Source organism: Platichthys flesus, chromosome 17 (assembly GCF_949316205.1).
Source record: "Platichthys flesus chromosome 17, fPlaFle2.1, whole genome shotgun sequence".
In the NCBI taxonomy this organism is placed as follows: Eukaryota; Metazoa; Chordata; class Actinopteri; order Pleuronectiformes; family Pleuronectidae; genus Platichthys; species Platichthys flesus.
This window is the reverse complement of record NC_084961.1, coordinates 8370351-8478496: the sequence shown is the minus strand read 5'-3', so window position 1 is coordinate 8478496 and position 108146 is coordinate 8370351. Positions and strand designations below refer to the sequence as shown.

General features: G+C 42.7%; 3 protein-coding genes across 5 annotated transcripts; 2 read left to right on the top strand and 1 right to left on the bottom strand.

The window, feature by feature from the left end:
- Positions 1-21305: 21305 nt before the first annotated feature.
- atxn1a (ataxin 1a) lies at positions 21306-76504 on the top strand. Of its 3 annotated transcripts, XM_062409275.1 has the most exons (4): positions 21306-21809; positions 49813-49929; positions 64856-67236; positions 69280-76504. In XM_062409275.1, exons 3-4 carry the CDS (start codon positions 65374-65376, stop codon positions 69847-69849), a joined length of 2433 nt encoding a protein of 810 aa, XP_062265259.1. In that variant the 5' UTR covers positions 21306-21809; positions 49813-49929; positions 64856-65373; the 3' UTR covers positions 69850-76504. The 3 variants fall into 3 exon arrangements, with proteins under 3 accessions (XP_062265259.1, XP_062265261.1, XP_062265262.1); XM_062409277.1 differs by lacking the exon at positions 49813-49929; XM_062409278.1 differs by lacking the exons at positions 21306-21809; positions 49813-49929 and adding an exon at positions 59604-59963.
- A 1962-nt stretch (positions 76505-78466) lies between these two features.
- LOC133972664 (mucin-2-like) lies at positions 78467-95959 on the top strand. Its single transcript, XM_062410225.1, has 29 exons — positions 78467-78475; positions 78991-79036; positions 79346-79422; positions 80203-80254; positions 80681-80762; positions 81038-81168; positions 81285-81816; positions 82121-82245; positions 82615-83149; positions 83454-83578; positions 83948-84482; positions 84787-84911; positions 85279-85810; positions 86115-86239; positions 86606-87140; positions 87445-87569; positions 87939-88473; positions 88781-88902; positions 89270-89804; positions 90108-90232; positions 90600-91134; positions 91442-91563; positions 91933-92467; positions 92772-92896; positions 93264-93798; positions 94102-94226; positions 94500-94928; positions 95049-95192; positions 95737-95959. Exons 1-29 carry the CDS (start codon positions 78467-78469, stop codon positions 95910-95912), a joined length of 7734 nt encoding a protein of 2577 aa, XP_062266209.1. The 3' UTR covers positions 95913-95959.
- A 1468-nt stretch (positions 95960-97427) lies between these two features.
- Positions 97428-103483, bottom strand: gmpr (guanosine monophosphate reductase). Its single transcript, XM_062409993.1, has 9 exons — positions 103181-103483; positions 100710-100829; positions 100019-100102; positions 99765-99938; positions 99607-99688; positions 99023-99129; positions 98643-98685; positions 98382-98541; positions 97428-98259 (listed from the first exon to the last, which is right to left on the bottom strand). Exons 1-9 carry the CDS (start codon positions 103265-103267, stop codon positions 98079-98081), a joined length of 1038 nt encoding a protein of 345 aa, XP_062265977.1. The 5' UTR covers positions 103268-103483; the 3' UTR covers positions 97428-98078.
- Between the last annotated feature and the right edge of the window lie 4663 nt (positions 103484-108146).

Genomic DNA, 108146 nt, shown 5'->3' with positions numbered 1-108146 from the left:
AATACTCGTTCACCTCTAGATCAGGGGGTGGAACCGGGAATTTTTGATCACCAACTTTAATATTGCGAGATAAGACTCAGGGAATAATTCATGGGTCTTGATGAAAGAAATCAGCCATACAAATGTCTACAGTTCAACGCAGATCCAAATAGAAATCTTGATCTAGTGAGTTAAAATGTGGTTTGATACGTTGGCTTTGGGGCCTTGGTGGAGATATGCACTCCACTGAGTGACATTCTAGTTTGTTTGTTTGTCTGGTAGTTTGTAGAATTACACAAAAAAAGCGACTTCACAGAAAATCACAAAACTTGCAGGGAAAAAATTCTGGTATATTCCAGGGTCCAGTCTCTGTGAGCGTGTGCAAATTGATGCTGCTGGATGGAATTTAAGGGGATGGTTGGACCCTGTGTACTTTACTAGTGCTATTCTAGTTTTTTTTATAATTGAGTGTCTGGCAAGAAAATATTTATGTGATAAATAGTAATTTACAGAAATGTGACTTCTCACGCCGATTGTATATAACAGTTTGAGTGTTTCATTCAAGCACTTCCATTATCCATTAAAACGTATTAATTGACTTCAACGTTTTGGTAATTTCATCTGCTGTCATCACATTGTGTCTTATCTTTATTGCTTGAACAAAAATGGATGACTGCTTTTAGAAGCACTGTTCTCTGTGAGTGAGGCCAGTAAACATGTTTGATTACAGAGTGAATACCGATGTATTGAATTTGTTTTTTAAGCTGTAATCACCATTTTCTTCGACACTTAATTGGACAGTTTACATGACTTTAACAAGTTAGACATTTTTTCTAGTTTTCTGTGATCAGGTTCCAATTGTTATGATAGATAGATAGATAGATAGATAGATTACTTTATTCATCCCCGAAGGGAAATTAAGTCGTCATAGAAGCCGGTCCATTTGAATACAATAAAATACAATACAATAGAATAACATATAAAATATTGCGGTAGAATAAAAACAGAAACACAAGATAAATAGGTAGATAAGGTGCAGTGGCAGATGATGGTAATAGTACTGATTATATGATGGTAATGTTATTGTTAGACAGTATATCAAAAATAGTACAGCATATATAGTATATAATATTTATTTATATATGATAGTAATTATACCAATGTAATAGCAGTATATAGTAATAATGGCAGCAACAGTATATATAATAATAATAATAGTAAAATATAATAATAATAATAACATATACACATGTATAAATATGTGTATATATACTTATATATACAAAGAATATACAAAGAGTATGATATAATATATGATATATAGTACGGGTATAAATATAAGAATTTTACGATACAATAGATAATATAATATACTATGAGTGTAAGAATATGTGTGTGCAAAAGACAATATTATTGTATAAAATGATGAATTGAGGTATATTTGGTGAGACAGGTATATTTCTTTGTATTTCTTTACCATGAGAGGAAAAAGCCAATAGTAATGGCAATCTACCCTACAAAGTCTGTGTAGCACAACTTCTTTTGCACTGTGCTTATTAATAAACATTAGTAGAAGAGAAATGACAGGGGATCTTATGTGTTGGTCATTAATCAGCTCTCCTGATATAGCTACTTCGTATGCCCTCAGCATATCAATATACTACGGGGTATATTTTGTATGAGCTAGGAGAACTGTCGATACATTTGTGAATAATTTAATTTAGACCACAGCCATAAGGTGATTTTTCATAATCAGTGGTCTGTTTGCCCTATACATTGACGGATGCAGCAACAGGAAAAAAACAAACAACTAATAACTTGCTATACCTGCTTGTGTTTGTAATATTATACACAGTTTGTCATCGCTGTAAATCGATAACAACAACAAGGAGCAAGGAGAATCTGTGTTGTCTTTTAAAAAGTGAAGAAGAGATGGATGAATAAATATCCTCAGGTGTAAGTAATACCATAGAGAGGAAGGTTTATTTCAGTCTTAGGTCGATGGCTGATGACAAAACTGTAGGTGACAAAGAGGTCACTGATCTTGAGTGTTCTTCTGATAACTTGAGACAGGGAGCGGAACTATCAACGTTTTATCTGTTTTATCTTGTGCAGAGAAGGAACTCTGATCAATAGAGATATTAAGACCATGGTATTATATTTTACAACACATTATTAGATTTTCAAGAATTTTTAAGAAGGAATTTCAGGGTTGAGGGTGAACAATGGTTAAACTCAGCTGTTTGGGCAGCAAGTATTTCAGGATAGGAGGCTGATGCTAACGTCTGGCTGTCTTATGGATGGTGAGTTAATGGCCAGAGGAAGGAGATGTTAATACAGTGGGTGGAGTGTGGAGATAGACAGTATTTTTTACAAGGTGGCTAAACAGAGGGTCGAGGGAAAGTTTGACCATGTGAGGAGCTTTCAGACATGTCAAACTTCGACACTAGAAAATCACCATTAACTCCACCAAGGAGGTTATGTTTACACCCACAGTCAGCAGAATCGCACAAAAACTTGTTAACGTTGTGCAAGGATGGGACATGGGCTTAGAATAAACCCAATCGAATGTGCACAGATCCAAGATTTCTTTTATTACTTTCTTTAAAACTGCAAGATAGGACATTTTCACAGATTTCCAAGGGAATAATTCATGGATCGTAATGAGAAGAATCACGCTATCTATGGTTGTGTGAAATTTTGTGCAGATCTAAATATTATTTCAATAGGGGACTCTGGTGCATTTTCCTTTTTGGAGGGTTTGCCTAAAAGTGAAAGGGAAGTAAAGAAGCTATAGGGCTTGAGTTCCAGAAGTTTCAGTTTGGACTGGAGAAGCGGATACAATACTTTTATTTGATCAAAGTCAGGGCTTTGTGTTGGTTATTATGGTGAACCTGAAGGTTTTGAGGCAGAGAAAGACAAAACTATAGTACTCTCTTGTGCGGTCATGTGTTTGAGAATCAGGTTTGCTGTTCCACCCACCCGCCACACAGACACTCTCACACACACACGTGCGAACATGCACTTGCACTTGCACTTGCACTGCGTAGCACTTTACCACTGCCACCGTAGCCTTTGATTTCAGCCGCCACTCACTTTCAAATGGTAATGAGAGGCAATTAGACGCCAATGTGTCCTAATCACAAGCCATTTAACTGAGCCTGGCTCATTTGTCAGAGCCATATGTGTGCGCCGACCCACACACTCAGACCCACATGAATACACACATCTGCGAGACCAAGCTAGAGTGTTTTCTTTGGAATTCTATGCCTACAAAAGGGAAAATAGGGAAATCGTGTGTTAGCGAGTATGTGTGTGTGTTATGTTGCGTGTTTAAGGGAGATAGAGAGATTTCCAGGTAACTACTGGATGGAGATTTCAGGGTTGAATGAACATAAGAGACAGAAATGGCTTTTTGCTTCAACCTGCAAATACTGGCAGAGGCATAGTGAGTGATGAGTGGGAGGGGCGGACAGATCAAATCAATCACCTGAAAGAGATGGATGTGGGCTTCCGTGTTTATTTATAAAGAAATTAGCTGGAACAGCATAACTTACTCTTAACTTCTGCATAGATAATAACTTTATCATCAGGCAGAGGTGAAGTGGAGTGTAAACTCACAGAAGCTCCTTATACCCATCTCTCGGAAAATCTGAAATTGCATTTACTCAAACCCAACTGAGATGTTTGGAGTCTGCTTTGGTGAGTAGCTGTTCGTGTACGCTTTTGCTCATATTGTCCGCTGTCACATCTGGGTGTCTACTCATCAGCACCAATGAAAACAACTCTGCACTGCACTTAAGTCTGCAAAGGCTTTTAGTGGTTCTGGGGCAGAAGAATTATGACATTGGTTTCCTCTTCGGCCTCACAGGAGTATTTAAATCATGCTGCATCAAACACTAATCTGTATAATACGACATCAGTTTAGTAAGAAACAAGACATAATTTAACCTAGCTGTGACCACTTTGTCTTTGGAGATAATTGTACACGGAAAAGAGGCACAGCAAGGCACAAAAACCAATTGCACACAAACGATGTGTGTTTCAGAAAGACGCAGTGTTCAGCATATTGATTAGACACCCTGCTCTCCGGTCTCCTCCCTCCCGCCTCTCCTTCAGACATTGTTTCCATGTTTTCTGTTACTTTCCCACTCAAACCTTACGTTTTATGTGGTATAATGAACATGATGTCAACCCCTATTTTCTGCGATCGCATGCGACGGCCGTCACAAGTTAATCCTTCGTCGTCTCCTTAAACACAAGACGCATGAGCTGCACAGGAGAAGATGTAGTGTTGTAGTTAGTATAGGGGATCGAAGTGGGACAAAGCAAAATGTGCGTGTGTGTGTGTGTGTGAGAAAAACGACTTTTTGTAAAAATAAAGCATGGGGGCAGATCAAGAGATTGAGCTGTCTCGTTGAGCCATGCAGTGCGCTCAGACCTTTTCAGCTTTTTCCTTTTCATCCTGCTCTATTCATGAGGGCGCAAAGTACACATGCATGCACCCAATAGAGAGGACACACACTCACACACACAGAGCTCTGTTTTTAAATGGGATCAATGAAAGGTGCTTTTAGACATTCTCTGAAGTCTGAACATTTTCTTGGAATTTTCTGGAAAGCATCCTTCATATGTGAAAGGCATCTCCAGATAATGCCTCTGCCCAATGTGCCCAACATTTTCCAGACTCATTTCAGAGAACAAAAGCATTCGTCTGCTGTGAGCACAGAGATGCCATTGCATATACTGGAATCTGTTTTTCATCTATTATGCTAATGTACCTGAAGTGTCATTAGTTGTTTTTAAAGTGTAATTCACTTAAAGCATAATTTACTCGTCCTTGGGGATTTCTGCCTTGTACATGTGTGAACATTACACTGTATTCACAAATGTGAAGCCCTGTTGATCCTATATCCGTGCTGTCTCTATTTTGAAGTGGCAACATAATCATGCTCCCAATGTGTGAATGACAGAGACAAAGGGAGGGGGATAGGAGATCTGAAGCAATCCTACAAACTTGTGGCGGCTCATCGATCATGAGCCGCTTCATGGTTAAGTAACCATGTGATAAAGGGAAGCTGGTGATGGGACTTAAGTCGACTGTATGTTTGTGTTGCCTCTATAATGGTCTTCAGTCTAGCTGACTGGATATACAGTTGTCTATATGTCAAGGAGGCTGCCTTAAGAGGCTTAATTTGATTGAAGAGTACATAGTGTCCAAATGATGACCGAGTGCTTACGCGGGCAAGCAAACAAGCATGTCAGGCTGCAGATTCAAGTTTTCTTTATCAGTTTCAATCTGAGCAACTCATCAAGTCAGTGAAGATCCTCAGAGCCGCTTTAATAAACTCTCCCTAGAAAGATTTCTGTGACTGAGCTCTACATCAAATGTGATACTACATGTAAATCATCATGCAATAGTTAATGCAGCATGCTCGTCCTGTGATCTCCCTGCCTTGATTTATATTTCAACGTATTCCATGTAAAGCCTGGCGGAGAAAGACGTTTTTTTTTTAAAGCATTGGCCAAGTTAAATGAGGGAGAAACTGTTAACTGCTCGCTCTTTATATGACATTCAGATGTGGTTGGAGTTATTTTCTCTATGCTTATTGTTATTATATAGTGCATGATAGAGAAGTTGCTCTTAGCTCTTTCATGAAAAAGCCACTGGAGTTTTCGGGAATTGGAATCTGGTTTTGTAGCTGAAATTGTTACCCTCCCCTCCTTCGTCTAAATGCTATTTCTACTCATCTCACCACTTCAAAAAACATTCTATTGTGTCATGTACTTTTCTGCGTCTGTTGCTCCTTTCGATCTGCCAAGTCTACATAGCTTGATCCTTCTCTCCTCTCCTCTCCTAGCCCAGTCGTCTCTGCCTTATCCTTATCAGAGGCAGTAGAGGATTACAGTGGGAAGTTGACAAAGACTGGCAGTCAGACAGCTACTACAGGCTCTTCACTTCCCCGCAGAGCTCCTGGCCTAGGACGTGGATAAGCTGACAACCTGGGACACAAGTCAGATAGATTGTGATGATAAGGAGAGATGAAAGAAGAATGCTAGGAGCTGTGGTCATACGTACTGTATAGATTAGAAAGCAAATATTAGCATATATACTTGGGATTATGATAAAAGTTTATGGGACAGTGACAGCGGAGGACAGGAAATTTCGATGAACGCTCTCTTCCTTACTTTCACCAACAAAAGTTCTCTTTTGGGTTGCAAAGCCCCCTGGACCCTGAGCTCTAAAGTGGGTGTGTGTGACATTACTTAAGTTGAAGCCAGGAGGATATGCATTGAGAGAGAGGAATTCAATAACAGGAAAATGGCCAGTGATAGAAACAATCCCTGGAATACCAAAACCCACCCTTCATTAGTGTTGCTCTTGGCAGAAACGTTTTTTTCCATTACTACTGTTTACTCCTTCGGATGCTGATGTCAAGTCTCAGCATGGGACTGTGTGGGCGGCGTCCATGCAAAATATCTGATTTCATTAATGGTTCGCGATGTGGCTTAAACTCTATCGATGTCAATCTGACAATACCTCAGTGAATGAAAATAAACCGGCCTGGGTTATCATTGGATCTGCAAATCAGACCACATTATTTTACAAAAGTGTGTATATAAGGCTGAAGGTATTCCTCTTCTTACATTAGCCGCAGTGTGGTTGAAGAGAGCAAGTTTCTGGATCGCTGGATCCGTCTGTCTGTCCATCTGGCAGACTGGTTGCTAGCTGTGGCTCGGCCAATTCATCCTTTTCACTGGATGACTGAGCGGCTGACTGGCCTTGGATCAGCTTCATCTTGCTGGACATTAGGCTTGATGCTTGGCTGCAGTCTTGCTGTAGCTGACAAGCTTTCACTGACACGCTGGCTGACTGAGTGACACGCTGCCTGCCTGGCTGGCAGACTGACTTACAGGCTATTATTTGTATCCCTCCCTTTAGCTATGTAGTAAGCTCATGACATTGGAACAGGGACTGGCCATGACTGTCAGGGAGGTGTGCTGTAACACTGCAGCAGAGATAAGAGCCACCGAGCCGGGATGTTCCCTGCCTCACGTGTCTATCACCAATTACTGTATCAGAACCTCTGTGTAGAGCGTCTCTTTCTCTATTTTTCATCCGCCCTCTGAGACTGTAATCTTTGATAACAGATTATATTCTAAAATATTTCTCCAGTAACCTGCTACTATTGCTTGACAAGCACAGAAACATCCCTTCAAAGCAACTGGATTTTATACATTGTTGGCCGAGGAGAGGCCGTGGAATGGAGCGATAAATTACACAGACATGTTGTTGGACAGTCGTATCACTTGCACTGCGTTGAGAGTAGAGACAAAAGCTCAGTGACATACTGCACCTACATGGAATTTATTTTCTGTCTATGTTTGCCCAGTACAATGCTCCACCATTCCTTTCGAATGACCTACCCATGTCGACAAATATAATCCTTTATCAATCAATTCATGGGCTGCATAACATAGCCATTTTAAATATTCATGACTGTATGTGTCTTTGTGTATTTATGTCTTTAATAAGTCTAGTGCCCGCTGTTTGGAATGTGCTGTATGCTGTTTTTGAGGCCTGTGGTGATGCTGGTTGCAGCTTTCTTTCTCAAACTGTAAAAATGACCTGCAGTAATTGAGCTGTGGCAAGTAAAGACCTGGTGCCAGACTCAGTCTGCAGAGTCTTGTAGCTGTGCCACGGCCACTGCTCAAAGATCTGTTCACCTGTTCGACTCCGTACACAAATCGACAAACTGGAAAATCAGTTGTCATTGCTGTTGTCATGATCGCCGTCACCCATGTTTATGAGTCCCAGCTGCGGATGCTAAAGGGCACTGGTCACCTGTTTATTAATAATTAAAGTATCACATGTCCAAATCGCACCATATTTGACACTGCACTTCCTTGGGCCCTTAACAATACACTCACAAGTGTGAGATATATGTTCCACAGGCAAACAGGGAGATTCGGAATTATATTATAGACACTGCTGCGCATAATTGCTGTGCATAATTGCCTCCGTGTTTTTGTTTTTGCTGGTGTGTTCATCAGAGAGTGAGTGTGTGTGTAGCAGGGTCAGGTGAAGAGCTACGACTCAGATAAATGAGGTTAATGTGAGGTTGCACTGTGGCCAGGCTAGTTCTGCTTCTTTGACACTGTCATCTACAATCAGCTGCCACAGTAGGGAAGGAAATTTGGCTGCAAAATGGCTTAGGGCCACACCTGCCCTGGATGTGCACTACACATTGTTTAGAGTAATGTATACGGTAAGGTAGCACTGTTTGTACAACCACAGACAGACAAACTCATGTGCCGTCTGACAGCTGACATCAATCTCAATGACTGCCTCATACATGACTTTCATTATACACACACAGTCCCTGCAGATGTGTAAATGGGCATACAACAGGCACACAAACTATTGGTTCAGCTGTGCTTATGCATGTGTGCACGCCCATTGCAGGGGCTTGCCCAGGGTAAATACCTGTGGTAGGAGAAGAAAGTTGACCTAATGGGAAATTACTAGGCATCATCATCAGACCAAAATAACCTTTCTTTTACATTCCATAACCTTAATGGCTCTTACGGGAACGTTTCAACTTCCCACGTGTCAGATTTCAGAAAGCCATGGTTAACGTACAAAGTGCTTTGAAAATCCTCATCAAAGCAAGTAAACAGATACTTCACCTATGGAGGAAATATGTGTCCATATTGTGTATTTATGGACTTTGTGTATTGCAGTGTTGCAGTATGTCTGCTGTGTTGATTCATTCAGTTGTCGAGTAGTAAGTATGTGAAGGTCAAGTATGTGAAGTACTTGTGTAAGTATGTGAAGGTCTAAGATTTCATAGGTGGTCACTTTAATAGTAAAGTGCTCTTATACCATGATATTGGAAAATAACTCTCCTAATAAAGAAGCTGAGTCCAACTTTGTTTGTCAGTTGTTGATGCAGCTTCTTTACACTCCACTCTTCGCCTCTGATAACATGCACCATGCATTTACTCAAATGTGTAAAGGGTAATGCATTCTGAAAGTGTTATTACAATTTTACCACACCACTTGAAGACATCTTGCATCAAGACAGATTCTGAATGGTTTCTTACTATGCTTGTCAGATGTGCGGCGTTAACCGCTAACCTAAAAACACGCGGAACTCCCCCCGTTCTATCAAAACTCTCACCGCCAATCAGCCTCAATACCCACCAACAGAATATAGTAAAAAGATGCTTTTCTCCCCCCTTCCCTCTGCCTCTCTCAGCCCTGTGCTTTGGGTTTTTGAGGCGAGCGCACAGTCATCTTGGCTTAATGCTACATGACGTGCCATTAGCTCTGCTAGCGATGTGCCCCCACACTACCTCTAGCGCAGCTGCCTGAGATGGATAGCTGAGTGCATTTGCAACCTGACAGGACACGCTACCTAACTGTAGACTATGGGGGGTGGGGGTAGGAAGTACAGGGGTAGCGTAACGCTTTAAGAGGCACTTCATGGATACCATATACACAAAAGCAAGGGGACTGGTGTTTTTAGAGTGTCTATGTGTGTTAGGGGTGGGGCGATCCGAGCGTGAGGGTCCCAGGTGCAGTCATAGTAAGTAAGGGCCTGCAAAATTAATGTAGTTGCAGAGTGTCAAACAAACTACGGCCTTCAGAGCCACCATCTTTAATGTAGCACATATTTATTACATATTAATATACCTTTATCAAAATGAGGCAATCTCTCCCTATATTTATGTGTAGGAAAAATATGTCTGATACTGAAGAAAAAGGATTACCCTTAAATCTCATTTAGAGTTAAATGGGAGGCGTGACAGAATACCCAGTATGCTTTTTAAAATGTTGTTCCTTGTATATGTGTGTTTGTGCGTGTATTCATACGTGCCGGTGTATGTTTCACTTCCTATCTATCTGCTGACCTGCAAGAAATATTGCCTTTTTCACCATGACCTGTAGGCTATCTGCCTTTCATAAACGCTTCTCCTGGAACTGGTCATTTGTGGTGTCAAACTATTTTCTGTTTGTCTTTTAGAGATGTTTAGACCCGGTGATCATTAATAAAAAATACTTGCACAAGTTCAAAGATTCACATAGAAAAAGCATCCTTTCAACCCCAAAACCACCATGGTGTTCCCTCTCCCACAATCACCCTCTGATGTAATTCTCGGAAACCTTGCACAAGGCTGCTAAGAAGTTGCTGGATTTGCAGGTTTCGGTTTGAACTTTTTGCAACGGTCCCTCCTAGGTGTGTTTGCCAAGCGCAACACATGATTTGAGGCCACTTATGGTAATACAGCTGAGTTCCAGCTTTGGAGGAGAGATTTGTAGGGTTTTATGTTGTTGTTGTTTTCTTCTAATCTTTTAAAATGGAGACACAGTTTCATAATGCCTCGTAAAAAGTAGTAAGCTTGTGTCATGTAGAGAAGAGAATTACCTTTCGGCTGTGATTTGTACCTTCCACCAGTTTTCATCTGCACTACCAATGACAACTTGTGTCAGTGGCTTTAATCTGGAGAACTGATGTTAAAGACAGATGTGACCCAGTTTTTTTTAAGTTAAAAAAACTAAAATAAACAAACACTAGTGGTTCCCCCTAATTTCTGATGAATCTGAGATATACTCAGCATCTGGGATAAAATCCTGCTCATGCCCATTTTAGGTCAGTGTTAGAACACCGGTTCATCTTAGGCTAATTTTCTTGTAAATCCACAGAACATAACAGAAGTTTGTCTCTCGCAGACCAAGGGGCCGTGAGTCATTACAGATTTCCAGCCTGATTCTCAACATTAGGGTAGGACTGTATGAGCTGGACTTGGACTGGAGGTTTCTTTGAACAGTTTGTGGACCCCTACAGAGCCCTTGATGGGGGGGCTTAATGTCTATTTGAGGTATTGAGAATGCTGTTATAAAAGAATTATGTCCACAAACCTGTCAAGTGCAAAGCAGCAGGAAAGCATTTTGTCTTGGGGGGATGAGTAGAAGGGAGGGGCTGAGGTTTTAACATAAGGCGTCTCACTTGTCTGTCCAGCTCTAATAAGTTGTTGGCTCTTGCGCTCTCCGCTCCCCTCCCTCGCTCCTTCATCAGGGGAATCACTCAGTTATTGAACCAGTGCTATGTGTATTGGACATGGAGCTTTGTGTGTGTGTGTGTGTGTGTATGTGTGTGTGTTTGGTGAGCTGGAAGAAACTGCAGTAATTTTACAGAGCTAGAACTGTGAGCCTGCCCCACTTTCAGTCTTTTAATCATGTATAGACACTTGGGGCAATCCTGTGAGCGAGTGTGTGTCTGTGTGTGAGTGTGTGTACACATGTATGTGTACTGTAGCTGTGCTACGTGGAGTACGAGAGAGGGTTTTGGTACTCTCTCTCTCTCTCTCTCTCTCTCTCTCTCTCTCTCTCTCTCTCTCTCTCTCTCTCTCGCTGTGTTTGGATATGAGACTTTCTATTGCATATGTATTCCCCTGTACAGAGAAAATTGAAAATGTAATATTGTAAAAATGTTAAATGATACTGTTTCGATACTACATTACACACCTATATCTAAACTAAACTCAGTCCTTTCACCTTAAGACAGATTTTCACCAAACTCGTGGTAATATAACCTAGGATGGTATCTCCAGACGATTCACTTTTGGAGCTAATCAGTTGAGAAGGGCAGCAAACGTTGACACTTGCACACAGTACCCTTACATAGAGCTGGGGCCGGTATTAATCGGTAGAACTGGTATGCTTATCATGCGAACGTTCACAGCGAAGGCGAAATCTGCTGAGTTTAAGGTGAATTTGTATTGCCTGCAGCGGGCGGTAAAACTTTAGGGTTGTTTCAAAGTGCCACTGATGCAGCCAAGATTTCTTCCAGTGCTTCTTCTGATTTTGACAGATACGTGATTGCCTGAGACATTGAGAGCCCCAGTGACAGCGGGGTCTCAGATCTGTTTTATATAAAAAGTTAAATATTATGAAACTGTGGTAGGACACATAGGGCATACACCATTTGCACAGTAAATTCCATTCATTTCACTCTGGATATTTATAGCGCATTCTTTGTTTATCTGTAGTAAGTGGTTAAACCTATCCACAGTTAACAAAATTCTCCCTGTGACACAGTATGTGTGTGTTTGTGTGAGCACACCTTTGACGTAATTGGTTCGTCTCCACAACAATGAAATCTCAGTATGACCTTGCAGCAGTTTGTAGCCCCATGGTGCCCATCCCTGTGACTAACACCCAGTCTAACAAGCTGCCACAAGCAACTGCACTATTGTACTTGACAAGAACACAGTATAATATATAGTAGGGCAGTGAGCTCCCACAAGCCTCCCCTGTGTGTGAGGCACAGTACGTTGTATTTTTTTTTATATATCTGTGAGGGTATAACGTACTTCCCTGGCTCAATGATTACATTTGTAAACTGGAGGTAGACATCATCCTTTACAATAGAGTAGTATTAACTCCTAACACTCTGGAAGTATTTAAGCCAAAACAGTGAGCTTACTGATAGAGACAAAATGCTCAAAGATTACATGTGACTCTCACACTACTTCGTGTTTCCTCCTTCCTTGACGTACCTGTACAAACCAAACATTTGTCTATTTGCTTGGAGAAACTAGTCATTGGAATAAAAATTGCAGCAAGACTTTCCAGAATTTGTTTTGGATTTGACCAAGGAGCTTATTATTTTTATTTATCACTACTCCTAATGTATTGGCGTTTTCTCCTGGCTGCAGGGATAGAAGTCTCGCTAAGCACTAGATGTGCCTGGGCCCTGGAGACAGGAGAGCTGTGCAGTAGATCTCCCGTTTGACACGCATTGACAGTGTAGCTCACTATGGAATGCAAACAGCCAGGCAGGGTGTGGCTACGCTATGTTAGCGGCTCTGACCCTGTGACCTTGGTTATATAACCGATTGTAAGTGCTCTGTCGGAGTCTGATGTGTCATGCAGCTGATATAACAAGACTGCTGCATAACCTAAAGTCGCAAGAACCGACAACAATGACCTGAAACGCCTGAAAAGTTATGATTTCTGAGGAGGCTTTATTTTCTTTCCTGATGATTTTGCAGATTTAAATGAGTACCTATGATGCTCTCTTACTTTATCAGTGGTCACAAAGGTCATGGTTTACAAACACACACAAACGCATATGCACTTAAATATACACACATGGCACATAGCAGCCAAGGTTAAACAAAGATAACTGGACTTTATTTGGGTTAAGGGCAGTGCAGCATGCTGGAAGTGAGCCATGACCTGACACACACAGAAACACACACACACACACACCCACACACTGTGCTGTCAGTGTTGGTCTCTGCTCAGTCCTCTGTCTTGTAGTTCCTCTTCCCTTCGCCCTCTCTCTCTTGTTCATCAGACCTTGGAGCCAAATCTCAAGGGACAGCTGGCGGTGCAGCGTGAGCACCTGCATGTTGTGTGTGTGTGTGTGTGTGTGTGTGTGTGTGTATCTTTATGATTGCGGCTATGTACATCGGTGGGTCTGGGAGTGGGTACATGCAGTGATCTTGCCAAAAGTCTTTGTGTCCATGTGTGTGCATTCAGTGTGTGCATGTGAGCACCTGTGCTGCCAGCAGGAACCTGCCACAGTAGCGATGCTTTGTGACGTATGCTGGTGACTTCCTAAGGTCGTGCTGTGAACCCTATAATAACTATTATCTACCTGCGGTCCACTCACCTTCGTGTCCAGAGACGGGTATTAAAGTATTTGGTGCATTACAGATACATGATCGAGTATGTTCAGAAAAAGTGTGAGTCTTATTAACTTGTTTGTATTATTTTGCATTGTCAAATAGGCTTTCATACAGTGAAAACAAATGAAATGTTGTTCATCCAGCCATAATGAGCCTTCCTGCACTAGTTCAGTGTTACTGTGTGTAAGTGTCAGCACAGTGTCAGCACAGGCCTCAGGGTCGGCCATGTACACACTCCACTGTCGAGTGTCTCAGTTCTCATGAACAGTTTGAGCTCAATAAGGGAATTTTTTATTTTTTTATTTTTTTGAATAGAGGAATCAGGTTAATTATTTTACTATCATTCAAAAACCTTGTTGGCTCACAAAATAATTGTGAGGCTGGAATAAGAAACTGTAAATTAAGAGGATTTGTGTTAGGGCCAGACGGATATATCAGTTGGTCAATTGATTTCTAGAGGCAGCAGCGTGTATGTTAAACGATATGCCGCGATATGAAAACATTATTCTGAATATAATGCAAAAAAAAGACGCATGGCCAAGAAGTGGTGTCAACATTGTTTGTTAAGCAAGGACCATAAACTTCTCCCTTTATATTTATACTGCATAGTATTTGTTGTCTCTGGGCAGTTGAAAAGAGGCAATAAAACACATAGAAAGACCTGTCATCTGCACCACTAATGGACCAACAACTTCTTACAACCTACTTCAGTAAGAATATTGATCGATATATCTATCAGAATTCTTTACTCCCTTATAGTGTCTTCAGAATTGTCCCTTAAAAATCCACTATCAATCAGGTTCTAATTCTGCTTGTGGGTCTCCACTATCAAATATTTGCTCTTCTTAGTTAAATCTTTTAGCCATTTCCTTTTGTATTTGACCCACTTTCTTTCTATCAAGCACTTTGGTTCTCGACATGTGCTTCTGTTATGAGTGTCTGATACATTGGCAAACTTAAAAATAGCTCAATCTGATCCTTCTTGTAACTCTCCACTCTGTGCTGTTCTATCAATTAGATTTGCCTTCAAACATACAACAATTTCTTTCTTTTACTTTTTAATTTGGGTTTAACTTTTTAACAATGCAGACAACTTTGAGATATGACAAGGACTGTCTGATACAAATTATATTCAAGCGAGTTCACCTTAATGTTCTTTTTTGGAAAGTGCCACTTCAAAATTATTTTCAGTCTGAACAATTTATCTTGTGGCTTGTTCAAACAACGGGGCCATTAAAATGAAACCTGTTAATTGCATGACATACAGGATAATAAAAAGATTACAGGTCAATTCAGCACACTCTGACAGTGAGTGGAGTTGTTGGGCTGAGTGCGACTAAAGGTTTGTGTCAAGGAGTTGAACGAGGGCTCATGAAAGCTCCTCTGTCAACCCCAGCTTATATCTCCTTGCTGTAATTCTGTGGTAGAACATCTGTAATCCAGCCATTATACCTGCCGTCTGCCTCGTTGTCAGATTACTGCGGCAGAGGACTCCCGTCGTATTAAGACTGTTTGCCGCCATTTTACGCATCACTTATTTCAGTGTTTGATCAATTTGAATGCCTGTTTTTAATTATATTCATTATTTAACTAAATGAATTGCACATAATGTAATGTGCTTCCATTTTTTCTCTTCTCTCTGCGGGGTGCACTTGATGTTTATGTTGTGTGCTGAAGTATTTGTGTGCAGGTTGGTGAGATGATTTACTCTTTGTGTAGATGACATTAAGAGCTTTCCATATTTATGTTTTTCAGATTATATGTGCATGTGTGTGTGTGTGTAGTGTAATGTACAGTCTGCATGTGAGACAGGGAGAGAAAGACTTGGAGAGGGATCAAAAGCTGCAGAGAATTACTATGCATGCGTGGGCAGGATATGTCTTTCGAATGTTTGGAAACGTTTACGTGGACGAACGTGGTGTATGTGCGCATGTGTACATCTTTGAAGATGTGACTGTGTGTTCCCTGCAGGCCCCCTCGGAGCATATTCCCCTTATCCCAGTGTCGGGATCTTTAGTGGACCAATCAAAGCCAGGCTCCCTGCGACTTCCCTCTGCGCTGTAACGTGGCTCAACTGAAGAATGCTGCGTAATTCCCTTAGGTGGCAGCTTGTGCTCTGATGTTCGGCGTTGGCGCACTCTGTCAGTCTCACATTCTACTTTGGGTAAATGCTGTACATCCAGCACATGCAAACATGGTATAAGGCATTTCCTTCTCAGTTCCTCAGTAATCTTTTCTCTCAATACTGACAGCTTTTTCTTTTAATACTTGAATGTAATAAAAAAGGCCAAACACAACCTTGACCTAGTAGTTCCTACTCATCATCGCATTAACCAGCTGTTATTATTAATTCACAGAAGATACAATTGCATTAGGAGATGCTCAATTAACGTTGTGAGGACCTGACACAGAGGAGTTGGAGATTGATTAGTTTCTTTTAACCTAAAGGTCTGTAGTGTTTTTCCTAGAGAGCTGGTTCCAGATAATGTCTCAATACGGTGTGCGTGCTAACCAATATATGTGCTGGTGTATGTAGTATCATCTTGAATTTATCTTGATTTTATCTTGAGTTTTTTCTGGATTTATCGCCCTACACCAGGCTACCTTATCTAAGATGTGTACAGAGTGTTGTCTATCTTAGCTGCAACGCTATCTACGCTATCATGGTTGCTAGGCATTGTGTATGCATGCAGACTGTATGAATGGTAGAGGGGACGTGACATGTATTTATCAGCAGAGAAAAAACAGCATGATCATCAGGTACACAGAAGCACATTTGGCCGGCTTTTAAAAGCGCTGAACTTTGACCTGTACTGATTGTGCTGAGTGTTAGCGGGTGAGTTGCATAACCAGGAGGCAGTTCATGTTTCTCTTTGAGTCTCATTGTACATGCAGGTCCCCTGTCTCCCGTATGCTTTCCAGTTTAGTCATACCAGCATAATAGTTCAAAAAGAGTATTGCAAAAGAAAATAGATGTGACCGAAGAAAAGAATCATTTAACTTGTTGTTTGAACTTGTGTCTGCAACTGATAACTATGAAACATAAAATATTTAAAACAGTAAAAAAATATTTCGAAATATTTCATACGGGTTCAGTTGTTTTGAGAATTTCGTTTTTAATATATAATGTTAAGGTAAGTAGCAGGAGTAGGTGTTTGCCTATTGATATATCGTTGGCCCTTTTATTCCAAACCCTTAAGCTTAATGTAGTATTTACAGACAGCATTAATTTATTAATCCTGACTTTACAGTCATAAATCGGTGATTACTATGATAAAATTGTATAATATTGATGTAGTGGTTTGTTCACTTGGTGCTTTACAAGTTGAAACCTTAATGTTGTAGGTCCCCGATCAGTAGGGTCATAGTTATACCTCTTGCATATGTTGTAGACAGGTTGTCCGGCTCAACTTTCCTTATTGGTCTCTTAAGGTTCATGCTGTTTTAAATACGATGTGACCATCACTATACGCCCATGTGCCAGACATCAACTAGAGGGCAGCGCAAACAACAAAAACATGGCTATGGTGGAGGAGGTTGTGGTTAAGGTCAAATCATATAGATGCCTGTAGTTTCTTACCGACTCTTACCTATCTGTCCTCAAATAGTTCGTTCAAAGTTCTTCCTTGTGTCCTGTGATTGTCTTGCTTGACCTTTTGGCTACACTGCCCCCCACAGTATTTTCAATGGTACTGCTCTGTTTAATCAGTTTCGTCTGGAAGCTTTTAGAAGCTGTGCACAATTACAGACAAATTAACTCAGAGTACAGGCTGACGGCTTTGTTCATTTTTCGTACACTTATCTAGCGTTGATTTTAAATGAGCCTTAAAGTTCTGCTGCAGTGATACAGCCAGTGAATCCAGAGCCCTCAATGCAATCCCACAAACCTTTTTCATGTATTTTCCTTCACATTTGATAAGGAACATTTATTTTAAACATATTTGTTTGGATAGCTCTGCATCTTTTGCAGAATGGCCAAGTAAAAGTCAGATTCAGTGGAATTCCCTCCTGAGGCCAATTGCCTTGGTGCATTTGGTCCAATCCTTTTATTATATGCTTCATTAATTTTTTGTTTTCATCCACATGCAAAGATACAAATAGAGAACAAAGGCAGCATAAGGAAGGACATGCTTACTGAGCCAAACAAGCTCTCAAGGGAGCATGGAGTGCCCTTCTATAACCTCCTGAGCAAGACTTTAATCACTTTAATTATGCACACAGAAGAAGCTAATGTGACTTGAAATGTGACATTGATCGAGAGGTACAACTTTCACATAAAAGAGAGGGATGAAAAAAATACTGTAGCGTGCTGTAAATACCAAGAGAGTTGAGTCTCTGGTGTCTGTCTGTGTAGTAACAGTGTGGATGTCGGTGGTAACAGAAACATTAGCAAAACAAGCTAGGTCAGCATGTTATCGTACAACCGATACTGCTCTGTTCCTCATTACACACACTCACATGCACACTCACATGTGCACGCCCCACCTATGGCTCTGTGTTCTCTGTTGACAGCTGTGCCTGCTGAGTCTCTTGAGTGTGCTGGGCATGTGGGTGGGGACACGACTATCCAACCCGGTGTGTGACTGAGGGACAGCAGGCAGGGGACCAATAGAAAAGCAGAGTGAAAGGGGTAGGGAACCGTCCGATAGGTGGATATGGACACACACACATACACACAAAAGAAAGTGTGTGTATGTGTACAACTTTCACAAACAAGGTGAATCCAGGTGAAAGCTTTGTCCCCATATTGATTTCCAGCATGAAATCGACCAGAGGTAGATATTGAATTGAATAGAATTGAATTTAAGACAGGTGAACAGCTCAAAGTGTTTTTTATACTTTATGTCCTGCTTGTATTGCCATGCTGATTAATCTTGCATTATCATAATTAATATCTTGTCTACCTTGCATAATTTCCTCATTAGATTTTTGGCACACAGGTTGCATCTTGAAGATCTTTATTTTCATAATCCCTGTTGCAGTTTCAGTGTAGTAAAAATGTTTCATTTCCTGCAGGTTGTTCAGGTTCAGGTTTACTATGATGATTAAGCTGTTAATCTCGGCTTTTAGCACAGGATGCCACTACAGTAAATGGTTTCTAAGCTGTAGTGTAAATAGAATAATAATTCTTGGTACCTGCGAAGCACAGAGAATCAATAAATGTTAAGTTTGGAAAGGTGGTATTGAATATCTGGTCCAATTTGTAATTAACTTAAATATTTTTGAAATACTCAAAGAAACAAAACACATGACTGTCACAAGTCAGCAGGTCTGAAGCAGATGCTAAGTCGATCTGGTGTCCATCAACCAGCCTATGACAAACAGACAGCATCACATTCTCTAAAGACTATGATAAGTAGTTTGCCATCCTTGCTTAAATTTTTTTTTTTATCAGTGTATTCATCTTGTATGTGTGTTGTGTCTCTGTTTTGGGTTTGTGAGTCTGTACGTGACTGTAAATACAGTGTGTATGTGTGGTGTTCTGCAGGTTTCACATGCCTGCATGCCCGTCAGTCCCTCAGTATGTGTGTGTGTGTGTGTGTGTGTGTTTGTACACTTGGTGCGTTTGTGTCAACTTAGTAAAAACAAGAACATGCAGTGTGCTTTTGTGGCAGTTTCTGTCCCCAGGGCCTGTTTGTCACATGATCAACTGACCTGATTTTGAGTTTCCAAGGAGATGCCTTGTTTCAGGGTTCAACTTAATGCTCAGCTCTGCCCCGTGACCTTGGGACATGTCTTTGTCGCTGTAGTAAAAGCCTCCAGGGTTACTGTAAACGACACGATTGCAGTGGGTTGGTGCACTTAGTATGACCCCCTCCTCCTCAGTTTAGGCATAGATACATTTATTTACCAGGGAAAATGTGTACTTTCAGATTTTCAGGGATACGCCTGGATGACATGATACAAAAGTCTTCTGGGGTTTTCACTATTCCCCATTTTAATGCAAAACCTAAACCAAGTAAGACAAATGGTCTAGAGTCTAGAGAGAAAGTAATAGCTTTAATACAAGACAATGTCTTATGTTTCAGGACTAGACAGTGTTCATCGATTCCAACTATAGACCTTATATAAAGATGGATTACACGACAGAGGCTTGCATTCGTATCATTGAAGCCTTATTGTGTTACTAAGAGTAGTGTGTGTTGTATAGTGAGTCTTAAAGAGGTGACCTGCCCGTGTTTCCTTTGTCCAGTTTAACTCACAGGACTTTCTGAACACTGGTGTAACATGTTCTGCTGCGACAGGGAAATTATTTCACTCTGAGTGAACACCACTCTTTGGCTTCACCCCCGACGTCTTTTACTTTGCAAAAAATTAAAACAGGGTGAAAATCTGTCAAACAGGAAATAATTACATATGAAACATAGAGAGACTTTTTAATATGTCAACTGTCAGAGAACATATTTAGTCAACTGACTTTTGGAAAGTGGGCCGTCTGCAGACTTGCAAACTAAGACAAAGTTTGGTAAGCAGCCAAACGCTGATATGATGACTTTAAGAGGAGAAGAAATTGCAGATCAAATCAACAGTTTAATTATTTTAATACTGGTGGTAATTTGTTTGGTGCGCATCGCAATCAGTCACAGCAATGTGGAGAATTACTTCAGAATATAAAGATCACTTCATCAGCGAGTATTTTCCCCTTTCTTCTTGCTTATGTCTTACAACAACACTGTTTTTTTAAATACTGTTATGATAATGATCCAACATGAGATGAAAATGCATATTTCCCATTGCACAAATACCCCGGTCAAAAACAGCCCTCACCCACTGTTCCCCTCGACCCAACCAAACATATTTGTGAGTGTTAATCATTGCTATAGAAGAAAAAACACTTACTATTTGTTGTAACTACTCCGTCAGGCTAATAACCAAACAACAACAAAATCAACACATTTTCTTTCCTCTGAAATGTTCGTTTTGTCACCAGCTCTTCATCTCATCACAACAGCCCTCAGCTTACCGGAGGCATTTGGTTCAAGTGAGACGGTGTCCTCGCCAGAAAGCGAGCCAGCCTCATCAGAGAGACCTAAATGCCTCCAAATAACTGTTTTTGTTTGGAGGAAAAAAAGAAGGACAAACGCCTCAAACCAGTGTCTCTTGCGGGTAAACAAAGTGTGGTTGCCATGCTGATAGGGCGTCAGATTATAAATAGCATGGGTGTTTGTTCTGATACTCCTAAGAGAGAGCGGCAAGAAGAGGGAATCGCAGGGGGACAGTGATAGTCACTGCACTAAGTCACAAGCACAGTCTGAAATGAGAATCTTATGGAGGAACAACCCATGCAGACATAGATTGTGTGTGTGTATGTGTGTTTGGAAAACTGAACTATGCTCACATTATAGATACAAAGCAAATACAATGGATTCAAAGTTAACAGGTTGCCTCTTTGAATTTACACACCCATGTGTCATGAGAGCATTGTCCCAATTGGTTTTATAGTTATTTTATTTTAAGTCTCAATAGCATTTTTAGTTTTAAAGAAGACAGTAGATGATCTGAATAGAAGAGATTTAAGGAGACATCATTTAAATTTGGGTTATAACTTGAATAGGGTTACATGCTCCAATGTTCTGAATCGCATAAATTTCCTTATATTGTAAAGATACACAAAACACCCATATAACACACAAAAGGAATACTGAACTGAAAAAGCATCATATGTCTCATTTTAACTAAGGTTTTAATAAAAGTATTCTGCACAACTGCCATTAAAGCTGAAAGCAAACCCTTTTGTGAAAACAACACTTCACTGAAGGTTAAGCTGAAGATTGTGATTGCAAAGTGTGGCTTCTGGTTATTATGCAGTGATAATTGAGGTACAACAAGCAATAGCTGTGACCTCAATAAATTCTACAAAGTTTTTCAGAATACAGACGAATACATGTATTTGAAATGTGGGTTAATGTTTCCTCCCTCTCTCTGTTGTTCCTGTAGGGAATGGTGACAGCACCTGCAGACAGACAGACGTGGACAGACGGCGCAGGCATCTGGGACGCTTCCCTCCCACTGGTGGAGAGATCCAGACTTAACACCAGGAATTGCGGCTCCAGTCGGGTGACAGCTCTCAACTGAGCGTCAGGCTCCACCTACTCCGCCCAAGTGGCTCTGCCTCCTCTGCTCAGGTAGGATGGAACTTCTGTTTGTAGCGTGAAAGTAAAACTCATCAACCAAGAGGTCAAATGGATGCTGAGGGATTAGTGATGACAACTGGCATCTTATATTTCTTACCTTCCACAACTCATTGGCAGCAATGTGAGTTAACACTCTACTGTTTGATTCTGTCCTGTGTCAGGTCACACTTATTGTTGGAACCCTTGGGGGTCTAAGTCCCCAGCCAGGAACCCTTGAGTCATTGAGCATTTAACACAGTTGTAATGTGGAATAGTCCAAAAAGCATACTGAGTGTTTTTTGGGGGGGTTTATGTGTATGTGGCCCAGAGGATATTCTTGTCCGGCCCCTTTCTGCTCGAATCTTTCTTCGTCCTTCTTTCTTCTCCCCTCATGTGATTTGACGTTTCATTGCATTCTTTAGTGTCTCATTCTTCGATTTGACCCTCCGACTGTGATGTCTCTCAACTCAGTTTTTGCCGATTTATCTTTTGCCAACCTCCCTCCCGTCGGTCTTTCGCCCTTCTCCTCTCTCAATGTCTCGACCCCATTCTCTAACTGAGCTGGATCCCCCCCCTCTCCTCTTTTCACTGTATCTATTGAAGCCCCTCTGTCAGGCCTTTATCTCCGTCTCAACAGCTGTGTGTTGAGGCTTCACTCTGTCCTACGAGGGAGAGGAGGGTGAATAGAGTGACTTACTGAGGACAGTGAGGAAACCAGTCTTCCTCTCCTCTCCTCCTCTGTTAACAGTCTAATCTGTTTTTAAAAAGTTACAAATCCCAAAGTATCTTCAGAGTCTCATCCCTGCTTACCTACTTTTTGCTTAACAGTTTTTTGTATATTACCCTTCAGCATTATTATACAGTTGCAATTGACCCACCAGCAGTATCATTAGATTTTTTCTGTGTGTACTTCAGTGTGCTCTGGGACTTGCCTCATAACTATACAAATATGTTTTGAAGTACAGCCTAATTAGTTTATCAAATTAACTAATTCAAGGAGGGGGATAAAAGAAGGCGAGCATCCAAGAGAAAGTATGAAGCAAAGGTAAGATACATGTAGATTAAACAAATGCAAGACAAGTATGTAATTACATCAAAATGCTGCTACAAAAGAGCCTCATTTGATACATTTAATTCCATGTCTTGGATCTATTTTGCCTCCCTAGTCTCCTCCTTCCTTCATATATCAGACTTGGGCTGGAGAGAAGTTAAACATTTCACTCTTTCGCCGTCAATCTGTGTCCTCTCTACCTCTCTTTTGTAAATCCGCCGTTGACAGTCGGCTTTCTCTGAGCAGAAAGCCTCAGAAATGAGCAGATGGAGGGCTGACAGTCTCGAGGCTCCAACAATGACGCCGGGCGGCACTTTGTGGTGATCAACACATGTCAGAAAATGGCTGTTAATGGGAGCACTATATAGAGACTGTCAGTCATCAGCTATACGTGGGCTGGATCCATTTTAGTAACGCTGCCTGTTAGCGAGGTATATTCAGAAATGAGGGTTTGTGTTAAGATGTTTGCCTTAGAGCATTTTATTTACTCATCTTTGCAAGTGGTAGAAAACAGTCTTTTGAATTTTAGTTTATAGAATGATGATTATGTGGTTTCTGTTTTTTTTTACTGTGTTAAAAAGTTATTACTTTTATACGAGTCCATGTTGAATCCACTGTAGCTGTTTTGACAGGTGTAGTAAACAACACATGACTGTTGTTGCAGTTCCCATTGTTTAGTTGTAATGCATTGTTTGTATGTAGGTCTGGTAAACATGCAAACATTTGACACATTGGACACATTTTACACTTAACTTCAATATTCATGGCACTTAATGTTTTTAAATATGAAATATGTATTTACTTGGGTTTAATTGGAGGTTTTCTTTAAAGGAAATAATATTTTATTACAAAATTATTTATTTCTTATAGGCTGCTCAAATATACGAATGTTAGATTAAAAAAATACAATAATTCAAGAGGTTGCGATATCAGCTTTTGAGTGTCGGATAAATGTGTGTATATAAATGTAAAGTAAAAACTTTGTAAAGTTTTTTGGTTTATCAAAGGTTATATAATGATGAACTATCAGTTGAATGTCAGTAAACAAAAAGATACTTTAATCTTTACTTGGGTTATCTTTAGAAAGAAACTTGAAATGAAAGGGTCGTCCCTTTACTTTCCTCCCTCTCAGTATGTTAGCATGGTCCCCCCCCCCCCCCTATTCTGCCCCCTTGTGAAAGCTGTGCTCCGCTTTATTTGATCTGGGCTCGGATTGAATTGGTTTTGAGGAGCAAGGGAAATGCACACTCGCACGTATACACACACCTGAGACTGCCAATGGCAACAGTAGCTGTCCCAGAACACGGAGAGAGGGGAGAGTAAAGCTGGAAAGTGAGATATATGAGGAGTTTGAGGAGGTGTTGAGAGAATAAAGATGAGAGGAAAAGGTTTTGTGCTGACCACAGACAAGCAGAAGAAACTACATTAATACATGAATTCCATTTCTCTTTTTCTCTCCTCTGTTCTCTTGTTTCTGCTGTTTTCTCTTCGGTTCTCTATCCATGGCCCCTCTCTAGTCTCACTCAGCCCTGCTTTTGTCTCGCAGAGACACACACGCACACACGCACAAACACCAAACAATTACATAATTACCCTGCCCCGTGTCGCTGAGTTCACCCGGTCTACTGGTTGTTTCTGAATCACTGAGAGAGAGAGAGAGGTGGAGGAGACAGAGCGATGAATGAAAAGAGAGATGTTTTTCGAGGTTTTGTATATGCAGAATTATCTTAAAAAAAGAGAGAGAATATAACACATTGAAGTAAAAAAAAAAATTGAATGTTTTTTCACCAAGTTTTGAAAAATCTATAATCATGTCTCCTGTGTAAAGATATTTGTCAGGACACAAAAATTGTATGAATGTCAGAAAGTTGAAATATTGTTTTAACACAGGTGGAGGATCATTAAAGTAGAGATTATATTTGAGCTCAGAAGTTTTCTTTTCTTTATTTATCCTTAAGTAAACGAGGAAGGTACAGTGTTCACACAAACATGGTAAAACACAGCAGACAGATTTAAAACTATACATAGAAGCATGTAGCTAAAAAGCATAATAGAAAATAAAAGGCACATGACGGGGGTTCCTTCATCCATCATAAACTACAGACCACGCTTGCTGTTGCCATGGCAATAGCAATAAGTGAATTGAGACACCACTTGATGACATCACTAATTGCATCATCAAAGGTCACGCTCCAGCTTGACGGGCGCTGCACTAGTCCAACAAACAGACTTGTTAACCTTTGCAATCTCTCACGATCTAGTGTCCATATTAACTGAGCTCATATGTTTTAAATTCCGTAGCAGAGCAGTACGATAAATCCTCTGTTTCTCCTGCCAAACGCCATTCGACAAAGCAGTTTTGTCGTAGCACTGATAAAGACAGAAATCTTTTCAGCACAGTTGACACAATCGTAAAAAAGGAATTTTCCCCCACATAAGAGGAATAACTCTTTTGCAGCAAACTCCAGCAGCAGTGCCTTATCTTCCATACAGCTGCCGTCTGTTTACAAAGGAGAGATGTTGAAGTCGAGCTCAATAATCTTGCGGAAGGTCCAATGGCTTCTCCCATAGGAGCTAATCAGCGTGTATATCTCTGCTCAGCTTCGCCAGTGTGTTCCATTACTCCGTCCCGATAAACATCACTGGGTGTACTCTTGTACTCTCTTTAAGTGTGTGAGTCAGTGTCTGGCTGCCGGCATGTTGGTTGTGTTAATACAGCATATACCTTCATCTATACCTGTTTGTGCGTGTTTTCAGTATAGTACATGGGTGACCATACGACGGAGAGACAGTTTGTCTTTGTGCTCCATAACATACTGAATGCATATGTGAAATGTGAAATGTCATATGGAGCTTAGGGGTATTGAATGGAATTCAGCCATCAGCATGGAAAAAAAACATGATGATGTGGGGCCATTACTAATGAGCCATACATGTGTGTCTGTCAGCGTGACTGTATGCAGCGGGATGGGGGCTCAATGCCCTATGTCTGTGTTCTGTATCTTTGTGTTCATGCACTCCTTAATATGTACTTTAGGAACTTAAGACTCTCTGTGTGGGCTCCATTATTTACACAGACGGGCTTGTCTACTGTCTGCATGATTAATCCACTGTCCCTCCTAACTCCGACCCACTTTTGCTGCTCTTTTCTTTGTTTGCTCTTGATTACCTCCTGCTTTATAGCATTAAGCAATGAGAAATGATGACTGGAATCATCTCTGGCTGGGCTACACTGACTAATTGGCCAGAGCGATCTGATTGCATTAGATGTTATTCCTTCAGGGTATTCCCTGTCCTCTCGCCCCCCGCTTTGAAAAGATATCCCACGCTGTTTGCAGCTTGTGCAACATATTGCTTTTGTGAAACATTTGTTTTTATTTTATTGTATTCATAAGAGGAAGACACCCAATCAACAATTGGTTGTAAGCAGGTCTGGAAATTAGCACGTATGATTTATGGTATGTGTGTTTTATCCTGAAAAGTGAATAATGCTGAAAGCTATCGTTGCTGTTGAGCCTCTTCTGATCTTGTTAATGGTTTATAATATAAAATGCAAGATATCTCAAGGAAATTACAAACATTCTTCAGGGACGGAAAAGTATTTTGTTGTGTGGATGCTGTGTGTGATCCTGAGAGAAAGCAATAAAAGCCCCAAAAATTAAGTTGGGCCTAAGATTTACTCAAACTCACAAAAGCCTTTTCCCTCCTCCCGCATCTCCTCGCCTGCCTTCTCTTTTGCACAGAAGCCCCTATAAGAGTCACCATTTCAAGTTAGCTAAAATGATTATAGTAATGGATGCCCAACACCAACCTCTCTCTTGCTCTCCTTCAAAGTAACCACTCACTTATACATTCTGTTCTGTACATTAGTGTGGCCCCTGGGATGCCCTTGCTCGCTGTGGCTTAATGCAATCACACCTCCAGTACAAGTGTACTTTGAGAAAGAGAAAGACATTGAGAAGAGAGATGGAAAAGTAGGGGAGATCCAGAAGGGGACTCGTGGGTGGCAACAGGCAGGAGTGATCACATCAGAGGATGATAATTACCTTTTTAAATGGGATCCAGACGTCATGCAAATAAGATAATTTACAGGTTTTCCTGTCAGCCAAAGTAACAATATAGTTTATTTGAACAAATGTCATCGGTACAATCATGAAACTACTTGTTGCCTTTATATATTTTAGTTTTCAAGGCTGATATATGTGGAGCATCTGTGAAAACGACACAGGGTATCAGATTAAAGCATCTTTAACACTAAACAATACAAAATATCTCAGCATAAGAAATAGGGAACAACTTCAGACCAGCTTTAAATCATTCTTTCATTAATTACCCTGCATGCCGGCAAAGCATTGGCAGATTTCATAAAGCATGGTAGGAATTACTTAGGGGGGCATCTCCAGATGATTAACTTTGGAGACGATCGGTCATGGGAGGCCAGGGAGATGACGATGAGCAGGGCCGGTATCAAACTGAGTTCTGCCCTAACGCCTGATAACCGTATGCTTCATGGTGTGAAAACACGCACAACTAAAGCGATATCTTTTAAGTTGTTACTAAATACTTCCTACCTGCTGATGATCGTAAACAAATCAGTGATGTTTTAACGGGCCTGTCGTGACTCTGTTGCCTAAATGGACCTTGCCTCAGAAATTATTTCCTATTCTCAGATATTTTAATGGATTATGTGCCTGGATGTTCTTAAAGAGTTAAGAGTTCATGATGATAAACAACTTTCTCCAAGAGGAGTTGAGCTCAGTTCAGCAACATCAGCTTTTAGTGAGATGAATGGGGATGGCCTTTGTGGCACCTGGAAAGTCCTTATGTTGAGACCTATAGAGACTTTATTGCTTTAACAACAAGGCTGTATGATAAACTGTCGTCTCTCTCACCACAACCCACATACTTTTTCTCTTTATATCTCACTGTCTTCTGTGTTACTCCAACTCTGTGCCCTTTGTGCCTCTTTTATCTTGTTATTTTTTTTCACCTCTTTGTCAATGTTCCCTTCATTTTTCTCGTTGTCATCTTCCTGTGCTCTTATATCTCTGTCCCTTTGCTCTTCGCAGCATGGCACACCGTCGTTGACTTTGCCAATCCCTCCCATTGTCTCCCTTCCATATCCTCTGCCTCCCTTGTCTCCATTCTCCCTAGGTAACAGTACCTTGACATTACCGGCCACTGCTTTTTAGTCGTATGTATGTTAGTGTCCGTAGTGGTCGGCATTGCTGGGCAGACTCAGAGGAGTCTTTCAAAGTGACTCACAATAAGTGCATTCAGCTACGAGGGTGCAATTAGCTTCAAAAATGCCAAACTACAAGTGCGAGTTTGTAGTTTCTGAAGTCTTGATCATCTTAAGAATGACCTAGGAGACAAATACACTTAATTCCATCAGTAATCATGTAGATACACCACTTCACCAGCAGGCATATCATCCATACTTCTTTAGAAACATTTAATTGTGTCTTTGTTGCTGAGAATTTTCATTTCTACAGAAGCAGCAGGATCACTTTAGTTCTTGTCACAAGAGCTTTTACAAGTTCTGCAGTGGGATCTTTTGTTTGTCAAAAAAGAGGGCGGCCGTCTAGTACCTTATAGTACTGTATACCAGGCCCTCCTGCCATCACGTAATTGTTGGGGCTGTCAGTACAGCAGTGGTGATGGATGGCCACTTACCAGTTTCCCCATATACTCTCCACTTACGCTCCACTATCCTTTTATGTGTGGAGAGGTGAGAGCTAATAGCCCATTGAGCTAAACTAGTTTCCCTTCACTTGGGGGGGAACAGAGAGAACTTGGGGCTAATGTAGGGCCCTGTGGTTCCCTCAATGGTATAACAATGACAGACGGGCCTCAGTTGAGCGATTTTAATGGAAAAAAGCAGAGTTATTATGACATGCTGCTACTTTAGAGGTTTTTAAAGCCCACGGTATGTGTTGGTTCACACCTCAACATCATTAGACCACTATTTGACGTTTAGTGAATGTTTTACATTCCCTCAAGGTATCTATGTGTCTTTAAAGCTATTTCTCGGTCAGTCTGAGCAGAATACTGATTCTTCATTATCAATTAGTTGATTGATTGATAGAGGGCACGGTGCTGCTTCACAGCAAGAAGGTCTTGGGTTTGGATCTTTCTGTGAGGGATTTGCATTTATTCCCTGTGTATGGACTAGTACTCCCTCTTCCTCCCACAGTCCAGAAACATGCAGACCCAATGGGGACTCCAAATTGCCTGTTGATGTGAATGTGAGCGTCAATTGTTGTCGCCATATGTTGGCCCTGTGATATGCTGGTAAGCCTTCCAGTGTATATCCCAACTCTCGCCCAATTTCAGCATGGGATCTGCTTCCGTTCCCCTTTGACTCACAAACAGTACAGAATCTATAACGTATGCCATAAGGCAAAGAAAATAAACTGAAACAAGGGAATATTTGAGATTTGTGCTTGAAAAGTGAGTCATGCAGCAACTACCTGGGTTTTCATCTGTAATAATGAGTCCACACTGGTTTCTTGCCAGAATAAATTGATTTGGCCTCTGAAGAAAGAATTACACCCAAGAAAACAAATCTTCTCAGTCCTTTACATATTTGTATTAGTTCTCTGTTAAATAAAATATCTTTGGACTGAAATCCCCAGACCTTTTAATGAATGCATTTGTACAACCCAGCCCCACTCAGTAATAATTCAGTGCTGTGATGCTATGCTCAACTGGGACTTCATACAGTATGGTGATAACCTTAGATGGGGAACGTGCTGTTCACATCACAGAGCAGCACAATGCCATGAGCCTGCCACTGTACATAACTGTAGGCTGTGTTGAATGGTGCGTGGGAGGTTTCATAAACATAAAAAACGAGGGAGAAAGGGTCTGCAATAATGTCACATTCATAAATGTGTGGATCACAGGAGTTCACGGCTGGAAAGGGACAGTGAATCAAAAGCAAGAATAGTTGCTCTTTGACTATACTAAAAATAATATTGTGCAAATTAAAACGGGATTTACTTAAGTTTTCTTTTGATAAGATTTTAACACATCCATGCAGTCTCTATACCGCTTATCCTTAAATGGTTCCAGGAGACCACCTGGAGCCAATATCAGCTGGCATTGGTTGAGAGGTAGGGTACAAGCTGGACCAGTTGCCGGTGTATCTCCGATCTACAGTGAATGCTCACATTCACACCAACGGACAATTTAGAGTCTCCAAATAACCTGACCCCAATCTGCAGTGCTAATCACTGCACCACCAATTTCAATGTCATCTTAAAATTCTTTAACCATCAGTATAAATAATGACTAGAGAGCAGCAGTCTTGCAGACATCAGAACCATTAATTTCACTATTTAGCTATTTAGAGCGCCTGCTGTATGAGGGAGGAACACACGTCTTGATTCTGCAGAGATAGCTCGCAGGGTTTTCTCACCATGACTGAAGAATAACCACAGGCAGATGTTTGTGTGTGAGTGTGTTGTGTGTGTGTGTGTGTGTGCACGCGTATATATGTGCACTCATGCAAAGTGTGTTTGTGTTCCAAGTGTGTATATTTGTGTGTGTGTGTGTATATATACGCATTTGCGGAGGTGTGTGTGAACGTGTTTGACAGCAAGGATTACATAACAGAGATGCCTGCTGCTGTAGGTCACATTGAATGACACACAAACACACACACACAACTCACACACACAAACATGCACACACACACACACACGCTTTCCTGTATGGGCTAAACCATGATTAGCTGAGGTGTTTCCTTACACAATGAAATTTTCCCCCACACAATAGTAAGTTTTTTTGCTTGTTGTCTTCAGCACATTGACATTTTAAGTAATGGCTTTCAGTCAACATTGTCTAGTTTCCTTCCTCCTGTAGTGTCTTAGACACATTAATGAATGACACAGTACAATTCTTGGAAAGTGTTTAGCATGGCACAGTGTATGCAAATCATCACATCACATGAGAATACAAGAACAAATCGGCTGAAAGGGCTGAACACAGACATGCTCAAAGGGAGAAGCTGAGGCCTCCTGCACAAACACACGCACGCACGCACACACACACACGCAAACACACACATACATACACACACAGAAGCATCCTTCTTTTTCTGCATGTTACTACGTTCAGGATTGTGGACTTCTGTTGCTCCACATATGCACCAACTCCCAGGAGCAATGGAGTAACCAGCTTTATGGAGACGACTATTTTAAGGTATTTTTAGACTCTCTTGGTAGAAGGGTTGTAGTAGTCTGTTAGTAGTCGGTTGCAGGAGATCATCCGGGTTTTGCTGCTGAAAAAACATGTTTTTGTTTCAATCACATCCATGCCTGAATTGTCCCTCATCACCAAAATGTCTCGACATTTTTCTTAGAGATATTTAAATACTTGTGTCTTTGTCACATGTTAGAAACTTGATCAACACACCCGTGTAGCAGTGAATCCTCTAGACAATATCCTGCTGTATTTTCACATGAACTGATATATTTGTCTAAAAGTAGCTAAAGTGGCCATTTGGGCCATCGCAGGCAGAAAAAAGGAGATATTATATAAAGATGTAATGCGGTCTGTTTCTCAGCCCTTTCCCCTCTCTCCCCTCACTGCACCAGTCGTACTAATGAATCTACATTACTCCTTTAATTGAAATCTATATCTGCTCGTCTGTAGTGCTAACCTCCATGCACCAACACATTCATCCTCACACGTGTTGTTTCTTGCACAAATCCACACACAAATCCACGGGCAGAGTTTGTGAGTGAGCCCGACTAAGTGGATGATGTGTCATCTGCAGAGGACACACGGGTCCAGTTTGGGCACTGATTCTGTTCTAAATGAAGCAGGAGATTGTGAATTATTGAAAACGCCTGTCCTCTCTTCTCTGCCTTGTCTCTAGCTCTCTTTTCTTCCCTCCCTCTTCAGATCTTTTTTTGCCCTCTCTCTCTTTCTATTCTACTCTTTTTCACACACAAGATTCCTTTCCTTTCTTTCCTCACCCCTTCCCTCCTTCTTCTTTTTCTTTTTTTATTGTCCTATTATTAAATAAGTGGGAGGAGGGCTGGGAGGAGATGGATCCTCACTACTACAGTGTGTGCTTGTGCATTTTTGGGATTTGAGTGATGTTGGTTAATCCAGGGTTGTCCTTGGGGACAGATTTGGCCCATATTACAGCCTGCTATTACAGTTTCTAAAAATCTCTTGTGCTTTGAGACAGTCATTATTTACTGCTGTGCGTCCTCCCAGCTCCCTCACTAAAACCTCACCCTGATCTGCAGAAGCACAGACCAGGAAAGAGTTTTTCACAATATGTTTGTATTTCATTATACTGTACTACCCTGGCTGCTATACTGCACTAGATGCAAACAAACCTCTTCAGTCTTCAGCATTACAACTCCTATCCAATGTGTCTTTGTCGTCCATTTTAAACCAATTATGCTGCATTATAAATGCTTTCTCTAAACAAGTAAAGAATAATTTCCACGATAAGAATCTTAGATTGGCCTAAAAGGAATACTAGTTTTTAATTGAAAGGACAAAGAAATAAAAGGTTATCAACTTGAACATTTAAAGCTCATCTTTGACCTTGGAATGAGCAAATGACAATATCATCTCAACAGGGGGTTCACTCATAGAGCTGTTTTGGTCCTTTCAGTCATATCTTCCAATTTCACTTTTTCTGAGTGCTTTAAGGAGTTGTTGATGTGTTGCCTTTAAAAGTTGAGATGGAAATTTCACTCTGGGCTTCAGAGACTGCAGTCGCCAGTCCCTAAAGATGTTAGCAGAGGAATCGCCATCGATAACTTGAAATGAATAACTTTTAAAACCGCTGCGAGCCCATCAACATGGGTTGCAGGGGCTTTGCGAGACAATCTCTATACCTAGCTCTCAGTCCCCTTGGTATAAGAGGGCTCTGTGGAGTGGCAAACAATTTGAACACAACCCGGGGACTTTTAAATATGATACACACTGAGTTGAAAAACATAGATTAAGAGTGAGAATGACTCTTCAGAGGTCAGATTAGCTTTTACAACACCATAAACCACCCACTGGTTATGACTGACTGGGATTCACTAGTGGTGGTAAAAAAAAATCTTTTATTTACAGTATCTATGTTTTTCATCACCCAGAACTCATTACTCAAAGTCGTTGTGTCCATTTTGCATAGATTTGGTGTCACCAATCAATACATGGTGCCATATCAAATGAACGCTTGAGTGCGGCAGATGGATTCTGTGGTTCGGCGTCGGCAGTACGACAGGTCTCTATCCAGTTCTTATACCAGGAGTTTATGGATGGGGCACTTCTCACTTCCCCCCCTTTAAACAGATCAGCTGTGAACTGTTACCTTTAATGCCTGCGATGACATTAATAATTTAGTGCAGAGGCATTTAAATGTACAGTGACAAAAAAATCACAGCTAACATCACAGGTTGCATTTTGTAAATGGTGGCTGGTTGTTTATCAGCCAGTCAGATTAACAACATGCCTGTGTGATGTATGACGAGCTCATCTGGCTTAATTTGTGAGAAGAAATTGATTGCAACACTCAAGTAATGTAGTCCCTCAAATTTGTATACAGTTGTTGAATAAATGTACTCAGTTACTTTCCACCATTGTTTACCCCACACCAGTACAAATAAACAACAACAATAATAATACAAATAAAATACTATTTTGTTGGACTATATGATTCGATTTCCCGTGTTCTAGTCTCCTAGTCTTTATGTAGTCTTGTATAACAGTGACTGTCCATCCTTTTATTAACGGTGTGAGACACCTTCTTTATTTTTTTACCACTACAGCATTCTAATAAACACTGCGGCTCTTCAGGGAAAAGTATGTTGAACATGTCAAATGGCAGCAATTGTGACTTTTTGCTGAGGTCTTCACTTTAAAGAAAAAGTAAGCAAAAGTGAAGACATGGATACAAAAGATAGTTTATACTCAGATGATGTATGGACGGAATTATTTTCTTTCATTCAAGACACGATAAATGTTTAATGGGCTCTTGTACAAATCGTGTTAAGAGAGGAAAACTAATTCTGACGACTGTTTTTCACCAAATATGATCGAGAAAAAGCAAGAATATAATCATCAGGTCGGCTGTATATGGAAACCATACAGCTCTACTGTCATGTTCAACACTTTGAACACAAATTCCTGAAATGACTCCTGTGCTTCTCTGCCCCTGCTTCCATTGTCCGCTCTGCTCTTCAATATTGATAGGAGCTGTCATTTGTCCAGTTATTTATGAGGCCCCTCCCTGGTATTTTTCCATTGGCCTAAGCTCTGCAGTCAAAATTCTTCTGTAGTCAAATCCAGAGCAGCTTGATATATATATATTTTTTTTTTGTATGAACATCTAAAACGGACTGACCCTTTCAACAGACACCAAAATATGAATGGCATGTTGTCAATCTCCTGTTTGCTTACATGCACGTACTGTATAGATGTTTTACAGGCCGTCTGCGCTCTTTTTATTGCTTTCTTCTCTCTCTCTCTTTCTCTACCTCCCTTTTCAAAACGCAGCCAAAGAGTCTTTCCCATAACCTTTTCAGACCCGTGTGTGTATTTCTGTGTGTGTTTCTGCACAGTCTTCAATAAAAGATCGAAAGGCGTGTACTGCAGGCCTTGCACGCACCCGTGTGTGAACACACACATATACACTAGCATTTGTACAGCTTAGGCCTCATTACATGGCCCCCAGAGATTTTGTGTAGGAAATATTTCCTGTCTGGAGTCAGGGGGAAAGAGGAAGTGAGGATGAAATATGACTTGACAACAGCCGTGGTCTTCCTGTGTGCTCTATAGGTCCTGGGTGTCACCTGGAGTTTAGTTTTCTATGTTCATTACTGGACAATTTGTGGAGCTGGCATAAGCTAAATTAAATTAAAGGTGACCTAGATACAACTTAACACTAGTGAAAATGTAAGAGTGTGATATGAGTGTGTTTGTAGCTACTGCTTTCCTGTGTGTATTTCAGAAGCAGCATATTCTTCGTCCAGTTGTCTTTCCTTGTGTGTAAACGCACAAGAAACACCCTCATGTGCTTCGGCAGGTGAGGGCATTAGAGATGCAGCGAGGGGTTTCATTTCCTCTTTTTAGACGACACATAACTTTACAGGTATTTGTATTTCAACATATTTCACACTTTCCCCCACTTTTCAACACCTCAAGTGGTTCCTCCCTGACGAGTAATAAAATGTACCACCTAAACTTAGGAGTGGAAGATTCATTCAATTACTTGTTTTGATATTAGTCTGTTTTTCAACGCACAAATAACTGTTTGTAGTGCTCTTTGCCATCTGCCTTCAACACACTGGTTCCGTAGGACTTAGACTGATATGAGTAATACAGGGAAGAAACCTGTAATAACCATACTGAATGCAAACAACTAGATAACCCCAGACAAACAAGTGTCAAAGCCATGCATTTGCATTCAGGAAATAATTATTAGTAATGTATTAGGTGATGGTTGCAGGTAAGGAAGCTGGGATTCACCGTTACATCAGGCAGGCTGCAAGCTCCTGTGCCTTTCTATCGAGGTGTGAAGCTGTCTGCTAAAAACACAGACAATGTTAACACCTCATCAACTGTGTGGATCTACCACATTCACCTTGAAACTAAAAACTGCACACAGTCTCTCAAAATAGGCGACCAAATCTATTAACTCTTCATGCAAACGACATGAAATAAAAGTTAACATGTCACACAAAGTAGGTGAGTGGGACTGTTCTTGGCATAATGCCTGTAAGTGGAATTTTTCTGGATTTAATAATTCTAAGATAAAATGATCGTTACCTCATTGTGTTTATAATAATTCATTACACAAATAGCCTCGATTCACAGCCTGATGTCTTCATTTCATTTTGGTAGACTTGATTAGTTACAGATCAGTAGCAGCAGGGAGGCAAATAATTAAGCCTGGTAATTAAAAAGCATCTCGCACTTGCTTTACAGTGTTGTGGCGATGCTTGCCATCACAGTTTGTTTGATTCTGACATATGTAGCGGAAAGACAGCAACACCAGTTCCCTTAAAATAGACCAGAAAGCCATGTTTTTCTTCTCCATAGCAACAGTTCGCTGTTGAAGACTGAGTCAGAGCTGATGTGGTGGATTCTTTCTGTGCTGTGTGTGTATGTGTTAGTGTGTGTGTGTGTGTGTGTGTGTGTGTGTGAGATAGGGTGTGTATAGTCCTCTCCAGAGTATTTTTGTTTATTTGTGGATGGAGACGTTGTTTCCGTGGCTGATCTCTGTGGGAACCCAGAACCTGTAGAGAAACAGCAAAGGTTTGGCTCCTGCTAAGCCCGATAATGAAGTCTTCACCATCTGTTGTCAGCTGTCAAACACCCAGAGGACAATACCACATAGAGATAATGGAGAATTACCCTGGATACATTTATTGATGCATGTACCCTAGCAGAAATGCGTGTGTAGTACAAATACACACAACAAATACGTACAGTAAATATGCAGCATTGCACTCGATTTCCTCCCTGTAATTCGTCATGTACATGAACCCAGGAACCTAACTACTGTAGATGACGCTGTATCTATTTGTAGCGGCAAAGGTAGACACAGACACACAAACACACATAAAAAAAGTACATACACACACAAACAGTGTGTAGTGTCAGGCACGTCAGCGGTGGCATCTTTCCAGATGGTGGGAGCCGCCCACACACTGCCAGTTGTTATACAATATGTATTGTGTAACAAGAGAGAGCAATAGCAACCCTCCCTGCAGCAACAACACAGGCTCCAACTTACACACACACACACACACACACACAGACACACACATTCACACACACCCTAAACATGGCCATTCAGGTAAAAAAGTTGGCTGCAATGAAAAATGATATAGCCGTTATGTTTGTCTCCATTTATTGCACACACGTATTCATAAAAATTCGGTCGAGTATTCTGTCAGTTACTCAGCTCATCACAGACACTAAAAAACATTCACATGTTCAGTTCATTGGCGGGTCTCAGTCAGTCCGACAGCTAGATCGGTCAGCAAGACAGCTGCTCGGTAACCAGCCAGTCAAACAGTCAGACAGATATTCAGTTTGTCTGTTATCCAGCCATACAGCTGTGCAGTGAGCCAGACAGCTGTTCAGCTAACCAGGCTTTCAGCCATTCAGACAGCTATGCAGTCAGTGAGCCAGTCAGACACATACTCAGTCTCTTTGCCAGTATGAGGTGTAACATGCTAGTTTTCAGTGCGTCAGAGTTAAATGACTTTGAGCGAAGTTGCACTAATTAAAGTTGTGATCGCATTGAATTTCATAGGATAACCTTTTACTGAGGCTTGCATTGCATGGGGAAGAGTCAATGCTGTTTTCTGTCTTTCACCCTGTATGCTTTCTTTCTGTCTTTCTCTTTTTCTTTTCACAGCCTTCATGAAGCAGGACCATTCTCACCTTTCTTAGGAATAAACAGAATTTTGACATGGCGTGTTTACTTAGTGTTTCTGCTTTACCTAGATACTGTGTCTATCTCCAGTCAGTAGTAGGTGAGGAATGTTACCTTTTCAGCCAATTTCCTCATTCAGACCTTGAGCAGATGCTGAGCAGACAGTCCTCTCCTCTGTGGAATGCAGTCAATTTGTTTCTGCACTGTGTCACAGACCTGATGCAAGTTGTCGTTTTTCTACCAATGATTAAACACAATGGCTTCATTGTAATGATGCCCCCTCCGTTCTCTCTGTCTCACTCACTCCATTTCTCCCTATTTTGTCTCCCTTCCCTCCACCTTTCCCCTCCTTTGTGAACAACCTGGATGCTACCTCTCTCCTCCTCTCTCTCTTTACTAGCATTTACAGAGTGATATTGAAAAGGTATTATAAAAGCTCCAGTGTGCCCCTGCAATCATATGACTTCATTACAGTGTATTCACACTAGCACATACACACAATCACACACAGCTACAGATAAAACATTGTTAGTACTTTTGTGTGTGTGTGTGCATATACTGTCTTTGTATTTTTGTGTGAGGTTTCTCTTTGTGTGTGTGAGTGGACCCACAACACCATGTGAGGATGTAATGATACACAAACACACACACACAAATGGTTGTTGAACTTGAAAGTAGCATATAGGAAAGTCCCTTCAGTAAAATATGTGTACCAAGTTTTTTACTTTATTGGATCTGCTGCAATGTTGTTTTAGTGGCTCGCCTCTGTGCACTAGACTTCCACACACACACACACACATACGCACACACACACACACACACACAAACACACACTTACAACTCTGTCCCATTTACTCTTTGCTTTATCTCTGGGTGTGTTCCTCTACAACACTATAAGTCTGAATGACAGCAGTGTCAGCTTTATGATCGCACTGTTTATGCGCAAAGCAAGAGCGTGCATATAAATGTGTGTGTGTGCTTTTGTAAAGTGAGACTTTATGAATATCGCTGGGGGGAGCTCACCTACCAACTGAGCGACAGTCAGTGCATAAAGGTGGGTTGGATGGAGGGTGTGGTCTGCGGATACAGGGAGGTGAAGGACGGCGAGGGTGGGTGTAGACAGATGGAGGAAGGGAGGAAGGAGAGAAAGCGGCAGGGAGGATGAGCATGTTATGGAAAGGGAGTGAAGGGAAAGAGAAGAGGTGGAGGAGAGGGACAGAAAGGGAGATATTTATGTTGAGAGGGAGAGAGGAAAGAAAAAAAACGAACATAGCTCAACTGGGAGAGATAAAAAAGAGGGAGGAAAGGAGGAAAAGATAAGACAACGACTATGTGTTCTCTCCCTCTGTGAAATACACCATCAAAATACCTGCTAAATGGCTGACTAAACAAATAAACTTACCTTGGCTTGCCTTAGATTTAATTTAGTATGCGGCACGGCATTGAGATTAGACGGAGTAAAAGTGCCAGAGGGATGGATGTCATGTAGGTCATAAGGAATAAAAGGTATGGATAAAGAGAGAAGGAAAGAGAGGAAATGGAAAGAAGAATGTAGAAAGACAGAATACACACCCGTACACTCACACACAGACACACACACACACAGACCTAGAGGGGGTGATGTTCACACTCGCACATGCCCACAAACTGAAAGCTTGTGGCAGTGAGCCATAACGACCTTCCTTCAGCCAGCGCCCAGTCATAGTAATGATGTCATCCTTTTTACACACACAACTCTGTTTCTCTCTCTCTCTCTCTCTCTCTCTCTCTCTCTCCCCCCCCCCCAATATCTCTCTCACACACACACACACACACAATGGAACCAATGCATTACACATATTAGCACCTCAGTCTTTCACAGCACTCACCGGATCTTGCAGCACAGCCTTGCAATATCGAAACAAGGGATTAAAGTCATGAGAGCAGCTTGACTGAGAAGTTTCTCAAGGTCATTTTATAATTTAATTCACACTAGATGTGATGTATACAGATGTTTAATCATATGTACATTATAAGGGCAATCTGATGTTATTTCATCAAGATCGATCTTGAAGACGTCCATGTTGTTCTATAAAGGGAAATATTATCACTTTAACATTCAAAAACATGTAATTTAAACTATAATAATGAAGATCAATGCTACGTTCACATACTAACATAATGTTTGTCTACAAATGGTTTTGCTGACTCCCCAAATCACGTCAAGTGTCTGTCATCGGGTCTATTTCATGCATGACCCATCTGATAATTAATTCAACGTGATCTAGCAGCTCGACAGATGAGGAGCCAGTGTCAAAGTTATATGTAAACTTCTGGTGATATAACAAATCTATTGAACCAGCTTAAACATTTAGCAACTGTGGGAAATTTCTGAGATTATTTTACTCCGTTCACGACACCTGAACACAAACAATATAAACAAATGTCAAACCCCATCCGCCTGTACAACAGAGGGAAAGTCACAAAGGTGCAAGTAGATTTATTCTTTTTCCTAGTGCATTCATTTTTGTTGTACTCGTGTTCAGTACTGCTCTTTTAATTCGAAAAGCACGTATGCAACGGAATGTTTGTGAGACTGCAAAGCTTGTTTGTGAGTCCTAAAAACAGTGGTATTAATAGATGTGTCTATGTGTCAGTGTGTATCTGAAGAACACAAACTCTTAAATAGGGCTGTAAATATGCTCCAAATCCACGGCTCGGTTTTGACCTCGGTTTGTGTTTTTGGGCGACAATACGCAGTGTTTTACAACACACTTTTGCAAAGGTAATACAGACGATCCTCTCCGACCTCATCGTTCTGAAGACACTAGTCACTTCTGGGTGTTGGTTCAGATTACGCAGGTTTGTGGTCCTGGGGTTGTGATTGGAGTGTGATTGGACACGCAACAGGCTGCACCAGCTGCTGTGGCAGAGTGTTGGGTTGGGAAGGGAGACGTGTCGCTGCTGTAACCGTGGATGTCTGGACCACGATTTCGGTGTGGGTTTGAGAAACGCTACAACCCTCCCCTTTAAGGAGTAACTGCCTGATCTGCCTCTGTTAATTTTGTCATCTTTTCATTAACTTGAACGACAAAGTGCAACTTGAGTCAGGTGCCTTCTCTGTGGTAGATGACAAAGTGGAGCATTAATAACCTATTTGCTTTTACCATCTCTCGTTCATCCTCTTTTTTCTTTTCCTAGTGTTAAAAGTACCTTTACTTCTTATATAAAAGAGTTTAAGACATTCTTTACATTGTTGCTTCTCTCGTTTACATAATATATTTTTCATTATAACACAGGCACTAAATAGTGCTTGTATTTAAGTCAATTGTAATTAATTTAATTCATTACAGAATTATTTTAAAAACCTTCATGAGTACAGCCAGGCTAGTGACACACCTTTTTTTGGTTATTGTCTGTGTGCAGTAGCTTTGAGCACACATGCTGCACAGTCACCAGCAACATTCATAGTTTACATCAAACACAACAGCCTGTTAGTTGATCAATTGAGCGTGGAATTGAGCTGTGTATAAAACATCCTTTGAGTGCTTGTTTGACAAGTGTATACAGTGTGCAATAGGCCACACATGAGTAGACTGACTCAGAGAGCAACAGCGTTATTATACCCAGAGGGGGGTGGGAGTTGGTTGATGGTGGGTGAAGGAGAGACAGAAAGTGGGAAGGTCAAACAAGGGAGAGCGAGATGCACGCAGCCTGGGGCTACAGTACAAGGCAAAGTGAGGGAGATTGAATGACAACAGTGAAGAGGCGGCGAGGGGAGACGAGAGGGTTCGACGGGTTGAGCAGAGAAAGACGGAGACAAAGAGAGAGAAAAAAGCAGGCGGTGAAAGAACTGAGGAGAAACAGATTGAACAAAGCGAGCAGCAAATAATGAGTCTGACTTTATCGGCCGTGCAGATTGGTGATAAAAGCCGTGTGCAGGACACACTTTCATGCTGCCGAATAAGACTCATCTGCTAAGATGTGAGAAGTAATAGTCTCTTTGCTGCTTTTATATTTTGTTGTGTTTTATTGAGGAATAGTGACATTTTTTGACTAAATTGGTCACAAATAATAGAGAAACATGTCGCTATTGATGCAGCTTAACTTGTTCGTAAAGAAATTATTATAATTTGTGATGTTTGATTTTGTTTGCCTTTTTACAGCTTCTTATTCATTTTACCTGTGGCTTTGCCCGTCTAGGTCTTTTATTTTTGTTTTGATTGAGTTACCGACAGCTGCCTGCCCAAGTTAAACATCTTACGTTAAATTGCTGTTTTTGAGTTTTTCCGCTTCACTTCTCATTAAATGCACATACGGCGGTTTGGTAAACAGATTCTGTAAACATACCTGACTTGCATTTTGCCTGCAGGTTTCCTCCCATCACTTATCTTGAATATAGTTTTATCTAATTCCTTCCTCTTTACTCTCATGACATCAGTGTTTTCTTCTTCTATGTGACTCAGCCTCTTTCTCCCTTTTCATCTGTCTGCCTGAGTTTCTAGTGTATCATTACTTTGTTTCAGAGGAGTGTAGCACAGAGCTTGTCTCGCATCTGGGGGTGTGTGTGTATGAGTGTGTGTGTGTGTGTCCCACAAGTGCAGTGTCTCAGGAGTGCTGCATTAGTCTTTGAAGATCTTACAATGAGGGAGAAGGAATGAGAGAGAGAATGAGAGAGAGAGAGAGAAACTCAATGTTCTTTTATCATACTCAGCCTCAACTCTGTTTCTTCGTTTCTTCTTTTGTGTTCTGTCTCTTTCTCTTATTCATTCTTTTTGTTATCACCCCTCCCTCATCTGCCAACGCATTTTTTTTCCACATTTCTGTCTCTTTTTTTCATCTTGGGTTCAAAGAAACTCTGTTGTCATTCTGCAGCAGTGCAGTGCAGTTTGTTTGAGTCTGAGCTGAACTACTTTTGATATTCTCACTTCTGTGCAAGGAAACTAGTTGGCTTATTGTCCACATCATCAAATTCCACTTTAAGAAATTGTGACCCACCAAACAACCACTAAGCCTCATTAACCTTTTAATTGATGCACCTAAGTTGACAGACACATTTTTTTTTCACTTGTAGAGGATAATGCTCTTCAGTAAAGGACTCAAGACTCTTGCATTAACCAGTGAACTTCCCTTATGAGATGATCAGTATAATCACAAGATTTCACTACTGCCCTATTTATATTATGGGACATAATCAGCAAGAGGTTTCATACGATGACCTACTAGAATGAATCTGCTTTGTGTTCGTAGCCCTTTGACCTCCTGTTAAGTAATTTCAGATTCCTTGTTATGTGTGAAGTCTGCCGAAGAGCCTGAAAAGCCTCAGCCGCTCAGGTGTCACCAGAGCAGGCCAGGCCATGATTGTTGTTGTGCGACGTGATGCCAGCGTTGTGTCTCATTCATTTGCTTCTCAATGGGTGGTCATCTGAGAAGTGGGCCGGCGCGTATGTGTGAGATCGGTAAACCGATAGGGTGCATGTGACAGGTCGAACAGAGTATCTCCTTACAAGTCAGTCAGGGTTGTACTACCTAGAAAGAGAAAAGAAAAGGTCTGCCTGAAAGCTTTGCGGCCACCTCTTCGTCACCTTGATTTCAGACTCCTCATAAATGAGCTTGCATGTAAACTGTGAACATGAGTTATGAAGGTAGCCACTTATAGTGCAAACTATAAAGAGGGTCATTCAATTTTGGAGCTACAGGTCCTGAAGTGATCAAGACTCTTTCTGATATTAATTTCATATGGAAACCATAAAAGATATGACCTGTTGACTCTCAAGCACCAGCTTAACATGTCTTTACCATCCACAGACCTAAAACCCAAAGAAATGTGTCTCAACTGTTTTTTGAAACAGGGAGAGTCTGTCAGAAAATCATTACTAGCCAGACAGGAAGGTGAGTCAAGTAGGACACATAATCCAACATCTAATGTTATTACAATCAAAACTAGATGCAAACTTGAATGCCTGCAGATTAAGTCCTCACCTGCCACCAGTTTAGAGAGAAATAAAACCGGGCAAATAAATACATTTTGAATAAAGAGAGGATGGAAACAGATGTTTCACGTCAACTTTGTTTAATTAATGACACTGCAGCATCGTTGTAGTTAGAGTCAAAGCCAGCATGTGGTCACATGTTCAGATACTGGTGCATCTGTGTGTGTGCTCTTGGAAAGTAATCTGCTCATCTGATTGATTATCTGCAGAGCAGTAGGATACGGGGATAACCACACGTACCACCACACGTGCACACATGTCAGTGAATGAGACTCTATGTCCGGTGTTGTGTGAGTATTTGTGTGTGAGGCAGGCTGACGTGTCCATCCTGTGAGTTGCAAGACTGCGATCACGCGTAAAGATACAAGCTCACAGAAACAGTGACAAGGTCCAATTGTCTGGTTGCGGGGAGATGAGCTCACAGCATTACTGACCATAACAACCTCTCCCTCCATCAATCAGCTACAGAGTGCTCTGTTGTAGTAATGATGTCATCACTCACACACCCAAACACAGCAAGAGAGAGACCACACGCACCATCCTCTTTGTTTTGACCTTGAGTTGCTTGTGTGTGTGTGTGTGTGGCTTGCCGTGTGTGTGTGTGTGTGTGTGTGTGTGTGTGTGTGTGTGTGTTAGTTAGCAAGACAAAAGAGTGGTGATTGTCATTGCCTTGCCAAATTTGCCTGAAGAGGAGGACTCCGAGGTACATCAATCTCAAACACAAACACACACACACACACACGTTGTTGAACAGACAGTATGAGGTATGTCTACCGCATTCTGTTCAATCCAGTTGACTTTAAACTATCACTTCCCTCTGAGTGTCTGAGTCTATTTTCTTCTTCTTTCTGTCTGAGATGCTCTGCAGCACACCCACGTGGATACACACGGTCATACTTTTAAAGAGTCCCAGTTCAGCAGATCGTGCTCTGCGAGCCTCTGAGCGACACCACTGGAACAGCTGGGCCACAAATCCTGTGTAATGTCCTTTGTAATAACCTCTGGTTAACACAAATGTGTTGGTGATACTTCTACGCCGCATGGCTGCAGATAGCACAACTATAAAGTGTATGAATTGAAAACGACACCATCCTACATGTGCACGTATACACATGAACACACACACTCTTGTGGAACCAATTACTTCAGGATGCCCACTCATGCTCACATTCTTCAGGTCCAGCTGTGTCCCTGCCAGGCTCTGGGGCAGGGGGCCAGCACTGTGAGGTTAAGAGAGTGGCAAGAACACTAACTGGCAAATCAGCAGCCAATTAAAAGCACTCCGCAGTGGGTTTGTAGTGGGTGGGTGTTTTTGTGTTTGTGTGTGCTTGGGTGTGTGCATGTATTTGTGTGTGTGAGCGTCCTTGTGTGTGTGCCAAAGAGAGGGTTGGCATAGAAAGCATGCTTCCTATTCTCTCAGCGTGCCCTCTCAACGCACAGACTGAACACTAAAACAGAGCCTTGGATTTTTCTTGCTCCATTGTCTTCATTTGGGACAAATGAGTGCCTGTGCTCTCTCTTTGTTTGAGCCTGGAAGAATGTATACGTGTGTGTGTGTGTATGTGTGTGTGTGTGTGTGTGCACAACACCCACGAGGGAAAGTGTACAACCTTACAAAGTACAAAATAGCTCCACTAAGGACACAACACCTTATGCATGTTATTATACGACAAGAGACGTTGTCATGAATATAGAAGGAGGGTACGAGGAAGTGAAAGAAACCATAGAAACAACACCTCCTTTAGCTGATCAGTCAATTAACCAAATTTGGTATTTTTTCATCTGCTTCGTCTTTATCTTTTAATTGATAATGAGCAATGAAGAGTCACTTCCAACTTTTATCCATATAATTGGATGGTGTGTGAGTGAGAACTATAATCTCCAATAAATCCATGTGAAATGAACCAGCTTGATTTGATTCCAAACATCCCTGATGGTCCCTTGCAGGATCTTCAGTCTTGAGGGAGAGAATTGTAAACCTGGAAACACTGACCTCAGCCGAATGATTTGTACTTGCATCCTGGCTTCTGATCTCTCTTTATTTGTCCCTTAAAATCTGTTATTAAAAATAGTAAGTCAGTTACAGGAATTATTTTCATGCCACTGACGCCGCCACGCACACACTTCCAGCAACGAAAGAGTGTGGCATGGTAGATAGAGGATGGCGATAAGTAAGAAGGCCACTGGCCTTTTGCAGACATGTGTGCACCCGTGATAACGTTCCTCCCTGCTCTTAAGCACCTCCAGCCTCCAGAGGGTTGATTCTCAGAGGTGGTGCGGCAGATGCTGAGTGAGTCCAGGAAAATGGGGCTGTGGTTGAGGAAGGCATTTCCCACGCATTACAGTGATGGTCAGTCACTTGGGCTGTACACACACACACACACACACACACACACACACACACACACACACACAGAATTCTTCTGGATCTGACGTAGTGTCTGAGAGCTACTTGGTTGGTTGAGGCCGAAGAATGCAGTGACTCTTTTTGTACATGTGTAAATGTGTGTGTGTTTGTTATATTTATCACAAGTCAGGCAAAACAAATGTAATATTATTTGTAAATGCTTAAACATTCAAACATTCAGATTTACAAGTTACCCATCAACTTATTCCAAGGGAAAAAGAAAGAAAGAAAGAAAGTAGATATCCTAAAAACCACCAGCTTGTTGGAAGGATGTGGTACAGATCAGAGAAAAACACATCAAGTTTTGGTTACGGATATGACTCATAGGGCGGCTCCAGGATATTTTTCTCTCACATTTTCTACGTTGCGAAATAGGATGTTTTTCAACATTTTTCCCAATAATTAACGGTACTTGCTGAAAATAACGAGGCACATTTAGGGAACTGATATCTATGAGTGTATGAAAGTTTGCACATCTTGATGGAATTTATAGGGTGAGTTTATGAGATGATGAGACCTTGACGGAGGTATGCGCTCACTACTATTAGTAATGTTTGTATCATCTCCTTAACGTTACATTTATCCACGGAGGGTTTGATGTTTCACATGTATTTTTTCTGTAACTGGGATACAGTGGCTAACGCGACCTTCAGAAGCATTTTTGGGTAAACCCTCTGCTGATGTTAGTATTTGAACCCAGCACTTGTGGTTCCACAGTCCACAGCCATTTAAAAAAAAAGAGACTGCTCTGCACTGTTTTAGGCAAAGCTTGTTCGGTAGGCAAATGATTTGGCAAGAGCCACGACGATTGTGGGTGGACAACATTTTTTTGTGGATACACTTGGCGATGACAAAATGGCAAGAATGCAGGCACTTAAACAGATGAAGTGACGGTCGAGTGGACAGAAGTATTCAACGTGTTATCATGCCAGCCTGTAGTCAAGTAGAGAGACGCTCACACACGGGGAACATTTTCGAGGCATGTTGATCGTGATCGGTTCTTGATCCAGAGCGCCACACTTCACACAAACCTTGTTTGTGTGAAGGTTGAATTCACTTTTACTTTAGACAAAAGCATCTGTTAAATGAATGTAATGGGATGTGGTAGGTACAATGAAGTGAAAAACTCATAGGCACCTTGATCACACACACACACACACACACACACACACTCACTCACTCACTCACTCACTCACTCACTCACTCACTCACTCACTCACTCACTCACTCACTCACTCACTCACTCACTCACTCACTCACTCACTCACTCACTCACTCACTCACTCACTCACTCACTCACTCACTCACTCACTCACTCACTCCTTTCCTGGAGCTGTCTGCCCCGACCTGCTTTGCAATTCAATCAGCCCTTCACTTAATGTTGTCTACACTGAACCATTCACTACTAAATTAGCCTGCCTGATTTCTGGTTAGGACATGATAGATTAAGACAAAGTGTGTGTGTGTGTGTTTGTGGGTTTGTATTTGCGCGTGGTTCGTGTTGTGGGGGAGAAAGACCCATTCTTGGGTAAAAATACAACAACAATTTGTACAATTTAGATAATAACAGAGTAGTGAAAACATCACTAGGATTATTATATATTAAATACATCCCAATAGATCCCTTTCAACTAAATCTTACACACTGGACCCTTTAAAGTCCCATCTGATTCACTGCAGGCCCCTTCCTCTCCATAAACAAAGTGCTTCACAGAACAAGTATTACTGTGAGACTGATGAGCATTTTCTGGCTTTATGACATTAAGTTTGATAGATTTTGTCTGACTTTTCATTATATTGTAAAATGTCTGCGAAACTAACAAGAAAGATATTTTACAAGATGCCTCTTTACTTCCAAGTGCCACTTTCATTTCGGAGTGTTAAGAGCTTCTTGGCTTTGCCTGAGCTACATTTATTACTTTTAAAGCATGCCGGTCTGATTAATCTGTCTCATAATATTCTCACCAGTTAGCTGCTTTCTAAATCGATACTGGAACTTTTTCTTGAACATTTGAATGGGTAGCTAGGCAACTTGGTATTTGTTTTATTTTAAATCAGTTGGTAACTCTAAATGGATGAGTCATTAGAGAAGAGCAGGAACTGAACATTTCAAGATTAAACCCCTTAAAAATATGTTTTTAAAACAACACCTTGAGTCTAAGGTCGGTATGTTTGAACTGGACAGAGTTTTTATAGGATTTTGGGATGAATCCTCCTCTCTCTCTGTTCTCCCTCTCACCATCTTCCTCTTCCTCCTCCCTTTCCTCTGACATTTTTCAGCTTGCCATACTCCCCGCCGTGCCTCGCTGGCTGAGCCAGTGTTGTGCTCCCATTGAGCTTCTATCTGTCTCTTCTCTGCCACCATCTGTTTCTCTCTCTCTTCCTCTGTGTCCTCTCTATTTTCTCCATCTGTCTTCCTTTCTTGTCGCCTCTGGATCCCCTCTCTTCCACTTTTCCTCCACTCTTTATAACTTTTATTTGAATGTGATTTGTCATTTTTTTTTCACTTCATCTATGCCATATGATGGATTCCATTGCCAGTTGGTGTCTGGTAATCCAAGCCCTCAGCAGACACTTTTTTCCTCCTCCTCTATCTCTCCCTTACATTTACACTTTACCAACATCTTAAGTGCATACAAACCCTTCAGCTTATCATGTGCTGGTACATGTATCTGTCTACATATAGTACATGCTTAGCTTAAGCAGCTGACTCTACACTATATCCCATTGAGACCTATTGATTTTTCGGCACCTGAAATACTCAACGTTCTCTCTCTGTCTCATTCCCTCGCTCTTCCATTATCGTATTTCACTTTCACTGTAGCACTTAATCCCCAGAAGACTAGAGTCGCCGTGCATAACATAAAAAGTGTGCTTGAAATGATGTATTTTACTGTAACTAATGTGGCACAAAACAACCGGCCACCTACTGTATTTTCCTTCTGTCTTCTATAAGCTGCACCAAAACAATTTTTTTAGATCGACAGCTACAATCACACACGTCCCTGCCTATTTTCTTGTTGTCAGGCATGTAAGATGTGGGTCAGTGTGTTTGACATCCCACACACCTCCACAGACACACACGCAAACATGCCAGCTGCAGCTTACTATCAGCAGGGAACATGTCTCTTGTATCCTCACAACATCCCCATCATCCCACCACAACCTGCCTAATTAGTCCCTCAGAGTGGGAGCACTCTGTCGACGATCAGTCGGTTTGTCTCTCCTGGCGGTGTGTGGGCGTCTGCATACATCAGCTTGTTGCACATTCAATGTTTTTAAAGACGCACCGACAATTTTCTTTTTTATATATAAACATGGTATGACCTCAGCTTGCATTAAAAAGCTAGTGTTAATTTGAACTTTGAGTTTCGCCTGATTCATGTATGTGAATCCCTGTTCTTGATCCATTCACCACAAATGTGTTCTTCCTTGGCCCATAACCCGCCCTTCCACCACGTTTTGAGAAAATCGGTTCAGTAGGTTCAGAGTAATCCAGCTAACACATAAACCAAAAAAAATGAAAACATATTGTCATTCCCAGGAAAACAATTAGGCATGTGGAAAATAGTTACGCATGATTTTCTTAAATAAAAGTTTAAATGTGTTTCAGTTCATTTTTGGCATGTGTAACAGTATGTGACAGCTTTTGAACTAAATTAATTTAATAACAAATCCTCCACTTAACTGCCTTTGTCGTTACTGATATTTTCTCCAGAGCTTCCTTATACATATCGGTTTTTTATTTAAGAAGAAAGCTTCATGCAACTCTTGAAGCTTACAATATTGCACACTCTCTCAGATTATCATCAGTAGCAGCATTGAACGCTTTTTGTTATGGATGTGTTTTTTTTCCATGTTGCCAGGTTGCATCTACAACTCTGTTTGAAACATGATGTGACAATCTCGTGTCATAGTCTCTGCTTGTTGATTAAAGCTGGGGTTGTGCGTTGCTTTGTGTTGAAACCTGTGACGCATCCTCAGCTGTCTTTCCAAATCCCTTCTGCTGTGTGCACTTCCTGCTTATGCTCACAGCCCAGTTCATAACAACATATCCTGCCATATTGTGCTTATGGCATAATTTGTGGCGAACGCGGGCGTCACAGTTGGTATTGTTGGAGGAACAAAATGTTTCCTTTAGTTTTGTTTCAACTTCTTTTGTTTTTATCCACCAGGGATTCCTGTGTTCCCTGAGTCAACACATTGCATTCTGGGATAGTCTGGAACCCTCTAAATGGGCTGTACCACCTGCTGACAAACCAGGGGGGTCTGGAGGAGTTGTGTTGAATGAGGTGAGAGTATTCCTGCTCTTACTGTTAACTACTGCATCAGTGTATTCAGTGTAAGCTGGTTTTACAAATACATAGATATCTATACCATGTCTGCACTAAAGCTCGAAATAATGTTGTGCTAGATCAGCTATAAAACAGCGGTTGACGTCTATCATGTTGCTATTCCAAGCTAAAAGCTGTTAGTTATGACTGTCATGTTTAATTTGATGTCATTTGTTCTGACATCAAGGACTTTCCAGCCCCATGTTTTATTCATGGCCCTGAGTCTTGTTTTGCTGATAAACCTGTCACCGTGGTCACAGCACGGATGCATGTAAAGTCCACTTGATATGAATGTGAGTGAAGTGGCGGCTCATCACATGCACAGCACGCACTGAAGGAACCAAAGTTTTGCCTTTTCTGTTGCTTTGAACCAAGAGACATCACGAGTTTATGGCTTGGTTCAAACTACTGGCTGACTCTTATTATCCCCATTCTCTCTCATGTAATATAGAGCTGAGGGTAGATGATGATAAGATATCGAGTCCATGATTCAGTTCGGAAATGAAGCCAGTCAAGTTTGCCTCCTGTCCATGCTGTGATTGGACGAGGGGCGTGTGTAGGGTAAGGGGAAGCTAGTTTGTTAATTCATGAGGCTGTGTCTGAGCTCTCTGTTGGATCAGTGATATGTACTATGTGATATGTACAATCCCTTGATGAGGGATGTCTCAGTGTGAGAATAGAAGCCTCATTGGCAGCGCTAATAGTGGGAAAAACTCCCTTTGAATGGAGTCCCCGTAAGGCCTGGAGACAGGAGGGAGGAGGTGTATTCTACTTGCTTTGTTTATAATTTATATGTGTGTGTTTGGGTATCTGATTACTATGCCTGTTAACTGAGGAATTTCTCGAGTGGCCAAAGGCATTATGCTTTCGCATTGTCCATCAATCTGTACGTCTCATTCTTTTAAATGCGATATCTCAAGATCGCCTTAAGGGAATTTCTGCAATTTGGTACAAACCTTCACTTGTACTGAAAGATGAGCTGATTAGATATTTGTGACCCAAGGTCAATGTCGCTGTGTCCTCCTAAACACGTTATCTCAAGACCGGCACAAATAAACATTTTGCACAAATGTTCACTTAGATTTACGGATTACCCAATTTAGATTCGGATGGTCAAAGGTTCAAGGTCAAGACCACAGTGACCTCACAAATTATGTTTTTGGCCTCTCAAGTCCGTCTTTAGGGAATTTCTTCAAATTTTGACCAGCAGTCACTTGAACTCAAAGAACTGATCTCAGAGGTCAAAGGTAAATGTCATTGTGAGCTCCATGAGTCTGGAAAACAATGTATGTAGACTGAAACTGCCCTGGTTGGTGGAGGGACACAACCCCAAGGTAGTAATTCTAGTTTTTTATTTCGTTAATCGGAGCACATGCAGTCTCTTGTGTAACAGTATTGATCCCCAGTGGAGCAATTCTCTTATCACCTTCTCCCCATCCTTTACAAAGTACAACCGCAGGGTCAACTGCAGAAGAACATCTTTGGAGCTGATGGCAATTATTATGTTTGCAGACATTTTAGACAAAGCAAATGCATGAGGTGAAGGATCAGCACTTCTGTGTGATGGATCGTCCCTCCCCTCAGTACGAGTCATTTTTCCAGTGAGTCATGAAAAATCAATGTGAGCAAACATTTAAACAAAGTTTTGAGATGAGCATTATTTTCCAGTTGCCTCTCATGTGCAGGGATACTTGTTGTTTATTGCATGAGCGATAAACAACAGACACGTGTAACATTTATTACAAACACTTACTGACCCCCATGAGGCTGCACTCAGACTGGAAGATTAATATTTGAATTTGAGTGTCATCATTCTAATTGGAAGATTAAGCCTCAAGGCAGCAATGATCTGTTTTACTTCTGAGATAATAATACAGTGTATATGACAAACTAATTAAAACCATTTCATTATTGTACTGCACAGCCATCAACAGTGTTGATATTAAAGTGTGTCGCTGGGCAGCCCAAGTTCATTTCGTGACCAGGAGATATGCTACATTAAAACGTTTTGAGATACAGATGTTTGAGGAAGAGATAAGTTTAACACAGCTCTTTATCAATTTTCAAAAGATCATATAAAGTGAATAACTACAAAATATGAGGATATCAGAGCACAGTTGCTTCTGTTACCTTCATCTCTGCAGATCCTGAAAGGTATAGATATTCAAAATGGCTGACACCGCGGGCTCCTCCAAGACCTGGTGTTGAAAACAGTGATACATTTTTAATGGGCCAGAAATATATGCAAACAAACCTGGGTTGCTGAGGAAACCGCAGCATCCATGTTGATTCTCTACTACACCTTTCAGGACCTGGGGCGGCGATGAAGGCAGCAGTCTCTCCTTTTTTTTTTTTAAACAAATATTAACACTTTTTTACAAAACTGTTACCTGAGTTTTTTTTTTCATAATAACAAAGGTCAATTTACAACTACAAGCTTTGAAAACCCCCATAAAGAGCAGAGAAATCTGGGAGTACTGCAGTTTCATTTCTGAGATATCTGTCTCTCTACCTCTTCCCTTTTTATCTTCCTCTTTCACTTGCCTTTTATTTTTTTCTCCTTAGATGATCTGCCTCTCACGTCATACTAGTTTATATCATTGAACCTTGTCACCTTTACAATTTGATCATAACCATGTTGCCAAAGTGAACATTGCCCAACAATGCTGATTACATAACTTTAACCATTCTAAAAATGTCCCTGTGTCTTTTTTTTTCTTTCTTATACTGTCTCTTTAACTGTGCTGACTGAATGCCTTTACTTTCATCCTTTACACTATCACCCTCTTTCTTGTTGAATCCAGAGAGTAAAATGTGTGAGTTTCTGTGTGTGTGTGGGTGAGAAAGAGAGTAAAAGAGATGGGGAGAGAGAGAGAGAGTGAGAAAGTCTGCGCTATTCTTGGATGGTTGGGGAAGTCTTGGCTCCCTTGCGTATGGGAAAAGTGCTCTTGGCAAGTCTTGAACCGCCGAGGCATTCCATTATGCTGTCCTCTCGAAACAGACACACAAACACAGACACACAGACACATACACTTGTTTTTGTCACTTAGGAGGGCATTGCAACGACTTACATTCCCTGGAGACTTAACCATAAGCGCTTCTTGCAAAACCAAACACTACATTAACAAAAGGAACCAAGCATTTGGCTTGTGTGAGAGTATTTTAGATGTTTTCCCATGAATGTGTGTGCAAAGTTTTCAGTGTCATATGTGAATGAGTTGTTTTTGGCGTTGTTCCATGTCCCCTGATGGCCTTCACTCAATCACTCACTCACTCACTCACTTACTCATTCACTCACTCACTCACTCACTCACTCACTCACTCACTCACTCACTCACTCACTCAGTAGCTTAGGGATTGTGGAGTTGTGTGCGTGTCTTCTATCAGCTAATAGATCTCTTAAGTCTCTGTATTGATGTCCCGTCATGCTCTCTCTCTCTTTGCATCTCTCCATCTCTCTCCTCTCTCTCTCTTTCTTTGTCCCTGTGACTGCAGTGTCAGTATAAAGGTGACGTCACCGTTTCTCTCTGCTACTCCTTCATGTACCTTTATCCTGCTCTCCCTCTCCTCCTCTCCTCCTCTCCTCCTTTCCTCGTCCTTCTTTCCTCTGTGCACATAAGAAAAAACTACTGCTGGAAGTAATGATGTTGAAAGAAAGTGAGTAATTTGTTGTAAATGTGAGGCAGGCAGTGAAAAGCCTGTGTGTTCAGTCTGTCTGTTTCTTGCCTCTCTACATCCCTCTCCAAGCTTAGTCTGAGGCAGTTGATTGGAATACAGCTGCTCTTCCTCAAACTATAGTACAGCGGGTTAGTTACAGAATCATGTTGTTGTTATTATACTTCTATTCTCAAGTTGCAATCCAGCATTTGTTGCCCCCTAAAACACCAACAAACAACAGTGTTATTGACCACAAGTTACTTAAATTTGAAATGGATCAAATATCCCGGTCTAAAAATGACACAATGCAAGATACGCTCCAACTACACATGGAGGTCATTTGTTGACAAGCTGACAGAGGGACAACCGCAAAAGCCGAAGAACCATTTGACTGATCAGGATATTTTACACAAATTTGACAGATAAACCTTTTATTGAAATAGTTTTACATGGCTTCTGATGATAAACCAGTGAGTCAACAACTTCACTTACACAACATATAGAAAGCAGAACACCACAAGACATTGCAACTATTACTTTCCCTTGGTATCTCTTGGTATTTTAACATATAAAATCTACTCAGTGTTGCTTTATAATTTTTTAGTAATTAGACATACATGCAGTTAAGCTTATATGAGCTGGGGTAATATTTTCATTATTCATTGAGCAAAAATATTAACATGGTAAATCAATGTTTTTATATCCTGTTATGTGGTGCAGTATTTCCAGCTTGTCACTCACTTGCAACATAAAACCTTCTCCCTTTGTTCATAAAATGTGCCTCACTGTGGGGAAATAGCTCAAATTGACAGGAGTCATTTTCCCTTGTGGGAGCCCGACAGCAATCAACTGGGCTATTCAACATGATTACATACATTCGACTGTATACAGTAGCATGAAAGGACATGCATCTGGGTTTGTGTATTTTAGTAAAGGTGATTGTTGTGTGCAACACACAGCTTTCGGTCTCAGGATGAGGCCATTCAGACACCTGTGGAGTGCGCTGTGAGTGTGTGTCTGTGTGTGTGAGTGAGTGTGTGTGCGCTGCTGTGGATTTTATTATTTTCTTTTTTCATTTGATGATGGCTTCTTGTATAGCTCTGCTGCGCGCTGCATGTTGAGTCTCTGGGGTCTCAAAGCAGAGGACTTTGATGAATGTGTGCGAGTCTGCTTGCTCCACTAGTGCTGCCGCCCGTCTGACATCTTTGTCCGTGTGCCTTTGGAAAGGTGAAACACATTATTCACAGACAGGGACACATGCTGAGCAGTCGGCCACCTCTTCCACGCCCATTCATGCCAATTAGTGCCAGTCTGCCTCTCTCTGCCCGTTACAGTGGGGCACTTCAGCTTCAGCCCACACGCTACAATACGCTTCTCTGGCCGAGATGTGGACTCACGCAGGCATCATCACAAATGTTTGTGTGAGTTCTCTTTTCTTCTTCCATTCAAACATGCGAAAAGGAAAATAAAGTGTGTTTGTACCACATTATGTGTGTGTATTACAAAGCAGGGGTAGAGCCTGAAAGTTGCACATCCCACACATATCAGCCTGTCCTCAACTTAGAAATGAAATCTAATTGATTTAAATTCAATGCTCATTGCACAGTGAAAATAACTCTCCCAGATAAGTAGTATAATATGTAGGGAAGGTTAAACAGATAAGTATACAGTTATATTGCATTATAAACATTCGATTATTTGCCGTTAGGTAACTTCTATTTGGGTGACGAGTATGATTTTTTCTTTTTAAGAGCAGTGTGCTCCATTATGACTAACATTGTATTGGAGTGTATGGTGTGTTTTTATTAAAATGTGGGGCATTCTTTGTTATTTACACAAGGCACAGAATATGAAAGACCTTTTAGTGCTTGTAAGTGTGGTATAAATAAATACCGTGGTAAACAACAACGTATGCTACTACTCATCTCCCATCAAAGAGATTTGACCTGATGACAACTAGATGATGAATACAAATGATTGGCGATTATTTCTAAGGAACAAACAGAGGAACAGGAACAAACAGAGAAGTGATATTTGTGTGAGTGGATGGTGTAATGATGAATAGAGTATGAGTGGTACTTATGTCTCCCTTTTCTTTCACTCCCCCTTTATGCCTTTTACGTCTCTCTTCCTCTAATCTATGGCTCTTTTATTAATCTAGGCCTTTTATTATTATAAAATATTTATTTTATCCCTGTGTCTAATTTCTTTCCTCCCACATTTCTCTCTTACTGATTGTATATTTACGCATTTGTGTGTGCATGCATGTGTGTGTGTTTGTGTGTATACTCACATAGGATTGTAGAGCAATAGAGGAGCTTAGCAGTGATTTGCCCATCCATTCCAGTCCCTCTCTAATCCTCCACAACACTCTCTCTCTCTCTCTCTCTCTCTCTCTCTCTCTCTCTCTCTCTCTCTCTCTCTCTCTCTCTCTCTCTATCTTTCTCTCTCTTTCACAATAACAAACACACACACAGATGCTTACTTCATTGTGTGTGGATGTGACTAGCCGAGATCTAATAGTCTGTGTGGTTAGTAGGTTTGTGAATGGGATGTGGCTTAGGCTTAAGCAGCGACACTACACTTGCCAGGGAGTTAACGCAGCCTGGCAGAGGGTTTATGAGCGAGACAGAGGGATGAAGGGTAAGGAAAGGAAGTATTTGTACAGTGTGTTAATGGCCCATGGTTCAGAGGGCACTGCTAACATGATTATGTAACGATTACAAAAGGTTATGAATGATGGATTATGTAGAGAACACTGGCATGATATGATTAAGATGATGTAATAAGTGTGTGCCTTCATTAAGCCATCCTTGCAAGCTTCCTGTGTATGTGTTTGTTTGGTATGTTACCATTAGGTGCCCCTGCACCTTCCGTCTCACAACCTCCGGCACGCCCACGGACACACAATCACACAAACACTCAGGGAAAGTTTGAAAGGCGTGGATAAACAGGAGAGCTGAGACTTTCGCCAACAGTAACGACGTGGGGTGGGTAGAGAGGGTAAAGAGAGTGTAGGTAGGTCGGGGTTGCCATGGTCATAATCGCAGCGTGTGTGAAGTTTGCGTGGGCGACCGAGAGAGTGTGAAAGTCGGAGTATAAGAGCAGAGGAGTGTTTGATATGTATATATATGTGTGTGTGTGTGTGTGTGTGTGTGTGTATATATATGTATAGAGGCTTATCAACAGTTTCCTTAGTGACCGCCTGTGACAGACAGACAGAAGAAATGAAGTGGTACAGGGGCAGAGAAGTGTTGGCTGTGGAAAATTTCACTTAGCATCGCGTTGATTCATATTATCAGGTGGTTATTGATGAAGTTTCTCTGCTACAATTCAGTTCTTATTACTATACTATTAATGTAGTATTTCAATTAAAGGAAATGCTATCCTCTTTATTCAACTGTTTAAAGGATCATGATATAAAACCCATCAGTCAAGAACTTTCACTGAATATAAAGATGAGGACATGACTGCTCTCCAAAGTGAAACCAAAGCTTCCAGTCATGAACACCTCCTGGTTCCTGTCCTATTCGGTAGAGATTGTTACACTCATATGTTCAGGTTTTTAAGCATTGGGAAAATAATATATATTTTGCTGAGGGAATGATAGTGCCGCTCTGTTTTGGTCAATCAATAATGTGTTACTGACATTTACTGTTGGTCTCCAGTAGGTACTAACATCCAACCAAAATAGGTTCCTTGATTGATTTGATTTAACAAAAAAATAAAAATAAATCCTGGGTTGTGAGGAGGAGGCAGGAGGTGGAGAAGGAGAGCGAGAGAGAGAGAGTTTTCGTGATTTCAGAAATGATCTGGGGGCATTGACGTGTGGCGATATCAGCCAGAGCGAGACAGTTTCAGAGCGAGACAGTTTCAGAGCAAGCGACAGAACAACCGAACAAAGACGGAGACTTTAAGAGAGAGAAGTCAAATCCCAAATCTGAACTGCTGAACTGATTCTCTCCCTTCTCATCTTGTTCTGCCTGTTTTCTTCACACTCTCTCTCTCTCTCTCTCTCTCTCTCTCTCTCTCTCTCTCTCTCTCTCTCTCTCTCTCTCTCTCGCTCTTTTTCTCTCTCTCTTTCTCTCTCTCTCTCTCTCTCTCTCTCTCTCTCTCTCCCGTTCTGCTTTTACTAGACACCAGATTGTAAACAAACCCACACAAATGAATTATGATTAAATACTGTGAGGCTCCAATTGGTTACCAAGGCAACAGACAAATGTTTCTGTGCCGTCGAGGTCACCTGACGAAGCAGAATGGACTGTGAAACAAATACAGTCCATTCTGGTTTTCTCAGAGTATCTGTCGATTTTCTGTCTCTAACTTCTGTTACTGAGTCTGTCCATCTGTTATATGTTTTCTGTCTTTCTATTTATCCCTTGCCTATAACTTTTATAGGCATTTACATAAAGTTATTTTCAAACTCTATTGTGAAGCATTAGGAGCAGCAGTGGTTTGTTAATAACTTCCAAAACTTTGCACAAAACCCCAAATGATGTTAAAAGTTATGTTTCCAAACAGTTCCGTGGTTTCATTTCAAAATAGGAAAGACTTTTTGCAATATCTGTTATTGAAAATCAGGAACTGTACCTTGAACATCAACAACAACTTATTACTACACCAACAAAACTCTTTGCTCGACAGATTGTAATGTAAAAGCATGATAGCAAGGATAAGAGTTCTTATACCACCAAGGAAGGGACATACAACTCTTAAACATTAACACTTTTTAATAATATATGGGTAGAATATGTTTCTTCTGTTGGTTATTTAAACCAAATAAGAATTTAACTTTGAACCAACTTTAGTCCTGCTGGAGTCAGAATCCATGAATATCCAAAGTTGAACTCAGGGTTGAAATCAGGCCGACAGGAAGACGGACCAACACAAACAGGATGTGTTTTTAGAACATGTTTAGACCCACTGAGTCTAGTGGGAATCATCTCTGTGTGTGTGTGTGTGTGTGCGCACATGCATGCTTCATGAGTGGGTGCTCACTCATTTCTTCCCTGTGCACGGTACATCTCTTAGCATTGAGCAGCACATTTTGTCTATATTTACTTCCAAATGGTATTTTAACTAGGTCAGCTAAATTACGGAAATAGACTGCTGTACATCAGTGAGGAAACCAGTCATGACATCTAGTGGTTGAAAGATTGAAGTGCAGCCCAATTTGTTGGTTATAACCTACAGGTTATAAAGTTGATTTAAAATCATTGAACTCAGTATTCCTCTCAAGCCTGTGTGTATTATGTAGTCCCTGTGTACACGTGTGTTGTGTGTGGCTGTATTTGCTGTATTTACCTTATGTCTATATGTCAAGCAAACATTTGCTGGTTCCTGCTTCTCAAATGTCATGATTAGCCTATTTTTGCTGCTTTATATACTTTAATTTCCAATAACCATTTGCAAACATCACTTTGAGTTTTGAGAAGTTTAAAGGGGCATTTTAAACTATTGTTTGACATTTTACAGATCACTTAATTATCAATATATTGTCCATGTGTCACTCTCTCTTACTTTCTCTCTCTCTCTCTCTCTCTCTCTCTCTCTCTCTCTCTCTCTCTCTCTCTCTCTCCAATCTCTACTGCTCACTCTCCTTCTCCCTCCCTCCCTCTTGATCTCTCCCACACTCCCACTCTCTGCCCTTCTCACTGTAACACCCTCTCTCTCTCTTTCTCTCCAACTCTCTTTCTCTGCTTGTAAGCGGTCTCTGGGCGTGCAGCCAGCTGGCGTGTGTGTGTTTTTTGAATGAATACCTGATGAAGTTGGCCGAGCAAACCGTGGGAGGGGCCCTGTGTGTGTGTGAGTATGTTTGAGTGTGTGTTAGTGTGTGTGTGTGTGTGTGTGTGTGTGTGTGTGTGTGTAGGGTAGACAGTGTGAGAGCTCTGGCTAGCATTCAACCCCTTGCATAATACACGTTGGAGCTCAGCATGCGGGACTCCCTCCCTGTGGGCGTGTGCAAGTTTGTGCTACCAATTTTTGTGTGTGTGTGTGTGCGCACGTGCGTGATCACCTTTGCTGTGTGTCAGTGGTAGTGAGGGAGCTTCCTGCCCCGCTGTCAAGATTTAGTAGAAGGTCGTTGGCTGTGTGTGTGTGTGTGTGATTGTGTTTGGGTGTGTGAGTGTGGAGGCAGAGAGGCTGAGAGCAGTTTGTAGCACAAGTACACTGAATCTGCTTGGGATTTTCCGCTTGAGGGGGAGAGAGGGAGTCGGAGTGAGACTCAGGGTGCTATACAAGGGACATGAGCAGTAGAAGAACGGGGGAGTGAAGGGAGGAGAGGAATGAGAGAGAGGGAGAGCATGCTGCAGAAGTGGGCATCTCCTGCTACCCTGGTAAGTACACTTCACACAGTTTTGTGCTCACTCTGAATGAAGTGTGTGTGGGAGCGAGAGAAAGTCTGTGTTTATGTGTGTGTGTGTGTGTGTGTGTGTGTGTGTACGTGTGTGTATGTGCACCCTGAACGCCTGTCTTGTTGTATCACAGTATGTCGTTTGTAAGTGCGTACTGCGTCTGCCCTAGATTTCCTACAATCGTCGTGGCTTGTTTCTCCCATCTGACTCGTCCTGCACTCATCTCTTCTCTTCTCTCTTGTCTTCTCTTCTCTCTTGTCTTCTCTTCTCTCTTGTCTTCTCACTTGTCTTCTCACTAGTCTTCTCACTCGTCTTCTCTTATCTCTTATGTCTTCTCTCTTATTTTCTCTTTTCTCTTCTCTTCTCTTCCTTTTTCTTCTCTTCTCTTCTCTGTTCTCTGTTCTCTGTTCTCTGTTCCCTGTTCACTTCTCTCCTCTTCCTGTCTGCACTTACTCCCCCAGTCACCCTCGCAACCTCAGGGTTGTCGAGGGGTGAGAAAAATGCAAGTCATGCAAAGCTGCCTAAGTCTGTTTACTGAAAAGCACAGTCTCTTTTTCCCCACAGTCATTTGTTTCTCTCCATCTCTGTCTATCTTTGTCTGTGTAACTCTTAACCACACTCTCTCTTTCTTTTTCTTTCTCTTTTTTTGCTTCCCCTTTTCTTCATCACCCCTCCCTTTTCTGTTGTACTACTTTCCAACTCTTTGACTCCATCTGTCAATGGCAGATCCTCCACTACTATCTCACTATCTCACCATAGTCTTGTGTGTGTGTGTGTGTGTGTGTGTGTTGTGTACGTGCATGCGTACATGAACGTGTGTGTGTGTGTGTGTGTGTGTGTGTGTGTGTGTGTGTGTGTGTGTGTGTGTGTGTGTGTGTGTGTCCGGTGTGTGTATGTGTGTTTGTTGTTGTTTGTTGTGTGTAATCACTAGTGGAGGGTGTCGGTGAATAAAGTGGCAGCCTTGTCAGAGTTCCCAGTCTGGCAAGTGGCCCTGTAATGCGCATTCACACACATGCACACACACACTGGACACACACACGTACGCACATTTATTAAAAAAAACTAAACAAAAAAAAAAAAAACACAGGGTCAAATACCTTGTACTTAAAAAAGGGAAGAGAGAAGTAGAGAGAAACAGAGAAGTATAAGCCTGCAGCAACTATGTTTTCCACTCACACTATATTTAGCAGTGAGATAACACATCACGTTGGACTTATCCCTTTGATCATGATTATGATTATGACTGGGCAATCACACACACACACACACACACACACACACACACACACACTCACACACAAACTCAGATGGAACACCAACCACACCAAGGCAATTTCCTGTATGTGAAAATATACAAGGCAATAAAAAGAATTCTGATTCTGATTCTGATTCTGAACAGACATACTGTAGCCTGTGCACACATTTTTTATATTGATACAGCATTTAAACAACTGCTTGTGCAGCCAAAGAATAATGTGTGTGCAAATTGTATGCAGAACTATATTCTGAACTGACTTTAATAAGTAAGATAAAAAATGGGAAATCAGCACAATAGCTGTGCACAATTGACATATACTGTGAAGGCAAACACACCATTATCAACATCACAGACACACATTGTTGTTAGTACAAAAATTATTATTCTTGTTTTTAATTTATGTTCAATTATACACATTCAGTTATGATAGATAAGCTGATTCGTATAGGCATAATATAATTTCCTGAGTTTTGATTTGGAATTTTCTGATTTGTTGTTACATTGATATTTTGTAAGTAAAAGCATAACATACAAATAAGCCCACTTCACTGCATATTGTTTATCTTATTTTCTATGTATTTTTTAAAGCTGCACAAATTAATAAATTACAATAGATGATCTTTTAAGCATGGAAAAATGAAGGCGACATGTACACACATCCACTGTTTTGACCGTAGAAGGACAATAGTATAGTGCATGAGTGAATGATTCAGGTTACTGGCTCACACATTGAGCTTTTTCACTATGTCACTAGTGCCCCAGAGAGAGAGCGAGAGAGAGAGAGCGGGGGGTAGAAAGATAGAGTGTGCATGTGTGTGTGGGACTCAAAGCACATGGAGGACAGGCGGCTTGGGTTACAGGTCATCTGATATACAGTACACGCACACACACGCACGCTCACTTGCGCACACATACACACACCCATAGACATTGAAAACTCAGCAAGATTCAGGTGGCATGGCTTTTCAGTGAATGTGTGTTTGAGTGTCAGTTTCAGTAAAGCACTAAGCTCTTTTTGCAATGTAGGTCAATTGAGCCTCTCCCTCACTCTCCCTCAATCTCCCTCGCTCTCCCCCATGCGTCTCCCGCCTCTCCCTCCTCTACCTCTCTTCATCCCTCTCTCAAATCCCTAAATGCTATACTTAAGTTTAGTAATTTTTCCCTTTTTAGTTTAGTCTTTTTCTTTACTTTACTTTTTTAACTCCAGCTTCTCCCTTCATCCCAACTTCTTTCTTCCTGCTTTTTATTTTACCATCACAAACGTTAACATAAAGTTAAAGAGAACGACCCATATGTGAAAATTAAGTTTTTTGTGTGTGTGTATGCGTTGCTCATCCTCCAATCCTGTATATTAGTTAGGTCCTGCATTTTATTTTTGTATATGCTATCCTTACCTCAATTATTCTATTATTCAGTGGTCTTATTCTTCATTCTCTCATTTTATCTCACAGGGTTTTATTTCCTTCTTATTAGGGCCCGAGCACTGAAATCGGTGTGAGGCCCTATTGAATTCTTATGGATTTTTATTATTATTATTATTATTATTATTATTATTTCCCTTTGGGGGGCTTTTTCAGGGTCTAGTTTTCCATTACTTTTCTCCAACAATTTTTTTATTAGTTGTATTTCTTCTTTTAATGCAAAGAATGCAGAAATGCAAATGCATCTCTGTATGCCACTTTTAGCTTGAATTCATATATAATAGGTTTTAGGCTATAGATAAAGTCGATTATTATTATTAGTAGTATCAGTATCCTTATTGATTATATTATATTATGTCAGTTCTATTTCCTATTGTGTAGAAGTCAGCTTTAATGCAAGGGGTCAAGTTTTCTGAAGCTGCAGTGCAACCCCACACTAATTGCACATGCTGAATGTAGCAGCAGTTTAACATATACCATTACATATTGCATGCCATTTCTGCAATTTTCAGGCACCTTTTATTTTTTTTCACACTTCAGAGTCAGCTGTCAGAAGTGACTGTTCCATTCTGACATCGCTGAAGATAGAAGTGGTCACAGCGACGTGAAAAGATCTGTGGCTGCATGTACAGACTCTGCCCGTGTTTGGTGTGGCAGCTGATATGAAATGGCTCTGAGACACAACATTCCTCTTATCTCAAAGTTTTAATTCGCGGAGGACGTCGGGGAATAGAAAGATATTGGTCTTGTCTTATTCCCTTATTGTCTACATTGTGTGATCGAGCAGGAGAGACAGGAGCATCACAGTGAATGAGGAAGGTTACAGCAGAAAGACGAGATGAAGATTAATGTGAAAAGATGCCAGGAGAGGAGAAGCAAAGACATTGAGAGACAGACGATTAGGAACATTAAACCATTAGATGGAAGTAGGATAATGTGTAATGGAGTGGTAAAGCAGGAGATGTGGGCAGGCTGAGGCAGGAGAGGAGGTAGAGCGACAGAGAGAATCTCAGTGCTAAAAGTTCACCGAGCAACTGTACCTCTCACTTTTGAGTGTGTGTGTGTGTGTGTGTGTGTGTGTGTGTGTGTTCAATACTATGAAACAAAATGTGAGTGTGTGCGTGTGGGTGCCCCTCCTCTGTGTTTGAATGGGAATTTGCATGTGTTTACTCCTGCGTCTGTCTCATAGTAGATCTGCAACACATGTTAAATCACAGGAATCTTCAGCATCAGGAAAAGAGTGTGTGTGGTGTGTGTGTGGTGTGTGTGTGGTGTGTAGTATGTGGGTGTGTGTGTGGGTGTGTGTGTGTGTGTTTGTCTTGAAATGACTGTACATTATGTATGAGTTTGACACCAAGCTTTCCAGCTTTTGCAGCAGGGGGTCTTTCCTAACAGATGGCATATATGAAGACACACACACTCACACACAAACACTAGTCTGCTATTGGAGAGCCAAGTACTGCAGGATTGGGAAACCTCTTCGAGTTCTTTAGATTATAATTACTACGGGTCCAGGCTCCTGCAATTCTATCATACCAGGTTGAATTATATAGATTTTTATTCTTCTGATCTGAAAGTGTGTGGTCTCACAAAACCCTCACTAGCCTAACATGGTCTCACTTACTGTTAAGGGAACAAAAATTACATCAACTATCCACCTGGTGGTGCTACAACTACTTTTAACTATGTTCTTTATCTCCCACAGAGCTGTCAAGTTTTCAAAAAGGGTCTAGTTTTGGGCGATCTTTGATTTAAATGTAGCTATTATCTGTGTGTAGATCTCCAATCACAAGCAGATTTCTTTAACAGCTCTTTGTTGAATTTACCGAATTTCTTCTCATTATGTCGGCTTGTGGCTTCTTAGTCATCCTTCATAAAACTCTAGGTTGTTTCATGCTGAGCTCCTGAGTTTGTTGATGGCATTGTTCTGTTGGCTCGTGGCCTGTTTGTCAACCTTGATGGATAGAAACATATTTCTAAACAGTTTCTCCTCTTAGGGCCTTGTTATTGTGCTCCTGAGTCTGGTGGTGCAGAGCATCATTTTGTCTTGTTTTTCTCATTTTCATGTCTCATTTTAGAAACATGTATTTTTCTCCATCTCTCATGCCTCAAAATAACTTTGCACTTAAAAGTTTTTAGTTTCCCTATCAAGATTGAATTTTGAACTTATTTACTTTTGTCTTTCTCTTCCACAGGTTTGAGCTGCGTGTGGGCAGGCTTGCTTTTGCAAGGAAATGATTCCGCATGAAGTGCGACGCACTCGGCCCCCTGTCGTCCTCGGCGGCAGCAGCAGGTGTGATGTCGTAGTATTCTCCCCCACCACACTGAGCTCACCCCTCAGACGCTAAAGACCCCTGGACCGAACAGACCGTTGTACCCCTCCCCTCTTAACCATCCCTCCATATCTTCTTCTCCATCTTTAATCCTTCTTCACCTGCTCCTAAGGGGCTGGATTTTCTTTGTTATCAAGAAAAGACCTGATAATCAACGGCCTCGGCTGAGCTGTATAGAGACAGAAAAAGAAACAAGATTAGAAAGGTTATTTTTATAGCTAATTAAAGTGAGACAGAACATCCAAAGTGAGAAAAAGAGAAAGTAAAGTCAAATAGAAAGTCAGAAATTGGGGAAAAACAAAGAAGAAAGAGGAAAGCTAAAAAGTCTCAAAGTTGAGGAAGGATAACGTAAGTACAGTTTAGGGACGAGAGGCGAAATCATGAAGTCCAACCATGAACGCAGTAATGAATGTCTGCCCCCAAAGAAGAGGGAGATCCCCTCATGCACTTTACCATCTGAAACCCGTTCGATCACCATGCCACCTGCCAGTGACAGTCAGCGCTCAGAGAACATGGCCTGGCTTGCCAGTGTGGCTGGGAATGAGAGCGGTGTGGGTGGGCACCGTAGCACCAGTCATTCTGATGGGCACCATTATAAATCGCTCTCCTCCACATCAGACTCTTCAACCTCCTCTTCGTCACTGAGGCTGGTCTCATCTCTTCCCACAATCTATACATCACCCATGTCACAATCTACAGTTGGCGGAACGGTCCATTACACCCAACTGCCTCACAATCTGCAGTTCATAACGTCACCTTACACTACCCCGTACGCTGGCTACATCTCCCCTCAACTGCTCCCACCTCCTCCTCCACCTCCCCCCCTCTCCTTGTTGTCGTCCTCCTCCTCTATGGCCGCACAGAGACCCTCACACACAGAGACAGCCTCTGCTCCTTCGCAGGCCTCCAAGCATGACCAGCACAGAGCGTCCTCTGGGCGGACCTCCATGCCACCGCCTTCTACAGAACCCCCCCATCACCATACTCACATGTCCACTTCCCTACGGACTGTCCCGTCAACTCATCACCAAGGAGGCGTTCACCTCTCTCACCAGTCGCTGCACCACCATCATACTTTGGGTCATGGAATGTCCCAGGTTTTGGTGCAGTACATGGATGGATCCAACAGGAATGAGGACGGTGGCTCTAGACACAGAGACCTCCACAATGGAGAGCTGGAAAGGGGCCGGCGGTTTGGAGCATCCCCTGAGTTCAGCCTCTCCAAGTCGGGGAACAAATCACGGGAGGTCAATTCTTCTTTGACCTCTTATGAGGCCCACCAGCTGGTTCTGCCATCTGAATACCCTACCCATGATCCCTCAGGGCTGAGAACCTCTGTTATGCTAATGCACAACAGCCATGGAGACCACCAGCTGGTACCACCTAGAGCCAGCCCTGATAAGATGACAAATTGTTCCCCCGCACACTTCGAGAGAGGTGGCATCATCCTGGGCAAGCCAGTCAATCGCACATCATCATCCTCCTCCAATACCACCTCCTCGTTCACGTTTCCAGCACCATTGAGTGTAGACAGTCTGAAAGCGGCTGTACGCACACTCTCCCCCCAGACTGTTATCCAGACCACTCACAGTGCCACAGAGGCACTTTCAATGGGGCTCCCCTCCAGCAGTATCTACCCCCCTTCACCTATCATCGGTTACATCGCAGGGGGCAGCGGAAGCCAGCATACGTCAATCAGCTACCACACCAGCCTACAGCAACACTTACTCATTCCTGGTGCCCAACCAGTCATAATCCCAGTTAGTGGCGGTGGAGTCACCACATTGGAACCTGTAACCTCCCACATGACATCGTCCACCCAAGCTTCTTTTCCCAGCGCAATCCCACACACGTACATTGCTGCCAGCGCTCCCAAAGAAGAGACTCTTGTAACCTCCAGTGGCTCGTACCACCAGGTCTCTTCCGGTGCAGTGGTCCCAGCCCAGCTTCATCTCCCCGTTGTTTCCACGCCACCAGGTTTGGTTGTTCCTACTCCTCCTCCCCCTTCCAATACAGTGGCGCCTCCCTCACTCCCCCCGTATTTCATCAAGGGCTCCATCATCCAGCTGGCCGACGGGGAGCTGAAGCGCGTGGAGGATCTGAAGACAGAGGACTTCATCCAGAGTGCCGAGATCAGCAATGAACTGAAGATCGACTCGTCCACGGTGGAGCGCATTGAAGGCAGCCACGCCTCACCCAACGTAGCTGTGGTTCAGTTCTCTGTTGGTGAGCACCGTGCACAGGTAAGTCAAAAATAGCAACCTCTGTTAAACCCTGTTTGGATCACACAACACATGAGGACCCATCACCATGACTAATGCTTACACTTTTAGTTGATTAATAGAGCAAGCAATTGCCCAGGTTTAGCCCCTCAGTAAAACGAGGCTGATAGTGAATGGAATTGTTCTGCAATTATCTTATCCTCCCATGGCCATGTTACGATATAAAATCATAACTTACCAAATCATCTTCTCGTGGTTGTCAACTCACTGGGTGTAGTATTCAGTCAAGTGACTGAGAGTCAATTCCTCACTGAGTCTCATTCCCCTCTCAAAATCTTTTCCTCTCACAGTATTTTTCAGGCTAAAGTAAAGACAATTCGTTTTCCTGCAGGTCAAACACGCAAAGGGCTGACTAACTCTCAAAGATTCACGATACACAGACTGGGAAACACTAGCCTAGTTATTTGGAGTCAATATACACCCATAATGCAGCATTCTAATTACATGGACGCTCTTAGAGGGAATGTGTGAAAGGGTAATTATCTCATGCTAAAATATATGATTTTCAAACCTGATTTCCAGAGGTAAGAGATAAATTATTTTAGTTGTTATACTACGTTTTATCTACAGAAACAATGAAGATGTACTGTGTTAACTACTTTTAATTTCTTTATTTTATTTTAATTGTTTCAAAGAGCCTGGATAGATGCAACTGACTGACTCCATGCTTTATGCTAAGACAATTTGCTGCTAGGTATAGTTTCATATTTACAGTAACCAGCTTAGTCATAAGGTCGACCTCTAACAGGGAGCTCTGAGTGGGATTTCATCACCGCTTGTGTTATTAATGTTGTATGAGAAGAGATGAGATGCTTCCATATTAATGACTCCATTATTTTCAATCTCACGGGACTCTGCTACTCCCTCTGTGATTAAGTTCAATTTAATAGTACGACAGTCACGTAACAAACATGCTCTGATATTGAGATGCTCCAGAAGTTCAAAGAATTATGTGTCGAAAGCTTCTCATCAGGTTTTCTATTAAGTATTTATTCACTGGGAACGTGATATACGCTCAATATTTATTCATAGACCGATCACTCTTTTATATCTCGGGTAATCTCCTAGTATCTATCTTATATTTCTACATTTCTTTTTTCTGGTTTTCTGGCACTCAGTCACACACACACATCCTTCTCGCTGTCTTGGAGGGTGAACGTTAAAGCCAGTTAATCTATTTCATCTGTCCATGCACTGACTCGTCCGCCCACACAGCACATCTCGAACCATCTTTCCCGCCCCCGGCTGCTCTTTGATACTATACCCCACAAAAGCTGACCATCTTTCAAAGACATATCCTTCTCTCTTGTGCACCCTCTGTGGCTTCTCATACTGTTTTCTTACCTTCTCATTCTATCTACATTGTTTCAGATCTTTGCTCCTTTCATAATTTCTTCCTTCTCAGGTTTATTTTCTCCTTCGCATTTACCCATTAATTCTCAAAGCACCCTTGGCTTCTCTCTGTCATCATTTCGTTTTTCCGTACACACAAATGATAGTGAAGCATTCAATGCTCTGACATTACCTTATGTTGGATGTCCTTAAAAATATCAGGCTTAATTTCTGTGTTGATATTGTTTAACATGTTGTCCCTTTGGTCGATAAGACTATCTATTGCCAAAGAGTTCTAGCTATAGATAAAACTTTCTTGCTGAAATAAAGAACCGTATCTCCTAAAATGTCTTTCAAATGGCTTTAGTAAACTAAACTAAAGTTAACCCTGACAACATAATCCAGGAATACATTTTCAGACTTTGGAGCCACTAAAGCTATTATACTGTTTTAGTATTCTGGAAGAGACCCAGATGGAGCTAACGCCCAGGCAACACTGGATGTGTGAGCTTTGCATGTGTTTAAAAGCATTCTAGCATTTCTGTTAACTGAATCCATTAATTTGTGTTTTTATGTTATTATTGCAGGATCAAAAGATGCCTCGCATTTAGTTGAGTACATAGACCAATTTTTTAAAGCAATGAAATAAAGTAGTCTTTCCCTCTCCTTCAGGTAAGCGTGGAGGTCTTGGTGGAGTATCCCTTCTTCGTCTTCGGCCAGGGGTGGTCTTCGTGCTGCCCGGACCGGACCACCCAGCTTCTGGAGCTGCCTTGCACCAAGCTTTCTGTGGGCGACGTTTGTATTTCCCTTACCCTCAAGAACGTGAGGAACGGATCTCTGAAGAAGACTCAGCCCCTGGAGCTTGCCACCGAGGCCTCTGTCCCAGCCTCAAGCCACGGGCACCTCAAACCTCCAAGAGTTGTCTATGATGCTCCCCAGATCTTTAGGCGCAACGAGCGGGAGAACGGCATCAGCCAGCGGGGAAGCGGTGGAAGTGGGAACGGGAGCGGAGGAGGCAGTAATGTGGAAAACGGGGATGGAATGTTTGGGGAACGTGGGTCAGTTTCTAAAGGTCATGCTGCCAGCATCCCAAAAGCCGGCAGGAAGCGGAGGTGGTCTGCCCCTGAAGGTCGAAAAGTGGAGAGAACAGAAGAGGAGCCACCTTTGACCCTGCCCAAACCTTCCTTCATCCCTCATGAGATGAAAATAAGCATCGAGGGAAGGTCGAATATTGGCAAGTGAAGGCTAACCGGACTGTTAATAACCCCTGGGATTCGGGGAAAAACAATTATAAAAGGACTCTACAAAGAAAAAAACATGAATGCCCACATCAATGTTTCATGTCTTGGTTTTAAAGTTTTGTTTTATTTTTATTTTTCTCTTGAATACTGTACTGTAGAGGTAAATTTACCCTACATGGTATCACCCTACATGAAGTCCATGTAGTCTATAACACATTTATACAGGTGGATTTCCTATCACACAAGCAATCAGTGCCGTTTTGGTGGTTTTCATGAGATGACTTATGGTGAGAGATTTGTGAAGTGTGCTAAATGTTGATCGGTGTCTGTGTGGCACAAGGGAGCGATGCAGGAGGATTCTGCTCGGCTGCACTTTACACATTATGTCAATTTCAAATTGAATTTGTGCACAGTCAGCTTCTCGACAGTCTCTGAGCACTGCTCGTGAGGCTTCCCAGACGGAAACACGTTCCCACCATCTCCTGCCTCTCCTGGTGATTTCACACTGGACCACAGGAGAGATATAACATCAGATGATCCTGAGCATGATACATTTTAACCATTTTTCATTTGCTTAATCTGAGTGGAACTGAGTGTTTGATTCAGACTGTGTCTCAATTCAGGGGCTGCCTCCTTCTTATGACATGGAGGTGGTCTATGTTGCCCACGTAGACCTTAAAGGAGTCTTTGTCTCCCCGGGATGGGAGGATGCATTTGTAGTAGCCATCTAGTCGCGCTGCTGAAAAGCGATCGGTCCTCAGAAGCAGCCTCCAAAGGAAGCGGCCCCTAAATTGAGACCCAGCTCCTGTGTCACCGTCATGTGAAAGACCTGATCAGTGATGTCATCAAGAAGAGCCAGTGTGCCACACAACAGAGAGGGAACACCTACTCTGTTCAGTTTGACGACGGTGGAGTCTTCACCTTCATCTTTAGCGTTTTTGCTTTTTTCACTCAGACCCTCTCGTCTTCTATCTCTGCAGTTACTTGTTGTCATCGATTGTCAGGAACCTTAATCAGGGGTCTGTTAGTCTTAGATCTAAAATGTTTGGGTTAATGTATCAAATGTGCAAGGCCCTAATGTAATACAAGTGCAAACCCACCAGGTTGAACTGAGGGAAAGTGAAGAGGAAGACCTGCACACAGTCCTAATTGTGTTTTGATGAATTACTTTATATTTTTTTAAGCAGAAAAGGCTGTGTGACAGGAACCTGAGAGAATCCGCATGTCAGGTCTGAGAGGGTCAGGATGTTTCAAAGCATTTAACACACCTGTCACACTCGCCATACGGCCGACAAATCTTACTCGTCTCTTTATTTACACAGTACTGTACGTTTTTAGATTGTTTTTGTCGTTGTTATTTAGACAAGGGTAGAAAGTAGCAAACAGCACTTTGGAAGGGTGAAGCTTTAGGAAAAGTGAAGGGGTCGCTTGGTAACGTGGGAGCGAATGTGCCATGGGATTACAAAAAGGAATGACAGGTGCTGGAGGAAATTCCAGTCAGGAGATGGTTTGAGGAAACTTGAAGGTGGAGTTAGAAATAACGATGGGGTTTTTTGAGCATGTGCGCCATTGTATTAGGAATGTGTTTTGAACGTTGAGATTGGGGCGTAAAAAAGATTTAAAAAGGAAAGAGCCTTCGAAGTATCCCAGTGATGCTCTGTACCAGACTGAGAGCAACGACTAGAAGCTCACGCCACAGAATTTTTGAAGGGTGTCATATATTTGCAATGTATGTGCGTATGCTAGAGTGTGCATGATGCTGGTCTGTGTCTGTCCATACACACACACACACATGCGAACACAAACACAGAACATCTCTCAAACTTTATGACCTACAATATTTCTTTATTTGTTGTGAAGCAGTTGCTGATTTTGTCCCTACTGCCAAAACACTAGTGGACTCATATTGAATGAGTTCACACTGCAAACAGTACAGATGGAAAGGAAGTGTTTGTGTTCATGTGTGAGTGTCTGTATGAGTATATGTATACTGTGTATAGGAAGAGGACATACTCATTTGATATATAGACAATACTAAATGTCCAGTGTTTCTACTTGGAGTCTTTTACTTAAGAGAATATTGCGATTTGCACATCCGGAGGAGGGAGTTCGGTGGAGACGTGATTTAATGTTGTTGTTGTTTTGACGGCCCTGTCCTGAGAGGAGCCCTAGACCGTGCAACACACTGGAGGAGACGAGGGTTTTTATGTTTTGTTCCTCAACAGGCACTTATCACATATTCGAGGAAAAGAGTTTCTGCATCAGTTAAGGTCAAATTACTTTGGAGTTTTTAGGTGTAACGCAGATTTTTAACACGTGCCTGCCTACTGAGTTTGTTTGAAGATGAAGTGACGAAATGTGTCGCGACGAGACTCTCGCTCTGCTGTGGACGCCGACGTGTCCGGGATGGAGGGACGGCGGTTCAGCTGAAATCGTGTTTTGCTAAGATGTAGCAGTTACCTCAACAGATGTGCTTGCTGGGTTGACCCAACGTTCATTGCTCTGTAAGCAACTGATTGAATGTTATTACCGGCTCTTTCTTCTTCATATTAAAAAGTTTTAAAGTGCAATGAGAAGTTTGTACAGCGGAGTGTAATATAAATCATGTTTTGATGGAAAGGAAAGTGGCGTAATGGACACTTTTAAATACGGTGGATACAAGATCACCAATAAGTAGGGCACTGGCCCTAGCTGAAATCTGATTGGCCCCTGAGGTGCCCCTGTCCTGTTTCTTTAAATAAACTAGTCATTTACTTACATTAAATATGACAGTTTAAGAATTTTACTTTCTAAACTTTTTTGAAGTAAACAATGTGCCTGAACAAGGAACAATTTTCAAAATATATTAAATAATGTGTGGCTTTGCTCAAAGCTATAGAGCTCACAGTAAACAAGAAGTGACTTAAATGGTTGTTGGATATAGAATCGGCCCCTCTGTGTAAACCGTGGCCCTCAATCTGTAAAAATCCTTGATTCTTTACGTTCTGATCACATGTATTGTATAAATATTTCCTCTTGCTGCATGTGATAGTTCACTATGATCGTGCACTGCTGCCATGTTATCAAGCACAGGTTGCCCCAACATTTAGGGATGTGGAGAAGTTCCTGCAGGCATATCTGTTGAGTTTCCTTCTCGCCCTCTGTATTAGGACCTGGTTCATTAGTGTCATTGATTAACCTCTCAAGAAGTGGATCAGTCGTATTTTCATCCCATTGACATAACACTGAGCAGGAGGCTAGGTGACTGTGAGGGGCAGCACTGTTCCAGGTGGTGGGGGGGTTTACCAGGCTGATGGTGGGATCGACTCAGATGGATGAGAGATGGAAGTGGAGGTGGATGGTGAGTGAATGAGATTTGAAAATGCTTTTTTTTTAAATAATAAACGAGGTTTGTCCGATTACCACCGCCACAGTAGTGCATTTTCATCTCTTCCTTTTCCTATTGACACATCACAATCATTAGCGGTAGCAGTTGTAGTGCGCGCGTTCATGTTTTGCAATGTGTGTGTGTGTGGCTGTGTTTTTTTTTTTTATGTACGTACTTGTCCTTTTTTTCCTTCGTCCACCGTTTCCTCCCAATGAATGAAAAAGCAAACATACAAACTCACCTGTCAACCACTCGATCCAAACTTTCACAGTCGGTCAGGTAAAAACAATAAGAAGACATTTTGAGCCAAATCCAAGTGATGCTGTGGTTGCTTTGGCTACTTAAGAAAGCAATAGTATTCAGGCACTCTCCTCATGTGTGTGTGAGAGGAACACACCCACACGCACCAATCCTCTGCAATAAACAACAACAATAACCATCAAGTATCACAACAGAAAGTGAAAACACCTGAAACCACTCATTTTAGTTTTCCCCCTCGAGTTCTTTAACTATTGCAGTTGCAACACCAGTTGCTAGTTTTTCAGGGAAGTGTCTCATATATGCAGTAAGTCAACACAACCCCCAGAACCTCCAGTGTCCCGGCTGCTCAGAGTCCTCAACACAGCAGGGGATCCCGCGCACCTGAAGGAACCGGTCCACATTCCGACCTCGGCCCAGGCGCCGCTGCCACGACTCCCGTGGTGACCTCGTTAACCTTGTTTCAGGTACCCAGTCATAGCCAGCCAGCCTCTCAAGCACCTCCTCCTGAGGCGAAGCAATCGAATAACCCTCAACAACCGATAGCTACCTGTCAGTGTGGCCTGCACTGCTTGACCCCCCCCCCCCCACCCCCACCCCGCTCATAACGTCAGATTTTTGATATTCTGTCTCCCTTTCACTGCTCAGCTCATACAGGTCATTGTGTTTATACTTCAGCGGAAATGCATGCCTGATGCGTCGGAGCGGGAACGTCACCTCGTAGCAACAGCTCCCGGGGGGTTTGTTGTGGTTTTTAGTTTTTCGTCAAAATGATCCCGAGTAGAACCTTTCGATTCCCCCGACATGTACCATGATGTGCAATACTTCGATTTTATTGTTTTCCCCCCTTTGCTGTGCCAAGTGTATGTAGCATAGATCTACTCCAGTGTCTCGTCGTGTTAATGGCTTGTGTATTTTGCTGTGTGCTGATGTGTGTGTGCGCGTCGCATCTGTAAAACAAATCGGGATGTTTGTGAACAGAAACTAATGGAGAGTTTGTCCGTTCTTCTATTTCCCTGTTGTCATTGCAGCCTTCCTAAATACGAGTGGGCGAGAAACCATGTTAGTGTGTGTGTCTGCGCCATGAGTCGTGTGTAGTATGCGTACTGACGTACACCTGGTGTTCAGATGTGTATGAGTGTGTGTGCGTGTGTAACTGTGCGATCACAAACCCTTACCCTCGATGGTTCGTGGTAAGACACAGAAAAAAAATAACTCATCGCTGGTGAGGACCACTTTTTTTTGGTAAGAAAAAAAGAGTAAAAAGAAAAAATAATAAAAAAAATAAATAAATAACTACCAACCAACAGAGATGCACATGTAAGTAGATGTAAAAGACTTGATAATGTTTCAGCACTTTCTAATCCTAGGATGGGCTTGGTCTAACCCCTCTGTCTCAGACCGATACCTTCCCCTAGGGGTAACATTCAACAGACAGAGAGAATGAGAGCGGGGGGAAAGGGGGAGAATAACGTTGAAAAAAAGAGAGTGACAGAGAGAGAGAGAGAGAGAGAGAGAGAGATGGCTCAGTTTAAGTTTTTTGCACATCACCTTGCCGTAACCTTGTGTTTATCTGTCTGTGCTCCATCTCACTTGGCGCCCGGCGCGTTCTTGGGTCCAACGGGCCGAGGTGTTAGGTGATCCCTTGGTTCTTTTCTTTTAAGGAAAACCTTTTTCTCATGGAATGCATCCCTTCTTTTTGTTCGTAGTCTTCCGCCCCGTGCCGACCAGGCTGTGCCGTTAATTAGTGGTTTTGTTCCCATTTGGGGTTTCAATTTTTGGCGGATTTCTCTGTCAGGAGCTCGGCGCAGCTTGGTCCGGTGGCGAGGTGTGAAAACGCAGCGTTCAAAACTTTTGCTTTATTTTATTTTAAATTGTTTTTGCATTATCCTTGGTGCAGGAGCTTTTTTGTGTTTTTGGTCTCCTTGTAGCACTCACTATAATGTCAGGGGACTTAAAACTACATGTAGAGAATGTGTCATTGTTGAGTTTTTATGACAAGCTTTCTCATTGGAGGAACACTGCTAATGTCTTTTTTTTTTTTAATTGGCTTATTCTTGCACAACTTGACAAATAAAATGAATGTTGGTGTGTGAGCTTTGGACTTTTTCGATCAGAAAAAAAAGGCATGTGTGCTCCTTGATGTTTCTACTTTCATTTTGCAAAAAAAGGACGTGTTCTTGGCACTTTGTCGTGTTTTAAAAGTGAACAGAATTCAATCAGGATTCCTTTTTTTAATTTGTATTCTTTGTTTTTCTCTTTAATTTTGTACGTCTCGTCGATGTCCATAGCGCTGGATAACCAACTCAGGCAGAAAGAAAAAAAAAACTTGTAGAGGCCCACGTAACAGTTTAGTTTCACCCCGATCAATTTACAAAGTGGGCTGTTTGATATGGGTTATAAGATATGTACATTTATGACATATGATTTGATATAATTAACAAATGTCATTATTGACAGTTAACTATGAATTATTATTATTATGATATTATGTGTATAAAGCTGGAGAAGGCTCGGTCGTCTCTTCAGTGTACTGAACGTCTGCCTCTCTCTGCAAGGCAACAAACTCTTCAGCGGGGGGGACTGGCCGCACATGACCTCTGACCCTGCCAACTGCCACGGAGGGGGTGGAGCTTATCCTTCAAGTTTGGCCTCAGTTGACTCCTCCCCCCTGTTTCTGATCACGCGGTCCCCCGCGGCCGGCGACCAGTCTGTTGAAATGTGTCTCTGCTCACGTGTTGCACCGAGAAGTGAACTGACACTTTGTGGCCCTTTGAGACGGTGGCAGAGAACATCAGCACAGACCTGCACGGACACGGTCTGGCCGCCAGGGGGCAGCAGCAGGTCCCAGCCAACTTGTTTGTACTACATTGTACTCACCAAGTCCTTGTGTCTCACCACCCCCCTTTTCCTCTATAGCAATGGAGAAACCCTGTTGGTGTATGTATTTGACATCTGTACAAATGCACCTCTTTGAAACAGAAAATGAAACCTTGACATATCTGGAATAAATGAGCAATTTGTGTCTTTATTTGACTCGTAACCCTATTTCTACATGGAAACCCTTCAAGCCACATCTGTCATTGAATCAGGATCTTTTTACTCAATTTGTTTCGCTGAACCTTAGCCCCCTCTAGTGCGTATAAGGCTGCATGCAGGGTGTCCAGGGGGTATTAAAAGTTGATATATCAATTTAGGGTAAATCAAAATTCAAGACTCTTTAGATGTGTAGCCGATGTTTTTTTCCTCTTATACCGTCAGGCCTCAGCCGACACGAGAGATCGTTATTGAATCTGGACATGAATTATCATGATAAATGTCACATCAGCTTTTTTTTAAAGTTTATAGGCAGATTTTTTCTCCTGAGTGAAGTCTATGACATTAAAGTAATTTTCCTATGTAGGAAAAGGACTCTCCGTCATTAGACTCCTTTTCCTTTGTTGAACCGTACTTGTAAAGGCAAAACTCTGCATTTAAACTTAAAGACAAAAATCTGCTATTAAAGGTGGGAGGTCAAGGTGTTCCAGTAGTAACTAACAAACCATCACTCTCCTCACTATCTTCCCAGTAGTCAGGTGAGAAGATTGATTAGACAGTGTCACTCTGAACCTCTCCTCACATTCAACCAGTTTGCTACAGGCCCTCGACCGACCCATATTCAGGTAATTTACCCAACTGTAAATTCCCTCCTGCTTCTGTTCTTTCACCATCATCATCATATTAGTTTGCTGATATGATGATGCAACATGCCTAGTAAGACGTATCCAAATATGATATTTTCCAACATTCTATGTTTAATTACACCTGATATTGATTGGTTCCTTCCAATCAAGAGAGCAAGACTAACCAGACCTGAGTCAGTCTATTCACTCATGCAGGAAGTCTTGTTTTAAACCTGTTGTGTTTGTCACTAATTGACAATTTGGAATTCTAAACATTGTCCAAGGGCTCTTTGATATATCAAGAATTATCATGATAAACGTCACATCAGCTTTTTTTTAAAGTTTATAGGCAGATTTTTGCTCCTGAGTGATGTCTATGTCATTAAAGTAATTTTCCTATGTAGGAAAGGACTCTATGTCATTACAATCCTTTTCCTTTGTTGAACTCTATTTTGTAAAGGCAAAATCTGCATTTAACCTTCAAGGCAAAAATCTGCTATTAAAGGTGGGAGGTCAAGGTGTTCCAGTAGTAACTAACAAACCATCACTCTCCTCACTATCTTCCCAGTAGTCAGGTGAGAAGATTGATTAGACAGTGTCACTCTGAACCTCTCCTCACATTCAACCAGTTTGCTACAGGCCCTCGACCGACCCATATTCAGGTAATTTACCCAACTGTAAATTCCCTCCTGCTTCTGTTCTTTCACCATCATCATCATATCGCAACATGCCTAGTAAGACGTATCCAAATATGATATTTTCCAACATTCTATGTTTAATTACACCTGATATTGATTGGTTCCTTCTAATCAAGAGAGCAAGACTAACCAGTCTTGAGTCAGTGTATTCACTCATGCAGGAAGTCTTGTTTTAAACCTGTTGTGTTTGTCACTTATTGACAATTTGGAATTCTAAACATTGTCCAAGGGCTCTTTGATATATCAAGAATTATCATGATAAACGTCAGATCAGGGTTTTTTTTAAGTTTATAGGCAGATTGTTGCTCCTGTGTGATGTCTATGTCATTAAAGTCATTTTCCTATGTATGAAAAGGACTCTATGTCATTAAAGTCATTTTCCTATGTATGAAAAGGACTCTATGTCATTACAGTCCTTTTCCTTTGTTGAACTCTATTTTGTAAAGGCAAAAATCTGCATTTAAATTTAAAGGCAAAAATCTGCTATTAAAGGTGAGAGGACAAGGTGCTCCAGTAGTAACTAACAAACCATCACTCTCCTCACTATCTTCACAGTAGTCAGGCGAGAAGATTGATTAGACTTATACAGCATCTTTTTGTCAAATACGGTGACCACCAATCAGAAAGATCATCATGAGCCAGGTAAGACCAGATATACACAAACTGAAATCCACAAATCAGTGGGCATATATAGAAATTACATATTCAGACTTTTCTGATAATTAATGTCACTCTACTCAATTGAAGATTGGTGAGTGGTTTCTTTCATTTTGCACAATTGTAAAGAGTCCAACCTTCAAATTCTTCAAAGTAAGATGGATTTTACCACAGAGATTTATTTCACCAATCTGATTGATGACCAGGAACATCATACTGGATATTCTGGAAATATCTATTTAATGAATATTTAATGAATATTTAATAATCGAGGAAGACGTGATAACTATTGATCTTTAATGAATTCCTCGAATATTTCTCTGTGATTGACTGATTCCTCTGTTTATGCTAAAATGTATCTAGCACTGTTTGATAAAACCCATTCATGCTCCTAAATTCTCTGCTCTGTCCAAGATAAAGATCAAAGAAATCTGTTTAACACCACATAATCTGTCTGGTTCAGGTTTGAAGTCATTGTGGTTCTGTTCATTTTTTTTCAGAGAAACCTTCAGCGTGTAGTGTATTCCAGGGCCAAGAGACAGCCAGGTCAGTCCTGCAGTCTAAATCCTCTTTAAGGCTTAGAATCACATCGGCACAGCTATAGTGACTCAGGAAGCCAGGCTGTAGACCTCCTGTCCCTATAGACTGCAGAGATGCTATAGTACCCAACAGCAGACATGGGAGCCCCCTCACTCCCTCCCATCTGCTAGCTGAGCTATAATATTTCATCTTGTAACGCAGCATGCCACTTTCACAGCCGTTTGACTCCACTGTATTTTCCTGTGAATTAATTTTAAACCTGTATTTCCCTTTTTGTTTGTTGTTTTGTTTTTTTGTGTGGGTGTGTCTCCACAGATCTTAAGGATCAGTACGCAGAGGGAGAGGGGACCTCGAACACCATCGACCGCAGCAAGAGGCCAAAGTTCTCCAAGGTGAGACGAGCTGTCCGAGGCTTCGACGCAGATCTTATCATTCTACCTTTTTCTTACCTTCCATTCTGATTCTGATTCTGTGAGGATTGTACAAATCGTGAAGCTGCTACCTACTTTCTGTACATACTTGATTTGCTCATATTTCTACATTGGAATCACAAAACAATGACAAACAATAACCATGTGGTAACCGGTCGTGTTCCATGGAAACTTAACCCGTTGTCAGACGTGACCTCCGGTTAAAACCAGAAGAATTGGCTACAGAATTCAAACATTTAAATTACTTTAGCTGAAATTTCGATTAATGATAGTTTGATCTGAGAGATTTGAAATGTCACTAAATGTCTTCATGCTTCTTCCTCACGCCCACGATTGCACGACCTCAACTCAGAGTAAATCAATTCAACAGTATAATAATGATTTGTATAATGAGTTTAATATTGTAAAAATTTATCGAAACAAGAGAAGTTGAATATAGTAGATTTTGTGAAATCAGCAGTGACCTCTGAGTAGAAACTGAGCACAGTCAATATGAAAAGTTGTGAGGCTCATGTTTTGTGCTGAATCTGGAGGCTGTTTTGAAAACTCAGTCTCGGTAGAACCTCGAAGCATAGTTCTCCCTCTGCTGGACATTTTGAGAACACGGAAGAGTGGAAATCTTTACCTGTAGATTTCAGTGTAAACTTTTAGACTTTTCCTTTCATATTTTCTACTATTGTCATCTGTCGTTTTTATTGCTGGAAATGTGACAATTGATCATAATCACTTCTCTTTCTGCAGCCTCAAATGGACAAGAACACCTGCAGTGGATATGCCACGGACAGTGACTCAGGTGAGGTCACACCACATGACTTTTAAAGCTGTCGGATCACTGTGCAGTTCACACTACATGACCTGCTGTCTTGTAGCTGTTTGGAGTTTTTGATGACAGGGTGTCACACACTTCACAATGTTTCGACTGTTCCGCTCTGTTTAGCTGTCGTTGTCGCTGATCATCCAAGATATTAAGCCTGTTAGAAATCCTGGAGTCTGATAGTCTTTCATATCTATTACATTTTACGAGAATTTCCTTCATTATGTTCTTAAAAAGGTTTTAATTTAAATTAATGAAACCCTGATATTAAACAGTAACTTACAGCATATCCTGTATATGGAGTCAGGTGAAGCATCTTCCTCTAAATGACTGAACCATGACTCTGATCATCCACAATCGTTATTTTTCACTTATCTCTCTTATAACCTTTCATCTCTGGAACAGAACTATCACTCACAGCGTGCCTCAACCGCTTCACAGTGCTGCAGTCCAGCCCCTCACCCCCATCCTCCACCACTCGGGAAAGGTATGAGATGACAAAGCTGTCTGATTTTAAGGATCCTGTTGGTGTTAGGTTTCTCTGAAAGTGTTTCTTTGATTCTGATATTTATCTCTCCTGTTAGCAGGATATTTATAACTCTGATTAACTAGTTTCCATTGACTTAAAAATAAATTGGTTTTGTTTCACTTCTGTTTAGGTCAGTGATAGATATTAGCAGTAGGTTCCATTGAGTGAAAAGCTTGATATTCACAGTTTCTCATTTATACTGACATCCTTCCTGACTCTTTGTTTATTCGTAGTAGCAGCACAGCCAAAAAGCGCAGAAAGCAGAGGAAGCGCACCGATAAGCGGCGGATCACTGAGACACCATCACCGTCATCAGCAGTCAACGAGGACCAACCTGAGCTCAGCAGCAGCGTCTCAGACTCTGGTGAGACGCAGCTCACTGCCCAACACCGGACAGACAGGATTATAATACTGACACATTCACTCTCTGCTGATTGAATTCTGAAGACATGTATTCATCTGTACTTTTCCTTCTTCCAGATGATGTGCCAAAAGTGCAGCCAGTTGGTGAGAGGTCTTCCTCACCTGGGCTCATGCAGCCTGAAGCCCCCGTGGAGAGACAGGAAGCTCAGCCCACTCCTACCACAAGTGAACCGGAGCTTCCCCTCCGCGCCCCGTTCAGCACACGTTTCAATCTCCCACTTGCAGCGGCCAATTCAGGTGAATGTCCCTCAGACAGGGAGTCAGTCACTTGTAACTTGTCCTCAGCCGAGGAGCAAGAACCCTCTGTGGCACCACATCGGCCTCCCAGCACAGACGAGCCTCTCTTGGACGCCCCAACAACTCTGGCTGCCTTGTCTGTAGCAGCCCCAGAGGATTTGAACGGCCTTGCAGAGTCAAGGACTGAGCTGGAGACAGCGTCCCATGAGCCTTCACTCATGCCCCCTGCTGCGCTCCAGCCCCAGGCCTCTAGTCCTGAAGCCTCCACTGAAACTGTGCCTCCTGACATGAGGCCACAGGTTGCCGTTCCTGCACTGCTCCCAGACTTGGACCCGAAGAGAACTCTGGAAAGGTATGATATGACAACACTGTCTGATTTTAAGGATCCTGTTGGTGTTAGGTTTCTCTGAAACATGAGGAGAGTGTCTCTGTGATTCTGATATTTATCTCTCCTGTTGGCAGAATATTTATAACTCTGATTAACTAGTTTCCATTGAATTAAAAATAAATTAGTTTTGTTATTAGGGTTTTGTTTCACTTCTGTTTAGGTCAGTGATAATAATTTGCTGTAGGTTCCAAATTGGGTGAAAAGCTTGATATTCACAGTTTCTCATTTATACTGACATCCTTCCTGACTCTTTGTTAATTTGTTTTAGCAGCACAGCCAAAAAGCGCAGAAAGCAGAGGAAGCGCAACAACAAGCAGATGATCTCTGCAACGTCATCAGCGGTCAACGAGGACCAACCTGAGCCGGAGCTCAGCAGCAGCGTCTCAGACTCTGGTGAGACGCAGCTCACTGCCCAACACCGGACAGACAGGACGATAATACTGACACATTCACTCTCTGCCATTCATCACACTGCTGTGACTGTGGTTGTTTATTTCTCATGTTAAAGGAGATATGACCAGTCAAAGTCAGAGTACCCCTAAATAATAAACTTGGAAAGCCCATATCTCCATTAACTAGGAGGCTTGTTGAACTTGAAACTGTCACAGTCACAACATTTCACAGCTTGTAAACAGATTTATATATTTTTTTATTACATTACTTATATGTGAAGAACTGTTAAGTGTAGTTGGTGATACAAATATTAGCTCGGCTGATTGAATTCTGAAGACATGTATTCATCTGTACTTTTCCTTCTTCCAGATGATGTGCCAAAAGTGCAGCCAGTTGGTGAGAGGTCTTCCTCACCTGGGCTCATGCAGCCTGAAGCCCCCGTGGAGAGACTGGAAGCTCAGCCCACTCCTACCACAAGTGAACCGGAGCTTCCCCTTCCCGCCACGTTCAGCACACGTGTCAATCTCCAACTTGCAGCGGCTAATTCAGGTGAATGTCCCTCAGACAGGGAGTCAGTCACTTGTAACTTGTCCTCAGCCGAGGAGCAGGAACCCTCTGTGGCACCACCTCGGCCTCCCAGCACAGACGAGCCTCTCTTGGACGCTCCAACACCTCTGGCTGCCTTGTCTCTAGCAGCCCCCGAGGATTTGAACGGCCTTGCAGAGTCAAGGACTGAGCTGGAGACAGCGTCCCATGAGCCCTCACTCATGCCCCCTGCTGCACTCGCTCAGCCCCAGGCCTCTAGTCCTGAAGCCTCCACTGAAACTGTGCCTCCTGACATGAGGCCACAGGTTGCCGTTCCTGCACTGCTCCCAGACTTGGACCCGAAGAGAACTCTGGAAAGGTATGAGATGACAACACTGTCTGATTTTAAGGATCCTGCTGGTGTTAGGATTCTCTGAAACATGAGGAGAGTGTCTCTGTGATTCTGATATTTATCTCTCCTGTTAGCAGGATATTTATAACTCTGATTAACTAGTTTCCATTGAATTAAAAATAAATTAGATTTGTTATTAGGGTTTTGTTTCACTTCTGTTTAGGTCAGTGATAATAATTTGCTGTAGGTTCCAAATTGAGGGAAAAGCTTGATATTCACAGTTTCTCATTTATACGGACATCCTTCCTGACTCTTTGTTTATTTGTTTTAGCAGCACAGCCAAAAAGCGCAGAAAGCAGAGGAAGCGCAACAACAAGCAGATGATCTCTGCAACGTCATCAGCGGTCAACGAGGACCAACCTGAGCCGGAGCTCAGCAGCAGCGTCTCAGACTCTGGTGAGAGGCAGCTCACTGCCCAACACCGGACAGACAGGACGATAATACTGACACATTCACTCTCTGCCATTCATCACACTGCTGTGACTGTGGTTGTTTATTTCTCATGTTAAAGGAGATATGACCAGTCAAAGTCAGAGTACCCCTAAATAATAAACTTGGAAAGCCCATATCTCCATTAACTAGGAGGCTTGTTGAACTTGAAACTGTCACAGTCACAACATTTCACAGCTTGTAAACAGATTTATATATTTTTTTATTACATTACTTATATGTGAAGAACTGTTAAGTGTAGTTGGTGATACAAATATTAGCTCGGCTGATTGAATTCTGAAGACATGTATTCATCTGTACTTTTCCTTCTTCCAGATGATGTGCCAAAAGTGCAGCCAGTTGGTGAGAGGTCTTCCTCACCTGGGCCCGTGCAGCCTGAAGCCCCCGTGGAGAGACTGGAAGCTCAGCCCACTCCTACCACAAGTGAACCTGAGCTTCCCCTCCCCGCCACGTTCAGCACACGTGTCAATCTCCCACTTGCAGCGGCCAGTTCAGGTGAATGTCCCTCACACAGGGAGTCAGTCACTTGTAACTTGTCCTCAGCCGAGGAGCAGGAACCCTCTGTGGCACCACCTCGGCCTCCCAGCACAGACGAGCCTCTCTTGGACGCTCCAACAACTCTGGCTGCCTTGTCTCTAGCAGCCCCCGAGGATTTGAACGGCCTTGCAGAGTCAAGGACTGAGCTGGAGACAGCGTCCCATGAGCCCTCACTCATGCCCCCTGCTGCACTCGCTCAGCCCCAGGCCTCTGGTCCTGAAGCCTCCACTGAAACTGTGCCTCCTGACATGAGGCCACAGGTTGCTGTTCCTGCACTGCTCCCAGACTTGGACCCGAAGAGAACTCTGGAAAGGTATGAGATGACAACACTGTCTGATTTTAAGGATCCTGTTGGTGTTAGGTTTCTCTGAAACATGAGGAGAGTGTCTCTGTGATTCTGATATTTATCTCTCCTGTTAGCAGGATATTTATAACTCTGATTAACTAGTTTCTATTGACTTAAAAATGAATTAGCTTTGTTATTAGGGTTTTGTTTCACTTCTGTTTAGGTCAGTGATAATAATTTGCAATATGTTCCAAATTGAGGGAAAAGCTTGATATTCACAGTTTCTCATTTATACTGACATCCTTCCTGACTCTTTGTTTATTTGTTTTAGCAGCACAGCCAAAAAGCGCAGAAACGGCAGGAAGCGCAACAACAAGCAGATGATCTCTGCAACGTCATCAGCGGTCAACGAGGACCAACCTGAGCCGGAGCTCAGCAGCAGCGTCTCAGACTCTGGTGAGACGCAGCTCACTGCCCAACACCGGACAGACAGGACGATAATACTGACACATTCACTCTCTGCCATTCATCACACTGCTGTGACTGTGGTTGTTTATTTCTCATGTTAAAGGAGATATGACCAGTCAAAGTCAGAGTACCCCTAAATAATAAACTTGGAAAGCCAATATCTCCATTAACTAGGAGGCTCGTTGAACTTGAAACTGTCACAGTCCCAACATGGCTCAGCTTGTAAACAGATTTATATTTTTTATTACATTACTTATATGTGAAGAACTGTTAAGTGTAGTTGGTGATACAAATATTACCTTTTGCTGATTGAATTCTGAAGACATGTTTTCATCTGTACTTTTCCTTCTTCCAGATGATGTGCCAAAAGTGCAGCCAGTTGGTGAGAGGTCTTCCTCACCTGGGCTCATGCAGCCTGAAGCCCCCGTGGAGAGACTGGAAGCTCAGCCAACTCCTACCACAAGTGAACCTGAGCTTCACCTCCCCGCCCCGTTCAGCACACGTTTCAATCTCCCACTTGCAGCGACTAATTCAGGTGAATGTCCCTCACACAGGGAGTCAGTCACTTGTAACTTGTCCTCAGCCGAGGAGCAGGAACCCTCTGTGGCACCACCTCGGCCTCCCAGCACAGACGAGCCTCTCTTGGACGCCCCAAAAACTCTGGCTGCCTTGTCTGTAGCAGCCCCAGAGGATTTGAACGGCCTTGCAGAGTCAAGGACTGAGCTGGAGACAGCGTCCCATGAGCCTTCACTCATGCCCCCTGCTGCACTCCAGCCCCAGGCCTCTAGTCCTGAAGCCTCCACTGAAACTGTGCCTCCTGACATGAGGCCACAGGTTGCCGTTCCTGCACTGCTCCCAGACTTGGACCCGAAGAGAACTCTGGAAAGGTATGAGATGACAACACTGTCTGATTTTAAGGATCCTGCTGTTGTTAGGTTTCTCTGAAACATGAGGAGAGTGTCTCTGTGAATCAGATATTTATCTCTCCTGTTAGCAGGATATTTATAACTCTGATTAACTAGTTTCCATTGACTTAAAAATGAGTTAGCTTTGTTATTAGGGTTTTGTTTCACTTCTGTTTAGGTCAGTGATAATAATTTGCAATATGTTCCAAATTGAGGGAAAAGCTTGATATTCACAGTTTCTCATTTATACGGACATCCTTCCTGACTCTTTGTTTATTTGTTTTAGCAGCACAGCCAAAAAGCGCAGAAAGCAGAGGAAGCACAACAACAAGCAGATGATCTCTGCAACGTCATCAGCGGTCAACGAGGACCAACCTGAGCCGGAGCTCAGCAGCAGCGTCTCAGACTCTGGTGAGACGCAGCTCACTGCCCAACACCGGACAGACAGGACGATAATACTGACACATTCACTCTCTGCCATTCATCACACTGCTGTGACTGTGGTTGTTTATTTCTCATGTTAAAGGAGATATGACCAGTCAAAGTCAGAGTACCCCTAAATAATAAACTTGGAAAGCCCATATCTCCATTAACTAGGAGGCTTGTTGAACTTGAAACTGTCACAGTCACAACATGTCTCAGCTTGTAAACAGATTTATATATTTTATTACATTACTTATATGTGAAGAACTGTTAAGTGTAGTTGGTGATACAAATATTAGCTCGGCTGATTGAATTCTTAACACAAGTATTCATCTGTACTTTTCCTTCTTCCAGATGATGTGCCAAAAGTGCAGCCAGTTGGTGAGAGGTCTTCCTCACCTGGGCTCATGCAGCCTGAAGCCCCCGTGGAGAGACTGGAAGCTCAGCCCACTCCTACCACAAGTGAACCGGAGCTTCCCCTTCCCGCCACGTTCAGCACACGTGTCAATCTCCAACTTGCAGCGGCTAATTCAGGTGAATGTCCCTCAGACAGGGAGTCAGTCACTTGTAACTTGTCCTCAGCCGAGGAGCAGGAACCCTCTGTGGCACCACCTCGGCCTCCCAGCACAGACGAGCCTCTCTTGGACGCTCCAACACCTCTGGCTGCCTTGTCTCTAGCAACCCCCGAGGATTTGAACGGCCTTGCAGAGTCAAGGACTGAGCTGGAGACAGCGTCCCATGAGCCCTCACTCATGCCCCCTGCTGCACTCGCTCAGCCCCAGGCCTCTAGTCTTGAAGCCTCCACTGAAACTGTGCCTCCTGACATGAGGCCACAGGTTGCCGTTCCTGCACTGCTCCCAGACTTGGACCCGAAGAGAACTCTGGAAAGGTATGCGATGACAACACTGTCTGATTTTAAGGATCCTGCTGGTGTTAGGATTCTCTGAAACATGAGGAGAGTGTCTCTGTGATTCTGATATTTATCTCTCCTGTTAGCAGGATATTTATAACTCTGATTAACTAGTTTCCATTGAATTAAAAATAAATTAGATTTGTTATTAGGGTTTTGTTTCACTTCTGTTTAGGTCAGTGATAATAATTTGCTGTAGGTTCCAAATTGAGGGAAAAGCTTGATATTCACAGTTTCTCATTTATACGGACATCCTTCCTGACTCTTTGTTTATTTGTTTTAGCAGCACAGCCAAAAAGCGCAGAAAGCAGAGGAAGCGCAACAACAAGCAGATGATCTCTGCAACGTCATCAGCGGTCAACGAGGACCAACCTGAGCCGGAGCTCAGCAGCAGCGTCTCAGACTCTGGTGAGACGCAGCTCACTGCCCAACACCGGACAGACAGGACGATAATACTGACACATTCACTCTCTGCCATTCATCACACTGCTGTGACTGTGGTTGTTTATTTCTCATGTTAAAGGAGATATGACCAGTCAAAGTCAGAGTACCCCTAAATAATAAACTTGGAAAGCCCATATCTCCATTAACTAGGAGGCTTGTTGAACTTGAAACTGTCACAGTCACAACATTTCACAGCTTGTAAACAGATTTATATATTTTTTTATTACATTACTTATATGTGAAGAACTGTTAAGTGTAGTTGGTGATACAAATATTAGCTCGGCTGATTGAATTCTGAAGACATGTATTCATCTGTACTTTTCCTTCTTCCAGATGATGTGCCAAAAGTGCAGCCAGTTGGTGAGAGGTCTTCCTCACCTGGGCTCGTGCAGCCTGAAGCCCCCGTGGAGAGACTGGAAGCTCAGCCCACTCCTACCACAAGTGAACCTGAGCTTCACCTCCCCGCCACGTTCAGCACACGTGTCAATCTCCCACTTGCAGCGGCCAGTTCAGGTGAATGTCCCTCACACAGGGAGTCAGTCACTTGTAACTTGTCCTCAGCCGAGGAGCAGGAACCCTCTGTGGTACCACCTCGGCCTCCCAGCACAGACGAGCCTCTCTTGGACGCTCCAACAACTCTGGCTGCCTTGTCTCTAGCAGCCCCCGAGGATTTGAACGGCCTTGCAGAGTCAAGGACTGAGCTGGAGACAGCGTCCCATGAGCCCTCACTCATGCCCCCTGCTGCACTCGCTCAGCCCCAGGCCTCTAGTCTTGAAGCCTCCACTGAAACTGTGCCTCCTGACATGAGGCCACAGGTTGCTGTTCCTGCACTGCTCCCAGACTTGGACCCGAAGAGAACTCTGGAAAGGTATGAGATGACAACACTGTCTGATTTTAAGGATCCTGTTGGTGTTAGGTTTCTCTGAAACATGAGGAGAGTGTCTCTGTGATTCTGATATTTATCTCTCCTGTTAGCAGGATATTTATAACTCTGATTAACTAGTTTCTATTGACTTAAAAATGAATTAGCTTTGTTATTAGGGTTTTGTTTCACTTCTGTTTAGGTCAGTGATAATAATTTGCAATATGTTCCAAATTGAGGGAAAAGCTTGATATTCACAGTTTCTCATTTATACGGACATCCTTCCTGACTCTTTGTTTATTTGTTTTAGCAGCACAGCCAAAAAGCGCAGAAAGCAGAGGAAGCGCAACAACAAGCAGATGATCTCTGCAACGTCATCAGCGGTCAACGAGGACCAACCTGAGCCGGAGCTCAGCAGCAGCGTCTCAGACTCTGGTGAGACGCAGCTCACTGCCCAACACCGGACAGACAGGACGATAATACTGACACATTCACTCTCTGCCATTCATCACACTGCTGTGACTGTGGTTGTTTATTTCTAATGTTAAAGGAGATATGACCAGTCAAAGTCAGAGTACCCCTAAATAATAAACTTGGAAAGCCCATATCTCCATTAACTAGGAGGCTTGTTGAACTTGAAACTGTCACAGTCACAACATGTCTCAGCTTGTAAACAGATTTATATATTTTATTACATTACTTATATGTGAAGAACTGTTAAGTGTAGTTGGTGATACAAATATTACCTTTTGCTGATTGAATTCTGAAGACATGTTTTCATCTGTACTTTTCCTTCTTCCAGATGATGTGCCAAAAGTGCAGCCAGTTGGTGAGAGGTCTTCCTCCCCTGGGCTCATGCAGCCTGAAGCCCCCGTGGAGAGACTGGAAGCTCAGCCCACTCCTACCACAAGTGAACCTGAGCTTCCCCTCCCCGCCACACTCAGCACACGTTTCAATCTCCCACTTGCAGCGGCTAATTCAGGTGAATGTCCCTCAGACAGGGAGTCAGTCACTTGTAACTTGTCCTCAGCCGAGGAGCAGGAACCCTCTGTGGCACCACCTCGGCCTCCCAGCACAGACGAGCCTCTCTTGGACGCCCCAACAACTCTGGCTGCCTTGTCTCTAGCAGCCCCCGAGGATTTGAACGGCCTTGCAGAGTCAAGGACTGAGCTGCAGACAGTGTCCCATGAGCCTTCACTCATGCCCCCTGCTGCACTCGCTCAGCCCCAGGCCTCTAGTCCTGAAGCCTCCACTGAAACTGTGCCTCCTGACATGAGGCCACAGGTTGCCGTTCCTGCACTGCTCCCAGACTTGGACCCGAAGAGAACTCTGGAAAGGTATGAGATGACAACACTGTCTGATTTTAAGGATCCTGTTGGTGTTAGGTTTCTCTGAAACATGAGGAGAGTGTCTCTGTGATTCTGATATTTATCTCTCCTGTTAGCAGGATATTTTAACTCTGATTAACTAGTTTCCATTGACTTAAAAAGAAATTAGATTTGTTATTAGGGTTTTGTTTCACTTCTGTTTAAGTCAGTGATAAAAATTTGCAATATGTTCCAAATTGAGGGAAAAGCTTGATATTCACAGTTTCTCATTTATACGGACATCCTTCCTGACTCTTTGTTTATTTGTTTTAGCAGCACAGCCAAAAAGCGCAAAAAGCAGAGGAAGCGCAACAACAAGCAGATGATCTCTGCAACGTCATCAGCGGTCAACGAGGACCAACCTGAGCCGGAGCTCAGCAGCAGCGTCTCAGACTCTGGTGAGACGCAGCTCACTGCCCAACACCGGACAGACAGGACGATAATACTGACACATTCACTCTCTGCCGTTCATCACACTGCTGTGACTGTGGTTGTTTATTTCTCATGTTAAAGGAGATATGACCAGTCAAAGTCAGAGTACCCCTAAATAATAAACTTGGAAAGCCCATATCTCCATTAACTTGGAGGCTTGTTGAACTTGAAACTGTCACAGTCCCAACATGTCTCAGCTTGTAAACAGATTTATATATTTTATTACATTACTTATATGTGAAGAACTGTTAAGTGTAGTTTGTGATACAAATATTACCTTTTGCTGATTGAATTCTGAAGACATGTATTCATCTGTACTTTTCCTTCTTCCAGATGATGTGCCAAAAGTGCAGCCAGTTGGTGAGAGGTCTTCCTCACCTGGGCTCATGCAGCCTGAAGCCCCCGTGGAGAGACTGGAAGCTCAGCCCACTCCTACCACAAGTGAACCGGAGCTTCCCCTTCCCGCCACGTTCAGCAAACGTGTCAATCTCCCACTTGCAGCAGCCAATTCAGGTGAATGTCCCTCAGACAGGGAGTCAGCCACTTGTAACTTGTCCTCAGCCGAGGAGCAGGAACCCTCTGTGGCACCACCTCGGCCTCCCAGCACAGACGAGCCTCTCTTGGACGCTCCAACACCTCTGGCTGCCTTGTCTCTAGCAACCCCCGAGGATTTGAACGGCCTTGCAGAGTCAAGGACTGAGCTGGAGACAGCGTCCCATGAGCCCTCACTCATGCCCCCTGCTGCACTCGCTCAGCCCCAGGCCTCTAGTCCTGAAGCCTCCACTGAAACTGTGACTCCTGACATGAGGCCACAGGTTGCCGTTCCAGCACTGCTCCCAGACTTGGACCCGAAGAGAACTCTGGAAAGGTATGAGATGACAACACTGTCTGATTTTAAGGATCCTGCTGGTGTTAGGTTTCTCTGAAACATGAGGAGAGTGTCTCTGTGATTCTGATATTTATCTCTCCTGTTAGCAGGATATTTATAACTCTGATTAACTAGTTTCCATTGACTTAAAAATAAATTAGATTTGTTATTAGGGTTTTGTTTCACTTCTGTTTAGGTCAGTGATAATAATTTGCTGTAGGTTCCAAATTGAGGGAAAAGCTTGATATTCACAGTTTCTCATTTATACGGACATCCTCCCTGACTCTTTGTTTATTTGTTTTAGCAGCACAGCCAAAAAGCGCAGAAAGCAGAGGAAGCGCAACAACAAGCAGATGATCTCTGCAACGTCATCAGCGGTCAACGAGGACCAACCTGAGCCGGAGCTCAGCAGCAGCGTCTCAGACTCTGGTGAGACGCAGCTCACTGCCCAACACCGGACAGACAGGACGATAATACTGACACATTCACTCTCTGCCATTCATCAAACTGCTGTGACTGTGGTTGTTTATTTCTCATGTTAAAGGAGATATGACCAGTCAAAGTCAGAGTACCCCTGAATAATAAACTTGGAAAGCCCATATCTCCATTAACTAGGAGGCTTGTTGAACTTGAAACTGTCACAGTCACAACATTTCACAGCTTGTAAACAGATTTATATATTTTTTTATTACATTACTTATATGTGAAGAACTGTTAAGTGTAGTTGGTGATACAAATATTAGCTCGGCTGATTGAATTCTGAAGACATGTATTCATCTGTACTTTTCCTTCTTCCAGATGATGTGCCAAAAGTGCAGCCAGTTGGTGAGAGGTCTTCCTCCCCTGGGCTCGTGCAGCCTGAAGCCCCCGTGGAGAGACTGGAAGCTCAGCCCACTCCTACCACAAGTGAACCTGAGCTTCCCCTCCCCGCCCCGTTCAGCACACGTGTCAATCTCCCACTTGCAGCGACTAATTCAGGTGAATGTCCCTCAGACAGGGAGTCAGTCACTTGTAACTTGTCCTCAGCCGAGGAGCAGGAACCCTCTGTGGCACCACCTCGGCCTCCCAGCACAGACGAGCCTCTCTTGGACGCTCCAACAACTCTGGCTGCCTTGTCTGTAGCAGCCCCCGAGGATTTGAACGGCCTTGCAGAGTCAAGGACTGAGCTGGAGACAGCGTCCCATGAGCCCTCACTCATGCCCCCTGCTGCGCTCGCTCAGCCCCAGGCCTCTAGTCCTGAAGCCTCCACTGAAACTTTGCCTCCTGACATGAGGCCACAGGTTGCCGTTCCTGCACTGCTCCCAGACTTGGACCCGAAGAGAACTCTGGAAAGGTATGAGATGACAACACAGTCTGATTTTAAGGATCCTGTTGGTGTTAGGTTTCTCTGAAACATGAGGAGATTGTCTCTGTGACTCTGATATTTATCTCTCCTGTTAGCAGGATATTTATAACTCTGATTAACTAGTTTCCATTGACTTAAAAATAAATTAGATTTGTTATTAGGGTTTTGTTTCACTTCTGTTTAGGTCAGTGATAATAATTTGCTGAAGGTTCCAAATTGAGGGAAAAGCTTGATATTCATTGTTTCTCATTTATACTGACATCCTTCCTGACTCTTTGTTTATTTGTTTTAGCAGCACAGCCAAAAAGCGCGGAAAGGGCAGGAAGCGCAACAACAAGCAGATGATCTCTGCAACATCATCAGCGGTCAACGAGGACCAACCTGAGCCGGAGCTCAGCAGCAGCGTCTCAGACTCTGGTGAGACGCAGCTCACTGCCCAACACCGGACAGACAGGACGATAATACTGACACATTCACTCTCTGCCATTCATCACACTGCTGTGACTGTGGTTGTTTATTTCTCATGTTAAAGGAGATATGACCAGTCAAAGTCAGAGTACCCCTAAATAATAAACTTGGAAAGCCCATATCTCCATTAACTAGGAGGCTTGTTGAACTTGAAACTGTCACAGTCCCAACATGGCTCAGCTTGTAAACAGATTTATATTTTTTATTACATTACTTATATGTGAAGAACTGTTAAGTGTAGTTTGTGATACAAATATTACCTTTTGCTGATTGAATTCTGAAGACATGTTTTCATCTGTACTTTTCCTTCCTTCAGATGATGTGCCAAAAGTGCAGCCAGTTGGTGAGAGGTCTTCCTCACCTGGGCTCATGCAGCCTGAAGCCCCCGTGGAGAGACTGGAAGCTCAGCCCACTCCTACCACAAGTGAACCTGAGCTTCACCTCCCCGCCCCGTTCGGCACACGTGTCAATCTCCCACTTGCAGCGACTAATTCAGGTGAATGTCCCTCACACAGGGAGTCAGTCACTTGTAACTTGTCCTCAGCCGAGGAGCAGGAACCCTCTGTGGCACCACCTTGGCCTCCCAGCGCAGACGAGCCTCTCTTGGACGCCCCAACAACTCTGGCTGCCTTGTCTCTAGCAGCCCCCGAGGATTTGAACGGCCTTGCAGAGTCAAGGACTGAGCTGCAGACAGTGTCCCATGAGCCTTCACTCATGCCCCCTGCTGCACTCGCTCAGCCCCAGGCCTCTAGTCCTGAAGCCTCCACTGACACTGTGCCTCCTGACATGAGGCCACAGGTTGCCGTTCCTGCACTGCTCCCAGACTTGGACCCGAAGAGAACTCTGGAAAGGTATGAGATGACAACACTGTCTGATTTTAAGGATCCTGCTGGTGTTAGGTTTCTCTGAAACATGAGGAGAGTGTCTCTGTGATTCTGATATTTATCTCTCCTGTTAGCAGGATATTTTAACTCTGATTAACTAGTTTCCATTGACTTAAAAAGAAATTAGATTTGTTATTAGGGTTTTGTTTCACTTCTGTTTAAGTCAGTGATAAAAATTTGCAATATGTTCCAAATTGAGGGAAAAGCTTGATATTCACAGTTTCTCATTTATACGGACATCCTTCCTGACTCTTTTTTTATTTGTTTTAGCAGCACAGCCAAAAAGCGCAGAAAGCAGAGGAAGCGCAACAACAAGCAGATGATCTCTGCAACGTCATCAGCGGTCAACGAGGACCAACCTGAGCCGGAGCTCAGCAGCAGCGTCTCAGACTCTGGTGAGACGCAGCTCACTGCCCAACACCGGACAGACAGGACGATAATACTGACACATTTACTCTCTGCCATTCATCACACTGCTGTGACTGTGGTTGTTTATTTCTAATGTTAAAGGAGATATGACCAGTCAAAGTCAGAGTACCCCTAAATAATCAACTTGGAAAGCCCATATCTCCATTAACTAGGAGGCTTGGACGATAATACTGACACATTCACTCTCTGCTGATTGAATTCTGAAGACATGTATTCATCTGTACTTTTCCTTCTTCCAGATGATGTGCCAAAAGTGCAGCCAGTTGGTGAGAGGTCTTCCTCCCCTGGGCTCATGCAGCCTGAAGCCCCCGTGGAGAGACTGGAAGTTCAGCCCACTCCTCTCGCATATGAACCTGAGCTTCACCTCCCCGCCACTCTCAGCACACGTGTCAATCTCCCACTTGCAGCGGCCAATTCAGGTGAATGTCCCTCAGACAGGGACTCAGCCACTTGTAACTTGTCCTCAGCCGAGGAGCAGGAACCCTCTGTGGCACCACCTCGGCCTCCCAGCACAGACAAGCCTCTCTTGGATGCCCCAAGAACTCTGGCTGCCTTGTCTGTAGCAGCCACCGAGGATTTGGACGCGAAGAGAACTCTGGAAACTCAGAAGAGCTCGTCTCCCTACCTGAGGGAGTTGATGGCGGCTGTGTGCAAGGCAGCAGTGAAAGGTAAGCTCTCCACCAGCCGGAGCAGACACTACTCTGCTCTGCTCAAATCACACCGCTGATTACAATATGTACTTTCTGCCGAGCGAATTAATTTACTCTGCCTCCTGCTTCACTGTGCAGAAAACACCACCTGTCGGGTGCACGCGGCCCTCCTTCAGAGGAGAATGCCTGTAACACTCGAGTACCGTTACTCAGAGAGGGAGCGGCAGATGAAAGCTCTTCGGGAACTTCAGGCGCTGATCGTCGCCCTCGATCAGCCTCCGGGTAAGTTCTGCATCAGAGTTCACTCCAAATGAAACTCACACATGATCCTTTTTCTTCTTTTCTTGAGAATAAACTGTGCAACAAGTTCTCAGTTATGATCAAACCAGTGGAACAGATCAATGTCACTACAAGGTCCATTTAGTAGCTTCTCTGGAGCTTTGCTTCTTGTCACATGATTCTCATCAGCAGAAGAACTTTGCCTTGTTATATGGCATTGTAGATTTTCAGATTTCCGTTTATTTTTTAAGCACTTTAAGGACATTTGGATCAATTTGGATTAAAACTTTGAATCTCAAATTTGTTCTCCACTGACATTAACTTGATTTGGTAATTTGAGGAACATCACTCCGACTCCAATTCACTTTTGCAAAACACAATGCCATCTTCAGTTATTTTTAAACCATATATTTATAGTTTCCTATCTAGATACACATCGCATTAATTGAATTGATAAGATTAGAAATTGGTCTCACTTCAGAGAGCATGGGATTTATTTCTGTTTCGTTTCAGCTGAAACAGTAACTGACATGTATTTGTTCTCCAGACCTCCTCCGGATTTTCTTCCATTGCATGTATGACAAGGACGTCAGCTCCAAGGACACGTACTGCAAGTCGGGGGCGGCCAAAGAACTGGCCGATCAGCTGGGCAATGGTGTGGCCCTCAAGACCGTCACGGCCTTCTTCACCTGGCTGCGGGAGGCGGAGTCCCAACCTGATTGAAGATGGGAGACCCCCGGGGGACATGACTCTTATTCTTCCTTTTATTTAGCAAAAACATTAAATACAATAAAAAGTATTTAAAAAAAAGCTTGTTCTCATGATTTGTTCTTTCCATGGTTTGGTGCTTATAGGGGATATGACTCAGTGTGTCTGTGTGTGATGAACTGAGACAGTTGTGTTGTGTTGGAAGTTGTCGTAGCATCGTCAGAAGACCTGTGTGATCAGACCAGGAGAAGCAGCTGAGCGATGAGCTGCCGTCGCCTCAGGATCATTGACACAGGTTCTACTCGTTTGGTCTGTTCAGTCGTCGAAGCCCAAACAGGCAAACAGCACAGAGTCGTTGAAAGTGTCTTAACAGCTTGTCGCCTCATATATTTCTTATTTGTGCGATCTTTTGTATGTGTGTATCTAGGTTGTGTGTTTATGAAGCTATGACATGTTTGAGTGTTGTCCCTCATAATATGGTCACATGACCACCAGATTGCCCAAAACACACCCACTGTGAACATGACCAATGACTTATTGGTTGACTGATGATTCAATTAATTGGCAATGATTTATTTAATGTCCAATCAATAACATTACATTGTTAAATATGACTGTATATAATTGTTTGACAGGTATTTTCCAGAACTGAAGATTAGAACCAAAACCCTGAAATATTCACTTTACAGTTAAATACGACAGAAACTTCTCAGTGAAGGTTAAACGCTAATGCTTCAGGATATGAGTTCTCTCCGACAGTGTGTGTGTGCATGTGTGTTCTTAAGGGGTTTGGTTTGTTTACTCCTGAAACAAGTCACTTATGTTTACAGATACAAAACAGTTGTCTACCACTGCTGATCAGAAGAAGTTGTTTTGTTGTGTCTCATTAGACAGAGGTAAGCAGATGTTTGTTCCACTTTATTTCCCATGAAGGTTTTTTCTATTTTCATTTTTTACTGGAGTTGTTATCTTTATTCACAAATATTGATTCAGTTCATGTTTGTCAAATTGCATCAATTGTTTCTCTGTGACAAGAAGTTAAACACTCACTGAACCTATATATATACAAATCATTTGTATATATGATTTGTATATATATACACAAATCAATCCAGATACCACACTTCATATGTGATGTAACTTTCTTCATGTTCCCCACACAATATGTTTATGTTCAAACACATCTGCTGATCATTTGCTTTTATCTCCTCCATTTTTCTTATGTTACAGCGTTTACTTGGACCTTTTGTTTTTCATGATCTTTCTATGAACCTTCTTTCTTATTTACATGTTGGTTTAAATGTAGAGAAATCAATGCAGGTGGCTCAGATGAGACTCTTTAGCAGCATAAACCATCTGAAATATACTGAATGTGTGAAATAGTTGCTCATCTTCAGGTTCCTCTTACTCAGAAGAATCATCACGACACAAGCATGCACACATAAAAAGACACATAAAGAAAGTCGAATGTGGTGGTGAAAATGATTTGCAGAGCTCGGAGAAGCTCCACGTAATGATCAACACGAGAGGTGAAATCAGCAGAGGGCCCTGCATGCACTTTATTGCAACATGATTTCTCCAGTGACAATTAAAGGGCGGCGTCTCTGGGATCTTGCACACATTGATTGAAACATTCCTTCAAACCGAACGTTCTCCGGAGACGTATCAGACTCCTGCTGCCGAGTGTGTTTACATGCAAAGTGTTAGTTCCCATCCTTGATATGCTGTTACTGTAGAAATGCTCAGGTTAGAAGAGTCTTTAGAAAGATATCAGAGGTACACATGTCTCAGTGGAGGGTTTCATGTCTCTAGGCTGTTATAACTGAAACATGACATTTGAACATGACCCATTCAGAAATGAAATCAATAGCACATTATGTCTGTAAGCATGTAAACGCACTCGCTGTAGGTTTAAGGGAGATGATGCCTCTGGGAGAAAGTTTCAAGTCAACCTGCAGGAAAATAACATTCATGACAGCAGATATCCTGAGAGACACGGGTCAGGTCATTGTGTGTGTGTGTGTGTGTGTGTGTGTGTGTGTGTGTGTGTGTGTGTGTGTGTTTCTCCGCCTGAATGTTACACCATTGTCCTAATATTGCACATTTGAACTCTGCATACCACATGTACATTGCATATTGCGCAGCCTTTGTATATATGTGTGTGTGTGTGTCTACAATCCGCTAAGTGAACATGTGGCTTGACTGTTGTGTGACACGGATGAAGGTGGTTCTCCTGCTGAGCTCCTTCAGCTTGGCGGCGCCCACGTAGGTGCAGGTGGAGCGCAGGCCCCCCAGCACGTCACGGATGGTGTTCTCCACGTCTCCCCTGTACGGCACCTCCACCGTCCTCCCCTCAGATGCCCTGAAGGAGAAGGAGAAGGAGGGAGACACACACACAGAACTCAGGCCCAGTGAGTACAAGTCTTTGTTGAATCATCAGGATGAATCAGAAACTCGCAGCGTCTCCAGCCACCAGTGTCTCACCTGTACTCAGCGACCCCGCCCACGTACTTCTTCATGGCCGTGTCGGAGCTCATGCCGTAGAAGAGTTTGTACTTCTTGCCGTTCTTCTCGATGACCTCCCCGTTGCACTGGTCGTGGCCTGCGAGCATTCCCCCCATCATCACAAAGTCGGCCCCGGCACCTGAGGAGCGGAGGCAGAGGGACGTGGTGCTGGTTAGATTCTGTAGATCATAACTGTGAATCTGTGACATGAGAAGAAACTACAAAAACCACAAGTCTCACCAAAGGCTTTGGCGACGTCACCGGGGCAACTGCAGCCTCCATCCTGCACAGAGAACAAATTAGTAACATGGGCTCAACCAGACAGACTGAGGCCCCCCCTAGTGGCCACATCCTAGTATTATATTTATCACCATGAGAATCTAAATAATCACTTACTGTGATTTCAGTAGATAAACATATTCTCTTAAAAGCTGAGGCTCTTATATTTATCTAATCTATGGATTAGGTTAATATTAGTTTATTATTTCACTATCTTTACCTGACTCGACCATAGTTGATATTTTTGACAGGTGACTGGTGCCCACCAGCAGAATAAGAAGCTTTAAGTATAGAGTGCTTATAATATATACTCTACAATAATACTTTGTTTTTGTACTTACAGAGATGATGTGTCCTTTCAGTCCATGGGCTGAGTCTGCACACTCGATGACAGCACTGAGCTGTGGGTAACCCACTCCGGTCTTGATCCTCGTCGTGCACACAGAACCTGCAACACACACATTGGAAAAGTCAATCTTCAGACCACTATCTATAATAATAATAATAATATGTACTGTACGTACAGTACCTCAAAATCAAACCAGTGCTCCAGTCTCTCTGTAGCAGCCTGAGAGCTGTACCTCTCCCCCTGAGAGTGGAGCATGGACTCAGTTACTCTATAATGCATAGATATGCTACATGTGCCGTAAGAGGCACCTGGAGACTATAAATTAAAAAGAGAAAACACCAGGAGGGGCAGCACCAAGTGAAGAGGTTACCGGTCCTAATCCCAGTTTGGCCGGAGCCTTTCTGTGTGGAGTTTGCCTGTTGACCCAGTGTCTACATTGGTTTTCCCCGGCTTCCACCCAGATTGGGGTCAGATTGTTGGAGACACTCTAGATTGACCCTAGGTGTGTGTGTGTGTGTGTGTGTGTGTGTATTTCTGTGTGGACCCACTCCTCAGACTATGATCAGATGCACCCACCTGGCCCGATGCCCACTTTGATGATGTCGGCCCCGGAGAGGATGAGCTCCTCCACCATCTCCCCTGTGACCACGTTACCGGCCTGCAGAGGCACAGAGGACGTTACAGCTCAGCACGCAGCTCTAATCGGACACCAGCACCGCCGGCCTCTCTCTTACCATGATGGTGTGTTTGGGGAACTTCCCTCTGACCGTCTTCACAAACTCCACAAAGTACTCGGAGTAGCCGTTGGCCACGTCCAGACAGATGTACTTGAGGGTGGGGACGGCTTCCACGATGGCACACAGCTTCTCCAGGTCTGCGTTGCTGCTCCCGGAGCTGGCAGCTAAATGCTGTGAGGAACAGTGGAAAGAGATCCGTATGAATAAAATGTGCACCCTCCTGTTCCTGTAGAGACGTGGGCGACTCGCACCTCCATGCATTCTGGATGAGCAGCAGCAAAGTCTTTCCATTCCTCTACGGAGTAGTGTTTGTGAATGGTTGTGAAGAGGGTGTGCTGCAGAGAGACAGAGAATATACAATATTAAATACAGTAGAAATCCCCCCCGTAACTATTTGTGATATTTCCTCCTATAATATGGCACCATGGTTTCTTAACTCCGCCTAGGAGGGTGTGTTTTCACCCCCGTCCATTTCTTTATTGGTTGGTTTGCAGTGTTGTCAGGGACACACACACTACAAACCCTATGGAGGGGAAAAGTTTTTTGAGAGAAGATTCCAGATTCATTTACTAGACTGGCACTCAGTAGAGCTCAACAGTCAGTTCATCTCTGATCCATGCAGCTTCCTTCTAGCAAGTTGTGTGGTTATTGGTCCAGTAGTTTATTACATAAACCTGTTGACTGACAAATCAGAGATGGAAACCTCCACCCATTTATCAAGGAGATGTCACCAACATTAATAATTATTAGAAACACAACAGGAAATTAAAAGTAGTATGAAAGGTTTCGAGAATATCTAAATAGTTGACGGGTAATTTTCTGTTGGTCGACCTATCAATTAATTTATTAAAAGCTAATTTCCCCCTGCTACTTAGTCTATAGTGTTTTTATACAACAACACAATGATGCTGTTGTTTATTTTATTTCTACCCATTAACTCACTTGGCTGAGGACCTGCGCCATCTCAAACGTCCCTGTGGTGTCCATGTTGGCGGCGATGACAGGGATGCCGGTGTACGTCTGCTTGGAGTTGCGGAATGTGTAGGTCCTCTGAAGGTCCACCTGCAGGCGAAGAGAATAAAAACACATGTTTTTATAAACCTTTTCTTCTTTCGCTTATCATGTATTCTCTTTTTTCAATGTGACTGATGGATTATTTATCTTGCTGACTCAGGGATGCTGCAGATTTTCTTAGAAGGGGGGGAAACCAGCTCAAGTGACCCATGTGCTGACCCTGCGTTGTCATAATGGGGGACGCACTGAATCATTCAGTGCTCCGCTCGGCCCGTGTCGCTGCCTGTAACATGATCGGCTACGTGAACCAAGCAGAGCTCACTGTGTCACACTGGCTGCTCCTTTTACAGGGAAAGTATGTGTCCGCAGCCGTGATGCAAATCATAGCTATGAGTCCTGCCTCTGTGAATAAATATTATCCCAATGAGTTGAAAGGACAGGACTGTTGGCTGCAGTTTGCAGATGTTACAGCTTTAGTGCAACTCACAAAGACGAAATACAGATTCACACAATCCTCTTCTAACAAATTGAATCAGTCAGTACGATGACCTTTTAACAGTTCTCGACTTTTCTTCCAACTGATACACAATTAAATGATATGAGGAGAGAACATGGCGTATTAGAATGCTCTGAGAATCACTATTTCAAGTTATAATAACAAATACATATTAGCTCCAGGGAAAGTGAAAAAGTGGCTAAAACTAATGTCACATATTCTACAGTTACATTCAACAGTTTTTGGGGGTGCTGGGTGTTTTAGTTGAATAGACATGAGCCATTTTACAGGCAAAACTCTTTCATCTATAGAAATAGCACAGTTTATAACCTTCCCAGGTAGCAGACAGGACATGATGCAGCACTTCTGGCCATTTTGTGGCCGGGACAAAACGGAAGTTAGCCTCAAGTGGATGAAACATCCCCGTCAACGACCACAGTCAAAACGAGGCTTCAATGATAAGAGACAGAGGAAAGTGTTGAGAGGGAGGATGAGAGGGAGGAGCGTCCAGGCCACGCTCATCCATCTTCTCGATGCAGAGAATCAATGCAGGGCCTCTTCTCTCCCGGGCGGCTGACTCAGCAGGATTTTGACCAGTCATGCGACATATGATTCAGATTGAAGCAGATGCCAAAGGACATTCATCAGGTGTCAGACCTCCGCATGTCATCCATTTAAAAAGGAAGCATGTCAAATGAGTTCCATCATTTGCTTTGTAATTTGCATTAGACGTGTGCTCATCTGCAAGAAAACGTGTCTGTGCATCAGTTGTGTGACAGCAGCTCTGTGTTGGTGGTCCTGATGCTCTTTATCGTCCGTGATGTTCCGACACCCGTCTCCTCTCCTATAAACAACTCTGTCACTGTCGGCTGTCTGAGCTCAGAGTCGACAGGAGGATTTCTGCTCCTCTTAAACGCTGCCATCATTCACACAGCAGCCGTCACGGTGTCGACAGAAGCTTCCAGAGTCGTTTCATTTGGCTGCAGCACCGACATGCTGCAATGAGCTCAATGCGCCGTATGAGATGGAGAGGATGAGCTGAGATGTATAGAGATGGTATTTACTCTCCATCCTGGAGTAGCTGCTGTTCTCTGAGCTGTGGTGTGCGTGTCAGTCATCCCTGATATCAGAGTTGTGTATGGAATGTGCTCTGACTGACCACGCGCGTTACTATTTTTAAACACGTCTACTCAGAAGCGCCCGGCGTCTCATGTTGCGTGCCAAGCTCCCACCTTCCACCCGGGATCTAGTGATCTAGTGATCTGGTGATCTGGTGATCTTGGGTCGGCACCAAGCTCCTGATCGAGTGACACCGATCTAAGTTGGAGGAAGCTATGAGGAGGACGAATGAGGGAAGGATTGTTTTTGTCCCTGAATCATTGGGTGTCAGACACAGCGAGGCCTCTTCAACCGGCCTCCAATGTCAACAACTGAGAGAAATGTTTTCTGGTCAAATCTTCCTTTCCACCTCTGCTCTTCCACTTTTTCTTTTGTCATTTCACTTTCTTCTCAGTCACTTATTGCTCTGACACCGACTCGTGTTGTTTTCTGTCCTTTGAGAAGGTCACCCCACTGTTACAGTCAGGCTGTAGGCTTTTAGAACGTGGTGCACACACCCTGGCCTCCGTACAAGACAATGAAGAGATATTAAATTACACTGAGTCACAGTCCTCAGCTCTACTCAGTCACCACCTCATCAATGGTGATATGAGAGTAGCCGACGGGTAAGAAGGCCCCAGAATGCTGCCTCCTCCATTTATAAACAGTCAACACATCTCTATTACATCACCCAACACAGAAACTGTGCTTCCTGAGAACAGCTGCCCCATGAGAAGGGTCCTGATCTCCAGTTTGATGAAGCTGTAACACTTGATAACATTATGATGAGTATAACTGCACCGACCTCTGAGCGACTCTTCAGGCTGCTCCTCTTGGGTCTGAACAGGACATCCTTGAAGTCCAGCTTGAGGTCTGAGTCCACTCGCGGCATCTTGGATGCCCAGAACACGGATGACCACGATGAGGAGGATGAGGAGGAGGAGGAGGAGAATGAAGATGCTCCCCTGAGAAGAAGAACAGCAGCAGTAGCAGCAGCAGCAGTGGTGGAAGTCGCCGGTCCTGAGCACAAGCCACCAAACCCGAACCTCCAGACGGCCAGCGTATTTATAGCAAGAGGGGGCCCAGCCCAGCCCCGGCCCCCATGGCTTTATTTGGGCCTGGACCCCTCTCTCTCTCTCTCTCCCTCCCTCTGCCTCCCTCTGTCTCTCCGTCCCCCCTCTGCTCTCTGTCTCCCTCCACTCCTCCAGCCTTCTCTCTCTCCCCCCCTCTCCTTCAGCAGAGTGGCAGGAGCAGCAGTGGCCGAGCTGGAAGCCACCGTCCCAGCCAGGCTGCTGCATACACACACACACACACACACACACACACACACATTCTCTCTCTCTCTCTCTCTTTCTCTCTCTCTTACAAACACAAGCACACACACACACACACACACACACACACACACACATTCTCTCTCTCTCTCTTTCTCTCTCTCTTACAAACACAAGCACACACACACACACACACACACACACACACACACACACACACACACACACACACACACACATGGCAGCACTGCAGTGGGTTGAATACTGCAGTGCTTAAGAGCACACCTGCTGCCCAGATGGGGCATTGCAGGTGTAACAGTGTAGCAGTGAGAGGTTGTTCATTGATTAACTCTCTGAAATGGAAAAGCCGTGAATTAGTCATGTGGACACAGAGCAGAACATGAGGTGTTGTTTTTTCATGTGTTGTTGTATCACTTTTTCATCTCTCCTGATGGAGTGTGAGTCATATAAAGTGTTGATGCTTCTGATGATCTATCGTTCGTTCTGCTTCACTAACGTCAACTCCGCACTCTGAAGAAAAGAGGTTGTCAATGATAATAATGATAATTGTTGTAGTAGCACTCGCTGTGGATTCATTTTACCAGTACTTTTATTAGTCTTTGTATAATCATTCAAAGCAATCTATCTTGATGTTCCTCAACATATATCTAATGGGTCTTAATTAAATATAAAGCATCATTCATTCTTAAATATCACTATTTAGTGTAATGTTAGGAATTTATAAATCAGCCCTAAACATTCATATCAAACCCAAAACATGAGTGCAACAACGTATTTAAAATACATATTCAACAATAAATGCAATTATTAAATATTGAAGGTTCTGAGCTTTTTTGCTTTAAAGAGCTATAGTTACAAAATACTTTTAACAAAGGAGCATCATTTAATGTCATTAAATTGAAAATCAAAGAAAAGTAAACCCTCACTTCCTAATCTTTTATCCATGAGGCTGTTACTACAAACTTGGACCAGTAGGTGTCAGCAGAGTGACAGAGAACAGCTGTAGAGCTGAGCTCTCCGGGGTCAACTCTCCTTGTTGAAGTGTTTCCTGGCAACTCGATGTGCCTTTGTGATATTTATGTGTCTATTTGTCACCGGCATTGCAGCAGTGCCACTTTGTTTCTGACTCGCTTTGCTTTGTATTCCCTCTGTGCAGGAAGGGGAGCATGAATGAAGACGGAGAAAATGATCGTTCCCTTCACTGAACGCCTGAAACAAAGAGATGGATCAGGTGTAAACAGTGTAAAACTCTGCTTCAAAATTTCAATAAGGGAATCGAACAAAGTTTAGTCAGAATGATCTACAACTGTGAGGAGAACTAGTTGCAGGTGCTATAAACCAACCCCTCTTTAACCCATTGGCCCGGCCCAGTGAACTGCATTGATTAGAAGGTGCTGAATAAGGTCAGAAGCACTGTACAGGCCTGAAAAGCGATAAACCTGATAAGGACAGTACGTTTGGTGTTATCTGTGTCTCCTGATTCAGGTGGTTTCAGCTGCAGCTGTAGTCTCAGGTCTGATGTCGGCTGTAGGTTAAAGTGCAGTGAGCAGCTATCTCTGTTTGAACAGTAAAGTTGTATTGCATCTATGTCAAGAGTCACTTTCACTGGCTGACCATCGTTGACCTACAAGAGACCCTGGTCCCAAAAGCTGGTAATGTGAACCCTGAGCTTTTTACTTTTGAGGAACAGATGGACTGTGTTTGACATTCATGGTCCCCAGATGACTCACCTTAAAGATTTCAGTGATCCCCTGACGTAAGGTTCACATTTATGAAATGTCTCGACAGCTGTTTGATGATGCATTGCAATTGAAATTAGTGCAGACACCAATGTTCCTGCTTCCCTCAGGATGAACCACAGTGGGGCTGACTACCTAACTCTTAATCTTGTCTCATTATCAGCTCCAACATTTTACTGGTTCATTGTCATATCTTTGGTTTATGACCGAATGGCCATTAATGAGTCCAGCCAGCCGCAGATGAACTTCAGCACAGCACGTCCGCGATGTCACTGGTTTATTTAAAGTTTACGTTAAAAGTTTTACGTTAATTCATCCCTTAAAATCACGCAAGTATATAAACACCTATCCAAATCACAGATCTCATATTCGTGTTTGTGAGAAGATGGTGTCTGTCGTTAGTTAGTTTTTATCCTTGAAATCCTTATTTACATGGAAGAACAAGTTTTGTTCACTAAGATCCACGTCTAATTCCCCGGGAAACTGGTGAAAATGTCAAAATCTCGCAATGTAAAATCGCCAAATCACAAACTCCTGTACATGTCATTTGTTCTTTCTTGGCTAATCTATTAGCCAAGAGTTTCATTGACATCCATCACCTCCTAATATTAGCTAATGACGAGGAAGTGATAAAAAGAGGTATTAATATAACATGTGTGAGTCTTCATCCTGAAGGTTAGACACTCTGTCCACACAGAGAATGCAAAGCCTCTGTCGTCTATTATCGCTCCAGACGCTAAATTTATCTATAACAATCTCTAAAGGTGACGTGCAAACGATGACACTTGAAATTCTCTGCATAGGGAACATTGTTGAGACTGTTTCAGTGGCCGGCTGGCTGGTGGACCCACGGGCACATAGACAACACACACAAACACACACACACACACACACACACGTTGAGAGAGGAAACATTCCGAGCGTCTCCAGCAGGGCTACGTGTTTCCCTCGGCGGTGTGTGTCACCGGGCCAGGCAGATGTGAGAACCACGTGGCCGTGGGCGCACGTGAAGATGGCGAGGCCCTTTGATGCTCTCCTCCTGGCGCGAGATGAAATGACGACAACTTAGGTATTCCATTTGTTTCCTCCCTCTGAGGGATCCAGGTAATGAGGAGGAAGGAGGATCTTCACCGTTGGGGGAACACGAGCAGCTCGGTGTTGTGAAGTTCAAACCAGAAACTTGCAGCCAGATGACGTCTCCACTCCGTCAGCGGGACGCGGCTTGCGCACGGATTTCGCCCTAAATAGGTGGAAATGTAAAAATAACAATAACAAGCTCAAACTGCGGAGAAGTAGGTCAAAGGTCATACGCTAAAAAAAGCATGGCAGGTCTTCAGAGACCCAGTTTGACATGTTTGGACTTACTCTGATTATTTATGCTCCTATTTTCTAACATGGACTTCCCTCCTCTTGTCTCTTCGATTAGAAACTCTTCACCACCTCCATCCGTTTCTTGTAAACATGTCATTTTGGGAAGGTTTGCTCAAAGGCTGGGTCACATCAGAGTCACAAACACAGTCCTGCTTCTACAATGCTGAATACTACAAGGCTCCAACTATTGTTTATCTGCTGTAGAGGTTAAAAAACACATTAGTGTGTAGGCCCGTCGTCTGTCCAGCACATGCTCTTCCCACAGTCACAACTCACCATAAAAACTGTAATTGTAATTTGTCCCCCCCCCCCCCCCTCAGTATCTATGCATTACCTTCACAGAGGAGGTGACGTGTCTGCTTGTGAGCTAGGTTACGCAAAAACTGTTGAATCAGATTTCCTCGAAACTTCATGGAAGTTTAGTCATGTGGAGTATTTTAACCTGGAGAAACCTTAACTAACCTCAACCCCCTCAGTTCTCAGTTTTCTACTTGTCCTCTGATGTCTCCCTCTGCTCACTTCAACCATCCACAGTCTGTTGGTCATTTCTCCACACGGGATTAATGCAGCTGTGTGTAGTTGTATTGGACACATTTAGGATTAGTGTGACAAAAGCAACTGTTCTCAGAATTTTCACATTCCAAAAGAGCTTATGTGCTTACAGCCCTTTTTCTGGGGTTTTCTAGTAATATATCATAATACTGGAAGCGTGTCAACTTTTTCTCCTGATGTGACTTTTCCTGTTTTTAATGCGTCGCCTGCGCAGAGGTCGAGACTTCATCCTGTCCCTGTTGTGAAGCCCGATCTCTTTCATTCCACCTCCTCGTATCTTGAGGATAAAGTAGAACTTCACAGTCAGATTTGATCCGATGCTGCTTATTGAGTTTTGCATGCCTGACTGCTAATGGCAGCCTTCTTCATATGCCCCCCCCCCCCCTCTCCCTGTCAACATCGTCCTTGGAGTTTGTTTAATGGCACCGAACACAGAGAGAGAGAGAAAAGACAGATAAGAGGAAAGGGAGAAGGTCACAGAGAGACGGGGGGGGGGGGGGTTCAGAGTCAGATTAACAAGTAGCTGCTGTTCTCTCATCTATTTCCAGACTTTAAAATCACAGTCCAGCGGAGCTTGTCATTTCTTATCAACAGGCAGAGCCGCTCCGGACCACAGACGGTGTGACTTTCCGCAGCCTCTCCCAGCCTGATGACGGCAAATGACACGTTGACCTTTCAGTGTTGCATCCACCTGGGGTGCTGTGGAAACCCGGGGGGGCGATGTCAGGGCAGGTATCCACCTGACGCAGCCTCACACGCCTGCGGGTGTTTTCAGATCCTCTCCTCACCGTCATACTCTGGACATCTGAGACCG

Excerpts from the sequence above, each read along its gene's own strand:
- atxn1a (XM_062409277.1), top strand. The coding sequence starts at position 65,374 with ATGAAGTCCAACCATGAACGCAGTAATGAATGTCTGCCCCCAAAGAAG. Across the intron at positions 67,237-69,279 it reads TTGGTGAGCACCGTGCACAG|GTAAGCGTGGAGGTCTTGGT; the intron begins GTAAGTCAAAAA and ends CCTCTCCTTCAG.
- gmpr (XM_062409993.1), bottom strand. The coding sequence starts at position 103,267 with ATGCCGCGAGTGGACTCAGACCTCAAGCTGGACTTCAAGGATGTCCTG. Across the intron at positions 100,830-103,180 it reads GCCTGAAGAGTCGCTCAGAG|GTGGACCTTCAGAGGACCTA; the intron begins GTCGGTGCAGTT and ends CTTCGCCTGCAG. Across the intron at positions 98,686-99,022 it reads TGAAAGGACACATCATCTCT|GATGGAGGCTGCAGTTGCCC; the intron begins GTAAGTACAAAA and ends TTCTCTGTGCAG.
- LOC133972664 (XM_062410225.1), top strand. Across the intron at positions 87,141-87,444 it reads CCGAAGAGAACTCTGGAAAG|CAGCACAGCCAAAAAGCGCA; the intron begins GTATGCGATGAC and ends TATTTGTTTTAG. Across the intron at positions 95,193-95,736 it reads CGCCCTCGATCAGCCTCCGG|ACCTCCTCCGGATTTTCTTC; the intron begins GTAAGTTCTGCA and ends TTTGTTCTCCAG.